Source organism: Myripristis murdjan, chromosome 10 (genome assembly GCF_902150065.1).
Source record: "Myripristis murdjan chromosome 10, fMyrMur1.1, whole genome shotgun sequence".
In the NCBI taxonomy this organism is placed as follows: Eukaryota; Metazoa; Chordata; class Actinopteri; order Holocentriformes; family Holocentridae; genus Myripristis; species Myripristis murdjan.
In genome coordinates, this window is record NC_043989.1 from 17,565,102 (window position 1) to 17,709,280 (window position 144,179).

General features: G+C 39.9%; 2 protein-coding genes across 2 annotated transcripts; one reads left to right on the top strand and one right to left on the bottom strand.

Moving 5' to 3' along the window:
• Nucleotides 1-683: 683 nt before the first annotated feature.
• ctnna1 (catenin (cadherin-associated protein), alpha 1) lies at nt 684-117,754 on the bottom strand. The gene is made up of 18 exons (XM_030061463.1): nt 117,473-117,754; nt 115,771-115,888; nt 113,532-113,727; nt 105,624-105,790; nt 103,261-103,380; nt 100,059-100,328; nt 92,373-92,576; nt 56,295-56,375; nt 55,873-56,025; nt 44,515-44,607; nt 43,617-43,773; nt 42,268-42,468; nt 37,191-37,342; nt 32,093-32,203; nt 28,523-28,704; nt 15,715-15,820; nt 4,508-4,642; nt 684-3,064 (listed from the first exon to the last, which is right to left on the bottom strand). Exons 2-18 carry the CDS (start codon nt 115,873-115,875, stop codon nt 2,774-2,776), a joined length of 2,724 nt encoding a protein of 907 aa, XP_029917323.1. The 5' UTR covers nt 115,876-115,888; nt 117,473-117,754; the 3' UTR covers nt 684-2,773.
• lrrtm2 (leucine rich repeat transmembrane neuronal 2) lies at nt 59,368-65,318 on the top strand. Its single transcript, XM_030061464.1, has 2 exons — nt 59,368-59,880; nt 60,562-65,318. The coding sequence occupies exons 1-2, from the start codon at nt 59,877-59,879 to the stop codon at nt 62,202-62,204; spliced, it is 1,647 nt and encodes a 548-aa protein (XP_029917324.1). The 5' UTR covers nt 59,368-59,876; the 3' UTR covers nt 62,205-65,318.
• Nucleotides 117,755-144,179: the final 26,425 nt, after the last annotated feature.

The window sequence follows — 144,179 nt, forward strand, 5'->3', positions numbered from 1 at the left end:
GTCCACAGTCTGAGGAGGTTTTAATTTATTTATTTTGGACTCAAAGACCTTTTACACCTACACATAAACCCCTCAGCTAAATGCATCAAGGTCACACCTATTCTCTGTGGCTGTCAAGAGTCATGAAGGAAATGACTAACTCAAGTAGATACAAACAAAGCAGGTTGAGGTAAAACAAGTCCACTTAAAACAATGAATTATAGCACTTCGTTACAAAACAACTCCTGCAATGCCCTGAACATCATAAACTTCTCTGACAATGTAAGAGAATCCAAGGGTGGATTTTTTTTTTTTTTTTTATTTAAGCCCCTGACTAATTCTGCTGTGGTGCAAGCAGACAGCTCATTTCCAGTATTTTAAGTATGGGGTACAGTGTGTACAGCATGAGTTTCAAAAGCAAACATCAGCCTAACATTCACAAAGCTGCCTACCTGTGTATGGGAGGTGTGGGCATAGAGAGGGGCCTTTATTGAGCATTCTCTCCATTTGACGCTTTTGCCTATTACCTTTGAGAGAGAAAATTACTCTTGAGGACAAAGACTTTCCTTGTAACTCGGCTTCTTTCAATTTCAATATCAATGCGGTGCAATGGTAAAAAAAAAAAAACGAAACAAAAAAAAACACCATATCAGGGAATCAAGGATAAAACAAAAACAATAAAACAAACAACAGTGAAAGAAAAATAGTGGATCCATCTAATTTGTTTATTAAGATATAAAGCAGGCACATGAATATGGAAAATAGTGTGCAGTATAAAGTCAGCTCTCAATAATAATTTCCACAGCAAAGTAGTATGAACACTCCAGAGTCAAACTCTAAACATCACAGCAAAAGATGTAAATCAACAGGAAAACCTTACCACACTGGAAACATACTCAAAATGCTTGAGTCTGCCCTCCCCTTAAAAAAAAGGGAAAAAGAAAAAAAAAAAATCTCCCATCTGTCAAATAACCTGACATGCCCATTCTGCTATAGTTTACAGATGTCAAATGAGTGAGAAAAGATTGAGCTTCAACCAGAAGGCAGCAGGATTTCAAAGCCGCTCTGTGCACCAATGCATCACTATGCAGCAGAGAGCTATGTTGTGACTGGAAAACAAGCTGCAAAGAGCCACTCCTTTCCTTTCTACTGATCTTACCTAATGTAAAAAAGGTCTTTCCCTTGTTAACAGGGCAGGGAATTAACTGTCAGTCGCTAGCCACGGTGGGTGAAAAATTCACAAGCCACATTTTTACTTGTTTATTTTATTTTATTTTTTTCTTTTTAGGAGAGAGAGGAGGAAGGTTACCCAATCAAGAGGCTGGTAGAGCAGATCAAATCCCCAGCCACAGCCAAACTCGTGGCAACCTTTGGCTGTTGGCTCTTGTTAACTTCCCACTCTGTTAACCATTTTAAAGCTCCAACACCCTCAAAATTCTTCCAAGGACTTCCACAACAGCTAAAAGAAGACCTTTCAAATGCTTAACAAACAGTATGATTGCGCATAGTATAAAATCTTAATTCTTGTTCAAGCTTAAGGCCTTGGATCTGACAGAAGGCGAGTCACAGTGAGCAGAGGTTAAAGCCAGTGGAATTTCCTCTTTTCCCCGCCCACCCTCTAAGCTGTACAGAGAAAACATATTGATCCCTCAATTTGGACACATTCTTAGACTGTGGAGGTGTTTAGTCTCACTGACAGTTAATGGAGCCTGTCAGCTTTAGAGAACAGTGACACATGGTCTATTCATTGTTGAGCCCACTTAGTTCTTCCAGGCTCCTCGAGCAGTTGAGAGCGCATTTACAAAGGCTCACTGACTGGGTGGATCTGTGTGCTAGAGGTGTTGGATGCAGCACCTGCACCAGTCTTATGTAGCAGAAAAAGAGGGTTGGTTGGACTGCTCTCTATTACCTTTGGTTTGCTGCATCAAAGAAACATGACAATGATAAAGCCTGGGGGGGTGTACTTAGAATAAAGAGGGAAAAAAATATATATATAACATTTACCCGTCCAAATAAAAGGGACCACAAGATCATTAGAAATACAGTACTGAAAATAGTGAAGGACTGAACTGTGTATAGTGGCATAACAAACTATATATTTGTATATAGATATATAAAGACATAACAATGTGAGCACACATGGAAAAATATTGACTTTGGTTCCTTAGACCTAAACCAAAACATTTAAAACCTCAAGAGTTACCTCAGCACATCCAAATGAACTACAGTTATTGCTTGAGTTAAAATAAGGAATTTGAGATTTTGCATAGTTGATATCTGAACTACACATTACAAGTCACTGTGCCACAATCATAAACATAGTGGAACACCAAAGAGACCCCCACAATATTATTATAAAACAGGTTAGGATACAAAATACTCAAAAAATCTAATCGAAAGCCTCTTAGAATTAGTTCTTACAACATCTATGAAAGCCAATGCTTCTTTGCCACTTATAAACATGACAGAAAAAAAAGGATAGGTTAAAAAAATGCCTTTGTCCAGTTGTTTGCTTTAACTGCAATTTCCCCAGAAGAGAATTAATACTTAATGCTACAGACTAGAGCAAATCAGAGCTTTTGTTTGAGATAAGAGAGACAGAGTAGGACTATAATGGGTATAACCGTAGGAAGCCACTACAAAGCAACTCCAAGTCAAACAGACAAGCTGACTATGCAAAGATGGAGTAACGTCTTTTAAATGTGTTAAATCCTTTCTTTCTGATTAACTGTCAAGCTCAATTTATTGACCAATATATCGTCTCTCCCTTCCTCTTGAATTATAAATAGTGGATTTAGATGCTATCCATGGCCTTGAACTCGCTCAGGGCTTGCACAGGATTAACATGCTTCTTGTGAGAGGATCTCTTGACTCTGTTAGTCTGGCCGTCATCCTGCTTCTCCCTCTTCACCAGCGGCTTCTTCTCAGGTGCCTTCATCCTCCAGGAGATGGCCGGCATGTTGAGGGACTGCATGCCTTGGACCTTCTGGTACTTGGTAGACGCCACATAGGAGGCCTTCACAGTCGATACCACTGTGTTCATCAGATTTTTGGCTGCCTGGATGAGAGACATGGCGCTGTCCACCTGAATTTGTGCAAGAAAAGTGTGGGAAGACCAGATGTACGGTTAGCTTCTTGATATGATGGCACCACAGCATTTACATTCTTATTTAATCCCTGTCTAGCAAACATTAACAATTCACGTCTTTCTGCTATGCTAGGAGGACTCCACGATTTTGTAGTGTTAGCTTTGTGGTGGAAGGCCAGGACTCAATGTTTGGAGACAAGAAATAATGACCTTTACCGAGTTTGTCTGGCATACAAACAGATTTGAGAAATTTGAGAATATGGAAAAAGGTCACCCTAATTTAATCTCCACAATTTAATAGCCTCAGAGACACCACTGACACTCGACTGGTAGTGCTGGAAGCCCAGTCTCTCATTTTGGGTCTACAGAGAGGAGGAATTTATTACTTTCTGTACATAGAAGCAGCCAATTTTAATCAGTTCTACTGGTGAAGAAGAGGTTAATTCACTTTCAGAAGTGTCTGTATGTAAATATCGTCTCGCACAGTGTTATCTTGAGGAGTGAGAAAGCTTAGGAGGCATCTGGGCAACACTTGTATTTTCTGAGGGAGAAAAGTCATTATTTCTGTTATCAGTCTATTAGATAAAAAATATAAGCTGCAAATTACACTGCAAGAGAATGAATCATTAAGTAATCAGAACCAACTGCTTATGCCATTAAGTCTTTGTATCTTTAATTTATTTGGGAAACACCGGCTTATAAAAATGTAGAAAATAGTCTAGGCATTGTATTGATTTAGTATGTTTTCTGTCCAGGAATTAAATTAACAGGGCACCTTCAAAGAGCACTGTGCTTTTTATCCCCAACATGGAAAAATGCAAAACTGTAAAGCCTATATATAAAAAATATAAAAAATGAAAAATGTTTTTTTTTTTTTTCTCCTACTGTCCAATGAGGGAAAATGCAGCATATAATCAAAATCAAAGCAAGAGTTTCACATTTGAATTTTTGGTTGAAACATCCACATTATACCTGAACAGAACCGATAATTGGCATACATCTCCCCAGGGAAGGGATTTTCAAATCAAAATACAACAATGAGGCTGCTTTTAGGAAAACAAATGTGGATTAATTTATTACAGTGATGGAATACTGGTGTGAAGAAAGTTTGAAGTCTCCAAGTTAATTTTCATATCGTGGTGGAATGAATGGAAACCAAAGGCTGGCTAAAATATAGGAAAAATCAATACTGAAGTTCTAAAATATGTCAGCTTGCTTCGGGAAAAGATTAGCCGAAATGTTGGGTTTATACATTTTATAGACATTAGGCTAAACATGCAAATTCACTGGTGTGGTCCTTTAAAACTTCGTCCTGTTCAGTTAGAACTTAAGCCAGTTCCAAAATACCACATTTGAATGAGTGCTGTGGCACAAAATAAAGATAACAGAGATCGTCGGTCATAGACAACCCGTTCATTGTTAGCATGGTGTTGAACTTACCCCAGAGACAACCAGCTCTCCTCCCAGGTTCTGGACCTCGGCTTTGACCTTGCTGCAGATGTTGAGCTGGTGGCAGTACAGGGCAATACGCTGTAGGTAGGCCAGCAGGTCCTGCTTACAGGTAGAGTCAGGGCACTAGGGGAGAGAAAGGAGGATACAGAATGTTTGCCTTAATGAGTGCTGTAGTCTGCTTTTCCAAGCCCACTAAAATGAGCTGATGGTATACAACCATGAGGCTACAATACATCCATTTTAGTCACCTTAATATGCATTTAATTGGCTCCGATCAAACTGAATATCATTTGGTTCCACAGATGCAATCTTGCACTTTGTCATGTTGAGTCAGTAGCACTATGACAGGTAAGGTAGACGCCCACGTTAGGGCTGTGCTCAGAGGCAAAAAGACAAACAAACACCCACAGACTCATAGATTGATAACTCATCTTGTGAGGGTTAAGCACTACCAAGTCACGCAGAATGCTAATGCTACTGTAAGGCAAACACTCCTGTCAATCAAGAAGTCTGAGATGGTATTAATAATGCTGTATGAAGCAAAGTCTGTTTCATATAAAATATCACTTACTCCTGAGTAAGGAGAGATAAGAACTATTTTCAAGATAATTAAACAAAGCCATCTTACCAACTGTCAGTATTATGAGTGAGTCTTCTTTGGTAAAAATGCTGGAAAACCCTCCATCCCAACACTCTAAACAATGAGCTTAGGTGTAAAAGCACAAATAAATAGCTTGGGGCTGAAAAAAGCACTCAAATAGGCTTCCATAAGCATAATTAATTTTCAAAACAAACATGCAGTGGATGAGAGATGGTTTAAAAATGTCTGGCAAAAACAATTTTAAGACCACAGCTGCAATACACTAAGCCAGAAAGAAAAGAAGGCTGTGTCTTATTCTCCTTTCCAGTGTGACTATAAACAGTACAAGGAAGTCAAAAACCGTTGAGAACAAAAGACAAATCCATCAGGATGTATTGAAAATCTATCAACTTCTAGAAATCCAAAAACTTAATTATCATAAAACCCACTTGAAAGAGAAGCTGTATGTAAATAAGTCTACAAAGGCATCTCATTTAGCACTGGCAATCTTTTTGAACCATTTCATCTTGTCATAATTAGACTTAGGCTCAACGTTGGAACACCACTTCCAATCCCTTTACCAGTTTGCTCAACAAGCCCCCTGCCAGCCTAATAATTAGGCTGTAGTTCTTTTCCTTGCTTTCATCAGGTGATGGATATAAACACACTGATGGGGCTCTGGGACTTACATTCTAATAAGATTTAGGTGTAATGACCTGACAGACAGGTCTGTCAGCAATAATCATGGCATGGCATGACTGTCATAGGAAGACAAGGAGTCTTTCTCACAGCCTTTTAATAAGCAGAAGCTAGCAGCTTCACCTAAATAAACTCACCACACCTGCAAAAGGCACACATTGTCATGTGATTGAAGAAGCAGGAGAAAATACTTGTTAAAAACATCAGTACTTTCAGGTGTTTGGCTGTTTGAAGGAAGGTCTCCTTTGGAAGCTGTTAATTCTAAGTGCAGGCAAAAGGTGAAAAGGAGGTAATAGCAGACAATCTTTTAATTGATGGAATATCTAGGCTGTCTGCTGACTCCAAGCACATCCGCGGAAAGGAGCTGGCGAGGTCAGAGCTGTAAAACTAAAGCTTCTGTGTGCAAGAGTGTGTGCATCAGTCCAGAGGAAATGAAGAGCATTTTGACTGCCTACGAGTGTGCAAATTAAATAGACAGCACACATACACACACAACCTCTTTCCACTCACAAATATTATCCTGTTTTTCAAGCATAGGTGATTACCGCTATTTACATGCATGATTTCTTAGAAAGCAAAAGCAGCCGCCATACTAAGGGAGGAAAGGAAAGGAATAGTGAGGGGACATGGATTTTGGACAGCAGACTGGGAGTTATGATGCATCTAATCCTGCTGAGCACATCAGCATCCCTGGTGGGATGTCTGGAGCACTCTGCTGAACATAGTGCACACAATCCCAAGACAAACACCCATGCATGTATGCCACAGCACACTACAACTGTCAGCCTGACTTTGTTCAATCATACACGGCAAACATGAGTGACTCATGGAACATAACTAATAATACAACAATACAGGCATTTATATTCTTTCAACCATGCAAAGATATACAAGCCCAGGATTCACCCTATGTCCTTGTGTAAACAGATTAAATACAAATAGAAACACAACTTCATTCATTACCAATATGGAAGAAACACCTCACTTGTCTTTCTCTCTAGCAAGCTCTATAGTTGTCCTCTGACAATATTAATAAAATGGACAAAATCATTTCTATCTCTACCATCCACTCCTGATTAATAGAAGGGTGCACTAAGTAGAGAGGAGGGAGATGTAAGAGATGAAATTCTATTAAAGGAAGGGGAAAAAAAGAAGGGTATGCAAGGGGAGACAAGGGGAGAGAGCTGGAGGGGATGATCATCATACAGGGGAGGACTAATACACAGCTGAGAGACTGTAGAAAAAAAGGCAGAGGGAGGAGAGTAAAAAGGAGGAGGAGAGAACCAGAAAGAAAAGTAGTCAGAGAGAAGACAAGGATGAGGAGGGAGCCAGAGGGGGAACAGTATGGAGGAGTAAATAAGGGGGAGAAATCCAAGCGAGGGCATGGGACGTTGAAGAGAGGATTCAACCACGGCAGGAGAGGAGAAGGGAATTGTGAGAGAGTGTGTGTGTGTGTGTGTGTGTGTGTGTGTGTGTGTGTGTGCAAGCTCATGCAATAGCAAAGAGCTGGGCTGAGGCTGAATGCAGCAGCCATGCTAATGAGGGCTTGGGGAAGTATTCAGACGGCTGAGAGCAGGACACTGTGAAAGCATCACTTGTGCTCATACTCGGCTCAGCTGCTGGCTTCACTCAGCACTCACAGGAAATTCTGTAAGGCTGCTCTGACGGTCTCTGACATGTGAATACATGAGCTGCACAGAGAACTGATAAGAACAGCTCTTCTGATTAAGAGGCTTGCACTGGTGACGAATGCCAACCCCTATGTATGATTAACCTGGGTGCTACTCATAAGCTGCAGATTTGGGTGACTTAAGAGCTCAAACAGTATTCACTGTGCTGCATTAATATCAGCCTAAAAAAGACTGATATATTTCATGAGGCAGCACACATTTCATCAAGGTAATGTTTAATTGCTGGGGAACATCATAGGAAAATACATGATTGAGCTCTTTGGCGCTGTATGCTATAATCTACTTGTCCAACTTGTTCCTTTTTTTCCCTAATGCAGTGGTTTTCAAAGTGGCATCCAGAACCCCCAGGGGTCCTTGAGTGACTTCGAGGGGGTGCTCAGAAAAATTAGGCATATTTTAATTTTCACTCCAGTTTCAGATACAAAAAATTATTAGTTATTAAATTATTTTAACATCAAGTTTTAATATCACAATTTAAATCTATTTTTGTGTTCAAGTATGACATCTTAACAATTTAATTTTCAACACAAATCAAAACATCTTTTCATATTAGAGTCTATAGGGCAAAATCACTTCAAATGGGGACCTGCAGATAAATGAAACTCAACTTTGTGGTGCAGAGCATGGAAAGGTTTGAAAACTCCATTCCTAATGTAACTTCAGCAAATGCAAACTTATACCTGAAACCATGCCATCATGATGAAAATCACACACTTAGCCTGCCCATTTCAACAATGCCCTTTTACTTTATGACACATAATGACCTTGCATGGAAAAGAACGGGATCATCATTTTTCCGCTTGTCCCCATCATGTGACGACTGGTGTTAAAATGGTGACTTCAATCATTAAAGCCCATCATTGCTTCCTTGCTCCCCTAGAGAAAAAAGCATTTCTTGTCTGAGAATGGATCTGTGGAATGGCCCTCACACCTGATGATAAAACCCCGTTGCTTTTTCCACATGCTGTGCAGCCAGTTATGAAGTGGGACAGAGTTCACCTTGCTTTGTCAGCTGCTACTGAGAGATGGTACAGTATGAAGACGGGCAATAGAGGTTTCACCATACAACTCTTCTCAAGTGAGACCAATAAAAAAAGGCGTGCCATCTCCATCATTAAAAGAAACCCGCAGTAAGCAGCAAAGAGATGATGTTTGTCTCCTCACTATTGACATTAGCTGCATTTTCACAAAGTCCAGCTGATACATCAAAGCAGGACTGAGGTATCAAACTGTTCTTCTATCTGCCAACTGAATCTTTTAAGTAAAAATGCTTGGTATGGGTGACTTATGCTGAACTGTTTACATATTCATGAGGTTCAAATTTTAAACTGATGTGAGTGTGTGGGGGTGTTGTTTTGTGCCTTCCTTTGTGTAACACTGGAGAAGGTTCTGCACACACTGCAAACAAATGCAAAAATCTTTGTTCCTTCACAATACTAAACCCACAAAATAATAAAGGAGAGGGAGGAAATGTGCCATTAATAATAACAGAGGCTGATGTTGAACAAAAGGATTTCACAGTGCTGTGTTGGGTAATGCCCATGATATAAATGATCATCAGTAAGGTCAAGCCCCATCACTGGAAATGCCACGTGGTTCTGCTGAATTCCATTATATAGAGCAGAGACAGTGGAAGAGCCACTGTGCTGCCGCCACCCAGCACTGACCTTTCAGGACGCATCACCCAGAGGAAATGCCAATTTCCACTATTTACTGACACGGCAGCATTCTAATGTGGCGCTGCCAGTGGCCTGTTGGAGAGTGCGAGGGGTTGGTGAATACAGAGGTTTTTTCTACTGTTTGTTTTCAGTCACTTCTTGTCAGGAGAAAAAACTGATATTCTCATTTCCTTCAGATCTAAGTGAGGTGAGTTTGACTGTTTTGCTCAGTGTCTCTGAAGAAAAACTGATTAATCTGCTGGAAACACTGCCCAAAGCCCTTTGATGTGAGGCTGGCTATCACTGTTGAGTTTTGAGTCATTGGAGCAAATTGGCTGAATGCTGTGTTGTGAAATGTTGCTAAAATTCCAAAGTAAATTTCTAGATATGCCTTAGCTTTGTGAATCATGCCATATTCATCCCATATCCAAACTTACTGACAGCCCAGTTTGTTCTCCTGCCACTGCTGAAAGACATGCTCATACAACCACCAGAAACATCTTCAGCCAGGCAATCTAGACTTTTTTAGCAGGGCTGTGGCTGGATATTCGTAGCCCAGAGAAGACGAAACGAATTCAAAAGCTTAAGCCAGCAAGTCTCACCCTGCAACTTCACTGCTCTGACATATAAGACATCTGCTGGGGACAAAATGTCAGGTATTTGTGTGTGTGTGTCTGTGCGCCGGGGGGGTGACCTGGGAGAGCGCGTTTAGGACAACAGACCAGCAGGCATTTTTGTCTGCCATTACACCTCTAAACTGCCACAGGGGCTGCAGGAGGGGAGGATATGGGTTGAAATGTGCTCGCTGCCATCTGAAAGAGTATGACTGAGATGCATGGCAAAGTTTTGGCACATACAGATAAAAATGAACTAGAAAGACTACTCCATTTTCTGAAGCAGAAAAAGGCTGGTGACGGCCAGACTGGAATAGGAAATCATCAATCCCAAAATGTAGTCTTTATGTATTTTCAGATGAATACACAACAAAATTTAATGCTATATATCATTCAACCTAGAAATATTAAGTTCTTACTGTTCTTGTAATACACTTCAACACAACCAGCAAGAAATAAATGCATGATGTGATGTCCTGTCATCTTCACAACAGCTGACAGAAGAGATTCTTTTAATAAAAGGTAGAAATGCAGACAGAACCTCTGCAGAGGAAAAGAGAGGGTGCCTAATGCATTGAGAAAAATACTTTAGAAAACCTATAGCAAGAAATGAAAAGGTGTTAATACTGGATAAAAGCTTGAACAGAAAAGACTCCCTATTGGAGAGACCTTTAATGAACTTTGTGAGCATGCCAGTATTTTCTGTGTGTAGCCTAGATAATGTGCCTTATAGCTAATGTGCCGTACATTAGATTTAATCTGTCTGGTGCTGATCCTGTTACTGCGGAAGGCTAAATATAAAACCAGTATGTTCTACAGTGATCAATTTGAGACCCATTTGAAACAGAATCTGCTCTCCTCATCACATCTGCTAAAATGATGCTCCAGATTTGTGTGGGGCCAATTCAATCACACTGACAATTGAGGATGTTAATGTGACAGTGAAACGGACAGACACAGAGTCTGGGTATGACAGGAGAAAATCACACTGGGGGCAAGCTAAAAAGACTGACTTTTGAGGTAACCACAGGGACCAATTAAATGGCCTTCATCAATTTTTAATGTGCATGCTGCAGCTGTCAGTCAGGCATTTAATTTAAGCACCTGTAAGCAAAACTGATATCTTACCAGGGTAGCTACAGAACAGGTAGGTACAAACAGGGATGTTAAAAAATTTATACTTTTGGGGTTACTTTCACATTCAGGCTTTGACTTCTACTTGGCCTGTGCCGTCACTGCTTAATGGCTCATATGCTACTTGATGCTTCCAAAACCTCAGCTCTGCAAACTGAGGTTAAAAACCAAAGGACACACTTAACTGACTGCAGAAAAAAAAATAGTGGCAGTGGCAAGTCCTTCTATTTAGGATACTCAAACCTTATTGAAATGTGTGCATTAAATCTTTGGAGTAATCTAAATCAAACATTTTGTGTAGCTACTGAGTTGTATCAACAGATAACAAGATACCACAGACATTATGCAACACCTTTGTACAGTATTTGCCTCCCTGCAATATAGCCTCCATTTGTTCTCCACCTGTGCAAGATGCTATAGCCTTCCTCCAAGGCCTTGTACCTTTTGCTGACCTGTTTAAAAAGTGAAAAATGAAAACAATTTTGCTGTAATATTAGCATAACTACATGCTATACAAAACAAATAGGCAATAGATAAATTTCCCCTACCAGCGACCAAAAAGGCGGGCACCCGCTGGAAAGGCTGAGGGCTGACCTTTGAACTGCTGAGCTGAGAATTTGTGGGATCTACGGGTGATTTTGCTCCTCCACTGCAGTCGGAGATTTACAGCCTTGTCTGCTCTAAAGCGTCCAGGGCCCGAGCCGGGATTAGACTGCGACCAGTACCAGAGCCCGTGGATCATCATAAATCTCCACTGATTGAATGCAAATTGGAAAAGTACACTATGTATGTCGGTATACATCATGAGGATAAAGCTTATGCACCAAACATACACACGGCAAGTACAAGCCCATTCTCTAAATATGCAAGCCTTATTTTATGTGTACGTGCATACATTTGAATGTGTACACGCACAAGCAAGTGTGTGAATGTGTGTGAGCAGGCTGAGGGTGGGAATTTATGGGTTACACAGTGGCTCACACATTTGCATTATAAATCTCAATTACATAGCATTATTTGTTTACCAGCCCGCTCAGATGGAATTCTCATAAGGTGCCCTGCAGAGGAGGGTCATAAATTCTTAATAAACTGCAGTGCAGACCTTTGTACGGCACTGACCTAAATCCTGCAGCTCATCTCTGCACTACACTCATTTCTTTAAACTTTAATAAGGCTCTATTACACACATTTAACTGTTTTCCACTATCCTAAAACTAGACCACATCCACCTGCACATCTCTGTTGAACACAATATGCACATGAAACAACACGCCATAACATGATCCTGTGAGGTTAAGTGTGAGGTGCAATCCTGTGCTATCAGTATGGGACCATCTGCTGATGTGTTTTATATGAAGAGTCAACCCTCATAGGCCCTTAAGGCCCGAAGCACAGAGGGCGAGTGATTAATATGCCTAGGTTAATGAGCAGTCCCAGTATTGCCTTTGCTCCCCTGACTGTGTCTGACAGTATGTGTGCATCCTGATCGTGATTCACTTCACTATTGCTGCTGAAGTAAGCAGGCCATCCCAACTTGCCGTGCCTTTGTTGGAACTGGGCCTCTGGCATCTCCTGCTTTGTTAGAGATATGCTCCTAAATATAAACCACCTACGTAAATAAATTAAAAAAGCTACCACCTGGTAATTACGCTGCTAATTAAAGGCGAATCACTCTTAATGGATTCAGCTCTCAGGAGGGACTTTCCTTTCCTTCACACACACGCTGCCCCTACTTTTCTCCGTCTCCCGTCCTCATCACCCCCTCCCCTCCACCAACCTGAGTCCATCCCTAGAAGCCGTGGCTGATCTGTTGTGGGTTAGTGTCGCCTGGTCTGCTAGTGTTTTGGTCTGCACTGAGAGGCTAAGAGGGACAGCTGGATGGGTTCAGAGGCTGGAGGGGTCCTCACTCTTGGCAAAGAATTCAGTTCCAACAGCCAAAGCTCTTCATTTATTCATATTTTGAGTGCTTCAAACCCCCAAATCCCCTAATAGTGTACACACATACACAAAGGCATGTGCACACACGCACACGCACGCGCGCACACACACACACAGTGAAGGGGGGAAAAAAAAACAAAAAAAAACAAAAAAAAACTATGCAGCTACATAGTCTCAGAAAGGGAAAAAAAAACTTCACCCAAATTAAACATACCCATACACATGTGCATGTAGGCAAATAAACAGTCATGCACATATGTAGGCATATACACTCTCATACACACACCTGCACAGTTGCCCATCTGTTTTCTTTGGGGGATAACACTGTATTCATTAAAGTGAAAAAGCAGCTTCAAAAGCCGCACTGAGGCATGAAAAAAAAAATCACTTTCCAGAACAGCTTGTTCTCTATTCAGATGCAATTAGGTCAGTACAGGTAAGGGTTTTATATGTGGTGATAGACATGGGTCTGCACCATGAAGGATCCGAGGGCAGCTTAAATAAAATATCAAAGTGTAGGGCTCTTGGAGGCCGGCAGCTCATTATGTTAGATTATGAGGGAGAGATCTCCACTGAAAGTTAACTGCAGATGTTTCCAGTGTGCCTACGCCTAATGAAAACCTATGGTTGTGCAGCAAATCGGATAAAAGTAGTTACCTTTTACATTCCCGCCTCAACTGTAAGAAAATGGGGAAAAAAAAAACCTTTTTGAGGGGAAGGGGGGAAAAAACAATTGCTGCCCCTGCAGTAGAATATTATAACATATCCCTCCTCATTACTGAAACAATTGGTAGGAAAAGAGCTATATACAAAACCACATAATCCATGCGTAAATTATTCAACAGTGTCTTGTATATACACACCCTGCTTGTTTGGAAACAGATATTTAATAATGGCACAAGATAACTGATTCAAACGGAATTGTTAATGACCGCTACACAAAGCCGCAAAATCCAGGACTTGTAGTTACCCTTGAAAGATTCAGTTTGAATGAACTCATTACTTAATGATAACTCTTTATGTTTTTATGACACATTTTTGCGTACATGAGATCAGTGGAGTTGTCAACAAAACCAGTGTCAGAACGAGAATGACAACGCCTCCATGTTTATCTAAATTGAAATCTTACAGCAAACATCTGAAGCCAGTGTTTGCCTTCCTGCACGCCTGTGTGTTCTTGGATAGATGTGGAAGAAACCCACAGCTGGTAGATCTCCCAACCAGAGGCAAGTGATGTCTTCACAGGGGAAGACCATGTCAACCTCAATCTGACAACCATGTCTGTTGTAAACATCACAACTCAACTCCTCCATGATTTAACAACAAAATATATACATATTGCAGACTCCAAGGCAGTGAGCCTCTTTTCTGCCAAAGAGGTGGCACATGAATAAGTTGGGGGATAAATCATGTACAGTGTCTCCCAGAGGAGTGGTACAGTGCAAGTATGTAAGTGAAATATGAGGCCATGGATAATTGAATATGTGTTTCCCAATGTCAAGGAGCATAGTCTCTGGAGTACAGAATGGATGTGGAGAGATGATGGAATGGGGGATTGGGGAATGAGAGATGGAAGGATGATGAGAGGGAGAGCAGCGTTTGATCCAGAAAGAAATTGGTAAAAGCTGATGATGGGTGTCCCATGAATAACAAAATATCGTCAATGTAGCATTCCCAAATATGGCCCCGATATGTTTAAAATTCCTTTATACCAGCAGGTAATGTTCCTATGCGCAAATATTGATAATGAGCCCACTTGAATTCACTGTGGTTTACTGGACCAGTTTTCTATGTTGTTCTTTGTTGGCAAAGCTGTGACTGCTCATGCGTCCTGTGCATACAATATACACAGGACACAATATGTATTATATACAAATTTATAAAATGAGATCTGATGATGCAACTGTCCTATATGTAATAGGCTCTTTGGAAAAAAATCATGTCCTACTTGCCGAGTTCATTGTGCCTGTTCTGATTGGTACAAACACAACAGAGCCTTGTTCTGGCAGATTCAGAAATGCAATTGAGAGCATAATGAAATGTTACCGTAGCCAACACACAGACAGATGTCTCATTTTCAGCCAATAAAGTAGCTTAGCTCCACAAATCCAATGGCATTGTCTTCACACATTACATCTGGGTGGTTATTCTACTTTTTACAGCTCATTCCTAGCCTGACGTGTCATCTATATAAACCATTATTTACCATCAGTAGTTTCCACCCAGCAATTCATGGGGTACTTTTCACAAAAAATGGATGAAATAACCTAAAGCAAACTCACTCCATGCAAAACACAGTCCAACAAAAAGAAAAAAAAGAAAGCAGATAAAATCTCAAAATAAAGGCATTGCAGGATAGATGCTTTAGATTTTGCAATACAAATAAACCAGGAGATAACATTACAAATTCATCAGCAAAAGAAAACTGCTCAGTTTTTTCATGTCATTTCCATGAAAACAAAACTATATGAAATTAAATTGTTCACATGAATTTGGACTTATGAAATCTACTGGTCCAGCTGGAGCTGAAAAGCCACATTACTTCTATGTTGATGTAAAAAAACTATCAGCAAGGACCCAAAATCTGTGTGGGTAGGCTTACTGCCAAGGCTGAAGAAAGGGAGAAGTCTAATACCATTCTGCACAGCATGCTGTCAGCAACCACAGGATATCTACACCAAACTTGCCTGTAACTATAACTTTAACACCTACGCAGTATTTTTCCCCCCACCATGTATTTAAAAACCACATATTCACATGTACACAATTTAAGAGCATCAATGTGGAAAAATAAATAAAATTTAAACATATGTGAAGCTCACTGGTGCAATTGCGTAGTCTAGACCAAGCCCTTTGGAATGGGGGCTAATTTCAAACTTACGTGATCAGCGATGGTGCGGCCTAGCTTGTCCATTCTTGATCCCGCCTCTGCGATTTTCTTAGCAGCGCTGATGACATCAGACGTATTCTTCAGCGGTCCTTTCCCCCTGGGAGAAAAGCAGAGAGATCACTCACTGTTTCTGATCTACTGCAGCCTCATTCAATATGTAAGAGCAGCATCTCAGTCATGGAGCTTCTGTTTTTGTTGAAGGTTGTTTTTCGGTCAAAGATAAGTATGGACAGAGCAACGTGACACATGAGAAGGGAAAAACAGCATTAAGCACACATGTATGTTGCAATGCCGCACACACAAAACAAAAGCACACAGACCACTGGCACCATTTGCCTTAGTCAAGGTTGTAAACGGTTTATAACCCATTCAACTTGGGGGCACAACCTTCATTCCTGAGGCCATCACATCAGTGCAGTAGTCATACGCTTTCCATCCAGAAACACAAACTTCCATGTCCAATTCTGCTGTGTTAACCTGAATGGCTCATACGGCTTCATATACTTCATCAGAATACTAAGAGACAAGTCGGACTGTATTCATGAGTATTGGCCGAGGACAACCAGATGGTCTAAACAACACAACACACACCACCCACTCTTCATTTGTGTGGTCATTTTGTGCCACGGATGGTGGGACAAAGAGGCAGAGATGAACAAAAGAGGAGAGAAGAAATGGTTGTAAGTGAAGGGCGGGTGGCGGAGAGTAGTAAGTCAGAGTCCAGCTCAAATTAAAAGCTGTGGTCAATATCTTGGTGCTACTTTTCCACCTCAGCCCCCCCAAACCCAAACAACGTTAGACCCAACACAGGCCAGTCCAACCCTGACCGAACCCACTGTAAAGCTTGTCAACCATTTGCCAGCTTTGTGCCCCCACAAGGGACTCTGGGACACAGTTGGCAAGAGGCACAAATTGGATTCAAAGCTGCTCTCTCCAGGCTAAAAAATGAGCCATCCAACCCAGAACAGATGGAATTCTGTGTTCTCTTCTCTCCCTTCCTCTGCCCTCCCCTCCCGTCTCCAGTCTTTCCCCTCTCTTGCTCTCCCTCTGTTGCTCTGCTGTGGAGCAAGTCAGGGTCCTCGTGGAAGAGGCCATGCGTCATGGCACAGACTGGTAGCTCCCTGGGGACTGGCCCACCCCTGGAGACAGAGCTGGGGCCACTGTGATGGATTTATATATATTTTTAAATGTAAAAAATAAAAATAAAAATAAAAACCAACAACTCCCTAAAGAGCAGCCATTGCATGTCTTCAGTTCAAGGGCTGATCAAGTTTCTACTAAGGCTGAATGATATGGTTAAAAAATTAATCATCAAAATTATATTGCAATTTATCTTACAGATATTGCGATTGTGGTACCAGGAATAATATTTTTTTGCACTATAATTTATTTACACTGAAGTTATTATTAAAATGTTGATGGTGTGATTTTTGCTGGTGTCTGTACCAAACAGGCGTGCTTCCTTAAGTCTTATAGCAAATACAATTTGTAGGCCAGGGCATCTCTGTAGCTCCATGATAACTTAATTGCAACAATATTTTATAGCTGTTATGATGGCTCCTATGATTCGGATATTAAATACTTGGCCATATTGAGATTTAGATAAGATTTTGATTAACTGTTCTGACAGTAGCTTCTACTGTCAAATCATTTTAGAAATACACCTAAAACTGATTTCCTGTTTAAATATTCCTTGCTTTAACATGCATCAGCAGTAAGAAGCACAAAGATAGTAGTCAGTGTGCTGTAGCTCCCTGAATTCCTCCACATTTCCAGCTCTCCTTGGGTGGTGAAGTGGCTGTTTTGCTATAGGAGGAAAAGGCAGCAGGGAGGGGGGACAAGGGGACTCCTGTTTTAACCTTATCAGATTTTCATGGTGGATTTATACATGGAAGGGGGCTAGGGGACTGTCAGGTCTGGTGACAGCCACAGGACTCCAGATGGGAGTAAGCCACATCGGACCGAGCTCTCCGCGGTACAGAATGCTCTAAGACAGGTGGCTCCCAAATATGTTGCATGCTTGCAAGCCACACATGCCTTATTCATGAGAGCCACCACACAGCCATAAGCAAAGTAGGAGTCAACGAGAGTCTCTCCCACTCTCTCGGCAGATAAGTCAGGAGAGGGACCCAGATCAATTTCCTCATACAGCATTAACCTTGGCTAGTCTATGTGCCAGCTCAAGGTTGAGGGGGCAATAATTTGGGCGCGGGCAGAATTAGCCAGCTAGTGACCTTCCATGTGAAACTGCTGCATGTGAGAGAGAGGACATAATGGGAAGATATACTGTCGGACAGAAAAGCATTCATGTGTGCCTGGCCCCCACCCCCAAAAGTCAGCATCCCACAGGCATCTGTAAAGAAAAATACAGAGCTCTTGCAAGACATCGAATAATTCTCTTAGCCATGCAAATAATGCTATAATTATAATTATTAAGTTGCCATATCATTTGCCTTCATTCATTTTTTTTTTCTGTGATCCTCTTGACTTGTAGACCAAACTGAACTACATGTACTGAGTGGGTATGGTATAGGATGTGTCACAAGCATGGATGCTTACCAACAAGATACTCCTCTCATTGAGTCTGAAAGTTCAATGATGCTATTTAAAGAAATGACAGATAAGAAAGTCTGCTGACAAAAATACTGGTTCTGAAATTTTCGACTTACAATGGGCAGTCTTCCCTTCCAAGATACAGGGCTGCATGAAAATCTTAATGGTTTCTATTGTCAATTTATATTTAATATGCAAGGCAAATATTCTCAATGAATCTGTGTATGAAGATTTAATTTTATATTTGTTTCAGTTTAATGATAACAGACTTCCAGAAAATGGAGAAAAGGGCAGTGCAGAATCGTGGTTTGTAATGGCATGAAATCTGATGTGGTTTATATGTATATTACCTGTCAGTGTGGCTAATCAACATTTTAGACAGGTGTGCTGATATACCGATGTTAACATTGGTGAGGTGCTTTTCTCTCCATGTGAGGAGGAGCAGTCCACCCTAATGTTGTACAGGCCTGATCCCAACTACCAACCTCCATCTTCCATTAGAGAGAATCAGACTAAGATAAGACTAAGAGGCAACGGATGACATCGCTGAGGTGAAGTTGCACAGGTCTGACATTTGAGTTTTTTTTTTTTAAAGATACCATGATTTCCTTTCATCAAATCCCATTAGGTCTGTCCAAAACTTAACCAAATGAAATTAAATGAACACATTTGCATGAGAAGAGAAATACTCTTTCCAATGGCATTAACATTCACACTACCACTCTTTTCTATATTTAAATGCAGTATTTAAAATATTGATAGCACATCATTGGATACTTCAAATGAAAGGCTTTTCTTCATTTAAATTCATTTAAATTTGTGGAACAGCCGTTACCTTGATAACAACAGCACTTTGAACTCTGTTACAGCTTTTAATATTATACCTCCACCGCTAGGAAGACAGGATCTTTGACCCATTCAAAAAGATGAAGATGGAGAGGCAGCATTTCACCATCATTACTGCTGTGACTCAGAACTAGGCACACCATGTCCTCTGAGTAATTCACTTGAAAACCTTTAAAAAAGGTACAGCTACACAAGTTACAGTCGAACACAAATACACTGCTGGTCCTGTAACAGACAGAGACACACACACACGCACACAAAAAACGCACACATATACACACAAAACCGTGTGAGCTAGACTGTCATGCTGAGAGACAGCGTTTCTCTCAACACACCAACCCATACTTAAGAATATTCATAATTACCACACACAGTCAGATATTTTAACATATTAGGGAACACACGTGCACAAACAGCGCATACACACCCAAAAACACTCCTCACACACACACACACACACACACACACACACACACACACACACACACACACACACACCCACACCCACACCCACACCCACACCCACACACACACACACCCACACCCACACCCACACCCACACACACACCACCATAAACAGCATAAGGTAAAGAAGCTCAGGTGACGTGTCAATGAGTTTAGGTTCAGTCACATTGAAACAAGAGTTTTTGGACTTCTTTGCCTGTCAGAGAAAAGAAAAAAAAAACAGGAAGGAACTGCTCTTCCTCTCACAGCATTTCAGAAAAATGGTTTTCTGCAGGAGACCAGTGGCAGAACCATGCCTTCCAGTCACAATTCTCAAAATGTTTACAGTGCCATGAGAAAGTATTTAAACCCATTTTATTTGTCCATTATTCTGAGCTGTTGCAGTCTGGATTCACAAAGAATTAAATTGATTTCTTTTGTTAATAAGTACATAAAATTACCCATAACAATGTCGAAAACATTTGTCATTTACTTTTTTTTTTTTTTTTTTTTTTAAATGAAGTACAATAATATTTCACATTACCAACCACCACCATTTTCCCCCAACTAATGCAGTTTAAAGGTACCTCTGACACTCATTGTAGATTTTTTTTTTTAAAACAACACCGGCAAATCTGGACACTTTCTTTTATATTTTTTGTTCCTGATTTGTTCAATGGTCAAGTTGGATTGGGATGGGGTCTGTGAATGGCCATCTTCAAGACGGTCTACAAATTTCAGTGGAATTCAAGGCTAAGCTTTGGCTCGGCCACTCAAGCACCAGACTAAAGTATTTGGCACTTGGGAGCAAGTTTGCAAATGTTTGCCTTTGTTTAGCCCCACTTGTTTTTTCATTACAAGTGTCCATGTCCATGGAACTGAAAATACTACAGCTTGCTATGCTGGCCATGTTTCATGTTTCATGTTAGTGAGCTCTCAGTTTCTGCCAGACATAACACTTTGTATCATGGCTGAAGAGGCAATTTTTTTTTTTTTTTAAATCAGATGACAGTCTCTTGCCTCTCATTTTTAGTCTTTTGCTGCCATTTTGAAAACTCCAGGCTGCTGTATGTTTTTTTTTTTTTTTTTTTTCCCCTTCCAGCTACTCTGTCCTGCTGCTCAGCTTTGACAATTCATGCATCAGGGCTTACCGTGTTTGGTCAACTAGTGGATTACTTGGTCAGGGAGGGGTGGGTCTTAGCTGACAAAGACTGTATTTGGTTGATTAGTCCCTACACAATAGCCTGAAATCAAAGGAAAGGTAAGAATCAATCAAATATGTGAAAATCAGATGTTAAAATTGTGGAAGTAATTAATATCAACACTGGCACCCAAATAGACATTACCAAACTCCTGTCAGAATGCTCATCATACATTTCCCAAACAGCAATTTTGTTAAATAAAGCATGTCTGCTTTCTTCACAGTGTATGTGTGTATGGCATCATCTGTCTAGAAGTATGAAAAATTTACACCATCTTGCTGTCACTACTGATTGGCAGATGAACTGCACAATATGAACATGAATTTCAGACATAACTGGTTTTGTGGGGGTCACGGGTGGTTTAATGTATTCTTTTGCCATCACGTGTGACAGAACCTGCTTAATACTCTGTTCATCTCAAACCCTTCACTCTGTGTCACTGTCCATCACCCTCTTCTCCATTCTCAGCTTTGTCCAGGCTGTAGACTACCGTTTTTCATTTTCATGCCAGAGTTCTATCAAATTTGGAAAAGCAGTAACAGAGAGGAGAAGTAGAAAAACATTCTGGGGGAAAGTCAAGACTGAGTGGGTAATGGTTTTTGGCAACAGGTGAAAAAAGTATTAATTTACAAAGATATAAAGACAATGTGTCTGGAAAGGTTAAAGCTAGCGAGTAAAATGTGAGTCTACTGGTGTCTGCTCCAATGCAGCAAAGCAACTATAACTAAAATAATAATGTCCCACCAGAGTGAAGTCTAAAAACCGAGGTACCAAACCAAATAATTGTGATAAAAAAGCTGTTCATAATAATTATTTTGCAAAGTTTGTCAAAGTATACATCTCATGCACTCCTTATGGCAATACCAACTAATGATCTCTCACTATACACAGCACTACAGTATACTATAGATTGAAGCAAAACAGAAATTCACAAAACACAGGCACCAGTCAAAGGTTCTTGAAATAGAAAGAGGGATCTGATGTTTGTCAAATCTCCCCCATCTCTATTTATATCACTAAAATAACTAACCTGCACTGTTGTGCCACATTGTGGTCTCACATGCAATTTTTAAATCAATCCCACAAACAAAATATATATTCAACAGAAAGGACTAATTGAGTCAATTCTTACATAACTACTATAATAAAGAGACTAATTTATTTAAATTACACAAAGTCACAAAAGTCTCTTTGTATCTCCTTGGCATTTAACCAACACGATGAACAGAACATGACCTTAACATCAAACTGAAGCCAACCTCTGGCAGTGCCCAACTCATCTGTGCGACACCTCTCACTAACCCTCCTCTGAGGCTGAACAGTGTTGGCTGCTCTAACGTTAGCATTGTCAGACACTTTTTCCTCTGGGGGCAGCTGGGCAATGTACTTTCCTTCACTCTAGAAATAGGGTAAGTTTGATTTTTATTATCCCTAAAAATTGATTTTTAGATCCTATATTTTCTTACATGCCATGTACCTTGCAGGATTGTGAAATTTAGTGGGGTGATGGACGATTTACACATACGGGGCTTGACAGGTGATAATTTTGAACCCCCTAACCGACTCCTCATTATGTGCATACAAGGGTGATGAGGCTTTGAAAGAGATCAGGCAGAAGCTATCATAAATCAAAATACCCCAAAACTATAAGAAAAAAAGCATCTCAGAAACAGAAGACAGAGTTATCAGGCAAGGATCTCATTTACTATGTATTGAAATAGTGTATATAGCATCTGATACTAGTATTAGGTGCTTCATGATTGTATATGCTTGCTGTATTCACTGTGTTTCTATGGAGGACTAAAAGGGACAGAATGAAATAAATAAATACATCTTTAAATAAATACTTAAAAGTGTCATTAATTAATTAAAATGGGAATTAAATAAATAAATGTGTCATTAAATAAATAAATATGTCATTAAATAAATAAATGTGTCATTAAATAAATAAATGTGTCATTAAATGTGTCATTAATTCATTAAAATACCAGTTCATTTAATGTAAAAACATATATATAATTATTTCATTATTTATTTAATTATTTCATGGACCGGTGTTGCAGTGCTTCATGAATTAATTTTATCTGTCAAACTCACCCATCAAAGTCAGTGGGCGGATCCTAACACCTGATTGGTTACCCGGCACAGCAAGCCAAGACAGATCGACTTCAGATAATCGATTGATGCAGAGCAAGTAAACATATTCTAGAGTGAAAGTTTTTAACTGTTTTACTTAACCCAGACGCTCAGGTTGCATAACCTACAGCCGAGAGACTTTACTAAACATCAGGTAAAGCATGCTGCAAGAACTGAGACTCTCTGCTTTGATGTGAACACACTACGCCAGCACGGGATTTTACCTGCGTCTACACCGGCCGCCACCAGGGAGAGGAGGGAGCGCAAGCGGTGCAAACGTAAACAAATGAGGGGGAAGAGAGCCGGGATCCACGCTAGGCTAGAGGCTACAGGCTAAAGGCTAAAGGCTAAAGGCTACAGGCTACAGGCTAAAGGCTATAGGCTAACCCCTCCAGACCAGCAGGACCGTGGCTCTTGCTCTCTAATGTTCGCTCCCTCGACAACAAGCTGGACGAGCTACGCTTGCTAAGAGACACCCGCAGGAGAGAGACTGCTGTGTGCTTGCTTTTGCGGAGACATGGCTCCATGGAAACATCCCATCCCTGCAGGAGTAGAGCACTGAACACTGTCAGAGACCCCTCTCACCCGCTCCACAAATACTTTGAGCTGCTTCCATCAGGCAAACGGTGAAAAGCAAAACCGCTAGAATGAGCAACAGCTTCCTCCAGAAAGCTGTTAGACTTTTAAACTGCTGACTTTACCATCAGTCGGGGATCCTAAGTGAAAAACTCTATCTCATTTTGTGTGCACTACTGCTGTATGTGTAGCTTAATGACAATAAAGCTTGATTTGATTTGATTTGATTTGATATTCTGACACACTTGGTGGCGCAACCTTTACTCGGTTCAAGCAAATGGGGGATTTGCAGGAGCAAATGTTACTGCGGTGCGCGATGCGTGCTAGATAGGTGCAGCCCCAAAATGTCGAGAAGTTGCCCAGAACTACTCAGAGAAGCAGTAACTTTAACTGGAGAGGCTCTCAGCAGAACTCCTCCGGCTCCGGCAGACTTCCAGGCTTCAGACCTAAGCAATCGATTGAGCTAGATTCACGTTAGTCCCGCCCACTGACTTTGATGGGTGACTTTGACAGATAAAATTAATTCATGAAGCACTGCAACACCGGTCCATGAAATAATTAAATAAATAATGAAATAATTATATATGTTTTTACATTAAATGAACAGGTATTTTAATGAATTAATGACACATTTAATGATACATTTATTTATTTAATGACACATTTATTTATTTAATGACATATTTATTTATTTAATGACACATTTATTTATTTAATTCCCATTTTAATTAATTAATGACACTTTTAAGTATTTATTTAAAGATGTATTTATTTATTTCATTCTGTCCCTTTTAGTCCTCCATATGTTTCACCCCTGTTTTTTGGTATTCTACAACAAGTATGGCTTCCATTTGTATGTATGCCACACAAAACTACAACTCCTGTATGCACATGAGTATTGCATACTGCCAGTGATTAGAATGGGATTGGTTATCTCTACTTGCGTGTCCATTCACTGAATCAGGTATGCTCTGATGAAAATCTGCTAAACTATAACCTTAAAAAAGTGAATATTGCATAAATCTAAGTGTGTGGAAATCTATTCCATCAGCATGGCTGATACTGCAATGAGTGGGTTTGTCACGCCCCCATTCTGCTGTAAGTTACCAGCAAATTCAGATAGTTCAACAGGTTCTTACCCCAGGCAGGTGTCTTCATTACTGGTAGTTTGTTATATTGTTAGCTCACATTGATGTATCAATTTATGTACATTTCCTTATATAGTACATTTAAAACTTTTTTAGATGTGGCTAATATTAACATATACAGCATATATGGACAAATGGCTGCTTACCTAACATCTACAGATTATCACTTGAGTCTAAAAAATTAGGGCTTTATGCTGGGCTACAGGCCACTGTTGGCCTCAAAACACTGGGACTTTGTCCAATACCAAGGACAACTAATGCACACATTGGGGAAAAAAACACCAGTCTGCATTATGTAAAGTGTGTTTTGTAACGTATTCAAATTTCTTCCCTGTCAAAGTTCAAACAACACAGAAATAGTGGCTTATAGTGAGATTTTTGCTGCATGCCCTTCTCACTAACTTCAATATCGGTTATGGACAGAGCTTTAAAGCAAGATTCTTTAAAGTCAGTGGCTAGCACTGAAGTTTGTCACAAATACAAATTTGGAATACTGTCACTGTCACTGCCACTGTCACTGTCACGTTTCCTGACTGTGCAGCAACCTAGAGCCAGCTCATGCTTGTGTGACTTCTAAAGTACTGCCTGGTATACAAGCACATATTGCATTTCTCTTAAGATGGGCACTTAGGGCTCTCTGAGGCATAAAGAGCACATGCCATAATACCCTTATGAACTTAGCCAGGAAAAAAAAGTGTTCTGCACAAATGAACAATGATAAACAAGCCAACCAGCAATAACAGAGTCACTTTCTTAATGTGGCAGTCCACCTAAGCATCTAATACACATTAGTGGTGGGTTAGATTCATCGAAATCGCGATTCATCGCGATGTTTTACATGACAATGTGGGATCGATTTTTTCACGTCAATTCTTTTCCACCAAGCCCAGAAAAAAAACGGGTACCCGCAACAAAAAGTAGGTAACGCATGCAGCACCTGGACAGTTTAGTAGGTGGGACCATAGCAAATGGAAGCAGAGGGAAGCAGCTGTTGTTTGTTTGCGAATTCACCCGAATATAAGACAATATTTTTCCACTGAAAAAAACGCCCTCGTCTAATAGTGGGGGTCTAAGCAAATACACATGTATTTTACTTGCATATGTAAACCAGTAGGTAGGCTCACCTGATGCCACGATTACCGGCGAATGGCCGCATTGCGCAGTCAACAATCAACCATGTTATCTGTGTCATTGTCCGTTGTGCTGCGGCAGCCGCATATGAACAAAAGTTGATTTATAATGAAAGGTATATGGCAGTATGTGTGTGCCACTCACCTGTCAGATCCGGCAGACCTGACCGGGTGGGCGGCCGGCTGATGCCGGCCGGTGGCTTTTTTATTCAAACAAGATTTTGTCCATATAAAAAATATTTTTCCAAAAAAGGGTCTTGAAAAAGAGGGGTCGTCTTAAAATCAGGGTCGCCTTTTATGCGGGTCAATACGGTATTTTATCTTATCCTGAGTAAGTTGAATTATTTGATTTTCAAGAATGCACTTTTTATTGTTCCCTTGCAAAAATATGGCGGTTTATGATGGTGAATTCCAGACTGAATAAGTTGACTTTATTTTGAAGACTGCACTGTTTTGCCTTGGATTAAGGCAGTTTTGTCTTTGGGATTGTAGTTAAGGCTGTTGTTGCCTTGTAAAAATGTCACTTTGCATTTACAAATGGCACATGTTTCCATTTAATAAAATTTGATGGAGATACATAATTATGTTGTTGTTTACGTGAATTAATGACCTTACTAAAATGTCTTATAGGTCCACAGGAGTCATACTTATCTGTACAGAAATTATAGTCAATGGTGTACTGTAGTGTCTGTGGACCAAATTTTGAGTTACTTTTGTTATGATGGAACTGGCTTATGCAATTCTTTCACTGGCCCCCAGATGGGGGTGTGCTCCATGGCAATGTTGAGTTAAATGTTGGGAGCTACTCCCAGATTACATAGTCAAAATATTTTGCGTCTTTGAAAATTTGAAAATATTTTGTGTCTTAATAATTAATAATAATTAATTAATAATTCCTAGTCAAATGTTCAAAAAATCTTTATTTTGAGAGTGACATGAGTTAATTTATGGGCTATTTATTTACAAAGCTAGCCACAGATTAACACAAAATCAGTCTTGCATGGAAAATAGCTGTAAAAATCACAATAATCGAAGAATCGTGGCACCAATAATTGCATCAAATTGACAGTCGCTATAATCGAAAAATCGAAGCTCCCATAATCGAAATCGAATCGAATCGTGAGGTACCTGCGATGGAGCACCCCTAATACACATATGTAAATTTAATACAACACAACATCATGTATGTTTTGGATATGGCATTTGGACTTGGACTATTAATTTCGTGTAAGCTTATTCTTTTTTATATCTTTACCAAGTAGCTGTTATGATGGCAACATTTGTGTGACAAAGAAGTCACTATGGTGAAGTATGATTCAAGTTAAATATTAGCCACATATTCTAACGTAAACAACTACAACACAGAACCACTGACAGTCATGAGTTTAGGTGCATATTTGATTCATCTTTACTATAGTGAAAATGTGGACTAATCTGTTTTGTACTTTACAATGAGTTATGAGTTTCTTTTCAATGTTTTTTTTCTGTTGGCTTTACAACTCCTTCTGATCTTCTAATGTATATGTGCAGTCCAAAATGCATTCAAATAAAGCAATATCTCATCACTGCACAAACAACTTGAGTCCCTGTCCACACTGTAATCTTTTTCATGAAGCCTCTTCATGGCAGGCCAGGTATTACAATGTGTTGATGTATGAATTTTGTTTTTAACTTGAGATTCTGCAGGCTCATCTCCATGATACTGATGAAACAGAAAAAAAGAAGCAAGACTGATTGAAAGGAGTATATAAAAGTTAAAGACTGTGAGACTGTGGTTATCTGTGGTATCCCAGCATGCACTTGGCAGAGCACTGGGAAACACCCTGGACAGGTTGCCAGTCCATTGCAGGACTAACACACATTCACCCTTATAGATAATTTACAGTAATAAGTTCTGCTGACCTGCATGTCTCTGGACTGTGGAAGGAAAATGGCGCACTGGGAGGAAACCCACACAAACACAGGGAGAACATGCAAACTCCACACAGAAAAGGATCAGGGTCCAGATTCAAATCCCTGACCCTCTTGCTGTGAAGAGACAGCACCAACCAGAGAGCCACTGTGCCACCCGTGAAAGAAACAAAGCTGTATAAATGGCATTCTAATTGGAAATTGTGTGTACACTGTGAAGCAAGGGGTGAATCTGGCCACCCTGTAGCAGCTCTCCTCGGAGAGCCTGCTCATTTAACATTTGCTCACAGGGCTCTACAAATGTACCACAGAAGGAGGGTAAATTTGACATATTGCTTGTGGCTCTACAGAAAAAGAACGGGGGGGGGGGGGGGGGGGGGGGGAATCAAAATTTAAAAAAACAAAATTCCACCTACAGTGCTGCTTGAGGAAGATTACGAGCACTGATGCGTGAACAGCAGTGTTCAACTGGGTGCATAATACACTCCAAATAAGGGTAAATGTTGGGAAACAGATGTAGGCTTATTGGGTGATTGTGTTAAAGGTGGGCCAAGCTTGAAGATCATTTCTGCCTGGAGGCATTTCGCTGTTATTGCACAACCATGGGAACATCAGTGTTCAATGTTCAGTGTGAGGTGTGACTAAAATGGCACATGCATATGAGCAGGAATAGTGAATACAGCACCAAGATGTCACAAACATACATAAGATACCCAACAGACATTAACAAACCATAGTTGCTGAGCGGGTGTGGACCTCGTGAGGCAGTTGACACATGTAAAACAAATGACCACATCTTTCTACACCCACACCAGGTGTCCAGGTGGGAGCTAAGTTGTCTGTCCAAGCTCACCTGGTGAAGTCTGTCATCTCCATCATGATCATGCACATCTGCTTAGCCAGCACGATGATGTCATTGCCGCTGTCGTCCCACTTGGATACCTCAGCATCCAGCTTGCTCTTCTCTTCCTGGAAGCTGGCCACCTGCTCAGCAATCTTTGCCTTCTGCTCCTGGGGCAACTGCGCCATGATAGCCTGAAGGAGGGATAATGGACAACATAAAAGGTAAGTACAATGGACTACAATGTGACATATGAGTGTTGGGGTTATTTCTGTGGCCCCAGGGGACTTTTTGTGTGTGAATCATAGCCTCTGGATTCCAATAATGTTAAGATTTTTTTTTTTTTTTTTAGGGGAGGGGAGAGGAAGGCGCCCTATGAGACTATAGCAGCATGTTACTGTGATAATATGATGTACTGCACTACTAGTCCCTATAACTTCTGTCACATTTAGATAATCTGTGAACATCATGTAGTGAAACTACAAGAACCAAAGCATCGTTCCAATGCGAATGTTGGTTATACTGATAAGAATTTTACTTCAAAATGTGATATCCACCAGTAGAGGAGACTAACAGTATTAAATAATAACTTTCATTGACATAACAGACATTGTTGGTTACTATTAAACTTGTAAGTGCATTTTTGTATACTGTTGAATATTGGTTATAATAAAGTTTTCAAAATGAATTAATGGAATTCTTGGAATGAAATTCTTCAAAGAGTGACCGACAGCTACTTGAAGCTCATTATCCTGCCTGTAAATAAGCGTCATCAAAAGTACTTCTCTAGGGTTTCCCTTACTGGCCATGGTTTACTGGGGCTGTAAATTCATCATAAGTTTCATTTACTATTATAAAGGTTGGGTTCAAAACTCCTGCAGAGCCCCTGAGTAAACATATGATAGCACCAAGTACTGGTGGGTGTGAGAGTAAGGAGGCAAGTCAGATAGGTGAGGAAAAAAATACATTTATTTTACTCTGTGCCTCTGGCAATTAAAGAGATCAATAGCAGGGCATTTATTCAGCTGTACTGACTATCCTGTGCAAACGTGTTTAGCACATTATTTCTACTCATCCTGTTGAGGTGGACGGTTAAAGGGCAGCTTCCCAACAGGCAATCAGACATTCAATGAATGAGATTGTGAGGCTGAAGTGGGAAGATACTTACGGGTAGAAAATCAAATACAGAATCAAGAATGTTCATGCTGTTACTAATGAATCAGGATTCTCTGTAGAATTGCCTGAGCTTAAATAAGGCTGTTCACAATGCCGCAAGGATGAAGAACCCCTATTTAACTACAGTCAGCTGATCTTGTGTGGGCTAAACAAACAAACAGCAGAGAAATGTAACGAGGGACCATTTTACTCTTTCAAGGTTTGAGAATTTTTGAGCAGTTTGAGAGGAATTCATTCCTGTGTATTCTTTCAGAGTTTGAGGCAACTGAATCCTGAACTTACAACCGGACAGAAATTTAAATGAGGTTAAAGCTGTGTGGTGAGAAGAAAGGAGATGCAATGACAATGCTGGCCCATTTAGCTGAGTATTCAATAGCATAATGACTCCACACAATAGAATCAATGAGAACGCAGATCTCTGTCAAGAGCTTAGGAGTCACAGTTAACTTCACCTCTTCAAGGAAGAGAGCCAGCATACAGTGACATACTGTGTAATAAGGGGTTCTTAAGATGGGTCAACACATGTTAGCAAAGTCTGCTTTGAGCACTCAAGATATGAACCACAGACCACTTATTAATATCAGACCAGATTTTTTTTTCAATGAATATTTGATGTATGTTGTGTGAAATACATGGATTGATGAAATGTCTTTTTTTCCATATCTTCTGGGACTGGAGAACCTGGGGGAGCACTAGTGGAATTGGCAAACTACACACAACTACACACTGGGGATGACCCCAAATGGCCAATCTGTTGGATGGTTGGTCACAACATCATTGGTCAACCAAAATTGAGCAGTCAAAATATCTTCACTGTCTTGCCTGCAGGTTCCAAAATTAATATTTGTGCCCATCTGCCAATGGCAGATAAAGTGAGAAAATTTAGCGGCCAAAGATACTTTTTAACGTCCAAATAACCGTATCATGCTCAGTGCTGCAGCATTGTTGAATTGCCACCTTGTAATGAGCTGATGACTGGTAAACATCAATTTTCATGCTATTAAGCAAGTAAGGCCTAAGTGCAGTGTAGGCATTTGGGCCGCAGCATAACAGCATGACTGCAACATGAAATAGCTCCCTAAGGTGTAGAGCAGGGCATGGGTCACTGAACAGACTTATCTATACACTCAAGTCTGCTAACGCTCTAACAACTTTGAGTGTGTCATGTGTTACAACAACATAAGAGATCTACTAGTTGTTAGAGCTCCATGAGGAGAGACTCTTTATTAACACTAGGGTCACTAGTGGCCCTTTTCCACTAGTATCTACTTGGCTCGACTCGGCTCAACTCTACTTGCCTCGACACGGTTTTGGTGGTTTTCCTTTACAATTGAGTACCACCTAACCGTGGGTAGAGTCATCATAGCAAGGTGGCGCACCATCCAGCTCCCTCTGGATTCTTTGGGCCGCCACCAAGTACAGAAAAGTCTCCACCTCTTCATTTGACCACGGTATCGGTTTGCTTGCCATGTTCCGACTATGCCAACTTCAGTGACAATCAATGCGCACGGTCGCTGTGCCGTTTTTTTTTTTTTTTTTTTTTTTTTTAAATGTCGGGTTTTGTTTTTGTGCAGTAGTCGCTCTCATCACTCCCTGTCCAATCAGCTGCCTGCACGATGTTTACGTCACATTTTCGGCTCGACTCAGCTCAACTCAGGTCACTTGGAACCCCGGCTGAGTAGGTCCTAAAATGGGACCCGCTACCAGGTACTACCACGTAATGGAAAAGTTCTCAAACCAAGTAGAGTCGAGCCGAGTCGAGCCAAATAGGTACTAGTGGAAAAGGGCCATAGGTGGGGCCTGGAGACAGCATCAAGCTGAGGACACTGGTAAAAAGAAGCATCATCTGCATTAAAGCTGAAAAGCAAAACACAAAAGCATTGCTCTTTTCTGGAGTGACAGAGAGTAATGAAACATATTAAATAGCTTTAAATAACACAGTATTCATGAAGAGATTTAATTCTACCATATTTACTCACTATACCAATATGTAGGAAGATTAGGCTGCACAAGCAAGCAGGCAAGCTATTATATTTCCCTAATGCCACCTGTCAAATATGGAGAATGAATTCGCTCAACTTGTATGTGCAATATCAAACTCAGTAACTCAAGCATATTAGGCAAACTTATGAGTCAGTGTTTGACTATCCACGAGTGCAGATCTGTTCCTTTGGCTACTGAAGCACCAAATCTCCTGTTTGACAAATATTAAATTTGTGTGCTTTCTGGGTAGACTATATTTTCTGTTCAAATTTTTTTCATTCTTCACAAGGAATCATTATTAATGCCATGTGATACCTGAAGATGCTAAAAACATTAACAGAGGGTATTTTGCCTGTGCAAGGAGCCCAAAAGAAGCCTGGCCAGTACAAGGTGTGCCTGCTGATAGCCTGTGTAGAAACTCACCCTGGCACTCTGGCCGGCAATAAGCTGGTCATCCTCAGTCTGCACGCTGGTCCTGCTGCGAACATCAAAGTCCTCCGTCTCAAAGTCAGAGTCGTCCAGCTCCTCTGGAGTCTGCAAGGGGACAACAGAGTGGGTGAAAGGGACACAGGAGGGAAAATGGAGCAGGGATAGATGAAAGAGTGAAATGGGAGGGGTGGGGTGGGGGGTTGAGCAGAAAGCAGACACAAAAGGGAGGGGAAGACAGAGTAGGTGAATGGGAGTAGAGAAGAAAAAATATGTTGGCATAAAAGAGCCATTTGAGCACAGTTAAATAACCAGCCTGCTTATGATCTATGACAAATGCCTTGGCGCTGCCAGCTAGGGCAGCATCAGATAAATGTCTTCTTTCCCATAGCTTGGTACATGAAACTGTAAACTGTAAATGAATTTGTAAATCAAGTGTAATGTGCTGCCTGTGCATTTTGAGAGGGAAAATAGAGGTACGAGCTGGTATGAAACATATTGGGAGTAAAACGCTTCAATCAGAGTCCCATCTGTCGCGGCTATCTGTAGAGAGGCAGGAGAGACATGAGTGGTGCTCTTATAGTGTGCTGCTACTTTATCTCTGATCCTTAACCCCTTGCCTAGAACTGACAGCAAAAACAAGCCATGAGCAACTATTTTACCATAAATATTCATATGCAAAAGAAATTCTCTCTTAGCAGGTCATGCTTAAGGCAAAATACAAAACTGACTGACAGGAAAATGTATTTGGTGGTGATACGGGCAAGGGGAAGATAATGTGGGCAGATAAAGGTGCATTATCACGCCTGTGCCACTACTTGTGCTTATCCAACTGTCTCAATACCTCCCTTCTGTAATGGATTTGGAGCTCTCACATCTAAAAATAGCTGAAGGTCTCTGAACAACCTTACACTCCTTTATGGAATACAGAGATGCTCTTGTTCCCAAGGGAAAGGGGGTATGGTTTCAGATACAAAGCAGTGGTGACTCAGAGCCATCCTTTTTCAACCCAGACAATGCTGTTCACTGGCACACAGATATCACTTGCTGTGGTCTGTGCAACAGATAACCTGTGAATGTGGGAGGCACAGAAATGATAGCCCATGGTGGGCACTCGGTGGAAAACTGGAGAGGTGACGAGGATAGGATGCGGTAAAACAAAAATTGGCTGGGTAGTTAATGCTGGGCAGTAGTTAGTGCTGTCCTAATAAATCAAATGTCAATACCTCTTTGAAAACACTGCAAAATATTTTATTCAGTACTTACTGAATAAGTTGCAGCATCGCCTACATGTATGTGTGCGGCAGGTGGACTGAACAGTTAGAAGAGGAATGACAAACAGAACAGCCAATTATAGTATTTGCCAGTAGGAGACGGTGCAAAATTCAATAGTGTCAAACATTTAAAAACCCATCAAGAGAATCAAAGGCCATATTTCCACCTGGCATTAACATGCATCTTGGGCAATCCAATCACAAGTGGACAGCTTTAAGTACTTCTGTTTGGACCTGGCATTAGAATAAGTCTCCACATGCGTCTCGTGTTGCCACTTGTGATCGGATCTCACTTTGCTGCTCTATATGCGAATGAACACGTGCATAATTCTTTTAAGTTGAGGAAACGGGCATTTAGCAAAAGGAGACACCCTTCCTCACTCGAGTCTCATTTAATGCACCGAGAATTACTTATGACAGATTTCAATCTTTATGTTTTAACTGTCATTCCTTCTACCAAATTATGTTTTCATACAAAATTTGAAGTGCTCTTAAATACATATACAAATACAATAAGTAATTCCATATCCCAACCTCAATTCTTTTCTTTTATTTCCATGCCTCTTTGTTGGGGAGTACAACAGGTTTTTTGGGGGGGTTTTTTGTGTTGCGTAAATAAACATCATTATAAACAGGTTTGAGAGGGTCATGTACTCCACTGTATAAATAAATAACTGGATAAATGAACATGAACTTGAACCTGACCTTGACTGTTTGAATGTGCAAGTGGTACGGGCTCTTCCACAGCTGTAGCTCTAATGTGTGTCAGAAATTACAGACGAGGTAAACAAAAAACTAAACCCAGAGGAGGCTTTGGTGAAACAAGCGTCAGGTAGACAGCCTGTGTATTTATTCACCAAACAGCTGCTTTATAGCCCACTTGCAGTTCATTTTGCATTTGGTCCATCAGCTCTGACAATTCAGTTGCACTCAGCAGAATCAGGCAGAATTTTTTTTTTTTTTTTTTTTTTTTACTGGAAAACTAACGGATCAGGCCTGAGTTGGGATTAAAGCACAGGGCGTTGGGCCGGAGCAGTGTGTTACACAGAAGACGTCACTTGAGTAGGCAGTCCTTCAGTGCAGTCGGGGACACTTCAAATGTGTCTGTTCACACTTCAAATGTGATGTGGAGAAATGCGGGCCAAACAGTCTACCACATCTTGAACTGAATCTCAGTCAACCTAAACTGACTGGGAAAAACTGGTGCCAAGAGTGAAACAGGGAATTCACTACTTATTTAGCTGTAAGCATACTACTGTGGTAAAAACAAAGCCCAAAATTAGCTTAACTCAAACTGTGTTGTGTTAAAAGTTTAACTTTGAGTGGATTTAGTTGGTTACTATCCACCTACTATCAACCACAGCAAGGAAGATAAGAGTGACTAGTACTCTAGATGCCACTTAAGGGGCAAGTAAAACAATATTACATTTGTCAAAGTTGACCAACTATCCCTCTAAATTCTAAATATAGTTCTTATATTATTTGTTGTTGCTGCAGAGTTGATCATTATGTAACTTATGGTTAAAACAAAGCAATTAGTGTTGAGTGACATGTTTTTCTTATTTCTATGGTATCAGAGAAGTAGTGAAATTGCATATATTAGGCCAAAACTTTCTTTTAATAATTCTTGGTATCAAAGTCAAATTTTGGTGTCCAATATTTTTATTCTTACAGTGACATTCTGTGCCCACCCTTTATGAATACAGCGGTGGATGGCTTATGTTTTTTTTATAGGAGAGAGCAGGCAAAATCACCTTGGGCTGTGACGCACTGTACAAATCAAAAGGTAGCGACAGCTGCCCCCTGTATCTCGCTGTCGGCAGCTCCCTGACTTTTAGACAGTTTGTTTGATGTCAGGTAGGCATATTCTGTGATGTCGCTGTAGGTGGGAGAGGGTGCTGTCCGCCTGTCAAATATTCAGGGGATGTCCAACATGGACTGCCAGTGCTCCACTTACAGAGGTTAAAGACTCTGTCTATCTTAAGTAGCCCCCACCACACACTTGTCTGTTCGGATTGAAGAGTAACCCACTGTGCCACTGGTGCATGTGAGTGTGGTAGAGAAACGCGTGCGTGTCTGAGGACATGCCCTTTAGAGAATTGTTTCACAGAGCTTTTAGCTCAGCTGATTTACAGGCTTTCACATTCTGTTGGACACAGAGCTAGACATGCCCAATTTCATGTGTAAACTACCACTGAATGACAGCTTTGCCTGGCAAAGTGTGCATCCAGATATAAGGATCATGTATTGCATTTTAAACATGGGAATGATCAGGTCTGGGTACCTGTGTGCTACACACATGAATGGGGGTAGCATTAAAGCGCGACAACAATTAACAGTAAGCTTAAGCTGACTCCTGTACAGTGACTGTTGAAAATAAGCTCGCTAACCTGCTGAGCAGCTGAGCTCTTCCTGCTGAATAATCACTACAAAAGCTGTGGTGATTACCTCTCACACCTGAGCCTGAAATCCTGGCAACACCTGGGAACTACATACATACATATATATTTATTTTATTTTTTTATTTTTTGGCATTATCACACAGATTCACACAGGCTCACAGATAAGCACTGATCTCAAACTCTTGGTCAATGGCAGACTGAAGATCTGATGGAACCAACACACACATACTGACACACACACAAACACACACCAGGTAGCATTCAGCCAACCCCGCAGGCCCCGTGTTAACGGCTTAATCAATCTGGATAACAAGAGTGGAGCAGGGGCAGAGGGGAAATTGAATGTAGTTCTCTGGCTCTCACTCCAACTTAAGAATGCTAATTAAAACCTCCATCTTAAATCAATTGCTTATTATAATGCAAATACTGCATAATGGTTCCCCTCTCATTTGCTGTTTGTCTATGTCTGAGCAGCATTATTAATGGGAGCCCAAGTACAGTTTGGGAGAGCCACTGTCAACACACAATGTGCTGTCAAGACTAATGGTTCCAATTCAATAGATTAAAGCAGCGAAAATAATAGAAGACAGCATAATACAATAAGCCAGCACACTGTAACACAAAATAGTAAATAATTAGGGACCACTAGACAGGAAAAGTGGTTTAAACAACTAATTTCTTAACACAGAAGCAATCAAATTTGGTGGTTTTAAGTGGTTAAACTAGTTACGCTATAAAACATAAAGAGCTATCCATTACTCTTCACAGCTATAGTGGGTTTTGTTGTCAGTTCATTGTCAGTCAATTAAGTAACGCTCCAATAGTACCGGACTACCATCTGTCTCGGTTCTAGCAAAGGCCATTAACCCACAGACAACTAAGGCTGTTGTTACACTACATTGCAAGTCTGGTCAATTAGGTCGGCTCTTGCCTGAGACAAGTTAATCAGTGGCTTCTGGAGCCACACATGCATATAAAGTTTATTCACATACACATACACACACAAAAAAAAAAAACATCTGGTGCATAGACCATCAGCTATATGTACATGAATGCAGTCTCAGGTCAATGAATTTTAGCCTCTCTACATGGCGCGTGTGGCTCTCAAGGAGACAGTGCTTTTTAATGTGATCAAACGTAAGTGATGCTGAAGGTAAACTGTACATGTACTAATGTAAAGGAGCATTATTTACTCCTGACAGTATAGCTCTAAAAGGTGTGTGTGTGTGTGTGTGTGTGGTGGGGGGTGTTGATGGGGGTAGGGACTTGCACTATCCAGGTTTGATTCAAAATACAACATACAATATCCCGTGATTTCACCTTAAAAATATCAGTTTTACATTTGAGGTGGACTTGAGGTGGTCCTGTGGTGCAAAAGGAGAAAATTAATGGTCCACCAAAAGTGTGATGTTGACTTACTCTGATCATGAGGACAGCCTTTCGGATGTCGCGAACGCCATCATACACCAGGCGGGATGCGTCAATGAACTCGTTCTCATCCACAGGCTGTGCAGGATTTGCACTCAGGGCCTCCACTGCAGCCTCCACCTGCTCTGTGAACCGTGGCATGACTGAGGGAGAAAGAGACACAGAGAGAGAGAGACACACACACACACACAGAGAGAGAGAGAGAGAGAGAAAGGGAAAGTGAGAAAGAGTGTGAAGAAATATAAATGAGGAGTCACTCCAACACACTGCAAGTGTGGGTAGGTGGATTACAAAAATAGGAATAAAAAAATATTAAATTCAAGACCAGACACTGTTTACATCCTCTGTTTTAAAGTAAACGGCTCCTTTTCTCACATGAAAGTGAGGCATGACATGTAGTACACTGCATGAACATATGAAAAAAAAAATCTCAACATAGACAAAAATAAATGTTGCATAAACCCCAAGACCAGCCACCGCCCACCCGCCCACACACACCAACACACAGCCAATGGGGCATTGAAACCTCCAGTGCTATGTGGAGAGCTTACTGGAGCAGTGGTGCCTCCACAAGAGTTCCTCTCCGATCCATGTTTGCCACATACCCAAAAGGTTATAGGCTATCAAAGGCTTCATGACATGAACCACAAACTTAGACACCCTCAAGAGGATACAAATTTGCAATTAATATCACTCATCAAAAAGAACTAGCGAGGGCCCAAAATCTGCTATGTTGAAATAAAAGATTCCACACTGTGCAACTGAAAAACAAAACAGATTGGCCTCTGAATAGTTAATAAAGCAAAGCATGGTGGTTACAAAAGCTTTGACAGTTGGAATACACTTGCGCTCATTGGTCTACTTACTTATCACCTTCTATATGTTGTTAGGATGATCAAACTGGGTGTTGCGATAGGAAGGGGAAGCAAAATGCCGAGGGGAAGCAGACCCCTTGATTTGGCATAATACATAGCAGCTTTCCTCTAGAATGTTTCACAAAGCTGTCCCAGTGGGCATGTATTTTGCCCCATCGATGATATAATGGTTGCTCCAGAGGGCTCTGCGGCACATTTGCATTAATAGTCTTTCTCATTCAGTATTTAAGATTCAGCTGGGCCCTCATGGTAGATGCATGGATGTAGGGACAAGGAGCAGAAAGGAGCAGGAGCAGCAAGGGAAAAGGAGAGGATTTAGTTTTGTGCATTAAAAAAGGTTTTAGGCTTGCCTGCAGGCTTCTAAGAGAAAATAAGGTTGAGAAGAAATTTAAGAGAAGCATTTGCAGCCACGACAATCCCTTTTCCCATTTTCCTCAAACTGCTCTTGATGAGTCATTGAAATCATGTCACCATGAAATCGACAAAGGCAAAAGAAATCTCAAATCTATTAATGATTAGTAAAACAAATGCACTGGTCCAGCATAGGTTTTTAGTTTTAATGTCCTGTGGTGTGGCTCCTTTACCCATGACTAATTTGAGAATTCAAAGCTTACTTCAAATTCAAACATGGAGCATCTAATCAATATCCTGACATGACACTTAATTGGGGTTAGTGTTATTGATTCAAAAGTGTTAATGTTAAAATGTAAATGTATATACTAAAATGTTATGTTAATACTGTGCTTTTACACCCTTTAAATAGGAAAAGGCTGATGCATCTAAAATGAGTCCTTAAATATTACAGACCTGTATCAATCAATGGAAACTGTAAAGCGTCAAATGTTTGTATCGGAATAAACTAGATTGATGAAGCTGCAGATGGAAATTTGTTTTCATGCTTGCAACTGCTTTCAAAGTGGATCAGTGAGATAATCTTGCAAGAACTTTACTAAGCTATTATGAGAGGCAATTCCCAAATTATGACTGGGAACACTGAACATTTCTAAAACTGTTGTGATTTAAATACGTGATATATCTGATATTTGTTCTGCTGGGGTATCTTATTGATTTTTTTTTTTTTTTACCTTTACTTAAGAATACAAATTTTTGAAGTTCTAAACTGGATGGAAATGAAATGCAAAGAGCTGTATTAACTAATATTGTATCTTTGTGGTAGTAAAAAAGAAATCTGAGACCACCTGTTTTGACAACAGATTTACATTTACCTTACAGATTTATTTCTATTTAAAATATATGTTTAAAAAAAAAACCAAACAAACTGTAGCTTGACAAAGGTAAAACTATTACCTCATAGTTGTATTCCTCTGCCAACCCGTCACTGCTTCCAACTACAGTGATCATGAGGTGATTTGGGTTCCACAAACAGAGAGACTTAGCTCATCCAACGCCTCCCTTCAATCAGCTTATTACCTCTTCAGTATTTCAGCCCTGGCTCTTCACCCATTCATCATAACATCATATTCTCGGCTACAGTGGGAAAACTATTTGGGATAACTAATGGACATTTGTGCCAAATTTTAAGAAATTCCCTCAAGGTGTTACTGAGCTATCACATTTGAGAACAAAATGTACATTGGGCGCCCTGGTGGTTCACCATGGAGACTGTATACCATGTAATACTAAGGCTAAGCTGCAGCGGCTTGGGTTCGAATCTGACCCAGACCCTTTGCTGCATATCATCCCCTCTCTCTGCCCTGTCTTTGCTGTGTGACTGTCTAATAAAGCAGAATGCCCAAAAATGTCTTAAATAAATACATACATAAATACATACATACATACATAAATAAATAAGATAATAATAATAAATAATGGGACATCCATAAGTACATACATACGTACTTACAGACAGACAGACACCCTGAAAACATAATGCCTCTGGCCATGGCTGTTGCCAGCACAAAGGCGTAAAATTACATAAATCAAGCTGTGCTCGTAAACAGCTATTCAAATGTCAGGCAACTGGCTGACAGCCAGTTCAGAGTTTGACATCCGCTCTGAATATGAAGAGTTCCTTCAGAAAGTATTGAGGCCCTTTTTCTGCATGTTGTGGTGTTAAACTCTGAACTCAAAATGGTTTGACTTCAAGTCAATTCTCTACACATAACAAAAAACAGACTTCTTTTTTCAGAGATTAAAAATGACTTTTAGGCACGTCTGCAGTGTGATCACAGTTTACCTGTAACTACTTCAAATGATTGGAGAGGATTTAAAATGAAAACACATGTATGGTCATTCAGTGTGTCAGAATGCACTCCAAGAAGCCAAGAAACACACTTGAGTGTACACACAGATGAAGAATTGTGAGAGAGATCTGGGAACAATTTCTAAAGTGTATTGAGTTCAAGAGTATAGTAGAAGAGTACAGTAGGTTCCGTCTCTGGGACAAAAAAACATGAATTACCTGGGCTCTTTTTAAAGCTGGTCGTCGAACCAAACAGAAATACTAGGCAAAATGAACCTTAATCACGGAGGTGACCTAGAACCCAAGGGCCACTTTGACAGAGCTACACAGTGCTGTGATTGCAAAATGAGATCTTGCCCGAGGGACAACATTCAGTGAGCAGCACTTCTCAAATCAGTGCTGTATGATAGAGTGCCAAGAAAGAGGGCACTCTTAGGGTAAAGAGAAAAAAAAAGAATAAAGAGGCACGTGACAGCACACCTAGAGTCTGCAAAAAGGTACATGAAAGACTCAGAGCCAAATGCAAAATATTCCCTGGTATTATGAAACAAAAATAAAACTATTTCATTATAATGTAAACACACTTTCAGAACGTAGACACAGCTCACCATCATCAGTCATCTAACATCTCTACTGAACGGAATAACCCTGATGTGATACTACAAATATATGCCTTAGTAGCAGGACTTGTTGGCCACAAGCAGCAATAACTACTAGTCTTTAAGCTTTCAATATTTTTCCCATGAAACTCCTGCCCGTCATGAATGCAACGTGAGCCGGTCACCAACAGCGTGAGAAACCAAACTTAACACAACTCCACACAAAAGACTGAAGAGCACAGCAGTGATTTACACTTCTCACTTACTGTCAGAAGCTACATGGCAACAAGATATCAAGCACCCTCCCCAGTACTTCTTTTCAAAAGACAGTGTCCAGTGGAATGTAACAGTGAACAGGACAATATATAATGGTATGTGCAATTGCGCTCACAGTAACTTTTTAAATGTTGGCCAGCTTTATTTAAAAGTGGCAAGTTACTATTTATAAACACCATTACTAACACATGCAAGTTTGAAGGGAATTGTAGAATTTAAGTTTCACTTTTGTTTTCAAGTTCAGTAGTCTCAGTAGAGAGCATGATGTGATGTGCACCTGTTAGGTGCAGCAATGGAGACTGATGTAGTTCAATTCTACCAAATGAGTATGTTTTTCTTCTTTTGTGGTAGTTGTACTGATATCATGGCAAGGCACTAGAAATGAGCCTATGGTTAAGATTGCCTTGCCTACTCCACAAAAAAAGTAGCTGGTTCATGCTCGGCTCTGATTTTGTGCTACTTTATTATTTGCTTTCACAAATTTTCATTAGCTAGTCTGCTATCAAATAAACAATGATGGAGCAAAATAGCAAACCATACAGTCACAGTAAATACAACCACTGAAAAAACTAGAGGTTCTGTCATTCACAACTGAATACATCCCCACAGATCTGTGCATGTAAGCAAAGATGCTCAACAAGCACACTAAATGAAATTACAATTTACCTATTGTGTGTGCAATTAGCTACATCACGTGGGATTAAATTTATGCACATTTCACTCTAAGGGACAAATCACATACTTGGCCAGACAAATGTGGTGTCACTTTACGGAAAGTTTGCTTCAGAGCACCAAAGACTTTAAATTCAGGTGATTGCCCCATGGAACAATGACCCAAAACGTACAATCAAATTAACACTGGAACAGGTTCAGAACAAGAATGTTATGCAGCAGAGCCACAGCCCGAACTTTAATTCCATGGAAAATGAAAGGAATGCTGTAGTAAAAGCTGTTCCAAGCTTCAATCTTGCCTTAAGTGGAACTTGAATAAGCTACCATAAAATTAATTCAGTGATAGTGTGCTATTGTGGTACCTGAATTGCAATCGCAACAGTGAAATACTGCAAAGTTTCAGCTTTATGGATCTTTACATGGCAAGTCTGGTTCTGTGGTACCTGTGTCAGTGAGGAGTTTGGTGGCCTCCAAGACCTTCTCAGTGTAGACTCCAGGCTCATAGTTATCCATTTCTGAGGTGACCACATGGACCACCCTGGCAGCACGACCTCGAATAGCCCCAGCTGTGCGATCCAAGCCATCAACATCCTTCTCTTGCAGAGCGATCACACATTTATTCACATCCTCTAGGATGTGGTTCTCTGGGGACATAAAACAACAATTCAATTACTTGTTCAGTTACTTGTTTACAGTTTACAGTAACCACTGTTTTAAGATACCATAAACCTGCTTGGATGTATAGAGCGAAGAAGGCAGATTTAACATGGGTAATGAATGCAAAAGTATTCACTGTAACCTAAATCACTATAAAAACAAAATAGCGAAAAATCTATGCCAGTAACAAGAAACACGCAATTGTAGGTGGCAAATCCTCATCCTTCATGCTGAGGTTGTATTGTACTGGATTTTAGATGGCTAATGGAAAGCACAAGGGCAGGAGAGAGAAGACTGAAGACAAATGCTCAGATGGCTTATTAATGGGGAGCCTGTAAAATGCAAATGTCTGCTGTGTAAACTGCAGTCTGTCCTTGGTTGGAGGTGAAGGGAGTCACTCTGCTTAATGTTTAATGAGAACTCTTTAAGACCATGCCTGACAACCCATTTGTGTGCCTTAACATACGTGACAGGTTGTCAATTTCAGATCTAGTTTTGCTGATGCTTCAGTGCTTTCTTCTGGCTTGAAGAGCTTTATCAGCCTTTGTAGGTATGGTTGTCATCAGAGAAGACTAATTCCGTGTCTGGACTGCATATGTCAGTGACTGAAGGTACCAGTTCTGACTGTCTATACCAGTTCGGTCCTGTCCATGCTTTTCAAAGAGTGGAGCAGCAAAGAAGCAGCCACGCTTTTTGTGCAGTGTACTGCTTTACACTTGTGTTATACGCGTATTGTCGGAAAAAATAGACTTTGAGCGTAAATAAACGCTTAAGGTTGCAGTTACGCCCATGACACGCATTTAAGATGCGAGCCTGCGCGGAGCAGGTGCAGAGAGCTGCATAGATTAAAATTGAGTGTGATGGGCAAGCAAAAAAAAGTATCTTATATGCTTGCAGTCTAGGCACGGGGTATTACCACTGCTCCACTTGTGCTCTGCTTTTTCTCCCCTTAAAGATAAATGCTTAAATGCTTTGGTACCAATGCCTCTAAACAGAGACCAATAGGTCAAGCGGTCCACCAATTAAGAGCGTGCTTTCCATTTTCCCCTTTTAAAATACCATTAATCCTAGCCAGACCAACACCATAAAACAACAGTTATCTTTCTCATGTGACATGCAAATGAGAACCACTCACCAGATACACAAAGGAAGTCATCAATGGATGTTATGTCATCAACAGCATCAGTGAGGACACGGACCTGCTTCTCCCACTGCTCCTTGAACAAATCCATATTGTCCTGGGCCACCTTACTGTTGGGCTTGGCAGCAAGGGCTAACGCTGCATTAATCACCTGCAATCACCCAATTACAACCATTAAATCCCCATTACAGCAGAGCCTTCAGCCACAACTATAGCATAGGTTGATTGTAAGACCCCCACCTCCCTCTGACACCACACAGTAACATTTGGACTGCAGCATAAAGCCAATTCATTCCTGGGAGTGATTAGGGTCATTGAGCATTTTGAAGGAATGAATGAAATAAAACAAATGGCTGCTTGTTTTTCTTTTTTTGTGGAGAAACACATCTGAGGATATCAAAGCTGAGGATGAATGGGAGTCATTAGATGAGATTAAAAAGAGCAGTGGCAGCACACTAGAGAGGGCTGGCAAGGCCAAGGGGTTGAGAGATGAGGGAATGGGAGTTGGCACGGCAAGGGGTATGAGGAAATAAGCTCAGCACTGGCAACATGGGCAACAAGAGTTGATATTTTCAAGTTGTTGTTTTTTTTTTTCTGACACATTGTATCTGATTTGTCCATTGCGATATTCACAATATTACAAACCCAGGCTTGAATCAGAATAATGCTGTTTAATGAGAAATGATTAAAGATGTAAGTAGGCTCTGGAACTGCAGCGACGGATGGATGGAATTAGGGATGGAGGCTGGCAGAGTTATGGAAATGGGGGATGGGCATTTACTGAGTCAAAGGCTTGAAAGAGTCCAGAGAGTGGGGTGGACTGTAGATGTAACACGCAAGTGAATGAGGTGGGTGGGGGTTGGGAACACAAGCCACTGAGACAGTAAGGTACCTGAGGGCAGAGAGTTTCCAGCTGGGAGGCTGCCATACGGACCAGTTTCACTCCCTCCTCATTGTTGGAGATGGAGCATGCCAGGTTGGCCACCTAAACAACAAACACAAACATCTATTATTCACTCACAACAAGGTTGTTTGACACAGACTTGGGCCTATATCTTTCTTTCTCTTTTTTCAGATTTATTTTTAATGAAGAAAGTGTTTCAGGATACATTCCATTTCTACAACATAGAGCTTTCTCCTCATTACTGTTTGATTAATTTTTACAGTTATCTAAGGACAGACTTATTTCAAAAGTAAACAACAGACAGCAATATATCAAAGGGGGCAGTTAATAACAGCGCTCAAGAGAGAAATGCAGATACATTATGCATCTCAGGTGAGCACTCTATGGAAACCAGGCTCAGAGATTCATCCCTTTCTATTAGAAATGAAGCAGCACTGCAACACAACTAGTCCCAATGGAACACAAACCCACTGCTGAGGATTAATTAATAACGCTGCTAAAATGATACAATATAATAGCATCAAGGGAGGGAAAAGAGGAGGGGAAAGGAAAAGGGCAAGGGTATAGAAATGAAATGATGAAAAAAGTTACATTTGTTTTCCACAAGGATAGTTTATTTCTCAAAATTCAAATGCCAGTGGTGGCTGACAGATCAAGGAAGAAGTTCTTGTCAATGATTAAATCACCAAGCTGCCTGCCACACTGCCATTACCCTCATGGAATCAGAGAGGCAAATATTCCTGACACTTTCAAAAACCCAGCAGCCCACTGAAGAAAAAAAAAGTGCTGAGCTAAGCAAGCGCCGCTCCCAGTTGCCAACATTTATAGTTTGGGAGTAAATTCTGCTGTACTGACCAACAAATCAAGTCTTCCAACACTGCATTTTCTTGATATTTTGGCATCAGCCATAGGGAGGGTAACATTATGAATCCCCTAATGTTCACCAATTTAGATCTGAAAATTTAAAGATTGCCATTTCTTGGCTGGAATGTGCTGGCAACAATGCAGCACCAGAATTCTTAGGATTTGGAGTGGGATTATCCAATGAGTATGAAAATGCACTCAAATGTGATCAGTTACAGAGACAAAACCAACAAATCCGCAACGATATAATGTTGGCGCTCTAGGCCCATCTGCAGGAGGTCTCTTTTGTGTTGAGTTTAGGGAATTCCTGAGCAAAAACTAAAAAGTAGAGAGACTTAAATGATGAGTTAAACTGAGCATTGGTTGGTGCACTTGCAGTGGATGCATCACAAACTTCAAAAGTGGCAGAATAGATGAGAGTCTCTTAAGGATCCTCTCCTCCTCCTGTCTCACTCTCCTCAGTCCTTCAAAGAATGCCCTTCTCTGCACTGCAGAGAGTGAGAAGTCTGCTGAAATGTTAAAAACCTGTATCCCAACTCTGATGACAAGCACTTATGTCAGTCCACCATATAATACATAACCATGCAAACACACACTGATGAGCCAAATAAAAAAAAAAAAAGCAACCAAAGAGGAGGGCTGAGAAGGTGGCTACATAAAGATCACTTTGCATTATATGAAGGTTCTGATGTTTTTACCCTCATGATGCTTATACGCATACACTTACCCCATTCATACTGCCTATCTGGCTTTCTCTCGGTCCTAGTATGACACTATTAGAAAGTGTAGATATTAAAGAATACAGGCTAGCTAACTGTGTGGTGGGTCTCCTGAAGAAATCAAGCCCTTGATAAGCTCATGCCATTCCATTAGCCATGCCGTACATCATCATGTCATCAGAATGTCTGGAGGGAAAAATAAATCAGACTAAATCAGTGCAAATTCCATCAAAACGATGTTTAAATTAGCACATGGATTAAATCTGCACCAAGAAGTCTAAAATCATGCTAAAAATGAAAACTGACTACAATATTGCATCAGTGTCAGTCCAATGCTTCAGTGATCCATGCAGAGTGCTGACCAACTCTGGGTTTTATCTTAAATTCACCATGCAGTGTTTCCCCTCATGTCTGGTTCATGCTTTCCTCGGACACGGATGCAACCAGGCACTTTGCACACTGGCCAGCTGTAAGGGGTGCAAGCATCACCGTGCACCAGCTGAAAATCGAAACCACGCAATAACAAACATGTGTCTCCTTCAATGAAAGGCTGAGCGGAGAGGGAGGAAGGGTGTGGGTGGGGTGGTGGAAATGAAGTGGAAGACTTAAACCAAGGACCTGTTTACTTTGGAAGAGAGGACAACAGAGGGCAGCATGTGAAACATGAATGCCCAAGACTCATGACAGTGGCTCATGCCCCTGGCTGCATTTGTGTCTGCAGCAAGCACAAACAGTTTTCTCCAACAATGTGCACATGTGTTTCGCATGGCTACTCAGGTTCACCTGACATTTACCTTACATGAACACACGCATGCACATGCACACATCTGTGTGTGACAATAAATCACAACTACTAATGTAAAATATTAAGGATGCAAGCTCAAATCAAAACGCAAAATAAATCATTTCACGTTAAGCCCAATTAAAGACAATAATCTAGCCAGACTTTTAGAAAGCACAACTGCCTCTCATTAGTTGATAATCTCTTCCTCACCAGCAGGCTGTTGTAAGCAAGCTACTATGTAACTTCTACCACAGCTGATGTCACTCGCTGGCTGAATGCCTTCCATTTGAAGAGATCATACAAGTTCCATCAAAGAAAGGCATCCAACACACAACACACAGCTAAGGTAAGAATCAGTTAAGAGATAACAAAAAATATATCAAGAAATTTTGACAACAGCCTGTCTGAAACATCTATTCAATATACTGAAGTCTGCATCCATCAGAAATGTTTGCTACATCTTCAAATTATATTAAGTACAGAAAATTAAATGAACTCATTACCACCAAAACAGTATAATGTACAAGCTCATGTAAGCTATGAACAGCACTGCCATTTTCAATGTCTCAGTCAGATTATACCTGTATGACAACACATTCAACACAGAAGGAACACTTTGCTACATTTGTCTGGACACGTCACAATAATCTCATTGTTTGATGTCTTTTAAACAAGCAAAAAATTTTCTCATTGTCAGCAGGAACTGACATTCAAAGCAAAAGTAAATGAGACTGGGCAGTGTGGCTCAAGCTGTCACTCAGCTTTATGTCCTGTTATGAATAATGACTTTCAAAAGACTACTGTAATGGTTTTTGGGAGAGGGAATTGCTTAATTGGGATTACAAACGTCTGGTAACAATGTAGGTTTCAAACAACTAAATGGACCGTCTACATCTGCGTAGCCTATGTTTGCACAATTCAAGACCCCATAGCAATCATGCATGAGATACTGCAAAATTATTGCACCACTCCTGCATCTATGTAACATAAAAACTGCCATGGCATCATGCACACACAGATTCAGCATGCTTTGATTTACCAGCTACACTTACAACATATTCTCTGGCTTGCAGGATGAGACAGCAGGAACCACAGAATACTTCATGCTACTTCTCAATCTAGAAAAGACAGCACTGGTGGTGAGGTCAGGAGACTGTAGAACCTTTCACTCTTACAACTATGTATTTGTAATGAAACATCAGGCATATTCAGTCCGTAGAGGAAGGCAGGGGACCTACTGCAGCCTACTTACTGCCCAGCTGACTGTGCATCCCACTGTCGAGTATGAATGGATGACTGTGTTAGACAAATAGATTACAACATTCCTGGGGATACGCTGAATCAATGGCCGTGGCTCAATGGAAACATTTATGCATTGTGACTTGTGATGTCGACAGTCTAAAGCTTATGATGACTTATCGCTCCAAAGCCCCTGAATGTACAGTCATGACAGAAAAACAGTTTTTCAATTTGAATACTGTAACTCCTGTCTAATATTTTCATTGGCACAAACATTCTATTGGCTGGCACAGACATCCTGACAGCCTCAGAAGACAATGTGCATGTCAAATCAAACCCACTGCATCTCAGCTGTGAATTTTTCCATTTAGTCTTTTTCATCTCATTACAATAAGAAAAGGCACTTTTTTCCAAACAAGAAAATTCACACCAATTCATAGCATCTTATAAGAACATTAAGGCAGCTGCATATTCTGCTTCTTTTCTAGGCTGCACATAGCATCTTCCTCTGCTAACTACGAGCTAAAATCTCTACCTCATCCTGAGCAGCCTGGAACCTTTAAGAACATGGCCTTGGGGCAACAACACTAAGCTCAGTCTATTTTTTCTCTCTGCTCTTAAGATGATGCATTTCACTGCTGAAAAATAAGCCTACAAGAATGAAAAAGAAAACCATTCAAATAAACACTTTAGTAATGTAGACATATATTGGCATTTTGTATGCTTCAAGATTTGGCTATGTTTAATGCAAAGGCAGTCTACTAATATTAGCATCAAGGTAAATTAACTATCAATACAATGTGTAACACATATTGTTACAGGTATTTTAGCTAAGGAATCACATGATCTCTGAAAATGACATTAAAACTAGGGATATTTTTAAAGGATAATCAGGCTTCTCAGTCCAGAAAGAAGACCTATGACTATATTGTCAAGAAAGCCATGTAATGTCACTTTTGAAGGGTAATATGACCAAGGATACCTTAACAAGGGCATGAGCCATGACACACAACTTTGCCAAAGAGTCATGCCAGAGAGTTCCCATTCAAAATCATGGTTGCCATGTGCATTACTTTTAGATAACATGTGCAAAGGATCTTTAATGCCAACTTCTGGTAAAATTAATTTCCGTTACATAAATGCAGCACAGGGAAATTCCTTGTATTATCACTATTATTACAACCAAATGAAGCTCCAATATCTATTTTTTAATCAGATAATGTAAACAATTAATTTATGAAACAAATTTAACAGTCAGTGTTTCTGTTACATTTTTTTCTTCCAGTGGTAATACAGTCTGTGGAGCTTATTTTCAGAAACAGCAAAAGCTGCTACTGATAATAGAGATACTATAGGAGCACTGTATTTGACAGTGTGCTTTTCTCACTCTGTCCACAGCCACACTTTGCTCTGCTTATTAAGGGTCATTGTTTATTAAGGTTCAGTATTTTACTCAAACAAACCCAGGCTGCTGCATTTAGATACTCTGACCTTGTTCAAAAATAAACTACAGTGAACACTCATGTATGCATGTACTCACTCATTTTTACCAAAAGTAAGGATGATCAGGTGAATGTGATTGTTGTATGTCAAGTGGCAATGCATGTTTGCTGCTGCAGTGGCTAATCTGTGTGACAAAAATATTTTCTGGCAGGCGAATATTTCAGTTGCAACAAGATTAAGGTAGCAAAGCAGTTTTGCGTAATAGGTATGGAATTTAAATAGTCTGGCCAATGCTAATGACACTAAATTAAGAATTCATCAGCTGGAAGGGAAAAAAAATGGAAAAAAATGAATTGAAAATTGAAAGGAATTACCATTTCTAATTACTTTATAAGTATATTTGTATCTGCCTGAAAATTAATTCTAACAGCAACAATGGGGTAAAACAGTCCCACATAAAACACATAAAAGGAATCAATGGATGTAGAGGCTGAAAACACAAGATGGCAAAAACAAAAGTATGCAAACAGACTGCCTGTTGTACCAGTAGGGCCAATTATTTGCCATGCTCTATGGAATGGAGAGGTTAACATACGGATGACCTCAATCAGACCATAAGCACCTGGACAGTACCGTGTCCAATCCACTCTCTAGTGCCTGAAAAAGACAACACCACATACTGATGAGACTACAGGGATGTGAAGTTAAACTTTGATCCTGCCTTGGGAGGAGTTTACTACTGGCTGACACACTGAGCTGGGCAAACTGCACAGGGCAGGAGACCAGAGGCCCTGCTGATAAGGAGGCTGAGTGAATCAACATGCTGCATTACCTGCTAGTGTCTAGTGAGAACCTAAAAGCTATTAAGAAAGCTACAGTACCTGAACCACACCAACAACAGCCACACAGACAAAATTTAAGAGCTGCAGGAAAGCTAATATCATGATTTAATCTCATGTTAGAATTTAATTTCCCTGTGAATACAACAAAATCCATAAGAATGGACATATGCTGGAGATATGCTGCCAACCTGGCTGATTATTCCCTGCAAACATCGTCAAATCATTCATTAAGAGCACTGCAGTGGCCTTATGAGCGAGCTCACCAAGCCAGTTAATGTTAGCGAAAGTGTCAACTTGAATGCACCATTTAATGATATGACGTGAAATTTTCTGCCACATTGAGCAGCAATGAGATGTACACTTGCTAACAAAAGCTAGCTTACTATGCAACTAGTTATCTGTGTGATCCTGAAATTAACTCACCCAACCAGACCAACTATATTTTGTGAACCAAAAGGATCTAATCTCTGATACTGCTAACAGAAATTTCCTGTCACACAAAAGCAAATGAGTTTACCATACAGTGCTTCAGAGTGCTAGACACATCATCAGCATGCTATGAAGGACCGCCCATTCTCCTAGACATCATCTGTGCTATTGCCTTCAAGTACCTTTTGTAAGCGCCTTCATTCTAACTAGCAGTTGTAAATATGACTTCTTGCATTTTGGTGACCTATTTCAGTCTCAAAACGCTGAATTTTGCCAAAAGGTGAGTAGTTTGCATATATGGATACTGATTTCAGTTCATATTTGCAAGCCCTACCTTCTACCAGTAATTGCTTTGCTGAAGCAAACAGAAAGCTTGATAGGAAAGTATTGTTTGGTATTCGTATTGAAGGTCCACATATCAGCATCTGTATCAGAACTATTCAAACATCCAGAACCTTCCAGAGCCAATATGTCATTTTCTCTCTGGTTCAAAAGTCTATAGTGGTGGAGCAGCAGGCAGCACACTTCATGTGTGTGAAGGTGATGTACTGACTCTCTGGCAGGAAGGTTTTGGGATGGACTGATTTTTTTTTTTTTTTTCTGTCCAAACAACTCCCTGAAAGGCAGCTGACAGTCCCTGCACAAGCTGCCCAGTGGAAAAAAAGATGGCTGACCTCCAGTGGAGAATTGTGCATGGGGCAATAGCTACAAAGAGGTATCCGGCACACCTGCACCCAAGCACTAGTGTGGGTCGTCCCTTCTGTTTAAAACCCAAGAATGTCACAACTTTCCATTGAATAGAGACCTTTTCTTATAAAGGTTTTATGTTTGGTCCTGAATGCAAAAAGAATCTCTGTACACTGTGAATGATGGTACTCGCTTGCTTTTTGAAGCCATACTCTCACTTTTTTTTCTCCTGTGATTATTTTCTGCAATGTGGCTTTTTCTTTTGTTCACTGTATCTTTGTTAATTTCAGGATATGGCTGTACAGAGACAGCAAACCTTATTTAAGATGCAAGAAATTCATCACCTATTATATAAAATTCTTTAACTCAACAATTACGGCATGTTTTACGAGGCAACATATTCGTTAGTGTGTGTGATGCAGTCTCTATATCACCATTTACTTCGGTCCCCCTCCGCAAAGGCAGTAACTACCTATAAAAGTAGGAGGAGGCCAATTTTACCACTTCCAAAAACGTCCTGGCTCAAATCATGCTTGACATTTTGAATTGTAGTCTTCATATCTCTCTTCACCAGCAGTGTGTCAAATGTTTCCATATTGCACTTCAGTTCACCGAAAAAAGGCTTGTTAGCATTTCTAATGCTTGGCAAGTACCTAAAGCAGAATAGTAATGTAGTACAGAACAAAATGTGTCCATTTGACAGTTACCCCTTGGTCTAAAAAGATGACAATGTGCTCTACTGTGTGATCTGTTATTTGGGTACAGGTTATGGTCCAGTTTGTGTGTGTCATCCTGATTCTCCTTGTTGTGGCTCCTGTTTTTTTGTGAAACTTTAACTGCATGCTTATGTTTCATGGAAAACCTTTCCATGCGCCAGCTCTTGGCACAGAGAACAGAGATGTCAGTGTTTTGAATTATGCAGAGCATACATACCTGTTACCTTGATGTTACAGCAGCTTAGTGAAAAAAAATTTAAACTCTCTGCATGCTGGTCTCTCTGCAACACTGCACCATTTCTCTCACATATCTTGTTCTCTCTCATCCTCCAAAATAAAGCCCCAACCAAAAAAACTTCCACCCCTCATTTTATCTGCCTATAATTTGTTAAATCATTTGTTAGTTGGAAAGTTAACAGGCCAGGATTAAAGACCAAAATACTAACTTACTTTGGCCGCTTTGCTTTGAACAAAGGAGCATAGATAGATTCACAGGTTTACACACAAAGATGAAGCTGGAACTAACTTCTCTTCCACAAAGCAAATTCAATATATATTTTAGCACTCCAATCTAGTCATCCATGATAACATGCTCAAAGTACCCTAAAAAAGGTAATCAACACATTTATTTTAGCAATATGTATTCATGCCTAAATGCATAAAATTATCATCATTTAAGTTATTAGATAATATTCACACTTGTACCCCAATGGACACAAAAAAATCATCCAGTGTAGAAAAAATTGGGGGGTGAAAAAATCCATTCATTACAATTTTTTTTGTTGTTGTTTGTTATTTTTGGAACAATTTTTATATCACCATGTAATAGCTTAATGGGAATCAAGCACATCATTATAGGCATTAAAACTGAAAGAAAGAGATTCTGCTCCTCCACGTTTTAAATACAAAGTCTGAAAGAATATGGCTTTAATAATTTAAAGGATAAAGACTAGTTAGACATGAGCGCTGCTGTATGCAAACTACGCCACAGAAAAGCCAGGTATTGTGGTAAAACAACCACCAAGCAAGCCCTTATTTCCCGTATCAGGTTAAGAGTACTCAGAGAAAAAAACATGTAGACATAGTTTTTCTCTTTACTAATGCCTCTTAACTTTGATAGCATACAATGATGTAAGAAGGAGAAAAAATATCATACCATCGCGATTGCAATTTCATACAAAATGTACAGGACTGATGTACAGTACAAAAGGAAGGGCGTCAATCAAGCAGGAAAAGAACTGCATGAGTCCGCTCCATTAGGATGTTTTGGTGCGTCACTCATTGCATTTCGGCAAGGGCGGAGAGAACCACTTAAATGGAGTGTAATCTGTCAGCTGGCAGCAACACAAACACAATGTTGACACACTGGACAGCTGAGTAAACAAAACAATAGAGACAGAGCAAAAACAGAGGTTGTAGCTGCCCTAGGTGACTCAGAAACATCCCTTGAATTGGAACAAACATCTCCATAATTGTCAACACAAAGAACAGCAATGGTTGTATGTGTGCCTGAACAGATCTTATTTTATCACTGTTTTTCCCATCTGTGTGCCATGATGACACATCACACTCACTTTTATTTGGTTACTTCTTTCCTTGCCACTAATACCAGGCCCTCATAGAGGCACAAGCAAACCACACCCACCTGGGTCAAAACCACTGCAGCAGCGTAGAAACCCTCACTAAACTTGTTTGTAACACTGTATATCAAAGGCAAAAAAATAAATAAACACGGAAGTACACGGAAAAGTACAGATGCCGTGAAGTCCCACAGCACCTAGCTAAGTCTGCAGCATAAACTCTTGCTGTAGTTGAAGTTACTCCAGTCTGGGAATAATGGCAATAACCACATCATTCACAAATGTTTTGCCAAGAAGAAGAGATCCACTCTGCTGTGCTGCTACACTCTGTTAGATTAGTCGTCTCCAAGTATTATAGTATCCTATTAGCTGAAATGTTTTGTTAGCATTGCACAACTTAACTTGAGCAATGCAGCTCGAGCAAAACTGCTTTGTTTGTTCTATCAGTCTGTAATTAAAACACATTGTTATATAAATATGGAGTAAGCAAGCATCTTTCAAAACATGGTCAGAAAGAACAGTTTTGTTAGCAATGGACAAACAGAATAAATACCAGCTCTGACAAAAAAATATGCTCATTAGCCCAATCAAACCAAATATTCAGAAGTACATTTTTTGTTAGGTTTTATCTGCTACAAAAAAATAACCATTGTAGTAGCACAGCTATATCTAACACTAGGAAAACAAGGGTCACCTGAGGAAACGCCATTCAACTGATTGATTGAAAGATTTAGCCTGCCTTTGACAACTGATGAATGCAACTTGTGCCGGAGGAATATGACTCTCCTCCTCACACAAGCTTATTCCAGTTCTAGTATATTTGTCTTCTCTCTGCAGCAAGTTTCAGGGTCTCAAACAAGTTTCAGGTTTTTGTACTTTATGGAGTGAACAGAAATGAATAGCTACATGGAAGGTAGGAAAACCAACTGAAACATCTAGAAATCTTATGGTATTCCTTTGCAAAATGGACTGTAGTGGTAATGTTGTGTGTGAATTGTACTAAATGCTCTAAAACATGCAAAAACCCATGTATGACTGTGCATCCTTTCTTTCCAGACAATCTTTTTCTTTCTGTATCCTGGTAACACAATGCCAACACTCATCATATTAAGTAGTGGAATGTTAGTTCATTAATGTCATCTTGTAATGCTATTTCTGACACTCAGGCCTCCTGGAGCCACTTGAGGGACCTCTCCCCAGTGAGGTCCCCTTTTTCATCTGATGCTTCAGTGGCTTCCCCAGCGCCTGCTTACGCTGCACTGCCTCGGACCAACCCGCCAGTTACACTCTGGGCCAGCCGCCCATGGGGAGAGAGGTCACTTCCAAATGTCAGGCTATGACGCTCTGACACAGGCACTCAGGAGATGGATTGAAAGACCACTAATGAGGACAGCTAATGTTTCTGTCAGCTTGTTACCAGCCCAAGACCTTCACGTTTCCATGTATCTTGTATCTGCATTAACTTCACCTAACTCAATAGCCACATTTATACCGAATAGAGGAAAAGACAGCATTCATAGTGAATGACGAAGGGAAATGCAAAATCCCCCTTAAAAATATATATTTCAATCAACAAGAGGCATAATATCCAACTTTTCAGACAAGGAAAACATATTCCCAAAGGCAGCACTTGACCTTGGACTCGGGTAAATTCACTCCTCGGGCTCGAATTAAAAATTTGATTTGATGTGACCACCCATACCAATGTTGTCTGCCCTCTGCCACATTACATTGCAGCCTCTTCAATTTACAGAATGCTGCTATAAAGCCTGTGTACGTGCGTGTGTATGTTTATGTGTGTGCATGAGAGAGAGAGAGAGAGATTCATCTATCTAGACCACAAAAATTACTTACATTTTCTTTGTTTGTTACTTTGTTTTTATTAAAAATGATGATGTAGACTGAAATGATGGTGTAGACTGAGGTTTAGTATGAGCCAAAATGTCTATAGTCTATGAAATAAGAGCAAATTTTTGAACGTGCCTTGTGTGAAAGCAACACTGAGTTTTGATGATTTAAAAAACATTCAAAAATCTACAATACCTCAATCAGCTTGTTGGCATGTTCACGGAACACCTGTGCATACTCCTTGACTTCCTTCTCGTTGCCGTTCTTGGCAGCTTCAATCAGGACCAGGAGAGGAACATTAGTTTCCAAGAAGGAGTCAGAGACATGGTCCATTACAGCTTTACGCAGCTGTAAAGAGAGAAATGGGAAAAATGCCACTGTTAAAATATGTAACCATATGTATATGCAATGACACCTTATAGCACAACTTCTAGATCACACTACACAGCATGCCTGACCTCCATTCACAATTTGCACACCAACCTCACTAGACACCTATATTTTTACAGTTAAATTATACATTTTACATGAATAGTCCAGTGCAATTAAAAAAAATGTGAGATAAATGTGCTGTTATATGAAAGACAATGAGACAAGAAAAAATACAGGAAGCAAACCTGTCTGCGCAGGTCCCTGGTCTTCTTTGTCATCCTGTCGATGGCGCTATTTAGAGCATCACTCCTGTCTTTCCTGCCAGCCTGCAACATAAACATGAGAGCAGTTAGTGGGTACTGTGGTGCTGATGATTCATCATGACCTCAGGAAAGTCAAGCTGACATTATCATAATATATAATCGTTCTGGTCCAATTTTAATTTTCAGCAACAACTGTTGTCAATATGTTTCTTATTGGATCTCCATGACTTAGTGATGGGTTGGACATCAGTATATACTGTAGATAACCGAGTTTATGTAGATATTTAGCAATACTCCTTCAACTGTGGTTTAGTATTACAACCAAGGGGAACAGGGCAAAATGCCACTAATCACTGTTAATACTTGAAAACTGCTTAAAACACAGGGACATGACTGCTTTACATGTCTCATACCATGAGAATTTGCTGGATTGCTATGGAGGACACATGGAAGAAGAGAGTGAAATGTGTCCTGGAGGCAGTCAAAGTCCTAACAGCTCTTTTCCACTGATAGCACAGAGATGTTCAGTGACATACACCAAATTGCTAGCACACAAGTATAAATCTAAATCTTCCATGAAGGACAGAAGCATAATAAAATTAGATCAGATAAATAGGAAAGAACAACAGAAATGGCAAAGAAGCAGCTGGACTCAAGGCTGTCTGATCTTTCTTAAATGGCTAACAATAATGGCAACTTAACAACATGTATGGCAGTGGCATTGACCTGCCCCATCCCCCACAGCCCATTGGGGAGTTGTGCATATATTTTAGGGGCCAGAGAGGTCCAACAGCACTAATCCACTGATTTTTTTAGATGCAGGCTAGATGCAATGTTGTGCAGGGCTCTGGTCTACTCTGCCCCTACTCCCTCCATCCTAATTCACTCATGCATAGCCTATATTTCATTTCCACGCTGGAGGTTCTGAAGCACTTCTTCAAATGCTTATTATGGAGGCAGTTTGTCTATGGCATCTTTTATGATATGCAAGTGAGTCTCTCACTACCTGTCTCCTTCAGGACCGATTTAAGAACCCCCCTTTTCAACAAAAACAGGAGCTCCTAGATTGTGGAAAAATCTTTAAAATCCAAATAAAGTGCACTCTAAGGATCTAATGATCATGGAGCTCTTTGTTAGTGATGCTCCTCCAGCCGGTTCACTTAATTGCAGGCCCAATCAGAATTTCAGTTTGCTTTTTAAACAACATTTGGAGATCCAAGTCAAAGAGGTACCAAAGGTCAAATCCAGGGAGTATATATCATGCCGCCTGAGATACAAGTCTGCCCCCCTTCCTCTTTTCCATCTCACACTCAGCAGAGGAGTCCCAGCGGGAGATGGACTCTTCCACAGTAAATGTGAAGAAAGACTGCAGCATGCCAGTCAAGTGACCTGGAAATGCATGTTCTGTCTTGGTTTAAGACCTGAGAATTATGTAATTACATCAAGTAATTAGAGAGTAAAAATTTGGTACTTGGTTTTTTGAGTGTTGGTGGTAGCTCTTAAATACCCTAAATCAGTATTTGTTCAGTCATAAGCTACCTGAATATTACAAGACGATGTAGTAACACAAGAAATAAAATTATATATTCATATAAACAAAAACAGAATAAAGACAGGTAATTGAAATTTAGGTCTAAATTGTTCAATAGTTGCCAGCCTTCTAAACTGCAAAGTCAAATGGCTCTTCTTAGCCTATACAGGCTTTTTAATAGTTTAAGAAGTGGCACTGGAACCAGAGATGCCAGAACCAAAGACATCAATTGTGTGCCACCATTTTAAAATAACTGACAACAAGGTCAAAGGTTCAGTGTCAAGTAGGCAAGTGCCACAAGAAACTGGCATACCACAGGACTATGACAAGTTTGATCAATCACCTGAAATCTAAAGTAATGTCTAGTACAATCTAGTCTTGCTGGAGAAAAATCCACTAGGTGATTTTATCGATTCAGTGTCCCTATTCACTGGATGTATCCAATAATTACCTGCGCTTCAGGATTTGAGGACTCTGCCGCAATACCTAGGTAAAGATTTTTTAAATATTACTTTGAACAAGATGGCATTTGAGCCAGTGCTATAATTTAGCTCTGAAATACATGACAGAATGTGAGGGGAGGGTGACAAGCCCTAACAATCAAAAGTCATATTGAAGTGACTGTGCTGAGGAAGTGCAGCACCCTTTGAAGTGCTGTAAGTACAGCCTACACTCAACAAAATAAATAAACAAATGTATCAAATCCATAAAAAAAAAAAAAAAATCAAACCCATTTGTCTTTGCCAAATATAAAAAATGACAAATGCTCAATTAATAGTAAATGACAAAATTTCCATGACTTTGATGTTTAATTGTGCTTCACACCATCAATTCGACCTGGCTAATACATGTGCAAAGCTACTCTTATTTTACTTTGGAGCAGCTGGTCATACATCACACGCCAATGCTCAAAAATTAAAGCACTGCACTCAGGATGTGTAAATTATGGATAACAGTCAGACACCCTATGTTAGCATTTCTATAGCTTACACGCTCCTGTTCAAAGGTATGGCACTGCAATATAGCCATGTTTACCCTTGCACCTCTTTATGTTATTTAGAGTCACATATTACTAAGCACGTTTTGTTTAGTTATTTTATTTTATGTGCCTAGTTTAAATACGCATACAGCAGACAAGAGGCAACAGTGAGGCGAGGCTGAGATTTACAGCCATGGTTAATTTCAACAGCGAGCTGCCGCAACACGTTGGAGATATCAATATTCTGATGGTGACGAGCCAGTGGGAGGGAAGGTGGGGGGAGGGAGGGCAAGGAGGGGGGCGCAAAGGAGAGGAGGAGGAGGAAGACTGAGGTGCACAAGCACTGTGTACAAGGCAGAGAGCAAGTGACTGAGCAAGAGAGCGAGAGTGTTTGTGTGGGAGAGAGAGAGAGACAGAGAGAGAGAGAAACAGTAGTGATGATCGACGCCAGGCTGCCACCACTCTGTAGCAGTGAGTGGCTGCAACAAAAAGCACAGAATAACATCCCTGACTCTCTGCTTTTTTCTCTTCCCCTGCGTCTCTCCTAGCAGACAAGGGCTCCGCTCACTGCTCTGCAGAGGCTATGCTGAGACTGAGCTGGTGACTGAAGCAGGGTCTCTGGCTACCATCAACAAGTTAGGGTTGGAGGACCCCAGCCATGAAAGAGGATCACTTGATCTTCAATTAACCAACTGAGCTGACATCACTGCGGTGGAAGGGAAACAAAAGGGTGAAAAAAAGGGGGGGGGGGGATGTTCGTTGGAGTCGTTCTGGATGCAACTGATCAACTTAAAAAAATCGTCAAGGATTCACAGGAGAAAGAAAAAGCTTGGATTTTAAAACAGGACTAAAAGGAATAAACGTTGTCTTCGGACATGGAATTTCATATTTTGTTTCAACTGGGTGGGCTCAAAATTGCTTTATTTCAGAAGAGCCTGATTCCTTTTGTGTTTACTCAAAAGGATTTTTTCCCTTTGGATTTTTGTTCCATCTGGCTGCTCCAAGAGTCTGCGGAAAAGGACAGTTGAATGCAGCCTCCGATGTGCACAAAAGAATGGGTAAGTTAGCCCCCTTTATATGGCAGGTCTGGACATGAATAGGGAATACGGGTGAGCGAGGGAGGTTGAGGACTAAAAACCTATTCAGTCCTGTCTATTTACTGCAACTGTCCTTCGTTTTTTCATCTTTACTGACAATGGAGTTAGAAATGTATGAATTTAAAACAGCATATAATCAATAATAGACCAACACAAGCTTTTAACTGATGGAAAATTGTATTTCCAAGTAATCAATTCAAAAGCCTTTGATAAATTCAGTAAAAGATAACAACTTTGAGCTGCTAAACCATGAAAAAAATGGCAGTGGTAGACGAGGGCTGGAATGACCGGAACCTGCTGAAAATATCTGATCAGACGCAATGACACATCACTGAATGTGAATAAAGTAAGCTGATCATGTATGACTGGGGACTGCGATCAAAGTCTAGTTCATTTGCATGTAACTGAACATATTAAGGACATATGCAACTGACCTCCCCATTACTCCCAAGCTAGAATAATCAAGTGTATACATATTGTGAAAGTTGTAAATGTGACATTTACATGAAGGTGATATATGTATAACACAGACAGAGAGCTCAGACAGAAAGCACAAATGCTACCATGCATCAGTAATGAGTGCTCTGCAGAGATTAGCTTTCCCGCCCCACTGTTCATTTTCTTATCTTTGAACCCACCCAGGTTTCCATTCAAGGTGGCCATTGGTGGGACCTGCACCAGCGGCTCTGTGTCTGTGTGTGATCAGCATGCTGCTGCTGTGCCTGCTGCCTTCTGCATCGTGCACAACCTGCCCTCAGAAATGCCGCTGTGAGGACCTGCAGTTCTACTGCGACACCCAAGGGCTTCAGGCACCCCCAGATGGCGTGGACAAGGGGGCCCTGGGGCTGTCATTACGCCACAACAGCATCACTGAGCTCAGCCCTGACCAATTCTATGGCTTCAGCCAACTTACCTGGCTACATCTAGACCACAACCAGATTACCACAGTACAAGAGGATGCCTTTCAAGGGCTCTACAAACTCAAAGACCTCAATCTGAGCTCCAATCGCATCACCAAGTTGCCCAACACAACCTTCATCCACCTCATCAATCTCCAGATACTGGACCTATCCTTCAATCAGATGACAGCATTAGAACCAGAACTGTTCCATGGGCTGAGGAAGCTACAAATACTCCACCTCCGCTCCAATTCACTTCGCACCACGCCTGTTCGGGCCTTCTGGGACTGCCGCAGCCTGGAGTATCTGGGCCTGAGCAACAACCGCCTCCGGAGCCTGGCCCGCAACGGCTTTGCTGGGCTCATTAAGCTCAGAGAGCTCCACTTGGAACACAATCAGCTCACCAAGATCAACTTGGCCCACTTCCCTCGCCTGGTTGCCCTCCAGTTTCTATATCTGCAATGGAATAAGATCAGCAACCTGACATGTGGTATGGAATGGACCTGGACCACCTTGGAGAAGCTGGACCTAACAGGGAATGAGATACGTGTCCTGACACCTGATGTGTTTGAAACGCTGCCAAACTTAAAGATTCTGCTGCTGGATAATAACAAACTGAGCAGTCTGGATCCCCAAGTCATGGATATGTGGCAGTCTCTGGGTACCATTGGGCTGTCTAGCAACCTTTGGGAATGTACCAAAAGGATCTGTTCTCTGGCCACTTGGCTAAGCACCTTTAAGGGAAGGTGGGAACACTCCATTCTCTGCCACAGTCCTGAATATGCCCAGGGTGAGGAGATACTAGATGCTGTTTATGGGTTCCAGCTTTGCCAGAATTTTTCAGCACCAGTTGTACAGACCATTAGTACAACCACAGACGCCACTACGACCCCAGAGGTCACAAGCTCCCTGTTTGGAATTATGCAGCAGACCCCCACACAGGACTATGCAGAGGATTTTGGGAGCTTTACCACAGTCACTACGACAACAACCACGACTCAGACACCACGCACTGCTCCAGCAACCACCACTACACTGGAAGAGGCAGCTGTCACGGATGACTTCTCTGTAACAGACAATACCGTTCTCACTCATAGGGTTATCATTGGAACAATGGCCCTGCTATTTTCATTCTTTCTCATCATTTTCGTTGTGTACATCTCACGGAAGTGCTGCCCTCCCACCCTGCGCCGGATACGCCACTGCTCGGCTATCCAGAACCGCAGACAGATGAGGACCCAGCAGCGGCAGCCTATGGCAGATCTAGCTACACAGGTACCCTATAATGAGTATGAGCCCAGCCATGAAGAGGGGGCACTTGTGATCATCAACGGCTATGGGCAGTGCAAGTGTCAGCAACTGCCTTATAAAGAGTGTGAAGTATGAACTCCTATTTATTCGTAGAGCATATGGTTTGCCATTTGACCATTTCAGATGATACAGGGTTTGCTTTTTTGATTTTTTTCCAGTTTATATAAAGAGCATAATTTCTACAAGTGAGCTTCAAGAATATATGAGAGCTGCTGAATGCTGAGATGACAAAGGGTGGAAATGACAGTTTAGGGATGATGTAGAGATAGTCACAAATTTATTTTTCTATGAATGCAAGGTTGTTCATATCAGGCAGGGGCAATCATTTTAAAAAGGAAATTGTAAACTGTGAGATTTGTCACCACATTGTCACTATATTCTGCAGCACTGAGAAAACACAGCCAAATGGTCCTCTGCTAACACAACACAAATTACTAGTGGAGAAATTTGATTTACAACAGAATGTCTTGTTTCTTTCAAAAAGAAAACAAGTAGCCTATCGGAAGTCACATTTATAAGCTGCAACACTCACAATCACTTTGGACAATTGAATTGGATAATTTTTTAGTAGAATTATTATTATTATAATTATTATTTTGTTTACAATTGACACGTTTTGGGAGTACTATGAAATATTAGAAACCATAAATACCAAATTAAAAATCTGAATTATAACTGAAGATAAGATGTCAAGACTGTTTCCTAACCATGTTAAAAATAAAGAAAATTCTCTCCTGATGAGAGAAGGGCCCTGAAACTCTGTTCAATAAATGTGTAAAATGGTATTTCATTTCCAATTTAATTCAATCAGGCCTGTTTATAATATTCAACTAAAACCAAAACACTAAGCATTGTTCATAAGAAGTTTCATGTCTAATATGCCACAGTGCTCACTAAACAAATACACATAAATGGTGGGATTTCAAAAAGAAATTCATGGGATCCTTAAAATGTACTATCCCATTCACCAGTGTTGCACATTTCTGTGAATGGATAAGAAGACTTGTTCATGATTTTTTTTTTTTTCAGCTCCAAAATGCCATACACACTGTGACCATGATATCTCCAACAGGTTAACTTAGCAACCGCTGTTTACTGAACTACAATTTAATATACAAGAGGCCAACATAAACACCAGCCAAGGTAAGAAATGTCATCAAGTGTGTAGGTACCAAGCCAGGGGGCTAGCGAGAACTAACAGACCAGTGGGCAGACCATTTCAGACTGAAAATAAAACCTTTCCCAGTAGCCCAGTGGTGGAGCAGCCTCTTAACTGCTTAGACACTAATCAGGTCTGACAGGCTCAAGATTGAACCAATTAAGGCCAGGCAAAAAGAATCTAATATTCTGTCACCCACACCAGTGATCCAGCAACATTTAGCTTGTTCGGCCACTCAAAAAATAGTTCTAGTAGAAACATCCTCCACACCAGACAAGAACATCTTTGAACCTTTGTTTCACGATCCTGTTCTTGTTAGAAGTACTGAGCCGATGTGTCTTGTCTTTGGTTAAAAAGGGTCATGATGAATAATAAATACTGTAACAATTCCACAACGGTCACAAGTGTTAACTTAAACTGTGGTAGAGATCCTTAGAGCAAATGCAGATCCACTGATAAGCAAACAGCAAGCCTGGGTCAAGACACATTTGTATGCAGCAAGGAGAAGATTGCATTAGCATCAGACTAAACCCGCTGCTGCAGCTCCGCACTTCTTTGTGCTCAGTTCGGTGTTGGGGGCAGGGTGAAAGAGTGAGAGAGAGGGAGGGGAGCTGATGGGACATGGAGAGGGGCAACTGTGGGGTAATGCCCTGGCTTATCTAAGAAAATGTGCATCCTTCCGGCCAAATAATGTGACTCATAAGTCCAACTAGGCAGGGAGAGGAGAATGGAATGACGAATATTGACTGACAGCACCTTGGGCATGAAATAACCAGAGTTAAACATCACATTGACCACACAGCAGCAACACTTATTTTACTACTAGCCCACAGATAAGCTATCAAAACTGAACACGTTATGTTTAAACAATGGGGAAAAAAAGCAGTTAAAACCATTGAGTATGGAATCTGAAATGTGACACAGCCCAGTTAGTTTAACTTTTGGCTATGTTTGACAAAGTCTGGGTTATAGGTTAAAAAATGATTCTGAATACATCGCCTTGAAGGGAGGTCAAGATGGCAGAATGTGTGTGAATATGAGTAATTATGATTCAAGGAAATGGCTGGTGCCCCCTATGGGCACTATGAGGTATGCAACACGGTCTTTTCTTTCAACAGAGCTTGTATGTTCCATCTAGATTTGGCTTCAAACATAAATTATAGTTCCTGTCAATACATCTCAGTACATCTTCCTAGAATGCGAAAAGCCTCTTCCAGTCTGAAGATACTGAAATCATACCAGACACATATGCTCATTCTAAGTGCATCAGTTCAGTAAGGATCAAACAATTAAACCATGCTATGGAAGGACCAGTTTCAGTGTAGACCAAAAATTGTACAATTATATTTGAATTTAATGGAAAACAGAATATACCAATTAATTTTCAAATCCAAGCACCTCCACTTTGTCTCTAATTATGTTTTCCTACAACTTCGCACTGCTTTTACTGTTGCCCTTCCAATATGTCTTGCATGTTAAAAGTCAGAACTGAGTTGAATTTTTCTTAAATGTCATTCAGAGAACATTGTGGAGAGGCCTCGTTTCTGTTAATGACAAGAATGGGGATGTGTGGATTTTTAAAAAAAAAAAAAAAAGTTTTGCCAATCATTTGACATTTCACTGTTTAAGATAAAGCTTGTACTAAGTGACTGAAAAATCCACAAAATTTGTAGAAATATGCATCCTTTTGCACTCTGGCTCTTTGTCAACTGTTTTTGGTTCCTCTTGTCACACTCTAGCCCTGTTTCCCACCCTGCCTAAAAAATAAAAAAGAAAAAAAAAAAGAAAAAAAAAGTGAAAAACCCTTCTCTTACCCAATCTCTTTGTGCAAAATGAATGCTTTTCTCTTCCCTGTCCCTTTTGTATTGTAATATGTACAATTTCATATCTGTATAGTGGATAAGATGTGGCAAACTGAAAAAAATCCCCCTTAAAACATATATTTTTTAAATAAAATGATTACAATTTATTGAGTGTTTGCTAACTCATGGATGCACACGACTCTGTTTGATCTTTCAAATAATGCCCAATTCCATCATTTGACCATTTTACCCAAGACTTTTTTTCAGTTAAATTTGTAAAACTTTGTGACTGTAGCAAAAAATATTTAATCTGACTTAAGTATCAAGTGGAACCCCACTTTTTAATAAACTCCACACAGAGCTGATGAATAGTGGAAATACTAGAAGGTACGCTTCGATTACAACATGACTTTCATATGTTATAGTGTTCATTATAATGGGTTTCATATGGAGTGCCAGTAGCTGAGGGATTGATCCCATCACACAATGTATGCCAACATCGTCATCACTAAACAATTTTCAATGCACTAGCCATAGTTGCCCTGTGTGTTAGAGCTTTAACACAACAATTTAATGATTTATCCAAACTTGAATGTATTTTTCCTACAAAATACACAATTTGCACAGCTTCACTAATACATACAGTCAAATGGGGGCATTGGAAATGTGTCAGCATTTTCTCCAAAGGACCTGTATTCTACTTCTTGCTGGAAAAAAAATCATAAACTGCAAGCAGGTTTTATGGGGATGCTTGAGAATATTTTCTAAGAATAAATAGGTATCATTCAATTCTGGCACTTTGCTGCTCTTACAAGCAAAGATTACATGCTACCTGAATGACAGCCTCAAATGTATGCACATTTAAGAGAGCCATCTTAGGTGCCAAGGGTCTGATGGTGCTGCTGCAGCCATAATACATACAGTCAGCGGTTTAGCCTTAACTGTCTCACTCATAAAACAGAAATGAGAAGAACATAAATAAGAATTACAGCACAAGTTTGGCTTATTTGTCCAATTTCAGTGCATTTGCACTTGTAATGTGAACAAAAACCTCCCATATAATAACAAATCAGAGGGCTGAAGCACATTAACAGATGTGGTGGCTAGGGCAGCTATAATCAGGGTGATGAGACACTGAGATTTTATACAACAGATAACTGTTGCATTTTTTAAATAAAATAACTGAAAAGATATGACAAGTGCAGATTTAGTCAATATTTCCAAATAATTCCCATTTCTTCAAAAATAATTAATTAAGTTTAGAAATAGTTATTCACAATGTTATTTTAGTTCAGACTATAAAGATTACAGACAATAGTATTCAAGCCAAAATAGTAGTGTTACACTTGGAAAATGCAAAAATATACCACCCCAAAACCACCATGCAATCAAACAATTCTCATGTTAATGATGGCATACCAAACAGTTTTTGGGGGCATCTAGGTGCATAGCAGGAAAAAAAAATCATTCCAAGTTCCATCAGTGCTGGAAAAATTACTTTTGTCCCAAAAGAAGATTCCATATAAGAGTACAGTGGAATAGCATAGAATATCTTGTAAGCTCAACATCTGCTTGAAATTTCCAAAAGGCTGTGCTATTAAATAACCTCATGAGATGCACCCTAAAAATCACTTGGTTATCCAGGACTAATTCAAAACATTTCTCAATTAAAGGGATATTTCAGGTGGATGTCAGCTTATTAATGTGCAGTTTAAATGATGCAGAAAAGTTCCCATTAGTGTATGTCAGGGATAATTTTAATCAGTGACCATTCTCTCCTGACCCCCATAGCTTGAAAGTGCTTGCCCCAAGCTCTCATCTCCTATGCCCTACCAATATTGAGTCCCATAGTCAATCAATTGGAATAGCAGACTGTAACAGCATCGAAGATGATTTCTTGGGCAATCAAGGGTACCATTTCTGTTTTAGAACGGATACTGTTTATAACTATCTACCTATATATAGATAGACAGATATAGATATAGATATACACACACATAAATGGTAACAGTCTCGGATTCAAAACAAACAGCAGAGTATATATAAATGAAGCACCCATGGTCATATGAGTCGATTAAGTCCTATTTATTGATGCATTCCATTCATTCTCAATGCATGTTGATGCATGCTGCACTTCGGCATGACGTCATAGATGACACTCTTAATTGGTTTCCAACTTTGAAATTCAATAGCATTCACAACTGTCAGTTTTTTAATGGAGAGGTAATTCCCTTGAAGGCACAGTGGTAAGTCAGTGACAGTTTTACATAACTGCTTTGACTGTGGACACATAGAGAACTGAATGATCCAGATTCATCTGACGATGTTCTCGTCATGCTTACATTCCCAGTGGTACATTTTGTCTTGCAATATGGAAAAAGAAAATCTAGTGTCCCTTAAGTTTTTTTTATTGATTAATGAGTTTAACAGAAATTGTGAATGGGCTGTCCAGATGGCTGAGGTGTCTTGAGGTGTGTACTATGTAAGCATGATGCTCTGGGTCTGAATCAGCTCAGGAACTTTTTTGTATGTCATCCCACTCTCCTCTATCCTCCAGGTCATAGGTGTCTAGGCATTCATTTCATTTTAGATTACAGAAATTATGTTTTATTCTCTGAATGTTTGTGCAATTGATGAAAGTTTTGAGACAGAAAGGAGCTGAGGGACAATGGATAGAGAAGACTGATTCTTCCCTGCCGTTCACCGAGAGCAAGCTTTACTAAAAGAAGTGACTGTTCCCTTCATTTGATGGCCAAAAGTAGTACTGTTTTATCCTCACTGATGAGGTTGTTTGAAAAAGGATGCAATGGCTAGAGTTACAAAACAATTCTGATGGGAGACACAAGGAAAAAATAATTTGTTTGATATCATGATTACATCCTGAACCCAGTAAAAACATTCGTTAATTCGTAGCACTGACTGGCAGAGATGGCCCTCTGGGTTTTATCTCTGTCAGATCTTGATGTTAGGAAGTCTCATTGTTTTTGTACTGTTCTTTTGAGAGATCATTTTGCAGTCAAAGAGTTTTCCTAGTTCAGTGACATCTCGTTATTGAATTTTCTGTTGAAGACATTTGCATTTCTATAGGTACTAGTCTTAGGTGCTCAGTCACAGTAACTAAGTAGTCGTAGTGCATCAGAAGGACGGCCTGATAATAACACCTGTAAATCACTACTGCTATGTTATGGTTATTTTTACATTTGAGCAAGTAATTACTACACACAATGACTGCCCTACACTCACTTGCCTACATATTAGCGTGGTTATATTTAAAAATAAATAAAAAAAATCTTTTTTCTATGCTCTGCACATAAGTAAATAAGTAAGGGGCTACTCATATTACCCTATTTATGCCGTGACCAAGCACGTTTGACCCCAAAATCCGGATTATTTGACTAGTGTGAGTGCTCCGTTCCGTGCTGAAGCACAGTACACTTCCCCCGCTCTGGCACGGTTGGAGGGAGTGTGCTTCAGCACGGTACAGGCGTTCATGCACGAGCACATGCACGGTCACACACGCAGCGCGCAAACGTGGATATGACGTAAATCATGCGACCGTCCCTCCCCGTTTGTCCCTGCCTCCGCAAAATTGTTTTATGCACGCAGCGCAATTAACTGGAGATTGCTGCCTCCCAGAATCAATAATCAACCGTGTTGTCTGTGTCTTTGTCCGTTGTGCTGCTGCAATTTGTAAAGATTTAACCCCCAATGCGTGTTAAAAAAGGAAATGTTCAGTGGTGATGCTATGCTTTAATCCCAGCTAAACTGTGCATTCAGCCACTCTGATGAGTTTAAACATGTCAAATTGTTAGATGGGTAATGACAAAGCTGCCACTATTTTTATGTACTTGGCCCACTGTTGTTTATGGCAACTGCAACAACTTCCGACCTCCCATTGCTATTAACATCTATCCGCAGTTGTACAATTGCACAGTATGTCCACTTTAGGCAAATTGAATTGTAGGCAACTGGACTTGTATTTGTCTTAGGAAGACGTTTCGCCTCTTATCCAAGGGGCTTCATCAGTTTATGCGCATCGGTCTTTCTAGTCCACACTAGTCACTAGTCTGAGTCAGACTAGTGCGATTCAATTTGCCTAAAGAGAAAGATGACCTGGATAAATGAGAATATCCATAGATACAGTATGTCCAGAATATAATTCTAGTATACAGTGCTGTCCACCAAAAAGGATTTCTTTGGTTGACGAAATCCACTACTTCACCAACTGATTAACTGATTAATACCCTCTGAGCACATTAAAATTCAAGTATGTTTTTCATTTCACCAACCAGCCAACATTTGAAATAAATTCCGATGTATCAAAGCAAAGCACTCATAACAAGAATGCTGCTCACTCTAAACATTTTAACACAACATATTAAACTACAAGGATTCTTTTATCTCTAAACACTGTTACCTAGGAAACAGTATCAGAATAACCTTTTTTGCCAACTTGGGGTTCTTTGACAAAGTAATGAATTACTGCTTTAGCGGAATCTATCGTTAAATGTGTTTCCTTATTTATTGTAGCCATTTTTCTTCCATGACAAGTTACATCAAATAGTCAAACCAATGAGCTATCAAGACCTTATCACTAAGACAGCACTCATTCAATCAATTTGAAGATAAAATGCTTGCAACAATTAAAGCACTACAAATATTTCAAGTTATATACAATCCTCAATAATACCTCAAACTATGTATCTACTCTACAATTCTGCGTTCTTTTGAGCAAGCCTTAAAACACAGTGGGCATGGTCATCTGTTGTGTGATTGTCTTAAATATCTATTAGTCCACATCACAATGTGGACATGGTCCAAACTAAGAGAACAGTTTCCATAAAGACTCTCTCACTCAAGTAATATTACATCTAAAGAAATCCCTACACACATCAAAATTGGCAAGAAACCTGTCTGGAACCTCTAGCTTTCAGGAAGGCAGAGGAGGAGTCCTGAATTATCTTTAAAAAGAGATGTTAGGAACATTAAGGAAGAGGCAAATGGTGCAATGAATTTCAGCCAACACAGTTACCCACCTATAAGAATCATTTCAATTTTAACTCGTCTTTTGATCAGGCCAATATGAAGCAAGCTTCAGCAATTAACCTGCAGTCGGCACCCAGGCAGGGAAGGCAGTGAACTGATGAGTTCGACTCCAGGGCTCCAGCAGCCTGGAGGGTTCAAGGACTCTGAAGCCAAGCATGCCTCAGGTATTCATTATGAGGCCTTCAATAAATCTGGAAAATGCTTACTAGGAGGTACATATTGATCTGGACTCTCATCAGCAAATACCCCCTAATGCATTTACTGCCTAACACATTTAAAGCCATTCCTCAACCATATCATTGGGGGATCCAAAAAACACAGAGTAGTGGGATAGGCAAAACATCTCTAAAAACAAACAAAAAAAAGCCAGCCAAAAATACTGTTGGAAAGCAGGTACTGGCAATACCCCTTGCATTTCTGGGTCCATTTTGTTGTTGAATAGTCTGCCAAATGTAGACAACGTGACATCAAGATCTTTCCAGTATACCTACAATGGAATTAGAGGGGGATATTTTCAGTTAGTAGTTTCAGCTATCAGTCCCTCAGAATAGCTAAGCTCGGGCTTCTTTCTACAGCTACCATTTTGCAACAATCATTAAAGAAAAAAACCCAGCGTATAAGAGGAGGACACACCAGTTTCTGCACCAACAGCAGCCTCAATTGTCTATAATGCAGGGGAGCCAGAAGGCTTGTTGTGTTTTGAATAAGGAGTGCAGACCTAACTTTATCTCCACTGGCAACAGCAGCCAGCAGTACTGCTACTGCTCTCTACACCTACACATAAAAATTTAGCTTGATATTGGATATTCAGTGGATAGTCATTTTCCCTCTTCAATAACTGGTAAAGGAAACTAGGGAAAGAAACTGGTGAATTGATTTGTAATTACTGAAAGGATCCTTTACAGTTTGGTATTTCAGTAAAGATTAAAACATCACTCCCTGCATGCTAGAAGATTTTTGGCTCAGTCACTATTGTGCTCTCAATCTGTGAGATTAGAACTAACTAAATGGTTCAAGAAAATAACGCCCGATTATTACTTGATATCACAGGCACTCATCTTAATACCATGGCACGTCAAGCTAGACAACGTTTTTTTTATTATTATTATTATTGATTGCTTATAATGCTGAGCTTTCTATAGACAAGAGAGTCAGATTCACAAAAGAAATGTAACACAAATGTGTTTAATTAAGCTACATTTTATAGTTCATCACGTTCAAAGGAACTTTCCAGTATTTATTCCCTAATCAGAACTTATATAGGATTTTTTTAATGGTTGGAGGCCACTTTGGTGTCCTGAATTCAGCCCATTTTCTATCAATAAAAAATAAAATAATAAATAAATAAATAAATAAGATCTTGAAGTTATGATGAACTTTTTCAAGCTTTTTGTCTTTTGGGTGGGTGGACATCACAGGCATGGGAGGGGTACCAGAATTCAGCGTTAGGTGGGGTGTCAGACAACAACAAAAACACCTCCTTCCACTTCAGTGTTATTTAATGCAGAAATCTTCAGCTGTTTGCTTTGTTTCATTCAATATCTTTCAACTACCCCTAATATTTCCTGGTCATGTTATAGGACCCATTGCACCTGGATGAAAGTAATTTGTCTGATCTTCATTATGATTACATTTGAACAACATGTCAAAAAACATGTGAGCTTAATCTAAGACTGAGCACACTGTTTTGTCTGCCTTCTGTGAAGCTGAGAATCAGAATGTGTGGCTTTGAGTCAAGGAAGTGAGGACAGCTATCTTTGCAAAACACTGTGCAGCTAAAGAAAGGACACCTGTGAAGACTCCTGAAGGGTGAGTGTCTCCAAATACTGGCAACAGAAGAAAAGTCCTTGTCCATCAGCTATTTATTGGACTCCTCCTGAGAGTGTGAGGGGGAGAGTGTGCCAAGCTTGGCAAGGCTGCATCCATTTTCTACTGTGCAATTTGTCACAGGTGTCAACTACGAATGAGAAGGAAAATCTTGCAAAACACTGAGTGTTTACTAATCAATGGGTAATATCTGTCTTGACAACAAGTTAGCTATTTCTAGAACACTAATATTGACATTTTCCAAAAAAAAAAAACAAAAAAAAAACCTGTTTATTCGATATTACCTGGTCAGTGAAATCACAAGAAATGGCCAGAGCAATATGGTCTAAATTATCACAACTTTTTTTTCTGGCAGTGTCACAATCCACTTGATAAGATCACGATTTCTGTCATGGCTTTTATTAAAGGCTATTTTGCAAGTTACTGACCAGTGCAGCCCACAAGTAAGTACTCAATAAAAACACCACTTAGGACACAAATTAAAGAAACACTGGATAACAATTTGGACTAGTGAGAGAACTTTTTCCACACATTTTAATGAACAACACATTGGTTTCAAAATGCTGACCATATTTAATTCCAAATTTGTTAATTATCACCACTGAACTAATTCTAGTATATACCAGTTTATTAGCCTGTTCATACTGTCACAGAATCTCTTTTGGAGATCCTTCCTCAATTTCTCTTCTACATATCTTTTGTTTTCTATAAACCGTGGGCCTGTAAAGCCTTGAGACTATAAACAGTGACTAACAACTATAAATACATGTGAGTTTGATAGGAGAATATGTAACCCCAAAATTACACCACAGCTTTTTCATGGTTTTTTTTTTCCCAATGGCATTAACATTAGGTCCTATAAATTCTTGGTAAGGTTTCCCTACACAGATACATTAAGAATATATACTCCAAATCTAAAGGGCTAAAAGATAACAAGGATACTCAAAAGAGGAGAAATTTCCAAAAGAGATCCATGTAGTTGTAACAAGATAATATCTTTATAGAGAAACTACTGTAGGTAAACAGGTATTACAGCCTTTTGACTCAATTTTTTGCTTGTTTTCTGAGTTGCATGGTATTAAATATAGTCTAATATTATTTAACAGTGAGGAAATTATGCATTTCTTCAAACCAAATTTTTATTTCACACAATTTATAGACTTTTACAGACTGGGCATTATGCAATTTTCCTCAGTCACGCTAAGAATATGCGGTTTCTAATTTCACAATGTATAATATTAGAAGTAGGAATCAGAAGAGGCTTAATTGTCTTATTCATAAGGTTATGATTCAATTATAAAACCATTCTCAATGCATCATGATTTCATTCAGTGCATCAGGGTTTTTATTATTTTCCCACTATTTAACTGGCCAAATACCATTAAATACCTCATTTAGACTTCATAATTACAAGGCCAGTATTTACTTCAGTTACATTACCATTTACTGTATGTCTCTATGGAGAACAGACAAACAAGGTCTCATTGATATTCACCTGTGAATTATGTCCATAATTTAGACAATGGAAGGTTCATCAGACAGTTATGAAAAGTTTCCTCAAAGACTAGTTTTATCTGTACGAACATCACTTCTGGCTTTTCAGGAACTTTTAGGAATGTCAAAGGATATAACTATTCAATGTCCCTTACCGGTTTCAAAGGCAAGAGCGTAACTATTCTCAAGAGTGCTGCCTTAAGGCAAGGGTTATTTGTGAAATCAAAAGTAAAATAGCTGTTTTTCATTTAATATTATTTAATTAAGTTAATGTCACAGAGCAGTCAGTTTTTAAAAAGGTATTACGGCTCATCAAGATCCTAAGGAATAGCATCCAAGTTATAAGGACATCTGTTTGTCTCTGTTGATAAAACAATCCTACTGAAATGTTTATATAACACCTCTGTATAAATTGCAAATGCTACAGTGTACATACGCTAAATATTTTCTACACCGCTTCGAAAAATGACTCCCACTACAATAAGGTTCTCTCCTTCAGAGGAGAAATTGTGTATAATTGTAAAAAGAGATAATGGGCATCTGCTTGATGTATTTTCATTGTGATGCATCTGTTTGATACAATAATGAAAGCAAAGCAATTCCTTTTCTCCTTTGTTATTTAATTCGTGCCTTGTGAACACAGTCATTTCCTGTTGCCAAAGTCAGTGACATTGGAAAGCTGCACGTCTGTTGAGCGCAGGAGCTGTATCTGTGTGTGCACTTGTGTGTGCATGTTGAACCATGCGTACATGTGGCCTGCCTCCCAATGAGGTCTCAGCACTGAAACAATTATCACAGATCAATTCACTGAGTCATCTTACTTTCAAGCCAATGTAATTCTCTGTCTAAAACCCACACAAAAAAAATAACTGACTGCAGGTTAAAACTCTGGCCCCGTTTCCCAAAAGGCTCTTAACTTAAGACATTCATACAATCCACCTTACAAAGCTTTGTAAGTTACAAGGCGTTTCCAAAAAAAAAAAAAAAAAAAAAAATCTTGACACTCCTGAAAATGATCATAGAGATATGATTACTTCTAACCACTGGTGCATGGTCAAGTGTGTCTTAATAAACATAAGGCATCACCGGGTTGTACATTTTAGCATGTGCTACTGTGAATAAGTGATTTTTGTGGCGATGTTATCCAATAACCCAAGTTTCTTTATTTTTGAGCGCATCCTTATTTACTATCATCACAGTAAGAGGGTAACTGTACAATGCAGTCTGCTGTATGTTTGCTACCAGTGAATGCATTATGTTAAGTTTGTGTCAAGGTCACGTCCATGAATCGAGGTGAGAGAAAAAAAAAAAAACTTCCACCCACAGCTTCGTCCCCTTTCCAGCAGCGTACCTTGCATTCAGCCACACCATGGCGGCCATAACTGTGAAACTGAATCTTCGATCTTCCTCCAAAAAATATACACAATACAATCGCATACATTTGCTTAAAAAAAAGACAGAAGACGCACCATTTCACTTTCTTACAGTTACATTCATATAGCCTAATTTGCCAATATAAACCCAAAAAATTAACAATTCAGGAGAATCTGGCCCAACTGTGATACTGGATATCAGACTAGTGAATCCTCAGCTCAAAATGTTCTATTCTGCATTAATACAAAGACAAGCCAAGGCCATAACAAGCCAAACCAAAACTTGGCATTACATTACTTGTTTTTACTTTCTTTCTTAGATACCAAAAATAACAGGATAACAAAGCTCTTGTTTCAATACTTCATCTTCACTGAGCGAGGAGACAAGAAGAGCAGGTGGACAAATGTGCATACACTCATTCTGCCATTCTTCAGCACTATGTTAAATAGCCAAAATTGGGAATGTTCAACTTCTGTTGAGAAGAGCTGCATTTGAAATTGCATTAAAAAAAAAAAAAAAATCTGCCAGATATTTGCAAATCAATCAAAGAACAATCCATAAGCCTACAGCTAAAAAACCAAGCAGCCTGTAATATAAGAAAAACTTACCAAAATTTGTTTTGTTTAATATACACAATCTGAAATGAACATAAACAAACACCATGTGTATTCCTGAAAAGCAGACTATGTATCTGCTTAAATGGTCATGTTAATAGGCAAACACAATCTAAGCACATTCTGACTGACTGAATACAAAGTGGGCCATTCAGCCTCTGACTTGTCCTCTTGTTAAGCTGGGCCTTTATGTGAATAAGCCTTTAGAACAGTAGACACTACAGTTAAAAACTTGCTTCAACATTATTCATTTTCTTGCCCTCAATTTAGATATAAAAAAAACATTGATCGAGACTTTGAGACTTGATTACACTTTACCAATGCAAAGTTCATATTAAGTTTGGCGCTGCTCCTCTTACGGTTCCTTAACAAACTTTATTCTTCCCAAGTGAACTTCAAAGGCATATTTGAGGGCTCAAAGTGTAGTGCCATGTGTTGTAAAATTCTATGCATCACAAATCAAACTACTTTGCATTTGAAAATTAATCCTTTAGAAATACTAGATGCCACATTTGTTGTCAAGCAGTTGAAATGTTGCCAGTTGATAGTCCTAGTTCAGCACGACAGGTTACTCAAAGACTCGGCCTTGACATGCTTGATCTTTTGACATCCCCCAACTATGGCATGCTGCTTCATCTAGACTGCCTGCCTCTGCTCTGCCATTTGGGTTAAACACAAAATGTGTCCAAAAAATGGAATGACATTCAGAGCAAAGACCCATATCCTCTGTAAACTTTAATTGCACAAAGACCAACCATTTCCCTATTTTGTAGATTTACATTGCCAAATTACTAAGAAACTGTGCTTTGCAAGGAAAGCCAGTTAACTATGACATATAGAGACAGAAAATCAGAACAAAGTGCTTGTTGTGATCAATTAAAACAATATCTGGGCATTCATAATTAACTGCAAAAAAAAAAATCTTAATACCACAACATGGCAGCAGTGTGGTTATTGTTGCAGCCTGTGAACATAATATTTTATTAGCTTGTGCTACTGACCCATCCTGGTTGTAAGAAAGTTACCTTTTAAGTCTTTTCTGTACATTAGTATGGTATCAAAAATATGGGGCAGGTCAAACTACACAGATGTGCTGCCAATGATTACAAATGTGAGCTTAAACCGGCATCAAGTGCAGGAGTAGCCTAATATTTTTAGACTAAAATAGAATCAGGAGAATGGTCTAAGTTTTCTAACACTTTCACAGTTACAAGGAATTAGATCAAAATTAATAAGAAGTGTGGTACTAATATGAAATATGCAATGTAGCCATTGTCACTGAGACATAGGGCTGGGCAATATACCGAAAATTTACCGATACCGAAATTTATGACGATAACCGACGTCACTTTCTTCATGTCAGTATATTCGGTATTTTTAAAAAAACAAAATAAAAGTCGTTTTTGTCTTTTTTGTCTGTGTGTAGGTAGGCATGTTCATGTCCCTTTAAGACGCTGTACTACGTGTACAGCGTGTGTAGTCACATGACTCCACCCCCTCCAGTCTGCAACAAGAAGAGAAAGACGCCAGAGCCCGTCTACGACGAGCCTCGCCACTCTCCATTAACCCCCATTGTATCAAACTTGGTTGCAGTTCCACCGTAATTCCACTGGGGGTGATCGCGGGCGAGTGCAGAATGAATGGGGCTCTATGGAGCTAAACGGCTAAATTTGTCTCTTACTCCTGTTTATGGTTGAAAAATCACAAATACTGTTGTAGTTTCTGAAAGTCCAGTATGGATTATAGGTTAAAAGTGAAATTAGCGAGAACTTATATCCTTTCAGTTTCCTACAGTTTGGGCTGTTGTTGGCCATAACACGCTAGCATTTGCTAATGAATGCTGATTGGTCAGTGACGGACTTGCGGCTGTTTACGACGAGGGATCCCACTTGATGGCACCCGAAGACCAAGAGAAACGAGAAACACCACTCTTAAGGAGGACTTTTCCATCAAAGTTGATATTTGTGTGTACAGAGAATGTCTAATATAGCACAGACGGGCTCTCTGAGTGTCTCCGTCTGCTCTGTGGAGACGGGCTCTGGAAATCGCCGTAAAGCAGCACCTCTCAATGTGTGACGTCATCACACTTTTTGAACGGCTTTTTAGAACAGATAAGTGAACTTAAAAAATCCAATATTCAGCTGAGTGTATTTTTTTAGCCCCAACTTTTGAAAACAGTATTCAAATTACTTGACAAAAAATTATTTCCAGAGAAAAGTGGATTTTTAGGGGTATAGCCCCATAGAGTCCCATTCATTCTGCACTCGCCCGCGAGCGCCCTCACATGGACAGAGGCGTGTTTCCGAGACCCGGAAGTTAGACAAGAGTGACACTTCTCCCCATATTAGAGATTCTCTGAAGACGCTGAGGAAACGGAGGACGGCTCAAATGTAGAAGCGGCTGTAAGTATCACTGTCAATACCCCCCCCCCCCCCAACCCCCTCCCAACCCGGGAATTATTGTCCACTTATCGTTATCGAGGTGAGGTGCTCTAATATATTGTGATATTGATTTGAGGCCATATCGCCCAGCCCTACTGAGACATGGCAATTATTAACATGGGACATGATGACAAAACAACCACTCACTAGCTGTTAACCAGAACAATGTTCTGGCCAACCAGCCAACCCAGCCAGTGTTTCACATATCAATTGTGGAACCAATGAGCCAAGTTGAAAACAAAGCTGGAATCTATTCAATTCGCATCGAGAGACCCGAGGTGACATTTGTACTGAGCACTAGGAACAAGGGATCCGCAGAGCTCTCGACAAAGTGAATTATCCCGCAAATGAATATAAAGCTACTTTCATTTTTGCCCCCCAATCGATGGAGAACTCTGCCATCTTTCTTTATATAACCTTTTGCCAGAGACACTTTATATCACAGTCAAGGCCTAGCGTGCCAACTGTAGCAATCACTGACCTTCAGAGTTGCTTTAAGTCAATCTGACCGCCCCACGTTAAGGTGAAAAGGAAACCAGTGTCTAAAAGCACATCCCAAAGGTGCAAAAGGAGCAAGAAGAGTTGTAGAATCATAGAATGCACAGTCTAGCTTGGGACAGATTAAAAAATATTCCAAAATAAACACTGAACAGGTTTGGCCAAACAGTGACCTACAGGAGCTATAGCCTACCTGAAACAGCATTCAGTCCTTCACTGATACTCTGTACATAGTTATTTCAATAATATGAATGAGAGAGAGCATGGTGTGGGTGTAGCATGGTGTATACATCACATCTTGTTGCAAATAAAGATCATAGGTGAATGCTATAAATCAAAAGTGTCAGTCACATCAGTCTGCTGTTACAGGACAGGGGACAAAGTTTCCCCTCTGAATACTGACCAATATAACAATGTTGTGTTATTCCTAATTCTTTTCTGACTACCTCTTCCCAGCACCAAAAAAATCAACTACTTGATTTTTTTTTTTATCTAATGACCATTAAAAATGTTCTCAATTGAGCACAACTTACAATTAACTTGAAACCTATGCTATACAGATGATTATGCATTTCTATCCAAAAACAAAACAAAAAAAAAACATCTCCATTGTTGGGAGAGTAACCTTCAGTGTCAACTAACTATCTCCCTGACTTACTAACTGATATACTAAATCTTGATGACAGACTCTAAACTATTTCTTTTCCCTCACCCTTCCTGTCCCTGTACACACCTCCTCTTTTGATCTTTCAGGCTTTCTCCTTAATGTCAGATCTCAGCCAAGATAAAATGCACAGAGATGTGGCTTGGTGAAATGTCAGTGGGTATTCCATTGTGACAAACAGGAAATAGAGAATGGAAATAGGTTCACAAGGTGAAAAAAACATCAATACATTATCTGCAGGGGGCACCCAAAGTAAATGCAGTTACATTTTCATCCAAACAACAACATCAGAGCCCCAGTGTACATCCAAAGATCTTATCACCATGTCTCAGAATTTTTTTTTTTTCCGATGCTAGAGGATATTGTTAAGTCCTTGTAACTGATTATGTGACACGGTCATAAATTCTCAGAGTAATACATGTAGAGCAGGCAAACGCAAATATGTGCTTTGTAATAAACAGGATTCATAAACCTGGAAACGTTGTGTAATAAAAATCCAATTTGGTTCCATTATAATGAAGGTAATCACACAAATCATAACAAAATTTTAAAAAGCACCTGTGCTCACTCCAAAGCACACAAATGTGCCAATTCATACTAGTTGAACCACTTTCTTACACAACAGCAATGAGCAATGGCTTTATTCTTCAGATCAGGCTGTAGTTAAAAATAGCTTCTCTTTGGCTGCCACAGAAAAGGTCTGAGATGCTGGCAGGCATCCTTGAAAAGAATGTAAAACAGCTGAAGGATACTGCTTCCTGAACAGCTCCTGACCGTCCGCTCCCAGGCTACAGGTGATTCATAAAGGGGAATTAAGAGGCAAAACCACACAAGATGTATTTTCATTGCATTTCATGCAAAATGTTATTTTCTTCCTGCTATTTTACCATCTTGAAGCATAATGTTGACTGTTAAGCCCATTTTTCAGACAGCCTCTTCTCCACTTTGAAATTCATGTTGTTTTTCATGTGTTAACCTGCAGCTGGAGGAATTTCATAGATGCATTGTGTTTTTTTTCCCTACATTGTCTCAAATTTGGTGGGTCTCGTAGCAGACAAAAAACAAGCTTTTATTATCATTCCATTCCTAGAAATCACCTTCAAAAAGAAACGCCATGCTCTGCTAAGAGACTTGAAATAAGGCAGGATGTAACCGCAGAAGATCATCAATTGGTGAGAACAGCTTTTCAAGGCAGCATCTCTAATGTTAAAAGAGAGGGGGTTCAAGTAAAGACTATGTTGAGATTTTTGAGTGAAACTGATCTCGTCATATTAGTGCTGGAAGATATTTTGTTTATTTTTTCATTGTCTGACAATGCTCCACTGATACAGGTACGCTGCCAGTGTTTTGTGCTCCCTTGTTTCAGTATTAAATAAATTCACCAAATGTCATAGACAGTTTGCCACCACAGAAACTTGTTTTTAGTACTGTTTAGTGTTGAATGAAAACAAAATTAACACCTATAGTTAGGGAAATAAATCACACAATCACTGCCTCTATGGTAACAACATGTAAAAAGCCACAGGATGTTTTCAGTGAGAAAAGACACACTGGAAAAAGGGCTTACATTCACAGTGACCAGAATTATCATGAAGACAAACCAGCTTCAAGACTGATAAAAGGAATTAGCAAAATAAAATGAATGCCAAAATTGACTTCATTTTCTCAGTTTCATGTCATTGCAAAATACAAACATACATCTTCTGCATCCGAGTCAACTTCGTGCAGGTACAAAAATTCACATTTTATTCACAAAAGAACTGCAATGCTTCAGTTAGAGACCTCTGTATGAAGTAAGACAGAGTGATATATAAAACACCACATAGACAATCAATCATAAGACGACATAAAGCTGATCATTTACTGCTTAAATAATTAGTTTTGGCATTTTACAAATGAAACGATGAATCAATTAATCAAAAACATAAATAAATAAATAGGTGTCGCTTAATCAACGCTTAACATTTTCACTAGTTGTAGCCCTACAAATATCTGATCAAAACAGGCAAACTATTCAAAGCCACCAGCAAAATGAAAGACACTGCCTCATATGTCAACAAAACGTTCAAATTCCTCCCCACATATAGACAACGCACAGTGACAAAGCAGGGTTGAGCGGCAGGACATAAATCAGTGGCATCACAAAACATCCCTGTCCAGGCACATAAATCAACAACTCAGGACATTTCAATAAGGTCACACCCATTAACAATAACTACCAATGGCTTTGAAATGCCACAAAGAATAGTGCTTATAAAGAGTGACTCTCAGCATTTTCACTAGGCAGTGATATTTATTACTGGCACAGCTATGTATGACTAGCTATCAGAGATTTAATGGATCAGGATCAGGTAACATTTGGCCTACGTAGTTAGCCTACAGTACTGAAAATGTGGTCTAATATCTGTAAGCAATACGGAAGCAAAACCAGTATGGTTTTCTCAACGTATTCTCATGTGACACGAACAAAGTCATCACACTCAACCTGGTGATTCATTTTATTTTATTGGTATATTTAATAGGGACAATGCATTTTTATGAACATTAGTGTGAGAGATACACCCTTGTAAATATGCCGGAATTAGTGAAAACAACTACTATACATCTGTAATCCCTAGACAGGTGACATAAAGACTAACACAGAGACAGCTTGCACTCATTCAGCACTCGTTCACTATAAAATTTATGCATTAGTTATGTTCCTTCAGTGTGCAGAAGAAGGCGCTGTGGTGTGTATGTGTGTGTGCGCGTTTGTATTGGTTACTGTTGTTGCCATTTGTTATGTCTCTGCATTGATAGCTCTTTCTGTTTTGGCACTTTGTCTTGTGCCTGGGTCAGATATGTGACTTCTTTTTTTTTTAATTCAAAAGTGAAACAATAAAAATCGATATTTTTTACTACATTAATTTGTGTTTGTTTAAAATGTGTCATTACCAAAAGCTTTAAAAAAGGTTTAAAACATGCTGCTGGACATGTCTGGCCCATCTCCATTTCCTGGTTTTAAAATCTGGCCTAACTGAATTTGTAATTTGAATAGCCTTTGTTTAAAAGATTGCATGTGGGAGGTGGATGAGAAAAGTAAAAAAAAAAAAAAAAAATTACATGCCATAGATCAATACCATAGTCAACCATGTCATTCCAGTGTTTCCCCAGAAGCACATTGTTTTAGTGTGTTTAACTAAAAGACTTACTTTGCTAATCATTTATAGGCTGTAGTAGGACTGAATGATACTGGAAAAAACTGACCTGAACATATTAAAATATGAAAACACAAGAAATTTCTCATATATGCAGTATGTTATTCTTTTACAGATATCCCATAAACAGTCATAATTTTCATTATTTGGACATTTTAAAAGTACCCCATTCTAACCAAATCGTCCGTCCTTGTTGTGGTAACGTGGCAATGTAACTGCTATGTCTTAGGTTCAAATCCAACCTGACACCCTTGTTGTGCAAAAGCCCCACTCCTCATAATTTTTCACTGTCCATCCAATGAAACAGAAATGCAAACAGATGCATGTGGAACATTTTTGGATGTAGAGTGCGTTATGTGGACATTGTTTGAAAACTTTGTTTTTCACAAGCAAGTTATGTAGCTAGAGTGTGTGAAACCATAAAAGACTTGTTCTTACCAATGCAAAGGGTTATCTCAAGAATTTCCAGTTTTACTTGACCATCTAAACTACTTCTAAGACACACACTCCAACTGTGAACAAAGGGATAGAAAACTACTGTTGTATAGCGACACAACTGCCCTGTGTGCACAAAAGGACGTTTTGGAGAAATGAGTGAGATTGGGAGCAAAAACAGAGCCTGTTTGACTGCAAGGCAAATTGTATACTTCCCCTTATCAGTATTGGATACTTCCCTTAACTTACGACAAGACACTGCGCTTCACACCACACAAGGAGGAAAGACAGAGCTAACTCTGACATGTTACCTTTAAATATTAAATACATCTGTAGTAACCGAGGGAGACAAATGTTACTTCCTCTGTTATCCACATACTATTAAAAGCAGCAGGATCGAGCTCATAAAAGATGTGCAGCTGTATGTCTGTCCCATAAGTTCAGTTCATTCACCCTTAAGACTGTGAAAAAGGGCAGAGCTTGACTTCAGTTTTGGTGTCACTCAATTTCCATATTTAGAAGCCAAAGCAGTTCTTAGCCTGCTGTATTTGTTGTGGCAAGGGAAGCGCATCTGATCTACCTGCCAGGAAAGCCAATCAAAAAGGCTAGACTTCAACAGCAAGAGATCAAGGGCCAGGTCTGGGAAAAGCCGCCTGACAGGCTGTTACTGACAGTACAGTGTTTTATGGAGGCCGTAAATATACGCAAAGCCTTGGGGACACTAAATCTTTCCCCTGTTACATTGTGTGCGGTGTAATTTGTTTTAATTATGCATTTAGATGAGATTACAACGAGATAAATTGACTGCTCTCACACTAGTATCACACTAAGGCTGTTCCCTTTGAACCTTTTTCCACAACTGCAAGAAGTAAAACAATGACTTAAAAAAAATACATTTTCAATAATTCTTATAAAGTCTCTCATTCTCTCCCCAGTCATGGACCTATAATCTCAACCACTGGACATTTAAGTACCTAAGTGGTGTGGGGTGGGATGAAATGAGGGTGACAGGAAGATTTTTTTGTCAAGATTATTTTGTGTCCCAAAATAGGGGGGAACCCTGCTATTGCAGTCAGTTGCACAAATCATGTATCATACTGTGCACACCTCATCTCACCGAGGTTCAGGAGCAATTCAGGTCAAGACTGCTTGGAAGCCCCAGGCCAGAGCGGTCCAACAACCCCAGCTAGCAGCAGTGTGACATACCAGTCGTTCGAGTTATACTTAAAGAGCAGATGCAGACTCATCTGGTTTACATACAGCAGGACAGGGACTTCCATGTCCCAAGGAGGAAAGGACAGAACATGCTGCGTAACTTCCAGGTTTCAACTGGACTCGCGTACAGAATTGACATTTTTACATCGATAACTTGGAGACAAAAACACAACTACCTAAAAATGCATGGAAGAAGACAGACAATTAAGAAAGCAGTCTGCTGCCACCTTCCCTTTCTAGTTTAAAAGGGAAAAAAAGAAAAGAAAATACAACAGATTTTGGTTTATGCTGCTTTGCTGGTTGCAAAACTAAAATCCATTTGAGCCCATCTGGGTTGTTAGTCATTTTTCAATTTCCTGCAGCACAATCGCAAAACTCAAGTGGCGATAGATATGTTGGAAGAGAACGCAAAATCAAGAAAGGGGTCTGCTGTCAATCTCTGTTTGTAATTTCACAAAATGAAAAAAGAAAATCAGGCTTTGATGTATTTTGCTTTGTTGAGAACCTAAAGAAAATCCATTTAGCCCACTTAGGTCATTTCTCGTTTTCCAATGGCCTGCAGCAGAATCAAAAATTGAATAGCCAATGGGCTAGTCAACTACACAGTAAAGGTGCAGGCTGAATTTTTACAGTAAAATGGAGGATAGAATGGGTTTGAAACCCCATCTTGGGCAGATGTGGTTGGAAATGGGGATTTCTTTTTCCCCATTAAAATTATTTTTTATTTTGCCCTCATTTCTTTTGTTACATTTAAATTATTGGCATGGCACCAAGGATTTTACCAGCAGAATCCCTGACCAAATGTTACATTTTGTAAATGCTCCTAGCATCCACATCAGGAAGACAATGGGGGCCACAGCTGCTATAACTGGAAACCAATTATCTTTTTATTGGCTGGTTTAGACCTAACCAAGACATACCTCACAATGGAACCAGGGAGGCAAGGTAGATGATCCACTCGAGCTAAAACATGCTTTGAATAAGAGGCAACTGTGCAAGAACAGAGGAACAGGGATAAAGCAAAACTCTGCCACTCACAGTAGATGCCCAAGGCAAAAAGACAGAGTGAGAGTAGGGGGGAGAGTGGGCTGTCGAGAGAGCGGGGCACAAGCAGGAGGCAAAGAGATTGTAAAGAAAGAAAACAGGAGACAAGATTCAGCAGGGAGAAAGAAAGTGTATGAGAAATGGTAGAGAGAGCACAGCGGGAGGTCTGTACTGAGATATGGGAGCAGAAAGACAAGGGAAGAGTGAGGTAAAGAAATGGGCAACTACATGTCCCACTGCTATTTTTTCTGCAATGCAATAGCAGCGGTCAGACATGTTCTTTCCATCAAGAACCAGCAGGTAATTAATGGACTTCTGAAGCCATTTAAATGTCAGTGTTTTAATATGTCGAAGTAACCTCTCCTCACTCTGCTCGACACAACAACAGCCTGACAGATGCAGGGAACTTGAGATGCATAATTAATAAAATGTGGCTGAAGTGGTTAGCCTCAACATGTGCCATGTGAAACTGTCATGATTATGTAATAATTAAGGTCATGCTACATGGCAGACACAACCAACTCCAATCACAAGTTAAAGAGAGTCACTTTATTTGTTTGTTGATGTACAATATAAATAAAAATTGACTGGTTGATTGATGGTTTGGGATGCACTAATTCCACTGTTTTTAGGCCAAGTACAAGTACTCAGTTGCCATTCGCGAGTATGATATTAACAACTTGACATTTTTATCTCATTTTAATGTTGTTTTCATGCTTTGTGGTTGTAGTGAAGTGCATGTGACAGTGCCACAAGCTACTTACATTTTGTGTTAGCAAGTTTCCATGACATCTTCTTAGCTTGTTAAGATCGCACATTTCACATGTTTTTCTTTTCTTAACAAACCAGCAACTTAACAGAAAACTAAATGCAACACTGGAATAAGCATGAATTGAAAGTTAGTGTTTCGTCACTAACTCCGTAGCATAACATAGTGACAACATTGATAACATTGTCACAATGTGATAACGCTGTATTGGTGTTTCGGGGCATTTTTAGGAGTGCCAGCACAGTGTTGGTATCCAGTGCTGTTGTTCCACTGTCTACAAGAAGGGAGAAACAGTCTAATTTGCCACATATTTGAGGTTACCACAGTAATCTGTCATCATTTTCTGCACATTTAGGCCTCTGCCAGTTTCAAGGAAAGCCTCATAAGACAGCCTCTCCCTATTAGCCATTCCAACCAAGAGTATTGCCACTTTGCCCATGAATGTGCCATATGTATGCACATTCAGCCTGTTGTCATGGAAATTACTCTGTACTGTAATATTCAATTTTTTAAATGACTATAAATACACTATAATTGACAAAAATTGTTTATCTGCTGAGGCTGTCCACTGAGGTCAGTGGCCAGCTAACCGTTACTGCCTGCCAGGCTTGTAACTACTGTTGACATGTGGGTCAGTAATGCTTACCCTCTTAGTATGTGAGCAGTCATTTTTTTTTTTTTTTGCTCTTTTAATTCACTTATTACATCTAGTCCTGCAGATCTTGTGGCTCTGTCAACACACAACACTGATGCTCCATAGCCTGTGTTGTTTATAAACCCCAACACCTGTTGCTTGCTTCACCAACAGAAGCCTTCCCACAGATCAACATCGAAAGCAGGATCAAGATTTCCTCTAGGTCGTCTAAATCATGCCCACTATCAGAGGGTAGCCACACATGTCTCACACTGCGACTGATGTGCACTATTGTCTAATTCAAGGAAACAAAATATTGCCACTTAGCAAACCTCAGAGCACTCCAGATGAGGGCTAGAGAAGATGAATTCACTACAGAGTGACAGTAAACTTAACCTGCTGCCTCACACCAAGACAGCTGCGATAGAGAAGAGGCATCAGCCTCTTCTACCACCTTGGAGAAAATGATGTTAGGAAAAACATAACACTTCACAAAGGCAATATTTCTCTATCATATAATAATTAGAAATTAAATGTTTGGAGGCTGTCAGTGACGTCTTCAAAAATCTTGAAGACAAATGGTTAAATTTTGCCAGCAGCTGTTTGAGATCATAATAAGCTTTGTCAAAGACCTTGTGGTTATAATAAAGCAGCATTCAGATTATAGAAGAATTTGGAAGAAAATCAAGCTTTTTGGTAAGTACTCTTACCCATTAATATTGTTTGTTTGCTTTTTAAACACAAGGTTGATTTTTAAAAAGATGAAGCTATACAAACACATAAACCCACTTTCTAAAGTGTCAGAATTACCATGAAAGTATAAACCCTTGAAACCTTTTATTTAAAAAAAAAAAATGATGGAAAGTAGAGGGGTAAGGATCACTAAGAGGATGTAGCATGAGTGTGACTAAAAGTGGAGGAGAAAAATAAGGGAGAAGGGGTTAAGCATATCTAGTAGCTAGAGGGAATGAGGAAGCAGAAGGGAAGGGAGAGAGGGAGGGAAAAAGAGTGGGTTAGGAGGCTATCCAACAGCCTCAGCTGTGAGTGAAAACCCATATGTTGTAATGACAGCATACAGTCTTGTGGAGCTACACTGCCTCCCCTATAATAAACATAATGTATAGGCTAAACACTCCAATCAGGCTACATATACACCCAAGATGTGATCATGGTCAACTGTAGACTCATTTTATCTTCTCTAGCTTCATAAAATCTTTCAGGTGACACCTTCTCTTCCAAATGAAATTACATCTTTCATTGCATCTTGGCAGATCTTCAGGAAAATGACAGGTCCCATATCCACAACAAGATGATAAGGACTTCTTTTTATTTTTAAACTTTGTCGAGTTTACTCACAGACAAAGCCGGGTTAGCTAATCACACTGTATCACTGGTTTAAGAGATCAGGTCAACATTAAAGCAAGCTCACTCTTACGACCACACGTCATCTATGAAGGGCTATGGTAAGGCAATAAATGCATGAGGTAAACAATGACATATCACGTCCTTCATCCGTTTCCCTCATCTGACTGAATGAGCAGCCAAATCCCTGTCATGTGCACTCACCATTGCTGTGGTACTGAGATCTCTGTTCCACTGTAATTCTAAGTTCTACAGACATGCAAGCCTTCGAGTGGCATTGAGGGACCCAATGAAGTAGAAAATTTGTTTTGAAGCAACCCTAAGTCGATGCATGGATGGCTTGAGCCTTAAAATAAACTGTCAGCATTCAAGATGAGCAATAAGCACAAACTGTGGCTGTAATGCTTGACCATGGACAGGTCTGTATTGAGAGAGAATTTAATGTTAATTTAGGAGACATATGACATTTATATATAATTCAGCCTGCCATGGGCTAGTAATATATTCTCTGTAGCAGGGTTATTTTTAGGTGAGGCACAGTCAAATTACATGTCTTTTGTGGGCAATCATACTCATTTTGTGACCAATGAATTTCATAGAGCTATGGACAGAAACCACACCAGCTCCAGTCAAAAAGGGACAGATCTTTTTTTTTTTTAAAGCTAGGAATGCGCTCATTTCCCAATCCTAGGTAAAAACAAAATGCCATTTGATACAGCCAGTCAAAATGTGGTCAACCTAGAGGCTTCATCTATTCACTAAATCTAATTGAAAGAAGGTTTCCATACTTCTCCACTGTGCCCCAGGTATTACATGAATATTAATGCCATAACATTAGCACTGATGCAAAGGAAAAGTGAAAACTGTCAATCTGGCCCCAAAACAAAGGCCAGGGACTTGAGCAACACAATGTGCTGTAATGCGGAGGCAAGCACAGAAACCAGCCTCCTTCACCAGTGATCAGCTTGCCTCGTTTGCATCTGAAAAACATTGGTGACTCTGGTGGACCCGTTAATGTTTCAGACATAAAACATGCAAATGCAAAGCCTACCTAGACTGAAACTCACCATAAACATGCAACCAATCTAACACTTCACATATAAAACAAGTCAAGCTGTATTATTCAGATGTTTGTACACCCAAAAAGATAGCCAGCAACATGCAGAAAATAGGATAAAAGTGTAGCCTAAGTGCGTAGATGGTAAGAAAGAAGGCATTACCACAGTAATAAAATTTCTGTGGTGGGCTAGTTATTGTCCGGCATCAAATGTATAAAGAAATTCTGTTAAATTACAGGCAAGAGAGTAGGAGGGTGGTGAAACACTGATGTAGCAAAAAGAGAAATGAAACAGCTGAATGAGAAATGGGGTGAGAAGGAACATGGTGTGATAGATACATAGAATGGTTGAGGGACAGAAAAACGGGGGAAATATGACGACAATGCGTGTCTGAGAAATGTGACAGTGTCAAGGTACATTGCTCCTCCCTGAACACCAAACCTTGCTCATACAACAAGCTGTGTTTTACAGGCAGGATCCCTCTGGGAAACTGTGGCAGGCGCATTCAAACTACTCATTATGGAAACACCCAGAATGAAACAGGATACATTACAGCTGCACACCACTGACAGTTTAAATAATTCCTCTGGATTATTTAAAAGGATTAACCCAAGATCTTTACAATGATTATGCGGGCATTTAGGTTGATGGGACATAAATTAATTATTATCAGGTAGAAAACAAACCTAGCAAATGAGCAAAACTTTCCCTTGCAAGCCGAGAGGCTAACATTTGTGCATCAACGTCCATACAGCCACTCTAAAATTCAGTGACCACAAAAAAACATTAGGTAAAAAAGATATTTTGTTTAACCCTATCAGCTGGCATGAACTAAAAACTGACCCATGTATAATGAAATTTCAAAATAAATTTCAAAATAAGTCCTCACTCAGTGTCTACTTCACTGGAAGCACTCATCCTTACAAGACTGGAAATTTGCCAGTTTAATTGATTAATTAAAATACATTGCTCTGCACATGATGCACACTTTCCTTAAAAAAAAAAAACAAGTAATTAAAAATGCAACTGCTTCCACAGTAACTTTGTTGATTTGCAATTTTCAAAGAATAATAGTCCCTGTTCAATGATTAATAGTTTATTTTGTGTGTAATTAGAGTGAGATTAGGAAAATCCTGTTCCTTAATGGCTTGATGCATGCATTACAAATGTGTATTGGGAGAATACATTCTACACTGCTGTTTAACTATGCACATGCTGAGTTAGCTAAATGTGAAGACAGTTGTAGAAATGAACATACACAACAGGAAAACAAACTCCACAGTCACCACAGGATTGCCTTAGCAATGGCAGCTGTCTTGACTCCCCAAAGTGCAGACTGAGCAGTGTCATAGAAAAGCAGTAACCCAGAGTCAGGAAAAGTATAAAATAAAAAGAAAGCTTGCAAACAAAATGGATGAGAGGGGGGACTTCACTTAAAGCTTGTGTAGGTAGCTTTTTAGTGTGGGCAGACTTTCATCAAAAATTTGAACTAAAAAAGCACACACCTGAGATTCAGTACCTCGTCAAAATCGCTCCCACCCACATGCACGAGAGTGCGTGTGGCTCCCATGCCAGTGCAATGGGGGAGTAGGTCCTGGTGAGCCATAGCTACGGTAAGCTAAACTAAATTACCACAGCAAAGGAAGGAGAGGAGAGTGGAGAGTTTTTGAGGAAGGGAAGCAGTGCATACTGTGCACAAGATATGATTGGACAGACAGTGCAATGCTTTCTGGAAGTGTTTGGTTGTTTCATTCCTACTGAACAGATTTTAACAAATGAGATGGGCCCAGGAGCAGCCCAGTCCAGAAGACTGGATTTATCTTGGACCTTTTGTATTAATGATGCACGGCTGGGCTGTGACATCACCTGAATCACACATGTGCATACCAGCCACCCACCCAAATGAATTATTTTCTCCAATTTAGAGACCCGCACCCATATGGACTTGTTGCTTTTTAACTTCTGTCATAAGTGAAAGCTTTCCAGATGATTTCTTTGTTGTGTGTTGTATTGAGGAGAATGTAATTAATATTTTCCTCATTAATGATGCATAATTTCACAGAATTTAAACAATACAATATAATCAGAATGTTAATTTTATGACCTAGCCAGTCTGTTCTGCAGTGTCTGCAGATGTAACTGCAAACCATGCATCACTACTTTGTATATAATGATTTGTCAAATTTATGAGGCAACAAAAATTACCTAAACAAGCTTTCTTTTTATCGACCTCTTGACAACTAATGAACTGCAACAGTATCAACGTGTCTTTGTCAAACTTTAAGGCAGTCTGTAAGTGACATGCATATTAAAGTCAAATTTTCACCAGAGAGAATAGAAAGCTACCCAATTTGTACAGATGTACAGGCAATTTTCTTTGACGAGCTTTATTTCAGCATTTATTCATGCATTCTGACAGGCAGCATGACTCCATTCAAAACAGTCTTAATCAGTGAGTCGTATTAATGTTTTAATGCCTTTACTTCAAACCCTGTATGGTTTACTTGGCAATTTAATTCCATTATGAGTCATGGTGATGAGTACTGAGCACAGATAAGAAGCAACTACAACAGGTTTTCTGGCTGTAAACTACAGCAGGTAAACCACCCCTGACCCCTTATATCAACGGACCTGAGTTACTTCATGTAACAACTAGACAAAAAGCTGTGTGTTGGAGAGACAGTGCACCATACTTCCTGTGATTTAATTTCAATATGTCACAGCCTGTCATGGCTTATTGATTAAGTAATCGTCCTTGCCAGTTGTCAGTGCAGGGTATCGAGCCCAATCAAACTGGCACGTAGGGGAAATGTCCGTCACTGCACTCATGTTCACCTTGTATCCAAATGCTGGGTAATTTTACACTTCTGACAGCTATAAAGTGCCAAGTTACTGTCTAACACACACTAATACAGGAGATTTGTTCCAAGCGCTGAAAGCAAGAAATCTCACCATCTGGTGAAGAAACCATTCAGAGTAAATGGTACTGATCATGAACCCTATCCAATCCCCCACAAATATTTCTGTTTACAGTAAATATGCAAAGGTATCATAATTTGATGATATTTAGGATCTACATACACTAATCAAGTGGCATTAAATAATCCAAACAGTTTTGTAAAGACTGTAAGCCAAAAGTGTTAACGTAACCTTGTTATCCATGATGTCACGTCAATGCACAGACTGCGGCTGGTCTATTGCCAATTAACAGTAGCCTGACTTTGTGGGTATGACAATGTTTGTCTAAACTTTATATCAATAACAGCAGTGTTGTCAGCGCTTAATCAGAAAATGTACCCAGGTCACCAGAAAGTCACACTAGTTACTGCCAGAGTCACCTCCTTTAATTAAATCTTGGCCAAGGATTCTCAAAGTTTTTCAGGCAGAGGACATGCTGATATCAAAGTTATCAAAGCAGATTTTTTTGAGAGAAGAGCAGAGCTTGGAATGCTGTTTTCACATTCAACAACCAGTAAGCAGTGAAGCGGGGTATGAGACATAAGAGAAGAGAGAAATATGACATCTGCATAGAAATAAAATAATGTGTGAGGATAGGAAGTAGGTAGAGGTGTGGTGGTGAGGGAGATGATGTGGAAGGTGAAGTACTTACGTTGCCCATATACTCAGACAGAAGGTCCTGAAGAGCCTGACGCACAGAGTTGCATTCAGCCACGATGCGCTCCCTGCGGTCATCGCGTGTACACGAAGAGTCAGCCATCAGGGCAGCGCCACTGATAATGCTCTCAAGGCGCTCCTCCAGAGAGGGACGGAACCGCTCCTCGCTGAACGCCAGGGGGTCCACGATGATTTGTTTCTGTAAGGACAGGGTCAGGAGAGAAATTACACAGGGAGGAAACAAAAGCTAAAAAGTCATCGTAGTACTCTCTCTCCCTCTCAAAGCCTGCAGAGAGAGGTCTGGCAGGAAAGCGGACGGCTGATTTGACAGACTCTGACAGGCCAACTGGAAAACCTAGAGGGAAGAGTTTTGACGGTTTAACTGTCTTTATTTTCAGATCCTTCGGGCCAACAGACGATACCTTAGTCCATAGTTTCAGCTGAGGGTTCAGGGAGGCCAGATCCCCAACATGATGAAATGGATTTGACAGAAAGGACTGTGAAACCATTCGCCATTTCCTGGACGCATCAATGATATGCAAGTTTGGAAATTAAAAGGATATCATGTGTCTCAAGAAAGAATGGCAAGAATCAGTCTGGGACTGCTTGCCTTCACCATTTCAATAACTTGCCTCTTGAAATATCAAAGCACATGGCACTAACATGACATTTTAGGGGTGGTAGATGAGTATTAGTCTGGAGATATAGCAATCCTTTAGAACAGTCAGTGAGTAAACCTTTAATAGAGTATTGTACAGTCATACTGTGTTAAAACTTAATGAAGCTCCCCACAGCATCTAATGTACTTTAGAGGGTGTGCGGAGTGCACTAGCATAATATACTAACATAGGAGCCAAGAAAAAAGAAAGCGGCATTGCCTTATGTGTTTGACTTATGTATCAATTATTTACTCCTCCTCAATTGCTTTCACCCAAAAAATGTACCCCAGACATCGGGGTACAACATATACTGGTAGTCTGCCTTATGACACAGCAGAAAACCTATTTTACACACAATCGAGCCAATTGACACTAGCTAATGGTAGGCCAAATCTCTACAGTGGTGTGAGCTACAAGTAAGCAAGGTGGGAAATAGCAATATTCCCAGATGCTTCATTAAAACAGTATGAGTAATGTGTTTTATATTATCATTTGTTTTAAATGATTGTTCATTCCACAATGTTTTCAATATCATTCAGAGCTTTAGCAGCATGCCCTAATCTGGTGAAGAAACCATAATCGACTGAGTATAACCCAACTGGCTTCTCTTAGTTAAAATTGTCTGAGATCCACAGCCTGCCAGTGGCACACTTATGGAGCCACAACAGAGAGAGGTAGAGGGAGAGTTGCTTGTTTGTGTGCCTTTTGTTTGTTCCAAGAATAGTTTAATTATTTTGATGACAAATTTAGCACTGGAAAGGATAATTTCTGGACAATCTTTGCTTTTGTGTCGGGTCTGCTCCTGTTCTCTGCTGAGACACAGATCATTTGAATTACAGTGGATTAAAGATCTTTGTCTTCTGTGGGTCAGTTCAGTACAGGTGGAGATGTTGTGACTCCTCATCATCATCTCAGACTACCCCAAGTGCAGGGGCTTGTCTTCACAAAATACAGCTTGGAGAGGTTTGACAAGGGGCATAGAAGCCAAAGGCTGGCTAAAAATGCCAAAGAAGTTTTTGATTCATTTTTTTATTCTTAGCACAGTATGTGAATTTAACAAAAGACAGAGGTAAAAGTTTCTTGACTTTTACTTCCACCAACCAATCAACTTTCAGTTTATATCCATGTCAGTCCAAACCCATAATATTTGTAGTGAAGTTCAGAGTCTGAGGAATTATGTTTTGATTAATAAAGACAATTTGTCACGTATTGATTGACTGTTCAGTGTCTCCCGAGTGGTGCAATTCATGCTAGTAAACAACAGTTTAGGGTGGTGATCTTTTCTTGTTTATAACTGTTTAGAACGATGATTGTTTATGGCTGTGTTTTGTATTTGCATGGTTGAAAAATATCTAGGTTTATATTGATAGGTCATTGTAAAAATGACCATGCTGTATTCTTCTGCAAGCACTCCTGACTGTGCTGAGGGGAGGGTTAATCTTGGTTGGTGATTGTGTTTTATTTTATTGTTGGGGATAAACAGGATGTGTTCTGCGGTCCACAGTGAAACTGTTGTACTGACACTGTCGGTGAAAACTGAGTTATAACTATAATAAGACTTTTGGATGTTCATTTTGTTTTATGTTGTAACAAAGAATCTCAGGAATCCCACATACTGTTTTGTCTGTCAACACAGTCTTCCGAAATGGGGCTGTGTTATGGATCAATTGGTGGAATTAGAGGAATCGACTGGTTTGTACTATATAAATCAACAGTAACAAGAAAATACGCCAGAGCATAACAATGTTTTTGGGCTTGTTGATATTTGTTAGAAAAAATAACAAAGTGAATTCCCTAACAAAAGCAGAGTTCTGGTGGCTGCAGTTTAGAAATCAAGCAACAGACCTACGTTCTGCAAAAGAATGGAGAAATTGCACATCTGACATTGTGATTCAATTGATTGAAGCAAAACTTGCATATCTTTAGCACATATCTTTAGACTATATTTGACATAGAATACTAACAGCTGAATAATAGCCTATGTTCACATTTATGTTGGAAACATGGCATCCATGTTCAACATCCACAAACAATACAAAAATTGCCATTAGTCTTCCATTAAATCTTTTGTCTTCTTTTCTGATGTTTAAGTCTCATTCTTAGCTTAAGTCACAACCAAGATATTGCCAATTACTAATTAAAAAAAAAAAAAAAACTTCAGATTTTTTTTATGGGTAAAAGATTAATCAAATATCTAAAGTTCTGGCTGTTTTGTTTGTTTGTTTGTTTTTTGTTTTTTGACTTAACAGGTGTAAAAGAGAAAATCTAGTGTCCTTAGTCACAAAACATGACCAGTCTTATTCTGGAACTCTGCAAATAAAGTTAAAGCAAAGTGCTACTAAGGACCTGATAAATGAATGAAGATGAGTCAAAAAAAAAAAGAAGTTGTGGTGATCTCACTGTGGACTACAAGATCCATTTCAGCCAACAGATGAGCCTATGAATATATAATGTTTTGCATTAGAGTTTATAGCCTCTGCTACCTTTCATTTGAGTCACAGAAGTGCTGTAGTAGGGTCCACAGTAACACACTACCCTCAGTGAGATGAGAGAGAATACTTATTTATGTCTGATTTCACAGGGGCAAGCCTGCCGAGAGAGGGAACTAGTTGACATGCTGGAGAGGTATTGCAGAGGGTGAGGTATCACTATGATGTTTGTGGCAGCAAGAGGGGAAAAAAGCAAACTTCCCCTATGACAATAGAGCCATGTGCTAATTTCAGTGTAATATTGCGACAAAAACATTCAAAAATTCAGTTGTTGGAATTCTGATTTATTAGGTGGCCCACCCTCTTTCACAACCACCAGCAGCCCCCTCCATTCCATCTCATCTGACCTCCTCTGCTTGCATGTCATATCACCATGGCAACAGGCACCAGAGAGAGAGACAGGGAAAGAAAGAGAGAGAGAGAGTGTGACTCATTTGCTAATTTTGCCTTGCACTTGAAATCGGGCATCAGAAAGGAGCCGGTCTGGAAAACGTCTGCATGCAAGTTAGAAAAAAAATATTCTGCATGGCCACCAGGAAAATCACTGATGAAACAGATCTGAAATGCTGTAAAGCTGCCATCTTGGTTTGTGTACATATATCCATCCACCTTGTCTTTCATTTCTTGTCTTTCATCTTTTTCCAAAACATTTCTGGCAGAGAAAAATGTCTGTATGCCTTATTAATCTAAGAAAATTAAAATAAAAACCAAAACAGATAGCCTCACCCCCTTAGCAGACAGCCATCAATCAATCCCAAGATTCAAACACCTACATATTGACATTTCTAAAGAACGAGAAGGGGCATCTGCTTAGTGACATCAACTTCATGACAAATTACTCAAGGTACAACCCCTCTATCAACACCTCTATCACCATGCTAAGAAATCCTAAATTGTATGAATGCAGAAAATGATATGGCTTTATATACTCAGAACTAAGAGTGCTTATGAAAATAATATCTTCTTCATCAAGGATGAAAGGGTAACCATATAGTATAATTTTCTCCACTTAACCTTCACTTAAGTTAATTTTTAATTTGCTTTGCTAAGAGCTATTAAATCAGAATGAGGGTTTGAGTTGGGCCTGTGCATTTTTTGCAAACAATGACAGGACCAAGCATATGAAAACATCATGGCCTGTTTAATCATGTAGTCTATAATGTAGCTTAAATCGCAGGCAAGAAAAATATTAAATAGAGAGAAGGATATTGTACTTAACTTCAGGAACATGATAGCACTGTGAGATTCTGTGTTGCTAAAGGACACTTAAGGGTAAGTTGCTGGTTGACATGGAGCTAAACCCAGGTCATTCTGTAATTTAAGTAATTTAGCTCAGTCCTGGACCAATTCCAAATTTTTTGTCCCCATCAATCATTTTGACCCCAAAAGGAAGAAAAATAGGGCCCAAGCTGAAAAACACCAGAGTTATCCTTAAACGTATGCTTAATGCTTTATAGATCCCCACTTTGCTCCCACTCATTTCTAAGACATGACAGAAGGAGACAAGTCACCTGCAAATGGATCCATTCAGGCTGATTCAAAAGAACCATAAAACCTTTCAGGTTGATTGTGAACAGCAGGTTCTACCTCCTAGGGCATAGCAAATCAAACTTTTCAGCATGACACAGTGTTTCCCGTATACAGGCCCATCTGTGGCATGCTGCCACTACATCGGCACAGCTGCCACAAAATAAAAGTTGGTCCATGTATAGAAACAGATCTAAATCAGTCTGTAATGTAGCATCTAATCTACACATCACGTGGTGTCTGTCACATGGCAATCCTTAGATTAGCACATAGCAACATCGCACTCAAGTCATTTGTGAAAACAAGAAAATTTAAAATTCAACAATTTGCTCCAAACACTGATGTGTAACTTTGTCATGTAACTCACTAGATCATATGATGATTTTGCTTCATCATTTTGAGAATTCTCCATTTTCCCCATCCACACGAAAACGCAAGCTTGACACAAAGCCAGCGTGACACAGATTTACACAACTTGAAGACCATTTACAAAAAGCTCAGTTTTCGTGGGTGGAAAACACCAGCTTAGTGTGGATGACTAAAGACTAAAACGGAGGGGGAAAAAAAGATTTATTTTCAAATATACCCGGCTTAGTGTTGACATGGACCTGTTGTACAATTAGCTGTGGCATACTACATCAAGCCATCACCTATGTGCTTTATTTCCCACGTATACGAGGGCAATATGGTGTGATGTGGCAGTCTCATAAGGCGCTTTTCCACTAGTACCTACTCGGCTCGACTCTACTCGGCTTTCCTTGGTTTTGGTGGTTTTCCATTACAATTGAGTACCACCTCACCATCGGTGGAGTCGTCACAGCAAGGCGGCCACACTGCCAAGCACAGAAAAGTCTCCACCTCTTCATTTGACCACGGTAACGGTTTGCTTGCCATTTTCCAACTTTGTCAACTTCAGCGATGATCAATGCGCACGGTCACTGTTGCCGTTTTCTTTTTAAAATGCCGGGTTTGGTTTTCGTGAAGGAGTCACGCTCATGTGTCGTCACTCCCTGTCCAATCAGTGGCCTGTACGGCGTTTACGTCACATTTCGGCTCGACACAGCACACTTGGAACCCCGGCCGAGTAGGTACTAAAATAGTACCTGGTGCCAGGTACTACCACGTAATGGAAAAGCTTACAAACCGAGTAGAGTCGAGCCGAGTAGGTACTAGTGGAAACGCGCCAATAGAGTCCTGTCACATCAGAGTTATGTTGCTATAGCCAAGGAGGACTACTGGGCAAATGCAAATTAAAGGTGTTACAGATTAAGCAGAGAGCTATCAGATCACTTGATGCCATCTTTCTCCAATTAACACATAGATGTGTGGGTGTTACAGTGGCGTCCACTACCACTGAGTATGTCTGCATTATTTATTAAAACATGTTTTTTCTCAGTTGCTATTTCTTAATCAAGATTATATTATTTAGAATTGTCATTGACAGATACTGAAATATCTAAATATCTTGTTGGCACATCATTCAAATAGTAATGTTATGCATGGTTATAATGCCATGTCATCAGTTTCAGTCTTGTAATAACTGATACAAAGTACTGAGCAAATTAATATGGTTGTCTCTATGTTATTGTCACTACACTTAGTCCTCTATCTTATTCTATCTCTAGCCTCATTTTGAAAAATATTTTTCAGTTGTTTGCAACAATATCAAGAGTTTAGTGAAGCAGTATGAGGTATACTGTTCTCCTAGACAATCTCTGATTCATAAAATACAAACCTAGGACCGCAACAGAGCTCTGCATTGGGTCTGTTTTGATCCAAAAAAAGAATTAATCTGAGTCAATCCTGGATTAGAAAAACACATCGGATGTAGTCTGATGAAACACTGGATAACATGACAACACTTTCTCAGATCTTAACAGGTTTTACAAAACAGAAAGAGGCAGAGAGACAGGAGGGACTTGATAGAGTTATACTCAAGAGTTTTCAGTTTGCTCGGGTTCTTCGCTCTGTTAAATGTCAAGGTTGAGTTCACTTTTGTTCACTGGAATCTACCCAGACACTCAGAAACTTCCCTTGTGTTCACATTGCTTCCTCATCTTCAGATATTGTAGTAAAGTCTAAGTATGGCCTCCTTTTCTATGGAATGAGACTAAAATAAACTTCAGTTTTCTTTAGAGCCTAGTAGCGGTAAAGATAAGCCCAGATACAATCGTGACATAGAAATCACTGTAGGGTGCTTTATGAAATGTCAATATTTAATGAGAGGCTGAGAAGGGGGTTAATCTAAATCCATCTCAAGTTATTCACAAGATATGCTTAGAACTTATAATGTATTGCCCTTTGAGTTTGAGGATATAAACTTTGTGACTCAGAGACTGAAAGTGTAATTGTACTCAGTCTCTGAACTGAAGCTGCATAACAGTCTCATTCACTGAAAACACACACAAATGCCAAAGTTATGTCCCAATTCGTCCATGTAGCTTGTTCCTAATTTCGAACATGGCCCTAAGCCCCTCTCGGGGGAACCCATCATTTTAAGGTTGCTTCTTTAAAATCAAAGATTAGAAATAAACCCACATCCATATAAATCCATTGCATAATTTTTGCATCAAGTACTCATTGTGTGCAATTTTGAAGGGAAGTGGTCTTTGCAGTGAACTTTTGATAGTGTTTTGTCATTGTAAAAATCGGCCATATCACAGACACAATTTTTGCCAATGCATTAGGGATGGCTAGCAGTTTTGGAATACAAGTTTATCATAAACACCTTTGAGTAAAACTTTCTTCGGAGGTTGAAGGCAGCACACGGTGAGTTGATATATAAAATATGCTTTGTGGGTGAAGTATTATTTTATCTTTCTGTGGGAACATAAGCTGATTATATAAAGGAAACTGAAATAGATGCCAAGTTCCACAAGGAGGTTCACTGCCGATTAATCTGAGTTCTTTTGATCTGGCATATATACACCAAAGATACTTAAAGAGAATAAAGAGGATAAAAGATGGATAAAAGGTTTCAATTTGTCATCCACCCATTTGACTTACATCAAAATTGTTGAGGGCATAGGCAAGCTCTCCTCCCCCTGCTGGCTGATTGAGGGCTGAGTCTTCAGTGGCAGTGGCCTGGGCGGCATTGGAGATGCCTGACACTGCATGCTGCAGCTGCTTGTAGATGAGGTCACGGTTAGCCTTGTAGGCTGCCACGTCAGGGTGCTGCAGGCAGGCACGGGACGCTGTGTACAGCATGGGGATGTTCCTCTGTAAGACCCCCCGGGCAGCAGCCATTTGGTCCTTGTGGTGCACGTCCTTCAGCTCCTACCATTGACCAGGGTTTGAGGTGGGGTTGAGGAGGGACGATGTCAAAGAAAGTAGAGAGGGCACAAAAAAGGGTTAAATTGTATAGATACTTTGTGTGGGGGTGGGGAACAGAATACTCCAGATTCAAAATGGGCCTGTCATGCCCTTATGGAGACACTAACTGTGACAGAGCTTGTTCTGGATGACCCAGATTTGTTTCTGTCCCCTGCGGTAACACAACACAGTCATAATCAGGCCATTACAATATGCCTTTGCAGTTTAATGCATTGCCATTCAGGCCTTAGCAATTTATTGCAATTACTTCTTCATAGGGAAGAAGGAAATGTGATAGTGATCGCTGGCATAGATATATGGATTTAAAAAGCAGCTGGCACAAAGAAAAAATAAAGTTCCCTCTTCCAAATTGTACACACCAAAAGCTTTTTTCCCCACCACTGCTTAAGATATGCTTTGCAAAAATTCACTCTTAAGGCCGCATTACTTCACTCAGTCATTTTGGTGTATGACATTACTGCCATCCATAAAACATTAACCATATCTGCAATTACAAGTAAATGCCATTACAAAATCATCAGCGTTGTTTTGGGTGAGTTTTTCATTTTAGGAAATGCTGTCAAATGCAATGAATAAAACTACTGTGTGTAGATGATACATGTATGAAATAAGATACTGAACGTTTTCCAACTGTTCTTTGCCGAGTGATCTGTTTGTAAAAACCCATACAAATGAATACATAAATGGATTAAATACTACAACATTTCACCCAAAGAACCAAGGTCCTTAATTCCTTAGAAGCACAGCGTCTTTATAGTATGAAGACAAAATGAGTGAGAAGTAGGTTTCCCACAATTTCTCACCCGTTTTCCTGATTAGGCTAAGGACAGTATCATTACACCAAACTTCTAGGATATAATGAACACCTTGTGCAAGGTACTACTCAGAACATTTGTTTGTGGTCCTTCAAGTTAAGAAGGCATTTCAGGGGTCCTTGAGGTCATGGATATTATTTGAAGTTTTCAGAAATACACACTTCTGGACGCTGTATAAGGACAGCATTAACATGGATGCAGATTTTGACTCAGAATATCTACTTTATGCATGTAAAATAGAATATATGCAAGTTTTTCTAGGGGGTCAGATACAATGCTGGACGATTAAACAATATATAATTATTGTGATTACATTTTTCTTGACTTCAAAATAAAACTAGCTTGCTAACTTTTGATATTGACTAGAGTTACTCTTAGGAAGGGGATAATAATTCTGGCACTTTTCAGCCCAGGTCTTATTTTTTTTACTTTTTGCCATCATGGTAACTGTTGAAAATTTCACCCTCTATTTTACTGTACAGGTTGTTGCATCAGTTAGCCAAGACCCTGCTCTCCAAAACCAAAAGATATTTTATAGTAAACAAACAGAACAAAAACACTCACTGAGCAGTTGATCCCAAAAAGCAATTAAAACGTGTAGCTACTTTCAACACAATAACATTCATATTGCAGTTTAACTCATCATCAAGTAGCTGTGACTCAACAACTATGACATTTCTGTTATGTTAGTCCAGGGTCCAAAATTAACTTTACACAACTGTTTACTACATCACCTATCCTTTCAGGCAGTCTTATATTCAGTGAATTACATAAACAAAATATGGCATATTATCATTTCATAGAGAGGATTAAAGGAGTCAATCGTAAATAAATCAGTCTCTTTATTAAGTCTTTAAGTCACAGAAAGAAAAATGATTTTGTTTGTCTTTTTATGACATTACGAAGAGAACATAATACCCTCAACAGCATCAAACATGAAAATTTACTCATATTTGGTGCTTGTTGATTGTTTCTGGACACTGTGATATTTTATTTGTTATTTTTATAGTATTGCTCATGTAATTCCTTGTTTATTTTTCAGGCAGACGGTCTTCTGCGCTATCCATCAGTAGAAGTAAATAAATGAGCTTTGTTGGATGGTTTTGCTACTTGTGTTTAAAGATGCTTGGCTTAAAAAAAAAAAAAAAAACAGATTCAAAAACGATCAGTCCTTATTCAGGAGCAGAATTAATCCTTTAAGGGACAAGCTCCAGTATAAAAAGTGAGCTCTCCCTCGTCTATACTGGATTTTTTTCCCTGTATGTTTGCTTAACACTGCTGCAAATCACTGAGTCTTGTGAAACCTGAAAGCTAACATTTCTGCTTTAGACAGCTGCATTTTTTTTTTTCTTTTAACAAAGTGTTATAACTATGCTGGAAATGTCCCCTGGTGACATCAGTGGATTTACTCTCTAAGTTACCAATACCATAAATATATTTACAAACAACACAGCAACACCAGAAACACAATATCAGTCTCCAATTCAAGGCTTTAAATAGTGTTTTAGACAGAATTTCCTTTAGTGCAAAACAAAAGCTCCATTTACCATGTAATTTATCCTCAATAATATGCATTGTGAGGTATGCGTATCTGTTGGATCTCTACAAGGATGTGATGCTCATCCTATTACTCAGTTATGTCACCTGGAAAATTCATCATGAAATGCACTTCACTGTTGACTACCGCTTACAAGATAGTGGAAAAACCAGCACCACTTCCTATTTCAAGGAAATGGAGTTTGTCACCCATGCAGCATCCAGTCTGCATACTCTTTTCTTACCCTCCCACCCCCTTCGCTTCAACTGATAGTAAGGAGACTGTTAATGCTTATAGCTTCTTATCTTCTAGCAAAAGTACGAGGCACTCTCACTCCCTCACTCCTTCCTGGTCCTGCTACTATGTGGGTTAGAAATTTTAGTTTCTAGTTATGAGTGACCAGACAATCAACAGTCATTGAAGTGCTTGATACAGCTAACCAATCATACCCACCAGACACCTAAACAAGACTAATCTCCCATGGATCTCATCCATTCTGTCTGTTTGGACAACTGCAGATTACCTGCTGTCTCTTGGCGGCCATGATGTTCAGCTTGTCCACCTCTGGTTTCAGGGCCTTATATTGGATCCCCAGGTCCTGCTCTGTTCCTGCATTACGCACTTTCACCAGATTGTCCTCCACCTATACCGGTTAGATGGAAAGTGATGAGACGATAGGTTATTGAGAGAGCATAACCCTTTACTGTACTTCACCAACAAATTTAATCATCAGATTTAACAGTACTACTGGTCCTTCAACTTCAACTAGATCACTTCAATTAGTTTGAAAACATTACATGATTTTCTAATGTTTAATCATGTTCAGGTGATAAGGTTTACTTGATACAATATGCTAATAATTGTCCATGCCCCCCAACAAAAAAAAGTTTCAGGCCAATCAGATTGGACATTAATTAGCTTTGAGTTAGTCAGGGATCCAGCGACTAGACTGTTCATGTGGAGTTGACATGGCAATGGCTACTTCCAATTATAAAGCATAAACAAAAAGGCTATTCCTTTCCTTGTGGAAGTAATATTTCGCTGAGGCTGAGCACGACAAATCAATCTCTGCAATGTTTTGTATCATTTGTCACTGATTTCTGAGTGCAGGCACCCACACATGACAGAATTTTGCACAGTGCTCACTGCTGAGTAGGGCACCTTGGGCACTTGTCGATATGTTATCACAGATGTGGACATGGCAGCAGCAAAGTGGGGGATATGAAACCATTCACTGACACACAACATTCACTTGTACAAGCTACGTGCCAAATTTACATACCTGGTAGCCCCACCTACCTGCTAACATGCCATCATGTGATACTTGTGACAAATTTCAAATGCTGTATGGCACTGTTCTGGAAACTCAGGTGAACACAAGGTGAATTCATCCACCTCATGTACACTCACACATGTGTCACAATAAAGCTGTAATCTGACAGAAAGTACTTTGAAAGGTCAGTTGCTAAATGGGTCAAGGTTCACACTTGAGTGCAGCAACTTGGTGGAATTCTGAATGGTGCATAAAGCCAAAAGCTGTGCTGCCTCTGAGGTTAGGAAAACAATGGCTCAGCCAGAGTAAAGTGATATTTCCAGAAATTATGTGCACCAGCCTTGAGGAGGATCAAGTTGGTTCATGTTTTTTTTAAAGGCTCAAAAATTGCTGCAAACAGACACAGCTGGGAGCAGCTAGCCTGTGTGTAAGGTGACTGGAAACAAGCATGCAATTTGTGATAAGCTGCTACCAGATTGTTGCAGGTTATGTAACCAGGGCCGTTGTACCAAGCAGGCCTATACTTGTTTAGATTGTGAAGTCACTCACAAGAATATTCACAAATAGGCCTTGTCAACACATTTAGGTGTGTTCTTAACTGTGTGTAACATCAATCAGTGCTATAAAACTAAAGGACAAACTTTTTTTCTTAGTATCTTGGTGGAAAATGCTAGGATTTAAATTGACAATGACAATTTAAATCCTAGTGTTATGTAAACACTAGCTGGGTTCAAGAGCCATCATTTCTAAATCTCTGCTTTAGACCCCAGGATCCCTGCGAAAGTCTGTTTACTCTACTGGGTCAGCAAAAGCACCAGGTGGCTACCTGAGAAACTTTTAGATACTACATCTGTGGATCCTGCAGTTCTACACGTCACAGAGGAGAATTCAATATTCATTACTACAATGATTGTTATGTTTTTCTTTGCAGTCCTGCTGCTAAACGACAGAAGGCACAGCTACATTCCTGGCTCTGAGCTAATTTCAAGTAACTCCAGTTCATCTGGACGTAAGCCAGTTCAGGTCCCTGTGGCATCCATGTTCTTGTTCTGTTTTCTGACAGGGAATGGCAGCCCATGTAGATAATGAAGTAGATGACTATAAACAGAACTCTAGTACGATAAGGCCAGAGAGTGAAACTACTCTGCTGAATTAGAATTACATGTGACTGTTTTTTACATTCATACAGGACAAGAATTCCAGTGATTTTAGAAACACAGACTCATCTTACTTCTTCATAATGTTCACATTATGATCTTACTGACTGTGCGTGTTTCAGCTTGTGTGATTGCACCACAAAAAGATTACTAACAAACAATAACATGCAGAACTTCAAATGAACAAAACTGTTAACTCAAAGACCATTTAATTTCCTCATTCAATGTAAACTGTCATATTTTACAATAAAGCTGGGAAGAAGCTACATAATGAGCACCACTATTTCTATTCAATACATATTATAAATACGTAGGACGGACAACAATGTGCTCTTGAAATACCACATGATTCAGAGCATGACTTTATTATAAAGGTTAATGATTTATTTTCCAATGTGATGAATAATTCAAGCCTGTTTATAATGTATGACACACAGGAGAGGAAGATTTTCTTACCAGTTTGAGCTGCAATAGCAGTTTGTACACATCTGACATGTCTGCCAACACAAGCAGGTGAGTGACAGCTGAGAGGAGAGCCCTGGCAGCACGGACCATGTTGCCCCTCTTCACCGAAGAGCAGGGGTCTTCTGCAAACTCTCCAGATGCCAACTTCATCGACTCTCCTAAGAGAAGGGAAAGATGGAAAAATTCAAAGTTGTTTCCTCAGTCAAACCTCAAATAATATTATTCACTAGTCCATTTTTGCACCTTGCCTGACAAGCACACCAATAAAACATTAACAAACAGTATGTAAAGCCTTGGATTTCTGTCCCTCATCCTTCTTATTTGGTAACATAGCAGAATGGATGACAACATCGAAGAGGTGGTTCCTAAAACAAAATCAACATCTGTAATATGGAAATGGTGTGGATTTTCCTAGACCATCGCGGCGCAAGAACAATTACTTGCAACGTTTTCAAAGACACAGTTCCTGTGTCAGATGGCAATATGAAAAAACCTTTAAAAACCTCAAAAGAAAGCACCTCAAAGAGCATGGCGAAAGTGACACTAGAGGGGGATCTCATGTGAGTGCATCGGCCTCAGCCACAGCCAGAGGATACAAGGTCAAAATAACTTTAAGAAAGGCATTTGGGAAAGGCACCCCATATGACAAGACAAGTAAGGCTGAATTAAGACAGAATCCGGATATCCGGCAAAAAACACACCGGGTAGCGCGACAGTGCTTGACAGGTTGCCAGCAGTGAGTGCCACAGGGTGATCCGGAAAAAAAATGCAGCAGCCATCTGGGAAGATGTTGAGCCAGATTCAACTTTTGGAACGTAACCTGTTGTCACGCTCCAGTGGCCAATCACGTAAGCTGGCAATCACCCCAAACAGGCAGGTAGCAGGCAAACGGGCCATGCAGTAACATGCTCACACCACCAGACAACGCTGCAGCAAATCACCATATTGCCAGATTGTGTGACTGCCGCCTGAGTGCTGGGAAGAGGTAACTGACGACATGACATGTTACCTGGCCAAGGATATGACCCCCGCCCCCCCCCAAAAAAAATGTAGATTACGAGGGTGTCTAAAGACTTGTCTGCAAAATCAATATATTTGATCGAGTAACAAATATTTTTCAAACTTTGCGATTGCAAGAAATGCTGTAATTGAATTGACTGAACACAAAATTAACGACATCCAGTTTTTTAAAGAATCGTGATCATAAAAATCGTGATATGATATTTTTGCCATATCGTCCACCCCTAGCTCACAGTGTAACAAGCTGTAGCTTGTAGTTGCTTGTTAAAATTTACATACTGCCCTTCACAGGTCTGTTATGCCTAGTGGGAATTGCTCAAGACTGCCAAGACTGCCAGAGCTCAAATCCACCCTCAAGTCAGAGATCCATGGGAAAGCTGCAACCTACCCACAAAATTAAAAAAGAAAATGAAATTCAGTTGGCTTTTTGGGCTGCATTTATGCAACCCACTATGTGGGTGTAAAAAAAGATGGACCAGGTAAGGAAGCACCATTTTGAAAAATATTTCCTGAAGGTCTATTTTTGTTGTGTGAGCTTCTGTCAGTAAATGAGGGGGTTGTACAGTACATGAGGGAAGCCATCCCTGCTCGACACATCTTGGAGCTTGGCTGCAAAATGAAACTTTTTGTCTTGAGATAGCAATTATATTGTTAGTTTCACACTCCACTGATCAAGGTCCCATCCCAGCACTTGTCACTTATGAGCCAGAACAAGACAACTAAATGACAACTAAATGGTCAATGTATTTGTACTAATCATAAGCTAAAATTTAAAGGTCATGACAGATGTGGTTGTAAATATGAATCACTTAACATAGGCTATTCAGTTCGTGAGTAGACTTAGCTAGTACAGTTAGAAAAATTACAAAGCTGCTTGTTGCTATGTGGATGTACACTGCACTAGCCTCGAGCTGGTTGATACCAACTTTCTATCGTGCTGCTTGGTGCACCAGTACACACTATTTCCCTTAGGGCTCCGCATGGCCTAAATAGTGCATTCTGTCAGTTGCACAGAAATGAATAGAGATGACAAAAAAAAAATTGACCTACATGGTACCTAGACATTGCACAACCCATCTGCATAGTAAGGTAACACTACAAACAGTCCACTAGGCACAGTGTAGGCCTACACTGTTCTTAGTTTAATTGTCCATTCAAAGTAGAGGGGATCTGGCGTTGAGGGCAGATAACGGCTGAGTCATGGAAGTGAATATGTGGCAGCCTCAAGTGTGTAATGCAGGAGTATAGGAGAAGAGCACTTGCTCTATCTTAAGTGGTATTTGACATGACTGCCCAAAATGTGTGTCTAGATTGTACCAGGGAAATAATTTATTTTAACGATTGAAAATGTTTTCTCACATATAAATTTAGCAAATCCAAAGAGACGATTTATGGGTAATCAGTGTTTCAAAGGAGTCACTGCATATAGTAGCTATTTATGCCACACAGCAGTTATGTAGGAGTTAAATCTGGGCTTGATGATTACCTCTCCAAAAACATGCCAAATGGAAAAAGGCCCTGATTTTTAGAGCAGCTTTACCAAGCAAGAACTGTAGGGAAACTGGGGTCTAGCTGATGCAGCAGTATAGCATTTGGATCACAACTCTAGTGTCAAATGAGGAGGACTAACACTGCTTCAATATTTGGCTTCAGTATGTGACACAGCTTTAATGGTGCTGAGCTTCATGGTACACACCAGGAGCAATCAACCATGTGCCACAGAGGGCTGCTCATGAGCAGGTGACTTCACTAATATGTTCCTCCTATGTGGCTGAATGTGTCCTAATTAGTGAAATCAACTAATCCAGTCTTTATTTGGAATGAAAACCAGCATACACAGAGGCCCATCCTGGCATATGGCTGCATACCCCAGTGGTATATATATTCTGACAAAATGAATAGCTCCGCTCGCCTTCCCAATGATGCTCCATTCTACACAATGGCTAAATTCCTACCTTTGGTATCACAGTAGCCAACTTCACATTCACATGTCAGCATTTGTTGCCTTACGGCCACTTCTCCCCTATGTTGTCTATAAAACAACCAAGTGTCCTTCCACTCATCCATCCATCTGTAAATGGCATAATTAATTTCCCATGACTCCACTCCCTGGCGAGAGGCAACACGCAAAGTTAGCCATGCTGCAGCTAATCTTCCAGGCCTATAACTCTGCCTGAACTACACCAAGAAAAAAAAATGAGATGTCCTCTTCATCTTCATATCGCTCCACCCAAGTGCAGGCTACGCTGTACAGAGTAGCACAGGAACAGAGATCAAGTGCCTGAGAGCAGCCACAGTCAGTTGCAGGCTACAAGTTAATTGCATTATAGTCTTCGTCTGAGAAGACAAGAAAAGTGAGGGAGTGGGGCAGCAGTGTGACGTATTTACCCTGCCTGGCTGGGGTCAGCTTGTGTCACACCAACAGACATACACACAGACACCTCCCCAGTGTCCAGGGACCATTTCCAGTGGCACACGAACATGCACACATAGCCCTCCAAAAACAGGTCAAACCCATGACAAAGACACACTGTCTGGTTTGTCCAGCACAATGCTTTGTCCTACATCGGATGGGCCTACACAGTTGACTGGGCACACAAATTGGGTTTGTAGGCTCGCATTATCAACTAGACAGCAGATTCCTAAATTTTTTGCTTCAAGAGGAACAAAGCTAAATTTTAACTCTCAAATGTGTCAATCCTATGCCTTCTGACAGCTTGGTCTGCATTAGTGAACATTCTTAGCCATCTTCCAAGGCCAACAACAAGACAAGCTTTTGTCTTGGCCACTTATCTCTGATGTTACACTGATGTACAGCTCCACAGAGAGTGAAGTGGAAAAGAGAAAACAGATGACTAACAGTACCCAGGATGTTTGCTGCAACAAGGGTACATTTTTTCTGGTTTGAAACTGACAACACATAAACAGAGGTCATTATTGTTCAGATAATTCCCCCAAAATAGCAAAAGGTGGGCTTTGGAAACAACAACAACAAAAAAAACAGAACACCATCTTAACGGCAGTTACATGCTTGCCAGCTGTGAGTGTCTTGGCAAATAATCCAAAATAAAGACTTTTTCAATGACAGTCATGGATAGTGGACACAGACAACAAAACACTAATAATGTAGCAACACCACTTCTAAAAACAAGTGGGTTTGATTAGAGTTTTGTATAACAGCATGACTACCAAGTGACAAAATGAATAAATTGGGAATAAACCACAATAAGCATTGATTTTATTGTGCTAGAATTTAAACTCACTGTATGTATTAAATATCACATTACCAGAACATTCCCATACAATGTCAAAAATGGGAAACCGAGAGAAAATGAAAAACCTGCCAGGTACATTTTTGTTTTGGATTCAATTTACATGTATGCTCTTCTCAGCAAAGTATTTTTCAAACAATCAAGATCTGATGCTGGCAAGAATCAAAAGCAATGTGCAGTGATGTGCAATGACCAACAAGGATTGACATTCAGGTCAATTTTCAAAGTTACTGGCCTGAGCACAAACTACTGGTCTGTTTTGATGCCGCCATATTCCCTTTACACTACAGTGAGTCTACTCACTTGTATGCGTAACTAAGAAATTCTCAGCATATTTGGCACTAGTCCTCATCTTTTTGCATCATAGCATAACCACCACCACCACTCTGGCCAGTGAGGCTTGCACACTGTTCTCCTTTCAGTCTTGGTTGCAAGGTACAATTTTATTTTTTTAAAAACATCTTCAGCCCTATTCTAGTAGTCTAACTATAGCAGTTTCTGTAACCTGTTATCCACTGATTGTCTGCGGGAGCAGTTAAAGTCACTACTTGCTTGCAAGTAGTGACTTTAGCAACCTCAATCACATTCAGACTCACTTTCAGAAGCAGAACTGCTCTCACTCTACAATTAACCTAAACTGCAGTGACAGTATTCTACATCTTTATGACAAAGACAAAAGTGTTTTCTGACAAAATAGCAATTCTGTCATCATTTCATAATCATATTTGTCTTATTTGCAAGCCTGGAGCTCCAAGAAAACACTGTTGGGCCAGTGGGAAATTAATGTCAAGCCCTATGAGTTGCAGGTTGTTTGTGCCATCACACACTAAATGAAAACAGTCTGGAATATACACTTGATAAACAAGTGCAAGTATAATTGTCAGATAACTCTGCAATGCTATTAGCTTACACTAGATTGAAAGACACATGTCTGGAGAAAAAAAAAAAAGAATTACTGGGCTCGCTAAATAAAACATTAGTAACAAGTCATCAATAAATGCCTCCTCCTGAAACCGCCAAAGTAAACAGAAAACCTGTATTAAATGCTGATTAGTGGTACTGGCTATGACATTGTGCAATGCCCCCCAATGCTCTCTGTCCGTGGTGCCATGTGTGTTCGCATTGTAGGGCAATACACTTGCGCAGTTCAAAAGTGACTCAGAGAAAATCAAAGTCACTTATACAGCAGCAGGAGATGTAGACACTTCCCTGCACTGTTGCCAAGCAGTAAAAAGAAGAAAAAGAAAAACTAAAGATGGTCTCAGAATTGTGCTTCTAAGAAAATACAGGAATTGCAATTTTTAGCTGTTTTTTTTGTTTGTTTGTTTGTTTGTTTGTTTGTTTTAAACATAAATTAGGACCTTCTTTCTAAGAATAAAATGCCTCACAACCTGTGAATGTCACTAAGCCATTGAGCTGGATTTAATTCATGATTAGCATATAGTGCAAGGAGTGGTTGATAAAACAATAATAATAAACAGCAGTCACGCTAAACTGTAGAACAGAGATCTTCAGAGATTCTGACCATTTTGCCCCCCAACTGAGAGCAAAAGCAGTTTGTGCAAATGATCGACCAGATAGACCTCGACGCAGTCCCCACCTTCAGGCTGTTATTCTCCCTTGTGAGCTAGATCAATAAGGCCATTTTCAGGGGGCAGATAGTGATCAGTGCTCCTTTAATAAACTTCCATCTATCTAACGCTCACCTGCAGCCCACCAAGTGCATGATGAAATGATTAAAATGTATATCACACAATAAGGTTCACAAACAGCAGAACAACAAAGGCACAATCAGGGAGGGAGGGCAAGACAGAGAGAGCAAGGACAAGGGCAAGCTACAGCAGGGAGAAATGCTGGAGAAAACAAAGACAGTCATTAACATGCTAAGAAAGGTCTGCTGATGGTAAGGACAAAGGAAAGATGAATAATTAAAATATTCTGATAACAACCAGAAATAAGATGTTAACAGAGGGAAGACACCTAATAAAGCCCAAATCCCTTTGAAGAAAAAGGCCAAGCCGGCCTTCTGCATGCACACTGCACAGTCATCCCCAAATGATTATGTCAGGATTTTTTTTTTCTCCCATTTAAACAGCTGGTAAGCCACAGCTGGACAGAAAATGCCTTCTGAATCCAGGGGAGGGCTTAGCACTACTCAATGGCCACATTATCAGTCCAGGCACGCTCGGCTGAGCAGCATGGCATAGCTGACAGCCAGGCCTAGGCACCAGCTAACAACAGTCACTGAATTCTTTCCCACTGACAGCTTACCAAAACTATAGTAACATTCCTGGGCACTGAGCACAGTGTGGGCCATACAATGACATGTCATCCACCCCCCGACTACTCAGACCAGAGCACACACACGGGACATCTAACTTGCTGGGCGTCTGGGAGAGGAGGAAAAGTGACAAAGACATCGCTTCAAGAAGTGATAACAGCCACCCTCAAGTCGCAACTCCCTGGCTACACTGGTCTGCAAGTGTGTTGAAAGACAACCTGATATCAGGAGAAGTGAGGAATAAATGAGAATTGCAAGTGGGGGTGTGTTAGATGAGGAGACCTGCCGTCGCAAGACAAATGGTAATTTCATTGGATGATGATTTGATGGCGGATTCCTGACTCGGGAGTTGTGGGAGGCATGAAATTGAATTTGAAATGGAACGTGTGTGGGTTGAGTCCCACCAGGCAGGTGGATATAGCCATTTAAATATATTTGAGAACATCAATGACATCTGCACACTTTTCTTCCCCCGTTCCTTCAAGCAGGAGTTATGCTCCCAGTTGTCATTTCCTTGGCAACAGTGGAGAAAAAGGAAGCATTTTGATAATAAAGTGGAAAGTTAACAGGAAAGTGTGCAGAAGCTGTTCAATAACATGCTTGTCAATTATATTGTCTCACCATGAGCTACAGCTCCACTAAGGATTAGCAAGCCAGCAGATAACAATTTACACAGAATGTAAAGAAAACCCCACCACCACTCCAAGCGCACCTATGTAGTCAAGCTGATGAAACTATAGGAGAACCAGCTACTGGGTGATGGAGAGACATAAATTAGCTATCTTCAATTAGGATGGTTACCCATTAAATAGATCATTCAGTAACCATAAAGCAAAGGGTTTTTTAATAATAGATAAAGTAAAAAAGACAGAGAAATAAGGTGCTATGCAAGTGTATAGAGTTAAACTCAATTAACCAGTATCACTTTTTCCTCACAGGGAGAGCCAAAAGAATAGAAATCGACTGCAGAGGAGTAACAGCATCCAACAACTACACTAAAACAATGAAACTGGTGATGCACAAGACCACATGTGTTTGGACAGCCTTGCGCTGAGCTGTAACAGAGCATGCTCACTGGTTCCTGGTAGGAAGCAAGGACTCGATGGTGTATAGCCTCAAATGAATAGGACACGTCTCCATAAATGGAGTAAAACCCACTGAAAATGGAATTCTATCAGGCTCATGGCATATTCTTATTTAAATGTCCTCCACTGGGGTAGATGGTATGTACATAGTCTATGATTTATTTAACAACCCTCCTATCTAAGCAAGTACTCTGCACAGGCCTGAAACCACACACTGCTGCAGTATGTATTTTACATATACCTTGCTTGCGGACATCCTCCACAGCAGCAGTCAGCTCATCTTTAAGGAACTGACTTTCCTTTGCAATCTTTTCTCCTTTCTCCAGGAAGTTCTGGGTAGCAGTCTCCACTGAGGCAGCCAAAACATGAGCCTTCTTAGAGCGTCCCTTCTTCTTGTTAGAAGGGCCTTTGTTGCTCGAGTTTACCAGAGTGGTGACCTACAACAGAACAAAAATTCACATGTCAGACACAGCGGCTTCAGGATCTTAAATGAAGCTGGGAGATTGTGGTTATGCCGGTAAGTCACTGAACGGATCACATTTAAGAAAGAGTGACAAGACCAGCCTGGTGTGCAGCAGCACCCAGGCAAAAATATCAGCGCCACTTAATTATCTGCTTTCACAACCAACTGAAAATACTGAAAAAAAGGTGGAACAATGTGCTTAAAAAAAAAACACTGAAAATGCTGTAAACATAACAAACATAGGCAAATGTAACTGTCTCATGTTATTCTTGAGAGCATTATTTGTATTATTTTAGATTAAGTAGCAGCCTTTGGGCGTAACAAGCGGGCCTATAGAAATTTTCACAAAACAGCCTGGCACCAGATGTTTTTTTGACATCCTGGTGACCTGCCACATTTGCTGCTGTTGAGGGCAAAACACCATAAAGATCATCATACTTGAATAAAATGCCTTACTAACTTCAACAAATGTCACTTTATCTTAATTTTTTCCAACAGTGCTTAATAATTACCTCAAAACTGGCTTTACTGAACAGATATCATTTCCTTTTAATATTTAAGATTATTATTTGCATACAAAGAATATACTGCACAGCCAAAACATGAGTTTTAAATGTGAGGAAATATATAGCTTAATCTTTTTCATGAAAATGATTTGAGTAATAATTCCATATTGCTACGCCTTACAATTTTACAGGCCATATTCGATGTGCCAAAATTTTAGACTAGTTCCCTGTTTTGGATGGATGCCTCTCTATATTCCAGTTTTGCTTTCCTCATTATTACCCTGGATGCTTTTCTATACACGCGACTCAAGACAAATTCCATTACATTCATATAATTAAGACAAATTCAATCAAATTCTCACATCACAAATTCATCACTTCCATCCAATTTCCATCCTCATGTAAGAACAGTTTCGTATTTTTTTTAATTTTGTCAGTTTTTTCATGAGGTGGCCTCAAATGAGCCTGTTAAATTAGATTCAGCAGATACTTGAAACTAAAAAAACAAACAAAAAACAAACACGCACTATCCAAAATGACCCAAATAAAAATGATGAATTCCACCTATTCATAAATGAGTGCACATTCTTGAGACTTGTGAATTAGCATAGATGACTCCCCACAAATGCCATAAAAGACAGGGATCAAGCCAGAAATTTCATTCATAAAAATAACACCAAAGACAAGCAAGCCTAAACTTTATTGTCCCAATGGAGAAATTTTCTATGGACCCAAGTGTCACAGCTTTCCAACCAGGCATCATACATGTCGATCCAAGTGGCTGAACAAATAATAAACAAAAGATACTGTATACATATACATATCTCAACAGTGTGAACAATAAAAGTCTCTTATCCTGATATGCTGCTCTACCCAGTGTCATGAAATTACTGCAGCTCTCTATCCTACCACCTTGCACATCCTGGCATTACAGAACCACCGCACAGACACTACTGCCTCAGCATCTAATTTAAAAAATTAACACATCAACAGAATTAGGTAGAAATGGGTTCTACAAACGATTAGTTTACACTTAGGGGCCCTTAATCGTCTGCTAGAGGAGCGAAACTCATACTCAGAGTGGAGGATATGATATGAGTTAGCTGATACTGATTAATTAATTTTCTTGATATTTCAATGTATTGATATTTTTAATATTGTTATTAAAAAAATATTTAATGGTAATTTATAACTTAAACACTTTTTTAAAGGTTTAGAGAATCAGGATATTTGTAGAGATGACCACACAACATGTCCAGAGCAGTTATATATTTTGCTTGTACTTTCATCAGAAAATTGGTGAACACAGAAACTTCTCTTAAATTGCTTGTATGCCTAACTGCACAAAGGCACTGTATCCCTGTGGCCTGGTATTTGAGCTGTCCTCCTATTAAGACCAAGCCAATATTTGGGTGTCAGTGAGGGACTGTGGCCCTGGTTTTAGCAGTGTGTCCCATACCGTTGGTACTAGTCGGCCTTTACAAATAAAGCTAGGCACACAGGTATCTTACCTGGGTGACCAGGGGCTCCAGCAGCCTCTCCACTGCCAAAGTGCGGATCTCCAGGCTCTTTGGATCCCATTTAAAGTTGATGTTGGCAGTATTGATGCTTGTCATGTTCTTACAGATTCTGGGCATGATTAAACAGGAAACAGTGGAAATGAGACAAAGATGCCTTGGACTCATTTAAGTCCATTTTTCACATGCAACAAGTACACCTAAGTTGGACTGCACTAAGCATGAGTATCTTGGTCTTAGAAAACTTTGCTGTGTGTGTAAATAACAGGGGGTAGCTTGTATCCAACACATTGTACATTTAATACATGCACTGACAAAAAAAAAACAAAAAAAAACTAGAGGTATGTATCCCCAAGTGAAGCTTCCCTTAAGATTTGTCAGCCTAGCTGCTAAAACGCTGAATGCCATACAGTCAAAATATTTAGTGTCCTTATTAGAAAGAGTGGTCCCCATTCTCACTTGAATGACTGCCATAAGCAGAACATAGTAACACTATGGCCTGTTTTCGATTTTCCTTTTCAGGCAGTGACTGCAGCTCCATTGATTAGCTATCACACAATGAGGGGCAGGGATAATCAGCATGCCCCGGGGGTTGAGCAGCTTCAGCTGAATTGTGTGAACAACACTGTAGCTAGCTAGTATCCTATATTGTCAAGTCAACAGAAATACTTCAATGCTACGAATACAGAAGGGACATCTGATTAGTGCTAGCACTGTCTAGCCAAAAATGCAATTTGTTTAAAGAGGCGTTGCCTTCCGGTTGCGCTCAGTTGTGAGTGATATCTGCTCTGTGATGGGTCAGTCCTGTTATGATCTGTGACACCTTTTAAACTTTGCATAAATATGGGTGAGTATAAATATGGATGCTATAAAACAGCCGTTCATTTAACCTTGGGAAAACCCTATAAGTTGCTTACATGGTTCTCACGGCTGCTTTAATCTCCACCTTTCTCATACAGCGTTGCAAAACACCCCTACCTGATGTAAGACATTAGGAAGCAAATTCGGGAGTAATTCATGTGTCTAACATGCGTCATCAGGGCTGGGCTTTTTAAACTGGACTTGAAAGTATAATAAACAAACAGGAAAAGTCCAGGATACTTAGTCAGTGTTCATCGTGTATTAAGTCACAACACTGATAATCCCCCAGAATGACCGCCGTATCAACTGTCACATCACACATCAAACTATGAAATATCCTGAGCAGTAGTCGCAATTGCAGAAGTATGGCTCCGTTATGGTGGAGAGCGACCTGGAGGGGCGGCAGACTGGGCCAACACCTGAGCAGCTAAAATGCTAACACTGGGCAGCTAAAGTTACATTTGTTGTACATTAGTTTCCCCACTCAGGTAAACTACACTACAATAAGCACGGCGTTTGTGCGGGCTAAAATCAGCTTTAGAGCTGGTGTGTCTATGTGGTTTGGACAACCTGAAATACGATTCACCAAGATTTTTTTTTACTACTACCTTCCGTTAACATTAATGAGCTAACTTCGCCTATATCCAATTACGTTAGCCAGTTAGCTAACGCCAAGTTAGCCAGCGCAGCTATTGTGAGCTACGAGCGCTCGCATTTCTGAGTAACGATAACGTTAAAAAGGCCACACTTGGATTTAATACCAGTCGAGATGAAGTCGCAATAAAGTTAAGATGTCGAAATTCCCCAAACTTAACAAGAGAAGTTGTAAACTCACCAACAACAACCCACTCGAACAAGTTGAGTTTAAAAAGTTCAAAATGGAGGAATGGGAATTTGAGGAGAACTCCTTGACTCAAAGTTTTCTTCCCTTTTTAACTCCCGTCACTAACCGAGGTTAGTTCTTCTTTTTTCGGTAACTTCTCAAAGTTGTGCCTGTCGGGTAAATGAATCAAATAGTCTGACTAATCACGACTGAGCAGGCTATTTGACTCCAATGTGAAAAGTTTCGGTTGTGGTTGTTTCGATGTCGCAGGCTGTAGCCCAACAATGGATAACAAGGAGGGGGGCTGCGGCTGGGCTGGGCCGGGAATCATTTCCTGGACTCGCAGCCGGCAGGCCAATACACAGCAAGCATGCGAAGTGGTAGGTGTTCTGGGTGTGGCAGGCACAGGGCAGCACAACGTATGCCCTTATAAGGATTAATTATAGCCTTCATAAAACTAACTGCCCAATATATGCCCACGCTAAGATCTTAGAGTCCAATTTAGCCATGTAAACATTTTTAACAGTATAAAGAGACAAGCATTCATGTGCCCTGTGAGTGAGAAAAAAATGCAGTCAAACTTCAATTACTGAATAACGTATGGTCATCTGAAGATGAACACTTCATCTCAGAAGCTGTCCTGTATTTTGAATGATAAACATGGTCATGGACTTGGTGCAGACAAAAAGTGAATGGCTCATTAACCTGAAAGCAGCAGAGAAGTCTTTTCTGGTTGTCGAGCTGCTGCAAAGAAATCTGTCTCGGTGTTATCTTTGCTGTAGAAATCACTTTTGGTAACCATGTCAAGACAATGTACTAAACAGCTTATTGCCACCTTTGAGACATTTCTATGGTTTGGGATTTCGACCTGCTTGTATACAAAAACTGATTTGTGCATTTATTGTTTGTCTTTATTTTATTTTATTTTTTTGCAACGCACTGCTCCCCAGCTGCACCAAATCCATACTTAGAAACACCCGACATTAAAACTGAACAGCCAGAATACAAGCCCAAAAATATGATCACAGTCTTAGTTTCTCTTGACTGGTTTCTGTAAAGCCACAAATAAATTGTAATATCCTATTTCTAAACAAGTAATAGCATGGCCTTGCACCGCAATATATCACTGATTTAGGTGAACAGTTTCATTCCAAAATGCTATTTATCCATTTTTTAGAGGAAAAAAATGTTACCTATTCAATCAGTGTTTTAAATGCATCTATTATATTAGCTCTAATATTTCATAATTTCACTCAAGCATTCAGGTTGGCAGATGAAGTGTCACATTTTTGAGATGTTAGATAATTAATTTTAACTCTCTTATAAGCTTGCACAAACTCTGTGTTCACTGGATACAAAACTCTGTGTCTGGTATTTAGTATTGTGCTGTTATGAAGCTCTCCTACACCAAAAGCTCGGTATTAAATGTGAAAGCATAGAACTATTTGTGTGGAGACTCAATGTAGGTTCTTGCATTTGAAAGAAAACACCAGGGGACATGGCCTTTTCCACTCGAGCAAGCTTTTCACCAATGTCAAGGAATCAGACATTAGTCTCAGTATTTAAGTGCAGGGCCATTTAGCCAACTTAGTACAGTCAACAAATACCTTCATTTCTGACTTACCAGCTGCTCCTTTCCCCTTGTCTCCTTCCCTGCAGTCTGTTTATTCTCTGTGGAGTGTCCTAGTGTTGCCCTATGGTCTCTCTCTCTCTCTCTCTCTCTCTCTCTTTCTAACTCTCTCTCTCTCTCTCACAGACACACACACACAAACACACAGGCATACCCCATGTGTTAAAAATTTGGCTTGTTCTTCTTTGTTTTTCATCATGTGTTTATCTGCATTTCTGTCAGTTTTCTATAAAGCACTTGGTGAGAAAATTATTAAAAGCCTAAATTCCAAAATAAATTTGACTTGACTGTTAGCTTGCACAGATGTCTACTATAAAATCTAGAGCAGCTTGACTTCAGTCCGTCTTAGATATGACATATGGTATTCGTCCCGTGTGCCTGTCCCGAAACTAAGCCTCGGTGTCACAATAATGTTCATGGATTTCAAATGCAGTGACAAACCCAAGCAAGACAAGACTGTGCAGAAAACAAACAAACAAAAAATATAAGCTGATAATGTTATAAGCAGCAGTGTTCACCCAAAGGAGGAGGCTTTGAAGTCAATTGATGTGTTATCGGGTGCACATGCACTGAACAGGCTGTATCCTCAAATTCTCACCTTTTATTGATATATCAGAAAAGATCCCATCACACCTGCACTGACATTTCAGCAAATGCCTTTATCAAGGTGCCTGGTGGTAGATGGAGGGAGCTGGTGGTAGTCATAAATTAAACCATCCCAAGGTCAGTAATTTTCCAACCTCAGTTTTGAGCCAGTCATCAAAAGAAGCTGGAATCAACCTCTGTTTATGCACAGGCTGTGATCAGTATGCTGCAGTAGCACTTTTGCAGAATGTTTTTTTGCAGCTCCGAGAGTTATAAATAATGGGAAATTTGATGAACATGTTCAAGAGTTAAGTATTTTTGTTTGGGCTTAATGAAGTGGGAAAGCCACAAACAGATTATATGAGGAAGGCCAAACACCACTTCTCCCCCCAACACCCCTACCTCATCCACCCACACACCAGCACACACCTAAAACTGTTTTAAGATGGCAATGTGCAAGAATGAACACTTGATTCCTTTTTATTCCTACTCAACATGGTGTTTTTTGCAGCTACATTGTATCTTTTTACAGCATTGCCACAGCCACAGATTTTACTTCATGGCTATAAAAAGTAACTGGGAAGGTAACAGGCAGTTGGTGGTGTTAACAACCTGCATCCTCTAGCCTTCATTGTGTGTTCTCAGTAACTCTTTTTGCTGGCAACAAATAATTATAGTATGTATAACTGCGTTAAATAATTAAATATGACAAAGCAGCACAGGCAGATAGGCCATAATGCCAATTACATACAGAGAGGAAACTGCCATAAAAGAGCAGAGGCAATCAACTGAGATCAGTGGTGGTGGGCTAAAAGAGAGCATTACTAGCCATAATGCTTTTTGTTCTGGCGGAAAGCACAAAACACACAGTTCTATTAGTTGGCCGGAGTAGGTGTTAATTAAGAAGCTCCAACTGCGCAGCATGAATTACAATCTTAAAGTGAATGTGCTTACACATTTAGGAAGCTCCTAATGAAGAATCAGAATGTGATTATGTTTTGGAAAGATACCCCTGAATATTTCTGGTGCATCAGTAATTTGCAAATTTGCTTATGTATTTAATGGCATATTTATTTACTGTAACAAGATATGTATCATTCTTTTTTTTATTTATTTCTTTTTGCAATGATTTCAATCATTTCCGTTACCCAGAACAGAGAACCTCTTATACGACTGGTGTAGTGCAGATTTGTCATTCCAATTAATACTCTGTGGAGAAAAGGGATTAGATGTGGGGAAACTGTGTGCTTGAATGATGAATGTTTGTTCAAGTAACAGCTTGTTGGGAGGACAAGTTTGGGTGTCCTTGAACTCCATCTTTTTGTACCTGTTGGACCGACAAATGATAGGAGCACAGCATGCTATAAATAATTCCTTCTCATAATGAGGAAGTGCACATGTTTATCACATACTGAATGTATAATTGAGTATATGCAAATTTGTAGTGTGGGCCACCATGGTGGATTATGAGAATAAAAAGATGTTGGATATATTCCAGTAACCTATTTGTATTCACAATGTTGTGTGTTTGTTGTCTAAAGGACAGAAACAAATGTTGATATGAGTTTTCATTTTTCTGTTCAGGAAAGACAATATCTTTTATTAAATGACATTCCTTATACTATGAGCTGAGTTTGTTTCACAATTGCAATTGAGATATACTTGTTATAATAGGCTATTTATACACAGTATATGGATGAGGAAATTTCATTATTAATATACTATTTCAGTTCTATTACATAAATTCCATGACAAGTGTTATCACACATTTGAACCTGAACTGAGATGAACTGATTTAAGAATGCATTTTCTGTCAGGAATCTTTACTCGTGTTTTGACAGCGACTGAACTGGGAGGTATTCACAGTGAGACTGCAAAAGTTATTTTGCTCACTGTCATAAGGAACACAGCTACTTTCGCTCTGCCCACATTCACCTGACTCATCTCTCCAGCTGTCCATCGAGCTGCATGATGTCACCTGCAGGCCATCCTTTCCAGAGTAAGGCTGTTTACTTCACTACCCTGATTAGTAATGTGTATAGTCCGATCTAGGCGTTACTCATCCACAGCAATACCCAAGAGGCGGAAAGTAAAGAGAACAGACTGGTGACACTGATGATTAACCTTGATAGCATTCATTCACTCTGACTTCATAGTGAACATGAAAAGAAAAAAACAACAACATTGGAATACAGGCGTCACAGTGGATTAACAAAAGTCCCTTGAGAAAGATCAGACATGTTTACGGTGAGGCGTTGGAACTGTAATGCCGTGGTATTCAGTGATGGTGCTGCCATTTGATTGGACGGGTCTCAGTTCTCCTGATGAAAAGCCCCAGTCAGCAGTCGGATGGACTCCACCTGCTGGTTTGACCCATGGGGTCTGACTGTGCTATCTGATGCACTGCTAGACTGAGTCTGATGGCGTTTTCCCTGATCTTGGCCTTGGTTAAAAAGGGCAGGATTTAACAGTGACTGTGTTTACATGGACTTGAGGATCCTGTCTATGATGCTGCTTTTGTGTTGGCACATGTAAACACTATATGCCAGTTTCAGAAACCTGGATAAGCCCATATCCCAGTTTTGTGAAACTGGATTATGCTGGCTGGAATACTCCAAAAGAAATCATGATATTGTGGCATGTATAGATCTTATCCTGGTTTCTGACTGCTGTCGACTACCTGTGCAGGTGCAGCAGCAATGACAGCCTGACACCAGTTAAAGTGGAGGACTTGTTTAATATTTTTTGTCATTCTCCTCTCCCATTGCTGGCAATACGCTGGATAAGCTAAATCCACAACGCAATGTTGGCATTTAATAGTGCTAAGCCCACTGTAAGTCAAAGTGGTCTCATTTTCAATAGCCACAGTCAAATTAATTTAAAGTAGAGAAGCATATCAGAGTAACAGTTTCAAAATTCCCTGTTTATATTGTAACTATCACAGGTGTCTGCACAAACAGCATGCAGTAATCAGTAAAAGGGACACCAGTATTTACCACATATACAGGGATATCAATAACCAGATTTCTCTGTGTTCAATATTAACTCCATATCTCGAATATGATCAAAACTGGGATGGGCCTCATAACTGAGATAAGTCATGTCCATGTAAACACAGTCATTGAGATGATTGTTGAAAAGTCTGTTGTCTGACCACTGAATGACATTTGATGAGCATTTTCCTTTTCTGTTGGATTGTTTGTTTTTACAGTGTCAGCTATTTAAAACTTAGATTTGCATATCTAATTATAACTGTAGCCTGTAATTATAACTCCAGCTTTGTAATCAAGTGTTTGTAGAACAGCACAAATACATTTCTGAGAAATGGTACTGTTAACAATATTATAACAAACGTGTATCATTTGCCTTTTGTGCTTTCCAGGCAATTCTTTCTGTGATCCTATTGTCTCCTTTACCTGATACATTTCATTTCTGTGTAGACAATAATGTGTTTGTAATAATTTTATGCAATCAATGATTGCTGAGTGAAATACAATTACTAGCAGACTACCAACTGCAAACACTCTCCCCATTCACTGTACGCTCACTACTTGAGAAACCTTGTTTTATTCCAAACTTCTCCTGGGAACTGCTGCCCTAATTTCCTGCTTTCCGACTGGGATTTAGCCTGAAAGAACGGTGAGGAATGTAGAGAAGCCCCAAAATGAAATATAATGTAACACATTTCAAAGCCATAATGGTTCAGGTACCCTCCACCGTGTCATGCAGTGCACTCTGTCACATCCTCTTTTCACTCATAAGTCTTATTGTAAAGCTTTTGGACCAACCATTCCATACTGCAGCCCACTGAACTCAACAGATGCCTGTGCACTTCAAAAAGATATAATATCCATTTTGTTGATGTAAGCATAAAATGTGTGCAAGGTCACAATATTGCAGGAACTGGAGTGCTGAAGACAGGTTATTTAATGTCAGGTTTTAGCTGTCAGCTAAATTGTGAAAATTGACTGTAAAGAAGGCATTACTGAATATGATCATATGCTGTATGTTTCAGGCTTTTGTAGAGTTTCCTAGAACCTGAATAAAATTAACAAGCGAAGGCGGCATTGAAACCTGTGCTGAGAATCACTAAGGCTAATGTGCAATTATATTTCTTCAACATCTCTGAAATTAATTACAGCTTAAGTTACCATCGTAGTCTAAGGTTCCCAATTAGAGCACTCTAAGAAAGCCTGAAGGAAAACCAATACTTTTTTTAATTATTATTTTTGCTTTGATTTTCAACATTTTTGCACAATGTTTTAGTGTTTGTCATTTCACAGGATTTAAAATAGTTGAAACTGGCCCATTATTGACTCAAAGATTATAGAATCATAAAGCCCAGATTCATGCTTTTTCATGTTTCATCCACATATCTAAGATTCACATGGATGTTTAAAAAAAAAAAAAAAAAAAAAAAAAAAAAAAAACATATTTCACAGATAAAGGTTTTATTAAAGTAAATATGCTATAAATGGAGCTATTAGGGGTGGGGTGGAGGCACATCAATTCTCTATGAACGCCTTAAATGTATGTTTTTCTAATGTTTTTCCAACATCAAAATGTATCAGTGTTCTGGGCATGATACTAAATGGTAAACTATGTCATGGTCAGCACAATATGCAGCTCCTCAAATTTAAGGCTTCAACAGGAGGAAATAAAGGAAGAAGCAAGTTTTTTCTCCCTCTCTTTTCCCAGATAAATAGGTAGAGTGACCCAAGCATTCTTGTGGGAAATTGGAAACCGAACAAGTGGATGTGATAGACAAGACTTCCAAGTGGGGGAAATGACCTTTCAGTATTAATGATGCAGGGAGCCCTGACGTCATCAGGACCTGACTGGCTCCTTGTGATCCATAGGAAATGAATAGACGTGGCTGTGCGAGAATACGAGCTCACATTCAGCCCCATTTACGCCATCTTTACTTTAATAAAAATTCATCAAACCAACTACCCCTCTCTAAGCTTGAGTCACCATTTACTGAATGCAGCAGCAGCAGCAGTGTAGTAATTCAGTGAGCACATCCTCCCACTCTCCACACAGCTGATGATAAGTCAGATGATGTCTTGTTGAAATATAATAATTTTTCCCCCTTTTCTCCAGCTCAGGCAGAACTTATAACCCCAAACATTGGTTTGTTTACGAATTTGCTTTGGCACTAACCAAACACAATATAACATACAATCAGATTTCTCCACACATAACAATTGTAATCATTGTCTCAGGACCTCAACCGTACTTGCCAGGCAGCAATGAAACAACAGAAAAAGAGAGAAAATAATGTGTTTCTCTCTGTTTAGTCAACCATGCCCATATTTTTGATACAGTGCAAAGCATGGGTCATTGAAAGCATAAAATTCTCACACATCACAGAAAATGTAGTGATGGGAAGTGATGCTCCATCGGTCAGACATTGATTCTTTCTGATGTAAGCGCTCATGGTGGGAGGGAAGTCACCAGTATCCTGCTCATGGCTTATTTGCGGTTTCCATCTTAAGCTGTTGCTGCTCACTTTTACCTGATGTGTTGCTGTGATTTGAAAGGATAATTAGCGGTGCAGTGAGTGAAGAGTTTTTAGCAGCACCTGATAACGGCAAAAGTATCTTCCTCCTTCAGGGCTTTACAAATCCAAAGAGCATTCCCTGCAAAAAATAGCTACGTTTTGAATAATGAATACGAGATCCTAGAACAGACGATCCATTCATATGCAAAATTCTTCTACCAAATATAAAATACACAACCTGTGAATGCAGCTGAAATAATTATGCATTGAACGGGCTCCTTGCTTACCTTTCACCAATATATCACCATGGTAAAGATCAGCTTTCATTCCCCCGAGAGGAGTCACAAACCTCAAGGGAATTAAGAGAAGATTTTGATAGTTAAAGTGCAATGGATAATTACCCTTAAATTACGCAGAGTGAGATTCTTTATTCTCGCACTATAAATGTCTATACCTGCCACTGAAAACATCAGTTTGAGGTAATAATAGCTGCTGTACCACAACAAATAAGCAAAGCTCACTCAGTAGATGAGCTTGTTGTGAACCTGCTTGCTGGACTGGTGGCTCTAAGAAGTGAGATACAATGTTGAAATACGGCTAGACCAGACAGCAATAAACGCCCAGTCATTGCCAGGGTCCACCACTGTAAACAATCGTGGGGTATCTGTCGCCTGGGTGTCCAATCAATCATGGGGATGTGTCCACTTTAATGCACTGTCAAGAGAGGTTTATGGATTTCTATTCTGACCTGTCAATGTTGCCAATAACATGGGATTCCATGCGTCTGTTATCAAAATTTCATGGTATTTCATGACAGGAAATAAATTCATGAGTAGCAGAAAAATCAGTTTCAGATTTCTGGGACAGGGAGGTATTTTTTTTGTTTGTATGTTTGTTTGTTTGTTTTTTAATGTAAAAATCCCAGTTTGCTATGCCATACACAGTAATCATGATTTTGTTACTTTGCATATCCCTCCTGGGACATGAAATACTGGGAGCTGTCATATGTATACAACCAGGGGATTCAGATGATAAAGTCAAGTGGGGCTCAATGTTGTACTCAAAGCCTCTTAGGGAGGGACAAAACCTATGACAATCTTGAACTGCTCAATAACCCCAGGGCATTTGCAAAAAAAACAGTTGGAAATTTTCATCATAATGCATAATTCACTTGACAGTCTTAAGATGAGCCAGCAGATGAATATATAGTTTTGAAATGATGAGTGAAATTAAGCTGGCACATAGATGTTCTCAACATTTAAAAATCCAACAAAACATAAAAATGTATCATCTGTGAGTCCATAATGGTTATTTGATATTAAAAAGGCACCAGATTGGCCCATGTTTGAGTAATTTCCACTGCCAGTAAGATGTTTCGACCAAAGGAAGCGAAATATGACAAGATCATACCTTGTCATGCCTCTGCAAGGAAATGACAATAATAACGTCATCAGTGGTAACAGTATACCTGTAATAGGCTGCTTGGTTTCCTACTTTAATTAAAGTGTTGACTCTAATGGGCAGCATGGGTAAAATGCCAAGGCTCGACCACTGATGGACTGTGCAATAATCTGTTCAATAATGAGGTGTGCTCTAAATGACATGCTTTCATTCAGTGGCCTTCGACTGAAGTCTTTTAATTACACTTGGAGGTGCACAAATTACTTAAATGAAAGACAGGGATCTGTGTTCAGGAAAATTGATTTAACCCTGTTGGTTTGCATTCTCTGCAACAGTTGTTATGCAATCCATAACAGCACATCCGCAAAAGGCTGTGCGACATGGCAACAAAAACTAATCAAAGGGTTGAAGCACGGTTGACTGCAGCATTGACATGTCTTTATGAGACATGACAAAAGACAATACAGAGTAATAATAAAAGATGTCACGTTACAGTTTCATCGGGGAAAGAGACATCATTGTTCCCTTTAACATACCAAGGTTATCTGGTGACAGGAGTCAGCTCTGAAAAAACCCAATAAGATTTGCCTGTGAAAAATATACTGCAGCTTATCCAAAAAAAAAAAAAAAAAAAAAAAAAAAAAGTCTTCTCTTAAGTGTAATGAAACCATTAAGCATGAAGCATGAAAGGACAAGAATAACAAAAGGAATGAGAGGAATAACCCAGCTGTGTTTTTCAAAATCAGACAAAGGGAGGGGTTTATGAGGGCAGAACAGAGGGGAGAGACAAACTGAAATTAAAAAAAAAAAAAAAAAAAAAAAAAAGAAGAAGAATGGTTTTCATGAAAAAAGGCAGTGATCAAAAGTATGTACTATTCAAGAATTTTGCATCCATTGCAGCATGAGAGTTCCCACACCAGGTTTCCAATGGCACGTATGACCACAGAGCTTTGGTCCGGCTTTCTTGAGCCTGCAGAGGCACAGTCTGTACCCTAAAGTCATTGCTTGCAGTGATTGCCAGGCTTCGTTTCACTGACTGTGGTAAATGTTTCATACTCTATTGGAGGGGGTATGCTCATGAGGATGGCTGCCTTATGAAAAATTTACTCAGACAGATGTCTAGGCCTGCATCTCCTACCACGTAACACTTCTCTAAGCCAATCGGGAATTGATGAGTAAGCTATTAGAAAGCCATCTATACTGAATGTGAGGACTCTACATCAGGTTGCATTTGACTTTTTTCCTGAGAAATTTGATTGCATTTGAATAACACATAAAACTCCAACAAAATGCTAAACGCCAAAACTTATTATTGATTAAAATTGAATCTAGCTCTTAGTTAACAAAACTGCTCAGTTTGATCAGACTGGTGCAATGCCCATTCAAAACGTGCCTGGAGAACTGCTCATCCAAACAACTTCACACTCGACACTGGATCTTTGGGTCCTCAGCAATACACCCGCCAAGTGTGAAGTCGATCAGATGAACGGTTGTCAAGGAAATCAAAAGACAGACAGACACAGAGAGTGTGCATGTGTGTAGTTGTGTTTGTGTGGTGTGCGTATGTGTGTGTGTGTGTGCTGCCCTTCCCCCTGCCTCCACTGAGCTGGCCTCCACTGAACTTTGCTTGTATGTGTGTGCTTGATTTTCTGCACAACCGTTCACCCGATCAACTTTGAAGTTAACACTGCACTCCCTTGGGTCCTCAGCAACACACCTGCCACGTCTGAAGTCGATGGGATGAACATTTGTCAGAATAATCAAACCGCAGACAGACAGACAGAGATTCCCCCATGTTTAGTTAAATGATTTCATATTTGATACTTTAAATACTGTGACATAAGCAGTAGGTGAAAATAGTTTTTTTCAAATGGCATTTTGGAAAGAAACCCATCATTTGTTGTCCGTGCGTCACGGGTATGACGCACTTGCAGGTTTCATTCATGGGGTCCATTTGATCACATTTCATACAAGGAACGCAAACTGAGAGGGAATTCTGGCATTTTCACACTCGCTCTACAGAAGAATCTCTAGCTTCAGTGATAAGTCTCCAATGACCTCAGGCAGTGTGTGTGAGTGTGGTGATCCTCCAAGCTGCTAGATTAAGTCAACACAGTTTTCTAATAAATGCCCTTCACTCCTCAGCAGTTGCCATTCTGCTTAGAAGGATAAAGCATTTCCTGATATCTTTTTGAAAGAAAAAAAAAGCCATTTAACATTCACAAAGGAGTCCAGTGTTATTGATTCAGTTATTTGCGCTTTCCTGCTCAACTCCATTGACCAAACACTACATAGTTTGTAGTATATAGCCTTTTATCCTTGATAGCCATTCTACCACTCCTGTAGAATACTGAATATGAAAAAATCCAAAAGTAATTTGGAGATCTACAAAATTGCTTGAAAAACACTGGTATGAGTAGTAGAAACTGAATCCAATCCTATTAACATGTCACCACTTTTTTACTCCTATTTCCCTGCTGTGATTACTCCACTATTGAAAAAACTAAACCTGGAGCCCAAAGTCCTTTAGACCTACAAGCCACTCTAAAATCCAAGCCTTTTTTTTTTTTTTTTTTTAAATAATAATAATAAAATAAAATACTTGCAAAGACTGTAGCCATCCAACTCACTGATTAACTCTCCTGTAATAGTGTATTTGAACAGTCTCAATTCGCTCAGTGCACAAGACGAGTGACGCACATCCGGTTTCATTTCAGTTTCCAGTCTGTGTAATGGCTAACCCCGCGTACATATTTTCCCGCTGCCTCACGGATTTGCCAAAATTAACAATAAACGATGTCCACCGACTCGTTGCTGCCACTTCCCCTGCCCCCAAAAGCAAAAGAGAAAAAGGGTTTAAATTATACATCTCCAGCTACTTGCACAATATCGAAGGTAAGTAATTTAGAGAAAGCTAGCTAACGGTTGTTAGCTAGCTTTCTGCAGTCGGCAATACATTGCCGACTGCACCGTGGCTGCCTTCTCTTCGCGGCAGCCACGGTGTTCGATTTAGTGTGTAAATTTTGTTTTTCCTCCTCATACTTTTCCAGTATAATATGCACTCCTCCGCCGTTAAATACGCGGTGCTTTTGTCCTTGTCACTCATGTTTGTCGTTGGCTGCCTCGGAACCCGCCCCTTATACGTGCGTGTTCGCGGCTCTTGATGAGGCTCCCTAACACCAGGTCTGGATTCGAGACCATAGATATAGAAACGTAGATGCCGCGTTCGCTATTGCCGTACATCGCCACTATGCGTCTGTCGGTCCGCCATATTGCGCAGGGCGGAAGCTAACGTTCTAAACGTTGAAACCCCAGTAACCCCAGAGTAAACCGACTGTCACTTGCTTAATCCTGAACCGATTTTCAAGAAATTTGACTTGTTATAAACGTGAGAACTTGAACATGATACTGGTTACTTATTGGAATTAAATTGAGATACTGATGGTGGGTCTAATCAGCTCTAAAGATCAAGACACCCTCTGAATAGCCACAACTTACCTCTCAGGGATATGCAGGCTACTGTCCAATGAATAGGGAACATCAAATGTAAAAGAATATTGGCAATTTCAACTTGAGTGTCTCCAAATAGATAGATTTCTATATCCATTGTATTGTTAGCCTATAAAGCCACCTGGTTGCTTGTTATTCTATTAATAATAATAAAATCAATTCAATAATAAATAGAACACAACTATTTTTTCCCCAGACTCCAGTTAAGAGAACACCCAGTCAGTTCATCCGCACACACCCAAGACACATGATAAATCCTATTTTTTCCATCTTCACAACCTGTGAAAGACCTAAGTTTGTTGTTCCGGTTCCACACCACACTTAAGCTTGCCCACGTTGTCACCTGTAGTAATCATTTATTTTTCAGCACTCTTGGGTTGGCCTACACAGAACATCATTTTCATCTTCATTAATTCAGATATGGAATACAAAACTAATTATAATATACACATTCATTCAACCTTTATTTAATCAGGTAAGTCCCATTGAGATCAAGATCTTATTTTCAGGAGACCTGGGTACATAGGTGCATCCACAAGCAATCAGTATAAAATGTAAAATATTAAGTTGAGAATGATTAAAATAATACCACATAACACACAATGCCACATAATGACAGCATAATAAAATAACACAAGCAACACAATAAAAATGTCAGGGAATATTATGAAAATCTGGGAATAAATTCCTTACCAACATTTTTCTTCACCAATGTGTTTATAAAGGTGTTTAATAACACAAAAAAAGATTTAAAGTCAACTCCCATAGGAAAATCTGTGACAGCTAATGAAAGTTCGGATAGCCGGGAAAACTGAAAACTGAACACAGTCCTTGCTAAGCATGGTTTGCCCAGTTCTGTCAAAGTCCTCTGCCTTGAAATGACAGCTGTAGAGAAGCGTGGTCTCAGTGGGCTAAAAATCCTTCCTCCTGGTAGCTATGGCCCAAGCTTTCCGAGATTCAGGATCACTCGGGAACCTTTGACAAAAAACGAAGCCATCAGCAAGCCGTAACATTAACGGTAGCTGAATGATGCAGCTAGTGCATTAAGCCAAAGTTAGCAGCATAAACATAGCTTTCTAAACGTAGCTAACGTAAACACACTCCTCTGAACATTTTTATTAACTAAATTATACAAAAAGATCAAAATATCACGTTTAACTTTACTTTAGTCATATACTCAGTAAGCTAGCTAAGCTAACTGGTGATGTGAGGTTACTAGCGTTAGATCACCACCACAGTGTCAGCTCATTTTCATGACAGTTTGAAGCAACATTTTACGATCACTAACTCTAAACAGTTCAATACAATGAAACTGCCACTTGTACCTGTGAAAGGTTATCCCTCCTTGTCGATTTTCTACTCAAAAGCAGCACATGAGGCTGGCATATTCGCTGCGGTCTGCTGTCTCACTCCCGGGCGCTCCCACTCTGTTGCCCCTACCAATATGGCGGCTCCGCTGACGTATCGCCAGATAGCAAACGCGGTATCTACATTTCTATATCTATGTTCGAGACTGTATCCATTCCACTCGAATAACGAAGGGACTGACCCCGCTGCCAGTACACGTCTCCCCTGGGGACCGGTGGTAATTTGGTGTCTCAGGAAATGCCGGCTACACACTTTGGTGTGAGAAGTCACCGAAAACCCCATCCTTCTTATCTTCTGAAGCCACTGGGCTCTGATGTTACCTATTTTTGGGAAGCAGTGGAAACTAAGCTCGCTGTCATAGCGGCTACTTCTCGAGCAAAGAGGCACACAACAGTGCTCATTTGAGCCACCCATTCTCCTCTGATACGTGAAGGAATCACGTACATTGTATGTCTTTTTCTTATTTTTGGCGCTCATCATGAGAGCAACAACAAAACTAACAACTGTCAGTGCCTTCCTCGGGCTAATGTTGCTAAGGTGTCAGCAAATAGTCCGATGTCCGTTATCCGTTATCCAAGTCCATTATCCAAGATCAGTAGCCAAAAATAGTCCAAAACCGAGCACCAAAACAAACTCTCCAAACTTCTTTCTCTAACGCGGGACAGGAAACATGAAGTCCGGAACTGACCGGAAACTGAAATGCCGCTATCTGGCGAAACCGGATGTGCGTCACTCGTCTTGTGCACAGAGGCAATCAGGTGTTAAACCTTTTCCCTCTACCACACCAGCATTTACAGAAGTAGTGATCTCGGCCTGCCATTGATTGTGATACTACACGAACACAGTTTGTGATAAAAATCAACCATAACACACTCTTAGATTGTCTTCAGAACTACATTGGTATTCAAGGATGAGGACTTTTGTTGTTTATCTCCCATCTATTTGAAAGAGCACTTTGTGTCTTACACAGTATGACCTAAGGGTATTGAAAATGGAATATAGTGCACCGTATCAGTGTGTTCAGGGCCTGTTGCTATTCCCTATCTACATGTCACCTCGTGAAATTATCCATAAATTTGTCATTATTTTTCATTTATATGCCTGTCTCATCAATGATTGGTTACTGGTATGTCCTATTCTGCATTACCTATAGCTAACATTAAAAAACCTGCCCTCCCTACACTGGATCCCATTTCATGCCAGATATAACTTCAAGGTGCTTCTACAAATATATAAAATATTACATGGGGCTGGACAGTCCATTTTATCTGATCTCATTGCACCATATATACTGCTCTCCTATCATAAGATGCTGGCTACTTATCTATCCCAGCAGTCAATAAGAAAGCTTCTGGCAGCCGAGCTTTTCTTTATTACATTCCCTTTTTTGGAACAGTCTCAGATTTAAGAGGCAAATTCCACTGATTTGAATTCTGGCTTAAAACCTATTTATTTTCATTATTACTTTGTCAACCTTAGCAGTGCACAATTACCTGTAGTGACTCAGTTGCTTCAGAGACTTTCTGCCGATGGGAATTCAGTCTGCATCCCACTGTTCATTCATGTTGCAGCGTGTCTGTCTCTGTGTGTGGGAGTAAGCAAATGAGTTTGTCTGTTGTGTATTTGGGTGCATCTTCTACCTCTTTTCATTTCAGGTTGTGGCTGAGGCTGGGCTGTATGGGCGTCCTTTGTTGTCCCTGACTCTTCCTCCCTCCTCTTCTCTGGTGGTTCTTGCTGTCTATGGTGACTGAGACGGCGCTCGTGTCTCTGCACAGGCTGTCATTCCTATGATGAACTTGATGACGCAAATGACAGTAATGACTGAGTTGGTGTTGATGTCCCACACTAGATCCCTTATTATTATTCTCTTTTTTTTTGCAGTTTGTTACCAATATGTGAGCGTTGTTTGCCCCCTCCCAGCACCCACTGCATGTCTGGCCATCCTGGTGGAGGGATCCCTCTCTGTGATACTCTTCCTAAGGTTTCATTCATTTTTTGTTGCAGGTTTAGGTTTTTGTGGGAGTTTTTCTTTATCTATTTGCCATGGATCGATTGGAGGCTATCATTTTCAGTTTTGTTTATTGTTTCACAATGTGATTGTTATGAAGCCTTTGGGACTGTAACTGTGATTAAGCTCTGTACAAATAAATCTGACTAAGCCAAAGTGAACAGGTTCAGCACCGTACTCAAAGACATTTCAATAGCACATACAGCTGGTTCGGGGATCAAACCTATCACCTTCCCTCCACGGGACTGTCCCTTAACCAATACCGCCCCACTTAACCCAAACTTCATATGGCACCGCCAGTTTTCACAACAGAAAACCAAAATGCAAAACTCAGTGCAGAATTCTCTATGCCTACATTTGGACTCAAAGTCATACATATGTAGCAGGGAACACTAGTTTCTTATGTGCCCTTGAATACAACCCAGAGAGAACACTGTTTTCCTACCTGTCCTCCCACAAACCAGCAATGTAGGAGCTAGTTGGCAGCTGGTATGTAATGTGGACTCCTATGCTGCCTTAGGTTCTTGGCAGTGGTGGGTAAAGTCATGGTAAACGGGTTGGTCATTGGAGGTCCAGGAGAAAGTATGAGACCAGTAAACAGGATTGATTGTGACACCTGAAGTAAATTTGTCTTGGGCTAATGTGTCTGCTGGGCAACATATCAATTATTTCTTCAATAGGGCCCTGCAGCCACTATTTTACCTAATATTAAACTGATGTTATGTATTCAGTTTATTATAGTGTTATAGTCACAGTTTTGCAAGCGGGTTATGTGCCTCTCACCTGTGGAGGCATAATTGGGGCTGTATTATAGAAACCCTGCTTCAGTGTGTGCCATTGCCTGTTCTGCAGCCATTTTGGTAATGGAATTGTGAATCACTGGTATACCCATACCCTCACTGTTTTCGGCTCTTTTAGTGGATCTGAGTGCCGCTGGGTGGGGTTAGCCACCTTGGTGAGGTCCCTTTCACTGCATGCTGTGATTTAGTGCTGTGGGCGCCTTTGGATAACTCAGTTGCTGACTGTGTGTGTGTCTGTGAGAGAGTATTTTGCAGCCCCCTTGGAAACTTATCTTAATAGTCTACCCCCCTTGGGCGGCCTCACTCAACATTACTTTAAATTAGTTGTAGCTGGTAATAAATTGTATTATCTGTGGTGAAATAGATGTAATTTATTAGGAATTGTTTATAGCTATTGTCCTTGTAATCTATTTTTCTGTTCTCCCGTAGTCCTAAGGATGTTTGCTTTGGCCTTGGCCTAACCCCCTCTTTTTCTTTAGATTGCTTCAGTTGCTTTTCAAAGTCCGTCAGTAAACTTTAGCCTTTTATTGTGAATCACGTCTGTCTTTCTTAGTGAACCAATTTTTGTGTACTTCTACCTGAGTTGTTTCTCTGGTACAATTAGTCTCCCCCTTACCACTCTGTCACATAGCTTGTGAAATTAAAACAACTGTCAAATGAGGTAGTAAATCATGCAAAAGGTTCATTCTTGCATCAGAGCATTGGGATTGTTCTGCCATGGAGTTTAGTCATTGCTGCCTTGTAGTCAAATGGGATCATTATCAAATCGTGCCTAAAGAAGAAAAAGAAAACTCAAAACATAATATATCTGCCTTACCCAAGGAACAATGCATTTTTAATTCAGTTGTCAAGTGTTTGAAATTTGCACAGAAATATCAAAGTCATACATACAAATACATACTGTACAAGCAAAATGAATTCAGTGGTGTCTCATGATGCAAGAAGGACTCAAAAGGGAAGATCACGTGTCCACAGCACAAATGTATGCTAAATGATATTAAACACATAAGTAAATGTACCTTATGGCATCTGTTTACTGTGCATTCTCAACACTGCATCGAGTCCTCTCTGAAACTGTAAATACAGTAGTCTAATTATACTTGAAGCTTGGATGGCTGATGAAGTAATTACCAGTTATGCTGCAGTGCTAGTAGGCTGGGCATCGTTGTTGGAATTAACGAGACATGATTGAGAAAATATGTTGAGTTGATTTAGCAAACTGCATGCAGAGCTGGCCCAAGCCTTCATGGGGCCCTGAGCAGAATCAGCGCTTGATCATTCAAACACCTACTGTAAATCTAACACAGCCATTATCATTTTCATTAGTTGTACCTAGACAAAACTAATACTTACATGTATAATTTGGTGAAAATATGCAAAAGTATTTCAAAAGTCACACATACACACACACACACACACACACACACACACACACACACACACACACACACACACACACACACACACATCACAATATAGGCAGGTTGACCAGTGATTACATGATAAATAATACTAATGGTCTTATAAGGTTATATTTTTTTCATTCCAGCCACATCAGCCTGGTATGTGACCTTCTGCATGTGGCTGTACTCCTTGTACGTCCTTCAAGCTGTACACACTCCAGCTCTTGGACGTCTTGTTGTAGTGCCGTCTACAGCTTGGAGAGGAAATGTGAAAAAAGGGCCAAGTCAGTTGTACAAGTTGACAGCTGTACAAATCATGACATTTAGTGTACAGCAGCAACGTGAGGCTGAAACTAGAACCTGGAAAAAACCTGGAATCCCTGTTTTCAGTAATAATCTTGTCTGATGTACATGCTGGTTAGAGACAAACACTGGTGGCGTCATAACAACTTTTTATTTTTGAAAACTCATGCTTTGAAGTGAAAAACATGCTCCGACATAAAGTTATCAAATTGTAAGTTTTTCCTTTATGATCAAAAACTGGCAAGTCGACAACTTTGCTAAAACAGCCAAACATAAAGCAACTGTAACTACAAAAGACATAGCAAGCCAGCTAATATAACCTACCAGTCCAAAGCAGAGATACAAGGTCAGCATGCGTCTTGCAGCCTTTGCCTTGGCGAAGCTCTCGCCAGCAACTAAATGCCAGTCTAACATTTATTTCAATCTTTCCTCTTGCTCACTCTCTTTTTCTCTGTCTTGCTTCCTTCGTCAACATTTTCTTTGAGTTTCTTTGGCTCTGCTATGATTATTGTACTGAAAACAACTAGTGAGCCAGCTGGACACAGTTGCTGCCTGTGTCGTAGTGCCGTAAAGCATTATGTCCATTTGGTGACCCGCTCCACCAAATTTCCACAGTACAGGAAAGGGCTTTCAGGGCGCATCGTGGCCTTGACAGAGGCATCACTCTGCTCATGACATATCAGTGTGGCATTAAAATGATGTTGGAGCTGTTATTTTAAGGCCGAATTGTTATTTTATTGTATTTTTGAACGATTATTAATATATCATATCATAAAAAAATTTGAGGCATATTTCAAATGCTTTTGGGGGCCCCCTGGTGGCCGTGGGGTCCTAAGCAGGCGTTTAGTTCGCTTTTGCCTTGGGCCGGCACTGCCTGTAAGCATTGGAACATCACTAAAATGCATAGGGTTTATTCTGAGAGATGAGCGTGTGATTTAGAGTTGTTTCGAGGCTAAAAACAGCATTTTGAGATGTAAGTTAAGATTCCGGCAGCTCGGTTTGCCTTTTTGTATTAAGATGTTTGCACATTTAACCTGTAATGTGAATAGCAGAGCCAAAGCAATCACAAAAAACTCTAAGATAGTTTAGTGTGAGGAGGTCAAGAAACAACTTTGACACTGCTATGTTCCCTTATAGTGTTATGTACTTGCTTTTATTTTCCTGATCTTGACAACTGCAGAGGTGATAAAGCCGCAGAAAATGGGAAAATAATTTCTCTTCAGTTGTATTGTTTTGTTTCCTTTTGGGGATCTAATGAAGACTGCTGAAGTTTAGAGAAGAAGCAGGATTTCTATGTGGAGAAATGTCTTGTCATATAATTGGATGATTTTCCCAGAAACTCCATCTCATGTTTTGTTGTTCAGGTTTTACTTAAATGGATTGAAAAAATACGGATCAAAACTGGGCACCAGTCCACTGTCTCAACATCAAATCAGCACTTAAAGTTTTTTTTTCCCCACCATCAAGAACAGCCATAAAGAATTGTTTACTTGTCACATATCCAAGTGTCATAAGCTCATATAAGTGATTCCTGCAAAAACTACAAATCTACAACACAGCTTAGGACATGTCAGCCACCTTTCAGAAACAGTGACTAAATCCAGCAAATGGCCTCTCTGGTCTTTCAAACCTTGGTAACTTTCTGAAAAACACACTCAAACTGTGACATAGGTGGAAAATGAAGGCTATTGCAGCTCCATGGTGCTTTAATGGCAGAGTTGTCGGGGCTGTTGACGAGCAGAGGTCATATATGCAACAGCCAGATGTGAGAATGGCAGACAGCAATTCTGTTGTTTGTATTTACATCTCCAAAACCTTTGTTACTACTGGTGGATTATCTTAAGATAAGGTAAGATGATGTTTTTTTTAAGGGGTAGCTATAGTACTGTAGGTAGACTGGTAAACTGTAATGATAGTATGTTTTTAGTATAGTATAATCATGTCACACAAGTGTTATTTTACTCTACAGGACCTATTTGACAAATCTTTTGATCGTATGTGTACGTGTGTTTGTGATTTGGAGGGAGGAGGATATGATGGGGTGCAGATGGTAAACACTGTAATATCGCCTGTTTCTGTCTGCAAATGTTCACCTACACCTCTTCAAACTGCAGTCATAGTACATCTAAAAGAGATAGTGATGCTGTGAATTCCAGCATCAAAGCTGAGAAAACATGACAGTAACACAAGTAACACAACACCTGGAAGAGAAATTAAAATTCATTATTCATGATACTGCAGTGTGTCAGCGGTAGAGAGAACATGGCCTAAAAACATTTAATGTGAATCCAAATCGTGTTAATAGAGATAGTGCCAATTATCGCGTGTTATATATGAATGTTTGATTCTGATCAAAGATATTTCTTGGTGCATATTTTGTTTTGGATTGTATCTGCCTGCCTACCAACACTGTAAAAATTCACAGCCTGGAACTGCGAGAGCAATTCTATGGCAGTGAAAAGAATTTGCATGATAAATGTCCATCATATTGTGATGCAATGGCCACTGGGCTGCATTCATGAATGGGTTTATCGTGGCACATTTACAGTATAGTGAGTTAATGTCAATTGTATATCGCATTCTCTACCTGCAGGTGGTAATACACTGGCAATGGGCTGTGTTCATGCTGCAATCCTGTTAGAGTGGCAGAGGGCATCATAGCTAGTCTCGGCTGCACCATTTACAGTAATGTGCTTGGTTATTGTAAATGAATGTCTGGCCTTGGGTGTGTGAGGACATTTAAACACAATGACACAGCACGAAACCACAAATTGCAAACACATAAGCACCAAATAGGGAGTATGTTCTACATCCTTCCCTCCAAATAAATGTTTTGTTCTCAGACACCAAGGGAGAAAAAAATGTAGTATGTTATTGTAATGTGCTGACCTCACAAAGTTGATGTTTGACTCATTTTCTTTTCCATTATACATCTCTTGACAACAACAGGGTGAATTATTTTGTGATTACGGTGTATGGGGAGGCACTGAGTCAATCAGTTTGCAAATAGAAAATGGATGGAACAAATACAAATTGAATTTGGCAAATTTGTCTTCAGGGACATAGCAAATAGACGCCTGGTCAAGTGCTCAGCATGCTAAACAACATCTGCATGTTTATATTTCTCACAACCCTCCCATTAGATGGCACCAGCCAATGCAGCTGACAGTATAAACAGCAAAGGTTAAAGCTATATTGAGACCCTATGAACCGAAATAGCTGCAGAGAATTTTCATTAAAACTCAAGAGAAAACTAACGACTTTGCATGGACCCTGGATATAGCCATGGTTGAAATTCCCTCACAAAGCTTTCATCACAATGCTCCACTGACTTTGATAAATTTCATCCCACATAGCTCCGACCCAATGATGCCCCCCCAATGCACACACACACACACACACACACACACACACACACACACACACACAAGGATACATGCACATGCATCTGCGTGCACGCTCACATATACACATGAGAGAGAAAGAGGAAGAAAAGGAAAGGGAGAGAAAGAGAGAGAGAGAGAGAGATAGAGAGAGAGGAGAGAGAGAGAGAGAGATGATTTCACTGCTCTCAAGAAGGTGAAGAAGAATGAATCCTGGGATCCTTGCCCACCATTTCATTGCCAATGAAAACACTCTGGCCCACGGCTTTCACAGGTTCAACTTTTTTACTATCACGCCCAAAGACCAATACTCTGCTGTGCAGGATACTGTCTGTGCTTTATTATGTTTTTTTTTTTTTCTCGTATGTGATAAGTGTCTGGGATGACTTTTCTTGCTCTGCACAGTGGTGGGATAGGTTTTCACTACTGCTGTATTCTTGGGTGAAATCCTCTGTTTCACCCTTTCTTCTCAACCTTTACTAAGAGCTGGCATGCCATAACTCACACATCCGCGCTTTGCAAGTGAGCCCAGGAGCTTCCTTGTAGGAGATTAAGGGAAGAAAATTCCTAAGGCATGGGGGACATTCACTATTCTAATTACTTGTCGACACTTGCATAGGAAAACACATGCATAATAAGGCGCAAGAGTGCATGTTTGTATAGTTGTGTGGGAGGATGTGTACATATGCGCGTGCACACACACACACACGAACACACACACACATGCACACACAATACAAATTCACAATTAAGGGGTAGAAGGATAAGACAAACCTAGCATTTTGATATTTCTGCTGTAGTGGTCGCTGAATTTGCAAACTACAGTTTTCAGTGAAAAAGTCTCTTGCCCTCTTCTATAGAACTGCAGTTGTTTTGCACAGGAAATCTGACTCCTCCATGATGGACACACTTCTTCTTCTCAGCCATCATTGCAGAGACACAGGTCTGCTAAATTAAACTCGGTCTGTTGAGAATGCAGCTATTTTTACCAGCATCGTGAGACTGATAGTCAATCCTAGCTGGAGCTGCCTATAAAGGGGAGAGGCAATCTTAGTTCTGAATGGGTTTGAACGCACAATCAGCAATACACTGCACTCCAAAGGAAATAGGGCAACCACTTCAATCCTGACATTGATTTCATTCTCCTTCCCCTCAAACATTATCTTCTTGAACACAGAAATAGTTGCATAGCCCCTAATGCCCAAGGATTTGGAAATGATTGCCCATGATTTCATTCGTAGATGAAACATCAGTATTAACTAAGGCCTTTCTTTCCCTCCTGTGAATTGCGAATTCTGAGCAACATCCTGTCAATATAACTGCTAAATGCTCAATTGTAATGCATGAGCCAAACAGAGAGCTTTAATTTAACAACAAAACAATGCAATATTGCATGAAACCACAAGAGGGGGAGGCACCACTTATTTTATCCCTGATAATCAAACACAACAGCAGGTTTAGATGATAGACTTAATCTTGAATGAGCTATAACAATGGTTTGCAGGCTGTGTCCTTCTGTAGGAGAGACAATTTGCGGCATGGACCACAAAGGACATTCTGGAAAAACTACAAGCGAGAACACATGAAAGCACAGACACAAATCAGTGCAGGCCTCTGTAGAAACAGCCTGCTTTTATAACAGCTATAAAGCCAGCGGCTGCCAATGAGATGCTCTACTGACTGCAATGCATTGTACAAATATGGTAAAATTTAACATGCATGTCCACTTGCAGCCTCAATCTCTATTTTGCAGTAGAAATTTAGATCTGTATCGTAAGCTGAAAATAAAATAAAATGAGGGCGTTCTAAGAATGATGTGCAGTGTTATGATTTGGCCAGTAGGTGGAAATACATGCATATTAAGTGGATGAGTCAATGCCAGCCAATTTCTACTGCAATGCCAGAGGGGGAAAAGTTTTAGCACAAGCACAAAAGGGTTTTCTTGTTCTCCTCCCCCTCCTCTTCCCCCTCCTCATCTCTTTCTCCTTCTTCTTCCTTTGTTGCTAATAATGTTTATTATTGTTTTCTGCTTCCCGAAAACTGATAACAACTTTGAAATTCTGTAACACCTAAAATATACTAATAATACCAAAAATATACCTCACTAAGCCACTGTGTACACTACACCCGCTCAAACCAGTTTAAGCTGCGGTTGAATGGTAAGACCTTAATGGCAGCCTAGGACAAAGCACTTCATGATGTTTTGGGCAGTGATAAAACACAGCTACAGTACATCTGATGGATTTTCCTGTTCCATGGATCCATGTGGTGATCAATTATGTGAAGGCGACTGTCCTGAGATGAGGTCTTTTGTTCGTGTCCAGGCTGAACCATCGTAATACAGTTTTTATATGACGGCTGTACCTCACATTCCCAGAAGTCCCGTTTTGAGGAGCATGAACTTGTTCCACAAACTGGATATATATATATTTTTTATTATTTAATGTCAGGTCTTAGCCATTCCCCTCTCTATGGTACAAAAATCTATTATTGATTTCCCCTGCTCAATAGACTTAGTACTTAGCCATATCTCTGCGGTGAAATCAGTGAAATCCAAAGAGGATTAGGTTTAGGGGCTGGCTGCAGGTCAGCTTGTATGTGAGCAGTTGCACTGACACAGTATCTACTTCTGTAAAGAAAGGCAGCAAAGGATCGTTATCTTGAAAAACATTTTGAATGACATGTCTTTTTGTTGATGTTGAGAGCTAACATCTAAATTTGGCCGTTGTAAAAGGAATGTGACACTTCAAATTTGATCCACTGTTTATTTATTGCATTACACATGGAATTCAAATCTTCTGTCCACCATGCCAGTTCACTAAATATCAATTTGAGCACGAGGCTAGTAAACCCATTTGACTCCGCACTGTCTTTCACATACTGTGTACGCATATTCAAATGACTCATTAAAAATTCTGTCTGGTAAGGAAAAAAACGCACAACCCTGGACTGGAATTAAAATATCCATCTGTGGAGTGGAATAACTGTTGGAGCCTCTGTATTTCTTATAAATAGCAATAAAGTACAAATCAACCAAGGAAAGGGGTGGATGTGTGTGTATGCGTGTGGAGGGGCGGTGGGCATGCCACAGAGTTATTTGCAGACCTGCAGGCATGTGTGCTGCATACAGATAATGCTGAAACCCCACAGACACTGTGTGAATCCTCAGCTGCTACAGAGACCTGAGAGCTCATGCTGTGGGATCCTATGGCGATGGTGAGCACTAATTCATAAATCATGCTGGGCCCACCAGCGCTGATAGGGCACACCAACTTTTCTCATCTTCCAGGTGAAAATAAGCTGTTTGACTTTTGTTGATTTCTGGAATGCTGACTGATGTGCACTGTGTCTTTATGTAATGATCAAAAGGACACCCAAGGGGAAACTACACGGAGGCATTTGACCTACTCTGTTAATAAATTAATAAATAAATAAATCTTTGATGGTTTTCTCCAGGGGCGGATTTAATGATTCGGGGGCCGCAGGCAAAGGCGAGCATGGGGCCCCCTGAATCCCAGCCCTCAATCCATCCTTAGCATATATTTCTTTCAAGTTGGGGCTGAGCAAAATGGTTGGTGTTTCATGGTGAATGTTGTGTGCTGATAATAACACTGGAGCTGATCTCTCCTCAGAATGATGCTCACAGGGCGTTGCTCTTTTTTGCTTGTCTGCACCACTTGGTTAATATTTTTACTCCTCTGTAGGAAGCAAAATGAGCCTATTAAGGGGATTTAGGAGGCAAAGTAGGCATTAATTCGACCAAAAAGAATGCACTTTCAATGACAGAATCAACCAAATAATTTATCTTAACAAAATGAGAAGTCGTTCCATTTTGGCTGCCAAGGCCTAAGGCAGTCAACTACCTTTGCTTGATGTTAAGACTACTCCTGACTCTGTCAAGAAGGGAATGAAGTGACTCTGGGCTCTGCATTAAAAACTCCAAATGACACCAAAAAAAAAAAAAAAAAAAAAAAAAGCACTAGAAATTTGTCATTGCACCAACAGCTTTTGGCACAGTATCATTACAGGGACTGGTAATGGCAGCGATTGATTGCCAAGAAGACACTTGCTATTTTATACTAAGCCAGTAGTTCCAGGAAAAATCTATTTTAAAAACTGTAACTAACCAAATGTTGTGCACACTACTCAGCAGAATAACTAACAGCATTGGGTCCTGCCTCCTACATCTCCTTTCTAACATGATGATCATTTTGGCAGTGATCATAACAGACACATTTCTTAAAATAAATGGTGAGAATCAGTCACCATTTGGCCCACAGGGCGTCAGGAGTAAGGTCATCTTGTAGGCAGACAGGAGGAAGGACACAAGGAGATGAAACAGGCTTGTTTAAATCATAATACAACCTATTTGGCTTGTGAAAACCTCCTCCCATTCATTTATTATTGCATATTTCTTAGACAAGTAAGACAAGTAAGACTGAACCATCAAAGAAGTCGTTTCCTTTTTCTGAAATGGCCTGGCCACGCCTCTTGAGACCGGTGATTTATTTTTTGCGCCTTATATCGTTGTCTCACACACATTATGATGTCCACATCTCTGTTCATAATCTTATGTAAATCAAATTACAGTTAGCCATGTTTACTGTGTAGTCTCCCTGCTTTCATGGTCTAATGGGTTCTTAGCACAAACAAGACTCCGTGCCCCTACTGATCGCTGGCCATGCATCCCTTCAGGCATGTGCACTTCAAAATGAATTGGCAATATGTTAAATCATGTTTGATGATTCTGGTCAAATCTGCTGAGAAATCTTACATACTAAGAAAATCCATTAACCTTTAGGAGACAGCCATGCAAACATCACAG

What these genes read in the sequence shown, in the direction of transcription:
- ctnna1 (XM_030061463.1), bottom strand. Translation starts at nt 115,875, where the DNA reads ATGACAAGCATCAATACTGCCAACATCAACTTTAAATGGGATCCAAAG. An exon ending in ATGCCAACAAGCTGATTGAG is followed by an intron (nt 44,608 to 55,872) that starts GTATTGTAGATT and finishes TTTGTTGTTTAG; the next exon opens with GTGGCCAACCTGGCATGCTC. An exon ending in TGGAAACTCTCTGCCCTCAG is followed by an intron (nt 43,774 to 44,514) that starts GTACCTTACTGT and finishes GGGTGATTGCAG; the next exon opens with GTGATTAATGCAGCGTTAGC.